Source organism: Oncorhynchus mykiss, chromosome 8 (genome assembly GCF_013265735.2).
Source record: "Oncorhynchus mykiss isolate Arlee chromosome 8, USDA_OmykA_1.1, whole genome shotgun sequence".
Classification (NCBI taxonomy): Eukaryota; Metazoa; Chordata; class Actinopteri; order Salmoniformes; family Salmonidae; genus Oncorhynchus; species Oncorhynchus mykiss.
In genome coordinates, this window is record NC_048572.1 from 18,220,837 (window position 1) to 18,362,079 (window position 141,243).

The 141,243-nt window shown below is 44.3% G+C and overlaps 2 protein-coding genes and 1 pseudogene across 4 annotated transcripts; all 3 read left to right on the forward strand.

Annotated features, from left to right (window-relative positions):
• The first annotated feature begins 53,530 nt into the window (after positions 1-53,530).
• On the forward strand, positions 53,531-90,228 carry LOC110529521 (laminin subunit alpha-4). 3 transcript variants are annotated; one of them, XR_002474400.2, is made up of 41 exons: positions 53,531-53,896; positions 61,220-61,321; positions 61,731-61,858; positions 61,978-62,058; positions 62,306-62,520; positions 65,782-65,882; positions 66,070-66,250; positions 66,746-66,829; positions 66,960-67,111; positions 69,722-69,832; positions 70,146-70,257; positions 70,554-70,718; positions 70,848-71,041; positions 72,880-72,996; positions 73,590-73,738; positions 74,087-74,228; positions 74,328-74,421; positions 74,522-74,638; positions 74,781-74,966; positions 75,181-75,320; positions 75,483-75,647; positions 76,431-76,576; positions 77,914-78,076; positions 78,302-78,435; positions 78,587-78,758; positions 78,932-79,063; positions 79,176-79,318; positions 79,488-79,617; positions 79,722-79,859; positions 79,971-80,104; positions 80,275-80,430; positions 81,088-81,241; positions 81,440-81,633; positions 81,795-81,984; positions 84,937-85,092; positions 85,585-85,744; positions 86,347-86,477; positions 86,576-86,669; positions 87,079-87,198; positions 87,482-87,735; positions 89,975-90,228. XR_002474400.2 is itself a non-coding variant. In XM_021611766.2 (40 exons), the coding sequence occupies exons 1-40, from the start codon at positions 53,729-53,731 to the stop codon at positions 87,625-87,627; spliced, it is 5,697 nt and encodes a 1,898-aa protein (XP_021467441.2). In that variant the 5' UTR covers positions 53,531-53,728; the 3' UTR covers positions 87,628-87,771. The 3 variants fall into 3 exon arrangements, 2 of the variants coding, with proteins under 2 accessions (XP_021467441.2, XP_036840810.1); XM_021611766.2 differs by lacking the exon at positions 89,975-90,228 and having other exon boundaries at positions 87,482-87,771; XM_036984915.1 differs by lacking the exons at positions 53,531-53,896; positions 61,220-61,321; positions 61,731-61,858; positions 61,978-62,058; positions 89,975-90,228 and having other exon boundaries at positions 62,387-62,520; positions 66,165-66,250; positions 87,482-87,771.
• Positions 90,071-96,764, forward strand: LOC118965599 (laminin subunit alpha-4-like). The gene is made up of 7 exons (XM_036986828.1): positions 90,071-90,144; positions 91,862-92,309; positions 94,578-94,737; positions 95,340-95,470; positions 95,569-95,662; positions 96,072-96,191; positions 96,475-96,764. Exons 1-7 carry the CDS (start codon positions 90,071-90,073, stop codon positions 96,618-96,620), a joined length of 1,173 nt encoding a protein of 390 aa, XP_036842723.1. The 3' UTR covers positions 96,621-96,764.
• Positions 96,765-110,710: 13,946 nt separating this feature from the next.
• LOC110529194 lies at positions 110,711-121,272 on the forward strand (annotated as a pseudogene).
• Positions 121,273-141,243: the final 19,971 nt, after the last annotated feature.

Below are 141,243 nucleotides of genomic sequence, written 5' to 3' on the forward strand. Positions count from 1 at the left end.
CAGCGACTCCTGTGGTGGGCCGGGCACAGTGCGTGCTAACCAAGGTTGCCAGGTGCATGGTGTTTCCTCCGACACATTGGTGCGGCTGGCTTCCGGGTTGGATGGCGTTGTGTTAAGAAGCAGTACGGCTTGGTTGGGTTGTGTATCGGAGGACGCATGACTTTCAACCTTCGTCTCTCCCGAGCCCGTACGGGAGTTGTAGCGATGAGACAAGATAGTCGCTACTAAAACAATTGGATACCACGAAATTGGGGAGAAAAGGGGGTAAAAATAAATAAATAAATAAAATTAAAATTACAATTGTTGAGGGGATATAAAGGAGATGTATAGCTCTTTGTCAACAAGCAGTGCATTCTCCGACACGAATAGTAGTCTCCTGTAGATTCAAATCACACACTGTGGTGCTATGTATGACAAAATGTATCATCATCGTACCAAGAATGTCAGGAATTCTCATAGATGCTATGGTATTAACACTCACAGCACAGGCATGTCTACACAGCTAAAAAGCATAATGGGCCAAAAATATCATACACTCATTACATTTTACATGTACATATCTACATGTACATGTACATACTACCTCAATCAGCCTGACTAACCGGTGTCTGTATTTAGCCTCTCTACTTTTATAGCCTCGCTACTGTTTTTCACTGTCTTTTTACTGTTGTTTTTATTTCTTTACTTACCTATTGTTCACCTAATAAATTTTTGGCACTATTGGTTAGAGCCTATAAGTAAGCATTTCACTGTAAGGTCTACTACACCTGTTGTGTTCGGCGCACGTGACAAATAAACTTTGATTTGATTTGACATTTTAGTCATTTAGCAGACACTCTTATCCAGATTGCATCCATTGGTGAGACAACTACATGTTACAGTCATAGTACAGTGCATTCGGAAACTATTCAGACCCCTTGACTTTTTACACATTTCTCAATTTCTTCTCTGCAGATCCGCACTGTAGGGTTGGATGGGGAGCGTCGTTGCATCAGCTAATTTCTGGTCTCTCCAGAGATGTTTGATCGGCTTCAAGTCCGGGCTTTGGCAGGGCCACTCAAGGACATTCAGAGACTTGTCCCGAAGCCACTCCTGCGTTACCTTGGCAGTGAGCTTAGGGTTGTTGTCCTGTTGGAAGGTGAACCTTCATCCCAATCTGAGGTCCTGAGCCCTCTGGAGCAGGTTTTCATCAAAGATCTCTCTGTACTTCTGTTCTGTACTGTTCATCTTTCCCTTGATCATGACTAGTCTCCCAGTCCCTGACACTGAAAAACATCCCCACAGCATGATGCTACCACCACCATGCTTCACCGTAGGGATGGTGCCAAGTTTCCTTCAGACGTGACTCTTGGCATTCAGGCCAAGGAGTTCAATCTTGGTTTCATCAGACCAGAGAATCTTGTTTCACATGGTCTGAGAGTTATATAGGTGCCTTTTGGCAAACTCCAAGTGGGCTGTCATGTGTCTTTAACTGAGGAGTGGCTTCCATCTGGCCACTCTATATGCCCGACGTGGTCCGATCCGCAGTCCTGGAGTGGGCCCACTCCTCCAGACTGGCCTGCCACCCGGGTTCGTGCCAGACCCTGGCAATTGTGCAACGACACTTTTGGTGGCCCACCATGGTCCCTGATGTCTCCGCATTCGGTGCCGCTTGCACAGTGTGTGCTCAGAACAAAACTCCTCAGCAAGCTCCGGCTGGACTTCTGCAACCTCTGCCTGTCCATCACCGTCCCTGGTCCCACATATCCCTGGATTTTGTCATGGGTCTGCCCCCATCTGAGGGCAACATTGCCATCCTGACTGTGGTCGACCGGTTTTCCAAGGCCACCCACTTCATTCCTCTCCTCAAACTACCCTCGGCCAAGGAGACGGCCCAGCTCATGGTGCAGCACGTCTTCCGGATCCATGGACTGCCCGTGGACATGGTCTCCGACCAGGGTCCTCAATTCTTGTCCCAGTTCTGGAAGATGTTCTGCACCCTCATTGAGTCGTCTGCCAGCCTGTCCACTGGGTGCCACCCCAGTCCAACCGGCTTAAACGGTGAGACGCCTCCTGAGTGTGCAACCGCGGGGCAGGGGTTTCCCGTACCTGGTTGACTGGCAGGATTATGGCCCGGAGGAGAGGTGTTGGGTCCTTGCTAGAAACATCCAGTCCTCATTGCCGACTTCCACCGCCAGCACCCCGGTCAACCAGGTATGCACCCAGGTTGTGCCCACAAAAATCTGGAGTATCTCCGCACTGCCAAACCCTTCAACTCCAGGCAAGCTAGATGGGCCCTGCTTTTCACACAGTTCAACTTCTCCCTCTCATATTGGCCGGGATCCTAGAATGTCAAGCCGGATGCACTGTCTCGCCGTTATAGCCTCACGGCTATTACCCCGGAGCCTAAGACCATTCTTCCATACATCGTGCCTGGCAACGGCACTCAGCTGGGAAATAGGGAAACAGGTCCGGGGACACAGCATTCCCAGCTGAATCCTGGGTGGGCTCGGGGTCAGGACAGGCAAGGGTCAAAACCAGGAGGACGAGAAAAGAGAGACTGGAGAAAAGAAGGAGCTGATACAAAAAAACACTGGTTGACTTGACAAACTGGCAACAGACAAACAGAGAACACCGGTATAAATACACTGTGGATAATGAGGAAGAGGGGTGACTCCTGGAAGGGGGTGGAGACAATCACAAAGACATGTGAAACAGATAAGGGTGTGACAGAAAACAGCTTTACTTAAGGTGGCATCGGCTGGCACATGCTCAATTCTGTTTGACACATTACAAAAAGTTTCAGATGGATAACTTGAAGTATGAGTGAACAACAAGGCTTTTAGTTTGAAGTCCCCCGGTACATTTGGGCAAATCGTGAAGGAGACATTCACATTCATATTCCATTTTTCTGCAAGAATATTGTCAAATCTGTATACTTTGTTTTAGCTTTCCAAGTATTATTAGCCATATTATAAGTCCAACATTTGCAAAACAATCAATTTTCATAACTTCATAACTCTGAATATCCTTAGAATTTTTGTCCAAAATGAAAAGACATGCTGTTGTACAAGGTTAGTAGCTACATTTTAAGACATATACATGATACTCCCCTAAAGCCCAGCTCATTGGCTATCTAGCTAGCTTTGTTTGACCCCGAATGGTGCTTATTTGACAAAGATACAGTTGTTCAAGTGATGGCCGCCCGCGTCATCGGCGTGCCATGAAGGCATTGCTCTCTGACCACATATGGTGTCCTAGAGGATATACTGCACCCCTAATGAAATAGTGAAGTCTTGTTTCCTTCTAGGATCTCTGAGGAATATATACAGTACGAACGTGATTTGACTTGTTGAAACAATGTTTAGGGTGAAATTTTCACAGATTCCTTTCTTTGCAAATTGAACGAGTGTAAATACAAAATCGATCATGCACGCTATATATGGACCTTTTTACGATATGAAAAATGATTTTATCTAACACAACGACACTTCATGTTATCTCTGGGACCCTTTGGATGATAAATCAGAGCAAGATTTCAGAATGTAAGTACACATTTCACCTTCAGAGGTTTTTTTCGTGGTAACAGGTACTGTAAATTGGACAGTGCAGTTATATTAACAAGAATTTAAGCTTTCAGCCGATATGAGACACTTATATGTACCGACATGTACCGACATTTGTTGTTTCTCTAAAATCTGCGATCTTGACATAGCGCGCTGTATGAATTTTCAACTGTCCCGTTGACGGAACACCGATCCTTAATTAAGAAGTTTTAATGAAAAACTGAATGTGTTTGATGTCATCTCAATTCTCCATGACATTTAATGCCATGAGTCTTGCCCTGGAGGCGTAACTGAGCAGTTTTCTCCAGATGGGTCAGCTGCAAAGTCAAAATTGGCTATATTGTAAACATTTATGAAAATACAAATGTGCCTTTTGGTCTTAATTTAAAGTTAGGGTTGGGCATTACGGTAAGCAGTATGGTTAAACAGGGTTATGGTTAGGGTTAGGTAAAAAATCTGATTTTATGACCTTTTAGCTGTGTCAGCTAGTGACCACTGCCTCCAGTACATGAGTCATCCCAATAAATGCCAACCTGCTAACACCGTCAGGCCACCTCCACACAGCCAGCTAGCCAGTCACTTACTCAGCCAGCCAGGCTGCACTCAGTCACATTTCGGTGTGCAGACCCATTAGCCCAGCCAGTCACATGACATGACCAGGGCTATGTCTCCTCTCCTGCAAGCCACCCAGGAGGGCGCGTATGGTGGACGACACACCAGTCCCCTGGATTGTTTTTCTGGACCTGTGTACGAACATGGATTTCCCCAGCCAGCTAGTTATCCTAAGCCATTAACAAAAACCACTTTAATATCACCAGTAATGAAGATCACACACCCACTGAAGGAGAGGCAGGCAGGCGGGCTGTCAGGGAAGAAGGAGAAGAAAGAAGGTGAAGTGTTGCCAAGGCAACCGGTTACTCGGCAACAAGCGCGGCATAGTAGTCTACTCACATTACATCAATGGCATTACTCTATCCCCCATCATCTCACTCACATTTCAGAGTGCAAGTGTGGTGTTGAAAAATTAATGAGTGATTAAGACAGGTGGTTCTAAATATATGAGTCAATATATTTTGATTTATTACATCCAGAAGCTAATTTAATGTATTTACTCCTGACAGATGCATCCTCACAGAGTAAAAGGAAGTGTTTTTTTCTCATCATGTTGCGTTTCAAGAATCTATAGACAATTTATATTTTGCTATTTCAAACAAACATTGGGAATCTACAGGAGCAATTCAGATTAACCAAATAATAGAAGGTCTCACTCACAGTCAGTTGTTTGGAAGGAACTGCATTTGTAGCATTCTTTGCATGAAAGCACAGCCACCTGCAAAGGCTGCCTGCCTGCCTCTCACTGAAGACGGGACTGAATGGTATCCAGGTTACCATGGTAACGCAGGGAGAAGCAAAATTGTGAAATAAAGGGACTCAAGAACTCAGCCCATCTCTGGGTGACAGAGAGAGAGAGTGATTATCTTTGTGGAAGGAGAGAAGGGATATGAAAGGAAATCTCATCCGCATTCTGGAGCCTATACCAACCCAAAGATATCCTATGTATAATTGCTGTCTCTCCAAGGTTACTTCGCAGGAAGAAGAATTCTCTCTTTCCACAAACCCCTCCGCCCCTCAGCTCAATTTAAACTTCAACACTGCATTCCAAATGAAGGTCTCCCTGGACAATTAGGAGAAACCGACTCATCCATAAGCCTGAGAACTGGTGTCGGTTGAAAAAGGACACCTCAAGATCCCTCACACTCTGCTTGTAGGATACAAGTCATTGAGTCTCATAATGAACTATCTAACTCTCTCCCCACAGTCATTAATTTTGCCAGCTACATGTGATTACATGGCTTTACTGAATGGTGACTGTGCAGCTAATTGCAACATTATCCTGAGCCATGAGTTTGTCATATGGACACAGACTGGCTGCCATTGTTATCTAGATTTGAGTCACATTTGCACACTCACCAGCCAGATACTAGGGCCCTATAGTATCGGAAGAATCTGATTGGACGATGAGCTGCATAGTTTAGATTCCTCTGTTGGCACACAAACAAAAACAGTGAAGTGTCAAAACGACGCCAAACACAACAACTTTAATTGAGATCAGTTGATTGTTTTATTGACTATGACAATATTACAGGCTTGCTGACTGGGACACATCTCATTAAATAATGAGATTTATAGTATAGTGTATTATTACATTTGATTCACTCCAAGAAAGCATATTTCCCTGAAGTTACATTGAAATAGTCAATATTTTGTTTTCCTCCATGGGTCAAAAAACTCCTGTTATTGTTGATATGTATTGTAAAACCAGTAATTCATCTGGACTATTCTCTAATATACTCCTTATGTAATCATGTTGGGGTTAAGAAACGGGGGGGAGTTAAAACAGCATAAATGGCATCAGGACATTAACATGTCTGCACAGCAAAGAATCTGTCAGGTTTGAGATTTCACTAGCAAGTCAAGGAACACATTTGGTGTAACCTGGGATCCTGCTCTAGTCTAGAATCTATTGAGCTGGGGGATGGAACTGAGAGTAACTGTGTATGTATTAGCTACCTTGGCCCTACATCATATTATTGAGCATGCTATACTTGCCCACTAAACAACAGGCTTAGATTAAGATAATTTCTTGTTGATAAACACCACCAGCCTCTCAGCAGATATTATGAAATCATTCATATTCACGCTCTGCTCCTGTCAATCAGCGTCTCGCTACCACAGCCAACACATGAAAGAAACCAATGTATCAAGCCAGAACAAACAGGCTATCAGTATGGCCTCTTGAAGCTGTGTTTTGTCCCGGCCTGTGAGAGGGTCAAACGATCCTGACATGCCCTTATGAGTCCCTGTAAATACGGCCTGAGTGAGAGGAGACGGCAGGGCGGAGGCAGAGAGGAACCAAGCACAAGGAGACATCAAACAGGAACTCAAATACATTCCAGTGATAATACGAGACAAATGCCTCGAATTCCAAATATTTTCAGTCTGACGGATTAAATGGCTCCATTGACGTCAGGCGCTAGTCATCTCCGTCTGTAGCGAGAGAGAGTTGGAAGTGTTCTATGGAGCTGCTGTTCTCAAACTTAAAGATCCTCCTCCCTCTCTTTTTCTTTCTCAAATCAAATCAAATGTTAATGGTCATATACACATATTTAGCAGATGTTCTTGTGGGTGTAGTGAAATGCTGAAATAAATCATTCTCTCTACTATTATTCTGACATTTCACAAGTGGTGAAAATAAAGTGGTGATCCTAACTGACCTACGACAGGGATTTTTTACTAGGATTAAATGTCAGGAATTGTGTAAAACTGAGTTTCAATGTATTTGGCTAAGGTGTATGTAAACTTCCGACTTAAACTGTAGCTCCAACAGTGCAGTAGTATCTAACAGTGCAGTAGTATCTAAAAACAATTCCAACAATACACACATATCTAAAAGTAAAATAATGGATTTCAGAAATATATCAATATTAGATTGAGCAATGTCGGAGTGTCATTGACTAAAATACAGTAGAATAGAATACAGTATATACATATGAGATGAGTAAAGCAGTACGTAAACATTATTTAAACATTATTTAAGTGACTAGTGTCCCATTATTAAAATGGCCAGTGATTCCATGTCTATGTATATTGGGCAGCAGACTCTAAGGTGAAGGGTTGCGTAACCCGGTGGGAGCCGGCTACTGATGGCTATTTAACAGTCCGATGGCCTATTTAACAGTCTCTCTCGCTTTCACTTTCCCTCTATCTCAGCCTGTAGCTGACCCAGGGGGTGAATGGTTGACCCCTCCACTTTCTTGTGACACAATGGCCTTTGATACCAGATTGTGGGAATGGGGGTGAGGGGCTCATTGAACATTCAGTTGAGTTTGAGCAGCCTGGCCAGACCTCTACCAGCTGTAAATGGCTGCTGCCATTGATGGTTAAATCAATTTGGGATGGTGACAGCGTGTCTAGGCCACAGACAGTAACAATTGCAGATTACAACAGTGCTATCTATGCCCCTCCCCCCACCTGCCTATGCCAGAGCATGGACATCCCCCCACCCCTCCTCTTTTTTGGGGAAAGGGGGAGGGACTTTAGAAGGTAGAGATTGGGGAGGGTTTGGTGACAACAACAGAAAGAAATCTCCCATGAAAGAGAAGAGGGCTACGAGAGAATAGACACATTCGGCACAGCTGACTGAACAATGCTGTTTTGCCTTTTACTGAAAGCCTGCGGAAAACATTACAGAGTGATGAGAGAGACCTGCTCTCTCTCTCTCCCACTCTCATTCTCTCACTCTCTCTCTCTTCTCCCCTCTGTCGTTCACACACATACATGCAGTGCAGTTTCCTGTGTTTCTGAAGAGATTTGATTGGTTGGGGGGGGTCATGAGGGTTTAAATCACGGCCAGGGACTTTGGTGATGGATGGGTGGTCTTGGGCTCAAAGAAGTGGTTGTGACACAGCAGGTTTACGTGGTTTTGTTGAGGAAGTGAGAACATATCGACACGGCTGTAAGAGAAAGGATCAAGTCTGCCCTCTTCAGGTGGTGCTCATGGCACCTACAAACCAATCACAAATTGTGCAAAGACAGAGTAGAGCACTCTGCTACAGTAAAATCTCCACCGTATCTATTTATGGTGCAGAATTAAAATGGAGGTTTGTGATCATAAAAGGAACAATATTCCCCAACAATGATTTTCATTGAAGACTCATGACAAGTGCACTTCACTTAAACATTATTTGTGATAAATCTATCTAAGGTCTGCATAATCAAATGAAGGTTTAACTACTACAGTATGTCACAAAGTGTATGCATGGTTGACGGAGCGCCATGCTCTACGCTCTCTGTAGTAAGAAGCGACATGGTGGAGAGTCATGGTGGCCGAGAACATGGGCGGAGGGAGTAGTGGGGCGGAAGGATGTTGGAGAGGGCTGACAGATGCACTGGGAGCCAGATGTGGTCCATGGTTGCCATGGCGACTGTGTGGGCTGAAGGAGATGTAAGCATGTTGAGCATGCAGAAAACTGGTCCCTTGAGATCTCTGAATGGATTTAAGATGGCTGACAGAGAGAGAGAGAGAGAGAAAGAGAGAGAGAGAGAGAGAGAGAGAGAGAGAGAGAGAGAGAGAGAGAGAGAACTGACTGAGCTTTCACTTGCCATGAATGTTCAAAAAGGCAGTATGAAGAGTTTAAACCACAGAAGCATTGCTAGCTGAGGACATTTTGTTTTCTGCTTTCATTTTGTCTAATGGATCTTGGATTGCAGAGCAAATTTTCATTCAAACACTGAAGATAAAGCCTAACTTTATTCCAAGGAAGCATAACATAATTTACTGATATTTCTGGCATGTATTAAATGTGTAATCTCCTCGCTAGATATTTAGCCATACAGCACTCCTCAAAACTTGTCCAGAGCCTTGTTTCCATGGCCACTGTGACAAAACAAAGGAAGAAGAAGTCATCTTTTTCTTACAGACAGGAAATTAAAAGCAAACATTTTAATGTGGAGATTATTGGAGATAAAAACTAAAAACAAGGACCTTAAGGATGAGCCAAAACTATTGACCTGTAATTTCATTTGAATTTCTTACCAAATCAATAAAATTATATTTTGGCCATCACAGACTTGACAAAAATAAGAGGCTGTTCACATAAAATTTGCTTAGATGCTTAGATTCACAAAAGCATGTTTTACTTGGAAAGCATTCCCAGTTCATATCTGTGTACAGTATCTAGAGGCCAATCTGAATATTTTAACAGTATTTAGAGATATCAACACTATTGAAAGTGAAAGCTCTTCTCTCTGTAAGCACAGACCCCCACTACTCTAATGTATGGCCACTCCCCCTCTATGAGGAGAAGCACAGCCTCTCATGCCCTCATTACCTATGTTTACATGATGGCCAGAGACTATTTGACAGGAGTAGAGAAGACGGGTATGCAGGCGTTACTCCGACAGCTTCAGCTATGCGCTGACAAGAGCCCTGCTGTCAAGGAAACCCAGAGCAGAGTAACTTATGTGTTAGAGAAGCCTGCACCTAAAACTCAAACCCTGCTCTGCCTTGGCACAGGCCAAAGAGAGACACACACACATCAGAAAGCCTGGGCTACCATTCATTCAGCTGGGTTAGTGTACCACTACAGCTATTTATCCATTCATCCTGATCTAATGTGTTCCTACAACTTCACATGTATATTGACACCAGATCAGAGGAGTCTGCTTTGAGAGGCGACCAGGAACAAATGTGCTTGTGTTTGGATTTGTACGGGCGGTCCAGTTGAACACTGGAATATATATATATATATATATATATATATACTGGAAAATAGAATACACTTTTCCACTTAAAAAATCTAGAGTGAGTGTTATTTGTGGAAATGAGACCTGCTAGGCCTCAGAATGTCCTAAATGAGGTCCCTTGAGGCAATGGATAAGTCTGAGAGCACAGCCTTTTGAACTTGAGACAGCACTGGTGTCTAGCTGAGCAGGGCGATGGCACTTCAGTGGAATGGATTCTACTACTGTAACTTTGACATAGTTCCATCTTTTGGTTTTTGATAATGTGAAACCATACAGTATAAGCAAATATGTTGTTTATATTTTTTGAAAAAGTAGTCTGCAACTTCTCCAGAGAGAATACTTGTGTTTTATAGTCTGTTGTTTTATAGACTGCCACTAAAAGCTGAACAATAGATTTTACCAGTAAATTAATATGATTTTAAATGTTATAAAAAATGAAAAGCACCTGTGTGAGGAGCATGCAGAAAACTCTCCATAATGTTGATGGAGAAGAATTCCTCAGTACCAACACAAAACAATTCAACAACACACACCACAACACGTTTGCTGGTACCTCCATTGTGTGCCAGCTGTGGCCAGCTGGAACCATGTCCCCAGAGTTTCAGCCTGTTGCATACAAGTGGCCATTTTTACTGCATATAAAACCATGAAAGTGTCATGCCCTGACCATAGAGAGCCCTTGTTTCTCTATGGTGTAGTAGGTCAGGGCGTGACTAGGGGGTATTCTAGTTTATAATTTCTATGTTGTGTTCTAGTTTATATTTTCTATGTTGGTGTTTTGTATGATTCCCAATTAGAGGCAGCTGGTAATCGTTGTCTCTAATTGGGGATCATATTTAAGTAACTATTTTTCCCACCTGTGTTTGTGGGATATTGTTTTGTGTTTGTGCATGTGCACCACGTAGTCACGTTTAGTTGTTCGTTTAGTGATATATCTTGTTTAAGTTTCTCTTTGAATTAAATATGTGGAACTCAACATCAGCTGTGCCTTGGTCCCGTTCTTACGATATCCCACCAAAAGAGGACCAAGCAGCGTATTCACGAGGTAAAGGAGTTTTGGACATGGGAAGATGTGATGGGTGGATGCGAGACCCTTCCTTGGCGGCAGACGGAAGGCAATAATGGAGGACAGCGGCGACGCCAGGGTTTGCATCCACAGAAAGCCCAAGGACAACCCCAATATTTTTGGGGGGGTCACAAGGGGTGGCCGGCTGAACCGCGGGAAGAGCCAGAGCACATGGAGCAGACGATAGAGAAGTGGTCAGTCGACCCAAGGAGAGTGCCAGAGCCCGCATGGGAGTCGATGGAACAGTGTGAGGAAGGATACCGGAGAATGGAGTTGGCTAGGAGTATGCGGCAGCACAAGCGTGCTGAAGAGTGGGTCATCAGTCCGGTGCCATATGTGACGGCTCCACGCACCATATCTCCAGTCGCTTCCACAGCCCGGTATGTCCTGTGCCGGTGCCTCGCACTCGCCATGAGGTGTGTGTCGTCAGTCCGCTGCCTAAGACACCCCAAGAGGGGGGCACATGGATCTGGCGGTCGAGCAGCGGAGAATGCCAGAGCCTGTGTGGAAGTTGGAGGAGGAAATTGATGAAAGAATGCTGCAGCACACTCGCCCTGAAGTGCGTGTCCCCAGTCCGGTACGTCCTGTACCAGCTCCCCGCACTCTCCCTGAAGAGCCAGAGACCGTCAGGGAGGCAATGGAGAAGTTGGGGGAGAGAGAGAGGAGAGAGATGTTGTGCAAGTGTGTTCTGCTTAACATTCGACCAGAGGATCCGGTTAGCAGTCTGGTGAAACCTGTACCGGCTCCTCCCCAGTCCGGTACGTCCTGTGCCTTCTCCCAGCACTCGCCCGGAAGTGCGTGTCACCAGTCCGGTGCCACCTGTACCGGCTCCACGCACTAGGCCTCCAGTGCGCATTCATAGTCCAGAGCTTCCGGCGACGGTTCCCAGTCCAGAGCTTCCGGGCAACGGTTCCCAGTCCAGAGCTTCCGGCGACGTTTCCCAGCCCGGAACCTTCGGCGACGGTTCCCAGCCCGGAACCTCCGGCGACGGTCCACAGTCCGGAACCTTCTGCGACGGTCCACGGTCCGGAACCTCCTGCGACGGTCCACGGTCCGGAACCTCCTGCGACGGTCCACGGTCCGGAACCTCCTGCGACGGTCCATGGTCCGGAACCTCCTGCGACTGTCCACGGTTCGGAACCTCCAGCAACGGTCTGGAACCTCCAGTGAGGGTCAACGGTCCGGAGCTTCCAGGAAAGGCGTCCAGTCCCGCTCCATGGCAGGAGCCTTCCTCTGCGCCTATGCCCAGTCCAGGCACGGTGTCCAGTCCAGCTCCAGGGCGGGAGCCTTCCTCTGCACCGGTGCCCAGTCCGGGTACGGTGGGATTAAATATGTGGAATTAAATATGTGGAACTCAACATCCGCTACGCCTTGGTCCCGTTCTTATGACAGCCGTGACAGAAAGAACCTTTTCACCTGGAGGGGTGAGCCTTGAACATGAAAAAGTTGCATTGTCACTTCTGTTTCATTGTTAAAACAGTTGTAAAGTTCATGTAGAAATTTTTTTCACAATCTCAAAGCCTTCTCATACAAAAAAACTCATTGGCCTATTAGAAGAGGAAATGTGGTAGAATGGAGGTTGCCAAGGTGAATCCCCTAGCCTTAAACCCTGGGATCCTGGGACGTCCCTACTCTGTTGAAGTGCACCTTTAAAATGGTTAAGGTAAGGGTTAAGGCTAGGGTTAAGTCAGGGTTATGGTTAAGGTAAGGGTAGGGTAGGGGGTTAAGATTATGGTTAGTGTTTAGGGATAAGGACGGATAGGAATCCGGATAGCACTGACCCTTTGACAAGTGCAAACTTTCAGCATTGAAAGTGAAGATTTAAGAAAAGCTTCACTTTTGCCTGAACTAACCACACTGACAAAAAATCCATACATGATCACCTCAATAAAGACTGTTAGAATGAGGTGATGAATGGGAGATAAGATGGCCAAGTTCTCAAACTAATTACCTGTCAATCACACGTCTGTCATGTGGAGGGACAGCACTATGAGAGGGATTACTCTGGCTGTTGTGGTTTTCCACCAATAATACTGAGCCCCTTGCTGTTTTCAATGTCCCTGTCTTCTCTTCCTCTCTGTAACCTATTTCATTTACTCTAGGTATTACCCCAAGGGCGAAGCTAACATCGCCTAAGCTCTTTGAGGTGTATAAGGTTTCTAAAGCATTATTCAAAGATCATGTATCCTGTTAAGTGCCATGGGGTAAAGTCTGATTTGCTTTTCTGTTGAGGGTATTGTTTTGCCACAGTCAATACTGTTGGGAAGGAAGATAGCCATCCTATGAGAACAGCTAGTTCCATTTTGGCACATTTGAGTGTGCAGCTGACTTTGTTGGAGTTTCGGTCACACTTTGTTTGGATAGTCTGGATTGTCCATCTGTAGATGCTTTACAGATGGTCATACTATCAGCAAACGATCTGTTGATAAGCAACTGCTTGCTAAGGTTAGGGTTAAGGTTTAGATAAGGGTTAAGGTTAGGGGTAGGGTTAGTAGATAGTTGAAATGAAACTGATCATCTGTAGAGCATCTACAAATGGACTGTCCAAATAAAGCGTTACCATAGTTTCAATATTGATGAAAGCATGTCCTCACTTAACTTCAGGTGTGAAAATACGTTAATGCTGCCTACCACTTCGGCACTCAACAAATCATGTAATCCAGGGTTCAGTCTTTCATTAAGCTCTTTCATGGAATCAAATCAAAGAAGAATGTATGGAAATAAATTCCCACTAACAGTTTCACAACGTCAGACATTGCAAAAATTACCCATGATTGAATTAACCAAAAGAACAACACCCCTCTGCAGTTTGGCAGCAGTTGATAGCCCATGGCTACAGTTCATTAGAGACAGCAATCTCCATGACATTGAAGAAGAATGTGCTTTCTTAGCCCCCTGGGGCCAGGTTCTCTTCCAGTGGCCAGTACTCCACTCACTGCTCTGCTCTGCTCTCAAAAAGTCTCCCAGTCAGTCAGGTCCTCTGTCCTCTGACTTCCCATTCAGCTTGCCTCCAGTCACATCTCACTAGACACAGCTTTGTGGCCATGCCAAATGTGACAGACATCTGCATAGGCAGATCCCCTGACACTTTAGTTCTGACAAACACTGAGAGTCTGAAGCTATTTGACAGGCGACGGGAGGAGTGACAGAGTGAGAGAGCAATAGATGAGGGAAATATGGATGGATGGACAGACATAGACAGAAAGAGGATCCCCACCTCCCCCACAGCAGTGGTGGCTAACTGGCTGTGGTCAGCTCTGCTGGCTCATGAGTCCAGGGGCCTCCCTGCTTCCTGGCCCTGGGAGCTGGGAGCCAGAGAACACCAGGCAGCCTGGGCAGAAAGAAAGAAAGCATTCATCCACTGTGAAATATCTCCAAGGTGTCAGTATGGCCCAGGCACAATGGCAGAGGCCCGCACACAATGCTGGGAAGTTCTGCACAGTAGTGCGAGATGACACATCCGGCCTTGGCCAAAAGAACACATCATCCCATTGTCTGCGGTCATTGTGTGGCCGGGGTGCTCTCGAGGGAAAGATGTGTCCCCTTTGTCTTTGTCTTCGACTGTCTTAATCCTTGCTCTTTTCACAGGAAGGCTGTGCATGGAGCACAGAAAAGGGCCTGACAGTGAGCGAAGCGGACAAGAAAATGGCCGGACCCCGGACTCTATTCACCCCCTGTACTAATGTGGCTCCTACTTTCACGGCTCTGACGTTTGAAAGGAAACTGAACCTGGCAATGCTTCAATGTCGGTTATTGGGCTTTAACTGTAAGCCAACTTGCATACTGTTTCATATTTTCTCTTTCTCTCTCCTGAAATATTGCATAGTGTAAGGATTTGTTCCCATCTCCGGAGAGAAGCAGCATATTATAATATTATTAATATTTTCCTGGCTGTCTGGGAGACGGTTTGGCCCCAGGTGGGCTGGAGATCCTGTTATAACAAGCTCTGACAATCAAAAGGGGAAATGGCTCCAATTCTCTAAGTATCACTAAACAGCAATCACTATATAGTTTGACTCATGTAACAACTAGAGAATTACAAGTAGAGAATTACATTACATCGGTCTTTTCACAGATGCTATTTTCCTTTGTTTTACTACTGTTGGGGGGAGGAGTACAACAAGAGAGCAGCAGCCCCTGAAATTGTCATTATCTGTCACTTCAGATGACAGCAGTCATTAGATTAATGGAAACCTGACCTATACAACTTGCCCTATATCGCTGGTTCAAATTCCCAAGGCGACTACGTGAAAAATCTGTTAATATGACCTTGAGCAAGGCACTTAACCCTAATTGCTCCTGAAAGTCGCTCTGGATAAGAGTATCTGCTAAATGACAAAAAAAAAATTGTGAAGAAATATACTTAAAAAAAAAATACTTGCAGGGCTTCGTCTCAAATTTCATTAGCATTTGTGAGTGTGCAAAACAGGGAATGGGACATACAAAGGAAGCAAATTATAAACCTCTCTTCCTGACACATGGTACCAGCCATCTAGAAACATGGCTAATAAACATCTAAGATGCTCAGACTGCTGAGCGGAGGCAGGCAGGGGTGTGGGGGGCCTTTAGTTTCTAGCAGGCAACATCCTAGGAAACACACAATTTACCATCCATGTTTCACAATCCTGCCCCCGCAGGTCTCAATGCCTAGCTTACAGAGGCTGTATCTGACTCCAGAGATTGATGTGCTCTAGTGATTTGGAAAAATGTGTGATTAGCAGGGGCTATTGAGTCGCCGCTTGGAATCAATCACTGTTGGAGTTGTGTTATTGCATTACATTCAATAAGTGCCATACTGTATGCACTCAGTAGTCGATCCACAACTGCTTAATGTATTAGTAAAACACAGAGTAGAGTTGATACTGTAACTGCCAGCCAGTCCTCACTGCTCTAGCCTAGTGACTGTATCCTGGCTCAATGCAGTCTGGTCAGGAGGTCAAACACCCAGGACTGCTCTAGGAGGGCGTCTGGTCAGTCTGGTCAGGAGGTCAAACACCCAGGACTGCTCTAGGAGGGCGTCTGGTCAGTCTGGACAGGAGGTCAAACACCCAGGACTGTTCTAGGAGGGCGTCTGGTCAGTCTGGACATCAGCACACACAGTGGGGTGTATGACACTAGTACAGACTATGGGGGCATGACACTACCGGTCAGCAGGCAGGACTAACGTGGAAGCAGCTGGAGGCAACAGGAAACTCATTTCTGTCATGTTAGGAAACCGTGGTAAAATGGGGGCACTTTTCCTTTTTCACTTCGGCGTATATTATTCAAGGGTAAGGGTAAAAAGTAAGATGACAAATATGTATGTTGTCCCCATTCATGTAGGTGTACTAGCAAAGAAATTCCATAGACATCAACACAATTTAATAATGATGATTATCATCATCATTATCAGCAGCAGCAGCATTATCATCACCATCCTTACATCATCCCTCAACATGCATACTCCGTTACTATACATCAAAGTTGGGATATAGGGAATTTATAGGGAATGCAATAACATCTGTTTGTCCTGAGTGTCCAGTTTGTTAACGTGTTTCTCACAGACAGGATTTTTCCTCTCTGGTCTTTGGCTGACATACTGCCTGCTGTCTCTGGCCAAGCTCCATGAGAGGCTCCACGAGCGTCTCCAGGCCACAGCAGCAATAAAAACAGGATGGGTATTGATCTCTCCCAGCCCATGTTTTCCTTCCACTATGAGGATCTTCAAACTCGCAGACACAGCTGTGACGAGACAGGAGAGAGAGGAGAGGGTTCAACTTGGGGGTAAATGTTCATTATGATTTAGATGTCATAACACTCCAATTGACTATGTCATGTATTGTAGGCCGTCATTGTAAACAAGAATGCGTTCTTAACTGACTTGCCTAGTTAAATAAAGGTTAAATAAGAACAGCATTCCAAATACAACTCATCCTTCCCTTGGACAGATGCATGTTTACGATATTAGAGGGACCAGAGTGCTGTTCGTTACCGGTTGTTTTGACTTGAATTCATAGATAAAACACTGAATGGTTAAGCAGGGGTTGGATAATTGACCGGGCACATTTTTCTGAGAGGAGAAAATTGTTCTCTCAGCGCAGGTTGTTCTCTTTCAGTTTGGATCAAAACTGCTCTCGTCCAGCCCCGGAAATAGAGCTTAATTGGTCCCTGGTGATCTAGTTGTTTCTGTTCAGATAGCTCAGCTCACTAAGGCCTCCCCCCTAGACAGAGGTTCCCATATAAAATACCCTGTACTGGGCTGGCTGGCACTCATACTCTGGGTGAATAAAACCACGACTGAGTCCTAAATGGACGAGAGGAGAGGTCTCTAGGCTTCGGTCAAATGTACACTATGAAGGGAATAGGGTGTCAAAGTCTCCCATATAAATCAAGTAAAATTTTATTTGTCACATGCGCCACATACAACAGGTGAAATGCTTACTTTACAAGCCCTTAACCAACAATGCAGTTAATTTTTTTAAAGAATAAGAAATAAAAGTAACAAATAATTAAAGAGCTGCAGTAAAATAACAATAGCATGGCTAAATACAGGGAGGTACCGTGTCAATGTGCGGGGGCACCGGTTAGTCAAGGTAATTGAAGTTATATGTACAGTTGAAGTCGGAAGTTTACATAGACTTAGGTTGGATTCATTTAAACTCGTTTTTCAACCACTCCACAAAGTTCTTCTTAACAAACTATAGTTTTGGCAAGTCGGTTAGGACATCTACTTCGTGCATGACAGAAGTAATTTTTCCAACAATTGTTTACAGACAGATTATTTCACTTATAATTCACTGTATCACTATTCCAGTGGGTCAGAAGATGACATACACTAAGTTGACTGTGCCTTTGAACAGCTTGGAAAATTCCAGAAAATGATGTCATGGCTTTAGAAGCTTCTGATAGGCTAATTGACACCAAAATTGTAGACCTCCACAAGTCTGGTTCATCCTTGGGAGCAATTTCCAAATGCCTGAAAGTACCACGTTCATCTGTACAAACAATAGTACGCAAGTGTAAACACCATGGGACCAAGCAGCCGTCATACCGCTGTCACGATTGTTGTGGTAATCATACTCGGACCAAGGCGCAGCGTGCGTAGAGTTCCACATGTTAATTAAATGAAACTCACAAAAAAACAATAAAGAGTAAAAAAAAATGAAGCAAATGCAGTGCTCACAGGCACTACACAAAAACAAGATTCCACAACAAACAGGTGGGCAAAGGCTGCATAAATATGATCCCCAATCAGAGACAACGATAGACATCTGCCTCTGATTGGGAACCATACCAAGCCAACCTAGAAATAAAGAAACTAGAATTCCCACCCTAGTCACACCCCAACCTAACCAAAATAGACAATAAAGGATCTCTAAGGTCAGGGCGTGACAACCGCTCAGGAAGGGGACGCGTTCTGTCTCCTAGAGATGAATGTACTTTGGTGCGAAAAGTGCAAATCAATCCCAGAACAACAGCAAAGGACCTTGTGAAGATGCTGGAGCTAACAGGTACAAAAGTAGCTGTATCCACAGGTAAACGAGTCCTATATTGACATAACCTGAAAGGCTGCTCAGCAAGGAAGAAGCCACTGCTTCAAAACCACCATAAAAATGCCAGACGATTGTTTGCAACTGCACATGCGGACAAAGATCATACTTTTTGGACAAATGTCCTCTAGTCTGAGGAAACAAAAATAGAACTGTTTGGCCATAATGACCATTGTTATGTTTGGAGGAAAAAGGAGGAGGCTTACAATCTGAAGAACACCATCCCAACTGTGAAGCACGGGGGTGGCAGAATCATGTTCTGGGGATGCTTTGTTGCAGGAGGGACTGATGCACTTCACAAAACAAATGTCCTCATGAGGGAGGACATTTTTGAGGATATATTGAAGCAACATCAGTCAGGAAGTTAAAGCTTGGTCGCAAATGGGTCTTCCAAATGGACAATGACCCCAAGCATACTTCCAAAGTTGTGGTAAAATGGCTTAAGGACAACAAAGCCAAGGTATTGGAATGGCCATCACAAAGCCATGACCTCAATCCTATAGAAGATTTGTTGGCAGAACTGAAAAAATACACCAGCTCTGTCAGGAGGACTGGGCCAAAATTCACCCAACTTATTGTGGGAAGCTTGTGGAAGGCTACCTGAAACATTTGACCCAAGTTAAACAATTTAAAGGCAATGCTACCAAATACTAATTGAGTGTATGTAAACTTCTGACCCACTGGGAATGGGATGAAAGAAATAAAAGCTGAAAAAAATAATTCTCTCTACTATTATTCTGATATTTCACATTCTTAAAATAAAGTGGTGCTCCTAACTGACCTACGACAGGGAATTTTTACTAGGATTAAATGTCTGGAATTGTAAAAAAACTGGATTATATGTATTCGGCTAAGGTGTATGTAAACGTCTGACTTCAACTGTACATGTAAGTAGAGTTATTAACGTGACTATACATACATAATAACAGAGAGTAGCAGCGGCGTAAAAGAGAGGGGCAATACAAAAAGTCTGGGTAGCCATTTTAAGCTGTTTAGAAGCCTCTTGGACCTAGAGATGGCGTTCCGGTACCGCTTGCCATGTGGTAGCAGAGAGAACAGTTCATGACTGGAGTCGTTGACAATTTTTAGGGCCTTCCTCTGACACTGCCTAGTATAGAGGTCCTGGGTGGCAGGAAGCTTAGCCCCAGTGATGTACTGGGCCGTACACACTACCCTCTGTAGTGCCTTGTGGTCGGAGGCCGAGCAGTTGCCATACCAGGCAGTGATGCAACCTGTCAGGATGCTCTCAAAGGTGCAGCTGTAGACCTTTTTAGGATCTGAGTACCCATGCTAAATCTTTTCAGTCTCCTGAGGGGGATAGGTTTTGTTGTGCCCTCTTCACGACTGTCTTGGTGTGCTTGGACCATGTTAGTTTGTTGGTGATGTGGACACCAAGGAACTTGTATCTCTCAACCTGCTCCACTACAGCCCCATCGATGAGAAGGGGGCGTGCTCGGTCCTCCTTTTCCTATAGTCCATAATCATCTTCTTTTGTCTTGATCACGTTGAGCGAGAAGTTGTTGTGGCACCACACGGCCAGGTCTCTGACCTCCTTATAGTCTGTCTCGTTGTTGTCGGTGATCACTGTTGTGTCATTGGCAAACTTAATAATGGTGTTGGAGTTGTGCATGGCCGTGCAGTCATGAGTGTACAGGAGGGGACTGAGCACGCACCCCTGAGGGGCCCCCATGTTGAGGATGGCGGATGTGTTGTTACCTATCCTTACCACCTGGGGGTGGCCCGTCAGGAAGTCCAGGATCCAGTTGCAGAGGGATGTGTTTAGTCCCAGGGTCCTTAGCTTAGTGATGAGCTTTTGAGGGCACTATAGTGTTGAACGCTGAACTCTAGTCAAGGAATAGCATTCTCACATAGGTGTTCCTTTTGTCCAGGGGGAAAGGGCAGTGAGGAGTGCAATAAAGATTGCATCATCTGTGTCGATCTGTTTTTGCGGTATGAAAATTGGAGTGGGGTTAGGGTTTCTGGGATAATGGTGTTGATGTGAGCCATGACCAGCCTTTCAATGCACTTCATGGCTTCAGACGTGAGTGCTACGGGCCGGTAGTCATTTAGGCAGGTCATTCCCCTTTGGACGATGGCTTCCAAAAATATTTCAATTTAGTTAGTGCTCCTGTTTACCAGGGTAGGGATTCCAAAGGAGATCCTTACTAACCAGGGGACCCCGTTTATGTTCCGCCTTATGGCAGATGTTTGTAAGTTGTGGCAGATGAAACAGTTGAGGACATCGGTTTACCATCTTCAGACAGACAGGCTGGTTGAGAGATTCAACCGCACCCTGAAATCAATTCTCAGGAAGGTAAATCGATAAGGATGGGAAAAACTGGAATTTCATGTTGCCGTATCTGATGTTTGCTATTAGAGAGGTTCCCCAAGCCTCGGTGGGGTTTTCACCCTTTGAGACGGTATATGGGAGGCACCACCGGGAAATCTTAGACATCGCCCGGGAAACCCGGGAGCACCAATCGACCCCTTATACTAGTGTCAGAGAGCATGTCACGGCAATGCAATACAGGATATCCACAGTCACACCCAGAGAGCACATGAGTCAAGCACAAGAGCACCAGCGAAACACATAACCAGCAGGATAGCCTGAGGGAATTTCAACCGGGAGATAAGGTGTTAGCGCTGGACCCCACGGTAGAGTGTAAACTATTAGCCACATGAAAAGGACCATATGAAGTGCTGGAGAGAATAGGAGAAGTTAATTATCGGATCCCGACAGACAGGTCGTCGTCCTCCGGAACAGATCTATCACATAAACCTGTTAAAAGCATGGACAGAGAGAGAAACACTAATTGCCACGTACCCCACACCCACTCAGGAGGCAGCTGAAGTGCATCTTTCACCCACTCTGTACCCAGCACAAGTACAGGAAGTAAAGACCCTGATCCAGAAAACAGAGATGGAGAAAATGTTGGCAGATGGAGTGTTCGAAAAGTCACATAGTGAGTGGTCTAGCCTAATTGTGATGGTCTCCAAGCCCGATGGGTCTGCGGTTTTGTAATGATTTTCAGGAGGGTAAATTAAATCTCCTAGTTTGATGCCTACCCCATGCCCTGAGTAGATTAACTGTTGGAGAAAATTGGTAAAGCTCAGTACATTACGACCCTGGACCTAGCCAAAGGTTACTGGAAAATTCTTCTGACCCCCAGAGCCAAAGAAGAGACAGCCTTTGCAACCCCTGACAGTTTGTTTCAATACACCGTCATGCCATTCGGCTTACGTGGGGCCCCAGCCACCCTTTAACGGCTAATGGACCAGGTCCCAACACCGTACTGAGCTTATAAAGCAGCCTGTTTAGATGACGTGGGAATCTACAGCCCAGATTGGGAATCCCAATTACCTCGGGTACAGGCAGTGTTAGACGCCTTTAGAAAAGCAGGGCTCACGGCGAACCCTGCCAAGTCTTAAAGGAAATCGAGTATCTGGGATACACCGTGGGAAGAGGGTTAATCAAACCCCAACTTAATAAGGTCGAGGCAATTAGAGGATGGCCGAAAACCAGTAAATAAGAAGCAGGTTCGAGCCTTCCTAGGGTTGACTGGTTACCACCGGAAGTTCATCCCAAGTTATGCCACAGTGGCCGCCCCACTCACCGACATGACTAGAGCCAGAGGGCCAAACATGGTAAAATGGGATGAAAAGCATCCCAAAGCATTTAGAACATTACAGGAGGCTCTCTGCTGTAATCCAGTGCTGGTGGTACCAGACTTTGAGCGCCAGTTCGTTGTTCAGACGGATGCCTCAGAGATCGGCTTGGGAGCGGTGCTCTCCCAAGAGGTAGAAGGGGGGAACACCCCATCCTGTTTTTAAGCAGGAAACTGGAACACACGGAAGAACAACTACCCAGTCATTGTGAAAGAGGCGCTGGCAGTAGTGGGCTGTAGAAGGCCTGAAATACTACCTGCTAGGGCGCCACTTCACCCTCATCAGTGACCATGCCCCACTCACCTGGATGCATAGGGCTAAAGTGAAGAATGATCGGGTGATGCTGTGTTTTTTGGGGTCTTGAAACAGAACAAGGAAGGAAATGAGAAATGTGGATGGGTTATCCTGCATGCATGCCTATTTTGCTGCAGTAGTCCGACCTAGGAGGTTGAAGCTAGGGTGCAGATATGTGGCAAAGACGGGGGCCAAGTCATAAATGGCAGAAATGTGATGGCAGAACTAATAAACGGGCTCTGCCCTCTTACTAAAATGGCCACCCTGACCAGAACTACAGATCACAAAATGTACAACCGCCAAAAACTACAATCCCCAGAAGCAACGGGAACACTAGGAAGGTGGGGCCGACCCACAGATAAGGGGTCAAGACAAACCAGGACGAGAGAGAGGAAGGGGCTGGGGGATATGTGAACCATAGAGAACGTGACAATATATATCAGCTGGATTTACAGTGTATGACCTGTTGGCATTTGGACCTGGACCTACCGAGAACCCCATTTGGGTACCGAACCCTACAATCCTTGACTGTGCCTGCGGCCTGGGCAAATCAGGACGGAGAAACCAACATACAGGTCCTGTTCAAAAGAGCTCTCATACTGGAGTGATTTTGGTGACGGTCTCCCACTTAATTTGTGACAAACTCTCCTAACCTTGAAGATGTTTGTCACATTACAAACAAAACATTTTAAATGAAAAAAATAACAGTTGGTTAGGAGCATGAAAAACGTCAGCCATCCTCTCCGGCGTCATTCTACGTTCTAAAGCACCCTGTACTGGGCTGACTGGCTGTCACTCTTAGTCTTTCTGATAACCTCTCTTGGGTAGGGGGAAGTATTTTGACTTCCGGATGAAAAGCGTGCCCAAAGTAAACTGCCTGTTACTCAGGCCCACAAGCTAGGATATGCATATAACTGGTAGATTTGGATAGAAAACACTAAAGTTTCTACAACTGTGTCTGTGAGTATAACAGTACTGATATGGCAGGCGAAACCCCGAGGACAAACCATCCCACTTGCCCATAAGAAGATAAAGACCACTTAGCTTCTCCCATCTGACATGATTCTAAAGAAAACATAAAGTCATCCAATTACTGCACACAATTACATCCAACTGCTTTGCAGAAGGTGCATTGATATGGCATGGTTTTACTTCCGATGCAATAGTCCTACAGAATCATTTAGTTCCAAATCCATATTAGGTCATTCATGCATCTTCCTAAATGTATGGTTTTTATTATTGTATGGTAATCATCTATTTAGTTGTCTGCTGTAAAATCCTCCATCATCATCATCATCATCATCATTGGTAGACAGACCAGAGGTTGCTGCGGTAGAGTGGATTCATCATTAGACATCCAAAATGGCACCATGTTTCCTTCGTAGTGTGCTACTTTTGACGAGGGCCCATAAGGCTCTGGTGAAAAGTAGTGCGCTATATAGTGAAAAGGGTGCCATTTGGGATGGACCAATGTACACTACTTTCACAAGGCTGATGTATGAAGGATGGATGGGCCAAATCAGCTGGACTACACACCAGAGCAGTGACACAGTGAAACCTGCTAAAGATTGAAGAAACTCTGAATGGACATACAGCGTTCTGGCCCAAACCTGTGAAGACGCTGCGGGAACAGTAACAGACCATCTTGTGTATCTGTTTTTTCTTCTTCTTCTTTGCCAACTCCAGTGTGAAACACATATTTTCCCTCCCTTCCCTCCCAGCTGTGAAAATATTTTCTTTGTCAAACATCTGTTGGAGGAATGTGGGGACAGAGAAGACTGACTTCCTGAGAGTGGAGCCACAGCAATGTGGTGTGGTGTGGTGTGGTCCACTTCCAGCTGCTGGACAGTGTGCTGACTGAACCCTCCATAAACCACCTTTCTACAGTACCACCCACCATACTTAGTTCCTTAGACCTACCACCCAGTTCCCTCACATTCACCCAACCTCCACCCACCCATCTCACATCATAAATCTATCACTTCATCCACACACCATTTTCCCTTCATCCACCCCCTCCACAAACTGCCTACCTTCCCCTCAGGGGTGTGATCCCACCGCCCCTCTACCCCTCAGGCCTGGGCCCAGGGAAAACGTTCCCCTCTAGTGGTGCCCCTGCTTCCTGTCATCCACCCCCCAGACACCCTTCCCACGTCCCAGATCCCAGGCCATTCCTCTGTGCACCATGGGTTAAACTTAGCATGCAAGGGAATGATCATGCACTTCTCATCACAGCCACCACACCTGTGTGAGGCATGTTTCTGCTCTGTGCCTAGACTCTGTGATTGATCTATGTGTTTGGTAATCATTCCCCCTAAGCTAGGGCCTCTCCTCTCCTCCTGTTTCCCAGCGCGCCGCTTTTTGTGTTTTATCGTTTGTCACCTTCGCTCAGTTTTTACTTGACTTATTGGTTGACGTTCCATTGATTTGAGATCCAAACAGGAGGGAGTTATTGGTGTGTTGTACATATATGCATGCTGATCTGAAAAAAACCCGATGTAACACAATAACCTTTATACAAGTCCATGTTTCAGATGTTCCCTCTGAATGCAGGTTGCGTGTTAGCCAGGGGTCAGTCCTGCACTCAGACTACAGTCTTCATCCTAGGACTCTCAAATCCTTCAAGAGAGGTCACTGCCAAGGTCACACAGGCCAGGAAGCAGATGGGCAGGGGCCTGAGATATCGCCACATGCCATGCTCAGCTGTGATTGGCTGTGTGCCTATACTGGCCTATGACCGGCCAGTGACAAGGCAGAGCGTGTTATCTGTGTGGAGTGTAAACTGTAAGAGGCCCGCTGTTTGCCTTTGACTGTGCAGAGGCCAACCAGGAGCAGCTGGGCCAGCATACAGGGTTCTCTTTATTCACATGTGGTCTGGCATCACCAACCATCACTCCTACTACACTGCTTGCAGTCCAGGAGGGTCGGCACCAACTGCCACCTACAGTATACTGTATGCTACAATGCAAACTGCTACAGTACACACTACTGAAGGAAGGGGGAGGGGGAGAAGCCATAGAATTAGACCTGTTTAATTCTATAGGAGAAGCATTTTTCTTCCAAAAGCCCTGAAAGAGAACCATTGTCATGGTGATACTGTATCATGCAAATGAGGAATAGTGCTGAATTATTACTGTAAAGGGCAGAGGGGTGTCATTGTATACAGCTTGTTACCAAGCAAACCACTGTGTTATATAATTAAATAAAGTTTAAATTAATAAATTCCAAAAAAATAAATACTGTAGGTTGCTATTTAGCTGAAGCATTCTTTTTGGTCCTTAGTTAGTTGTAAATGTTTCTGTTTACATTAGTTGAGACTCAAGCTTATGACAATAATGGTGTGAATAAGACTGCAGAACTTCTGTCCAGTCCTATGAAGGCTCTCCTTGCAGCTGTTCTGCCATTCTACTGTCCATTTCATAGGAGACTGGACTGATTACCGTAGTTACTCCTCTCTTCCCTCTCTGTAGGGCAACGCTGCTTTTTTGGGCTCATCATTTTGATTAGAATCCTGTCTCTTCCTTCCTTCCTCTCTCCTCTCCTCCTCCTCCTGGACTGATTAGAGCTGAGATGTGGACACCAGGGCCCCTAAACTAGCCTAATCACATCCCATCTTTAATTCTCTCCTCTTCTTCCTCTCTCCCTCACCTCTCCTCCACTCAGTACCTCCTCCAGTGATTGTAACCTAGGTCCTCCTACCAGGAGGGATATGGGAATCCAGTTTATCTGGCTGAGGTAGTAGTTTAATCCCATTAGAAAGCCAGTGAGCCAAGGAACTGGTGGAGCAGGAGTCCTTCACACTGACTAATCACAAGTGGATCTTGTTGGAAAGTCACCAGGGCTTTCTGTATCTGACTGCTTCTATAATGTCATTTCCCTCTTGTTGGGCAGATTTAGATTCAGGTAGCACCGCCATGTTCCTGGGGTTAGTTGTCAGTAACAGCAAAGGAGACAGGGTGTCGACAATGTGAGGTTGATGTGAGTGAAGAGAGAAGAAACGGGTGGGGTGCCAAGAATATGAATAAGCATAAATCATTCGCAGTTCTCTTTTTTATATGTTGCCGAAATAATAAGTTGGGGTGAATATTTGTTTCGTTAAGAGTGCACCCATAAAATGTGTTTTAACAATAATGTTTGTCTAAAGACTGATGTGTTTAATAACCAACCGCTGTGTATGAGTTGATCATGCTCTGGTGGATAGAGTCCTGCTGGCTGAGCCTCCCTGACACAGCTCACAGCACCATGTAGCCTCTGGTCTGGTTCATGCTGCACAACATCAGCTTAATACCATGGCCCAGTCACAAAAGACACCCTATTCCCTATTGGCCCTGGTCAAAAGTATTGCACTACATAGGGAATAGGGTGCAGTTTGGGCCTATTCCTAGGCCACTCACTCCAAACACACTTTATTTACTGTCACTAACATTGGACAGGAGCACTCACATGGAGGCTTCTCTTCTTTTTTTTTAAAGCAAGCCTCGCATGGTGAAACTAGAACATACAGAGACATTGGAATGTGGAGCGTAATGTAGAGCATGGAGATAGATGTCTTATGACTAACATCTGGGCATTTAAATGTCAGTTCCCATTATAACGTATTACACGTATAACGTATTAGTCAATTGCATGAATTCTACACATAACAGATGAGGTAAAGATGTATGGATTTTCTGTTTTGATGGAGAAACAGATGGAAAAAATGTGTCCTATCTCTCTACACAAGCCAAGGAGTGTAATGGAGGCATAATTCATCAATATCTCTGGAAGATAGAAGTGGAGAGTTCTGTGAAGTGAGAAGTTAAAGGCTGACTGGCCAAAGCAGCAAGGATTAGGGGAGTTGGGCCACTTTTCAAAACGTACTTAATTGAATGATGCTTTCATAAATCGCTACGCCACTTTTTGTAATGTCAATGCTGTGTTTACTGTATTTTAGGACGTGTCTCCTTTTGAGATCATGTGCAACGCTCTGGGGCACAAACAAAATGGTGTAATGGCACAATGTAATAGAATGTGCTGGGGAATAATAAATCAATGGTTAAGGTCTACCCCAACTGCCTCTCCTGCACCCAGAGAGCAATGGGTACATTCGTGCTCTCAGTCAGAGAAGAATCATAAGGAGCTGTGGTCACTTGGGGGAATTTAAAATCAAAATGTGTATTTTAAAAACTACACTCTGTGAAATTCATAGATAATGACTCATGTGAGAGCTGTGTTTTTGTGTAGACTATGGGGGCCAAGGGGGACTCGGAACTACTGCATGTGTTTATTCTCACATTAAACACTCCCCCTTTGAAGTAGTGCAAAGCACACGTTCCACCAAATGACACCTCAGCCAAAGACTGTTTTAGCAGACAAGGCACCTCCAGTGGTCACCAAACCTGTAAGTGCAGGAGGGTAACATCTCTGCCTCCAAGTGACCCATTTTCTTTCCTGTGCAGTGTTTGTTCTGTGTCCTGTACATTTAGATTTTATTTAACCTTGATTTAACTATAGGCAAGTCATTTAAGAATAAATTCTAATTTACAATGATGGCCTATTGGGGAACAGTGGGTTAACTGCCTTGGGGGGCAGAATGGCATATTATTTTTTTTACTTTGTCAGCTCGGGGATTTGATCCAGCAACCTTGCGCTCTAACCACTAGGCTACCTGCTGTAGTGACAACCCTGAAGCTAGTCTGTGACTACCGCTGCACGCTTCTCCCTCTCTGTTCTGTACATTAGCAGTGACAACCCTGAAGCTATTCTGTGACTACCGTCGCACGCTTCTCCCTCTCTGTCCTGTACATTAGCTTCAGGGTCGTCACTGCTATTCTGTGACTACCGCTGCACACTTCTCCCTCTCTGTCCTGGACATTAGCAGTGACGACCCTGAAGCTATTCTGTGACTACCGCTGCACGCTTCTCCCTCTCTGTCCTGTACATTAGCAGTGACGACCCTGAAGCTATTCTGTGACTACTGCTGCACACTTCTCCCTCTCAATGTCCTGTTGGAGCCCCTGAACACTCTTTTGTAGAAAGCAAGCTTCTAGGAAAAGAACTCTGTCTCACTCCTCAAAAATAAGCTTGGAAGAGAGATTAACGTGGAAATGTTACAGGTGGTTCAAATAAAAAACTAAGTGGCTTTGCACTCGTCTACTTATTTGAGGAACTCTGACCATTATTAGAGGGGGTTTCTGAGGATAACAAAGTGCCACCCTGGCAATTATTAGAGCAAATATTGACAAGTATGGCAGGCAGCAGATGTCTGGCCATCCATTCGCTCTCTATTCTACAGCCCTCCCTCCAACTCCTAACTCTGAGGTTGACTGCTACACACACTGCTGACTGCTACACACACTTTGTGGTCATACTCTTCAGATTTCAATGTTTGTTTGTTTTTACAGATAAGAACGTGGTTACTCTGACTGTTATCAAGCAAGCAGGTTGGAGGTTCTTGCATGTACTGTATCTCATACATACTGTACATACCGAGCCGACAACGTCAAGTGTATGTGGATGTGCCCTTGAGCAAGGCACTTAACCCTAATTTGATCCAGCGGCATCGTACTACTATGGCTGACCCTGTAAAACAAAACATTTCACTGCACCTGTCCGGTGTATGTGACAATTAAAACATAACATCTTAAACTATTATGTTTGTGTGAGTGTATAGGCATAGAGCATGTCTATAATCATCATATCAGTGCATATAACCAGTATGGTCACAGAAATCACCTGGAAAATCACCAATCCAGGGAAAGGACTCATCTGATTTAATCCGCTCCTGCATGTTTAATGCCGGAAATAGAAGCGTATACAACAATGCTATGGGTGTGAGGGCCCGGACGTTTCATTTACAATTCCCCACATTTTGTTTGTTATTTTTTGCACCCTCGAAAGATCTTTTATATTCAAACAGGACATATCTGACCAAACATGATTGATGATTCAGAATGAGAAATTCTGATCATTATTTCAAAGACGTCTCTGTGCCTGGTTGCTTTCACCTCAACCTTGACCTTTCTCCTCGTCTCCCCTGAGATATTCGAATAAGGATTAGACAGGAGTGACTTTGAAATATGTTTTTGTCATTATGTGTCAGAAATGGGTCTGGGAGCTGCTGGATGTGTTTGATTTACAGCTAAGCGCCTGTGGAGACTGACAGGACTGACGTTCTGTGTGGGTTAGAGAGGAAATGTCACCCCAATCACAGGAGGATAACACAGCTCTCCCACAACCACCCCTCCTGCCTGCGTCCCCACTGACATTGACTACACCCCCACAATGCTTTGGAGACCAGAGAGAAGAATGTTGTCTGTATTTACATTTCCTTTGGTAACCTTTGATAGCTGTCTGACGTCCTGCTTGACGTCTTTGACAAAAGCATTCCAGTTGTAAAGAGACATCTCATGTTATGGTCTTTCCTTCATCTTGGAATATTTTGTTCTTTCAAAAGATACATTTTCACATCACAATATGAATGCTCTTGGTGGATTTATTGAAAGCAGTGCTTTATGGTTTTCTATAGCTTGGCTCTCTTCTGAATTACATCAGTATTTTTTTTTATAAACCAGACAAATTGGCTGCAACTCTGTGCAATTCTGTCAAATTATAGTGGCTATGTTATCAACTGAAGTAGAAAAAACATCCCTCAAAATCCACTCCCCAAGACCATAACATTAAATGGCCCATGCCAAGTCTGAATGTTTATGGCCTGTATTTTCTGCTCCATAGAGTTTTCACTTATTCTTCTCGGGTGTGTAATATTTAGGAGGAGGCTGGCAGGGGTCCCATCCTGCAGCAACTGGGAAACAATGGAGGACGTTTTTCTCTTTTCTCTGGGAGACCTTGGGGAGATGTTGCGGTAGTTCCAGGCCTGAATCTGTGAGCAGTATTGCCCTCTAGAGTGTCTGGCAGGGTACTGCAGGCCCGGGGAAAATGTGGTCCAGACATCCAGTCATCTAACCAACCTGACTCTTAGAGATGGGAAAGGAAAAGGAAAGTGGGATACCTAGTTAGTTGTACAACTGAATGCATTCAACTGAAATGTGTCTTTGGCATTTAACCCAACGCCTCTGAATCAGGGCTAACAGTGCTGTACTGTGTTGTGTTTGCTGATGGTGACGAATCTGATTGTTTATCCTAGGGACTGATTTAGTGTGTTGTTTATCCATGCAGATTTTGATATAGTAGTGCCTGTTTCTATGTGTGGGGATTTGATGCAAGGCTTAATTGATATTGAATATGAATAGTGTGCTTTAGTATGGACACCAGCCATCTCTTTTCATACAATTCTAAGCAAATGTTTCACATATTGATCATTTGTGCATTTCAGATTGGAACAGGGTTCTATTATTAGCATATGAAGAAGTATCATTCTACAGAAATCAATGTTGAATCAGAGGTAACCTCTGAGGAAAATGTTGCTATGGTACTATGGTACTTATTTTCTAATATACTGAGTGAGAAAACACAGTTTACTTTGTGCTCATTTAAAGAACAAGAGGACAGCTCAATACCATAAGCCTGTAATAGCCAGTCAGAGAGTTGAAACTCCTCGGAGAGAACAAAGGTTTTCATTTAATGAATTAAAGAAACATAATGAAGTTATTAAAAAGACAATGACTCCCCTCCGGGTATTTTTCATTAGTCTGACAGCATCACAACACGCTTATTGTCTGCCTGGCCTCATGAAGAAAAAGTAATTTACTTTCTCCCTCCTCCAGAATGCAGGCTGAGCTGAGCTGCCTACGGAAGGATGGGCACTGACAGTTCCGAAGAGTGGGCTGCTTTGATCAAGCCAGCTCACCAATTAGACACAATTAGACACACACACCGCTGCACTGGTCCACCCAAAAACACAATAATCACTTTGAAGAGAGGCGCAATCAACCTCAGCGCGGCGGTAGCTCTGTTCCAAAAGTAAATCAATGTCATTTGTCGTCTTTCTGTGGTGTGTGTAGGTGAAGCTCGTGGGGGTGATGGATAGGGTTTGTCTGTGGGAACGAGCTCTGTCAGGTATAGTGGGATTACACCTCCTCCACAGACCTGCTCAGCAGCACCAGTACCTCACTAGAGGAAGGGAAGGGATCAATATCAACTGGACACTTTGACCGTCCCTCTGAAGATCGCTCCATCATTTTTCATGATAATTGGGGCCGACAGATGCAGCAGGATTTTCAGTAGATTTTGAAACGACCACGTGTGGGAGTGTTTCATTTTTCTGCTTTGGAAAATATGGTTGGGAGTATATTCAATATTTATACATTCGATTTTAGAAACCCTCAACCATGGATCACACAGTATTCAGTATTTGAAGCATTTTATATCCAGTGTGAAGATCCTCGATGCCTTTTGTCAAAAACATGCTTCTCTCTGAGCAAGAATGAGGGTGGTGATTCCCAAGAGGGGACTGCTGCTTCTACTGGGGAGAAATTAACTGTAGTTTAGTTTGTCAACACTGGGGGGCACTCATGTAGCTAAAATACTAGTCCAGCTCAGTTGAGTACAGTACAAAAAGGTGATGTCTATTTTAAAATTAACTTCATGACATTTAACATTACGAGAGAAACACTTTTGAATACACTCAAGCATGTGTCATTAAAAGATGATCAAGCTTGACACAAGATACAGTAGAAATTAGACGGCCTTCTACCCAGACGTTGTACTGAATTTACATCATGCAACAGCTTACTCCTGCTAAGGATTTTGGGATGGACTAACAGAACTCCGTGGATCTTGGTGTGGGAGTGTGAGTGCATGGTAAGGTGACAGGATGGGATATGAAACATGTCCTTGTCAGCCATTGTCTCTGATAACAGGACGATACAGCAGTGTGAACACAGAGTAGGACAGGAGGGAGTCCTAAGTCCTGTGTCACTGCTAGTATCCAGACTGGTTGCTATCTGCCATGTCCCTCTTCACACTGGGATAGTGGAGGAATGCACATCCAGACTAACACTTCCTGTTGATGTGCTTCTCCTGCTTATTGTTGGGGAAGCATTGTACCCTGATCCGGGCCATGACAGTAGTAACAATAATTAGTGTGCTTGTCAACCATTAGGAATATGATACATAGCATATACAGTGGGGCAAAAAAGTATTTAGTCAGCCACCAATTGTGCAAGTTCTCCCACTTAAAAAGATGAGAGAGGCCTGTAATTTTCATCATACAGTGCCTTGCGAAAGTATTCGGCCCCCTTGAACTTTGCGACCTTTTGCCACATTTCAGGTTTCAAACATAAAGATATTAAACTGTATTTTTTTGTGAAGAATCAACAACAAGTGGGACACAATCATGAAGTGGAACGACATTTATTGGATATTTCAAACTTTTTTAACAAATCAAAAACTGAAAAATTGGGCGTGCAAAATTATTCAGCCCCCTTAAGTTAATACTTTGTAGCGCCACCTTTTGCTGCGATTACAGCTGTAAGTCGCTTGGGGTATGTCTCTATCAGTTTTGCACATCGAGAGACTGACATTTTTTCCCATTCCTCCTTGCAAAACAGCTCGAGCTCAGTGAGGTTGGATGGAGAGCATTTGTGAACAGCAGTTTTCAGTTCTTTCCACAGATTCTCGATTGGATTCAGGTCTGGACTTTGACTTGGCCATTCTAACACCTGGATATGTTTATTTTTGAACCATTCCATTGTAGATTTTGCTTTATGTTTTGGATCATTGTCTTGTTGGAAGACAAATCTCCGTCCCAGTCTCAGGTCTTTTGCAGACTCCATCAGGTTTTCTTCCAGAATGGTCCTGTATTTGGCTCCATCCATCTTCCCATCAATGTTAACCATCTTCCCTGTCCCTGCTGAAGAAAAGCAGGCCCAACCATGATGCTGCCACCACCATGTTTGACAGTGGGGATGGTGTGTTCAGCTGTGTTGCTTTTACGCCAAACATAACGTTTTGCATTGTTGCCAAAAAGTTCAATTTTGGTTTCATCTGACCAGAGCACCTTCTTCCACATGTTTGGTGTGTCTCCCAGGTGGCTTGTGGCAAACTTTAAACTACACTTTTTATGGATATCTTTAAGAAATGGCTTTCTTCTTGCCACTCTTCCATAAACGCCAGATTTGTGCAATATACGACTGATTGTTGTCCTATGGACAGAGTCTCCCACCTCAGCTGTAGATCTCTGCAGTTCATCCAGAGTGATCATGGGCCTCTTGGCTGCATCTCTGATCAGTCTTCTCCTTGTATGAGCTGAAAGTTTAGAGTGACGGCCAGGTCTTGGTAGATTTGCAGTGGTCTGATACTCCTTCCATTTCAATATTATCTCTTGCACAGTGCTCCTTGGGATCTTTAAAGCTTGGGAAATATTTTTGTATCCAAATCCGGCTTTAAACTTCTTCACAACAGTATCTCGGACCTGCCTGGTGTGTTCCTTGTTCTTCATGATGCTCTCTGCGCTTTTAACGGACCTCTGAGACTATCACAGTGCAGGTGCATTTATACGGAGACTTGATTACACACAGGTGGATTGTATTTATCATCATTAGTCATTTAGGTCAACATTGGATCATTCAGAGATCCTCACTGAACTTCTGGAGAGAGTTTGCTGCACTGAAAGTAAAGGGGCTGAATAATTTTGCACGCCCAATTTTTCAGTTTTTGATTTGTTAAAAAAGTTTGAAATATCCAGTAAATGTCGTTCCACTTCATGATTGTGTCCCACTTGTTGTTGATTCTTCACAAAAAAATACAGTTTTATATCTTTATGTTTGAAGCCTGAAATGCGGCAAAAGGTCGCAAAGTTCAAGGGGGCCGAATACTTTCGCAAGGCACTGTAGGTACACTTAAACTATGACAGACAAAATGAGAAAAAAAATCCAGAAAATCACATTGTAGGATTTTTAATAAATTTATTTGCAAATTATGGTGGAAAATAAGTATTTGGTCACCTACAAACAAGCAAGATTTCTGGCTCTCACAGACCTGTAACTTCTTCTTTAAGAGGCTCCTCTGTCCTCCACTCGTTACCTGTATTAATGGCACCTGTTTGAACTTGTTATCAGTATAAAAGACACCTGTCCACAACCTCAAACAGTCACACTCCAAACTCCACTATGGCCAAGACCAAAGAGCTGTCAAAGGACACCAGAAACCAAATTGTAGACCTGCACCAGGCTGGGAAGACTGAATCTGCAAAAGGTAAGCAGCTTTGTTTGAAGAAATCAACTGTGGGAGAAATTATTAGGAAATGGAAGACATACAAGACCACTGATAATCTCCCTCGATCTGGGGCTCCACGCAAGATCTCACCCTGTGGGGTTAAAATGATCACAAGAACGGTGAGCAAAAATCCCAGAACCACATGGGGGAGCTAGTGAATGACCTGCAGAGAGCTGGGACCAAAGTAACAAAGCCTACCATCAGTAACACACTACGCCGCCAGGGACTCAAATCCTGCAGTGCCAGACGTGTCCCCCTGCTTAAGCCAGTACATGTCCAGGCCCATCTGAAGTTTGCTAGAGAGCATTTGGATGATCCAGAAGAAGATTGGGAGAATGTCAGATGGTCAGATGAAACCAAAATATAACTTTTTGGTAAAAACTCAACTCGTCGTGTTTGGAGGACAAAGAATGCTGAGTTGCATCCAAAGAACACCATACCTACTGTGAAGCATGGGGGTGGAAACAGCATGCTTTGGGGCTGTTTTTCTGCAAAGGGACCAGGACGACTGATCCATGTAAATGAAAGAATGAATGGGGCCATGTATCGTGAGATTTTGAGTGAAAACCTCCTTCCATCAGCAAGGGAATTGAAGATGAAACATGGCTGGATCTTTCAGCATGACAATGATCCCAAACACACCGCCCTGGCAACGAAGGAGTGGCTTCGTAAGAAGCATTTCAAGGTCCTGGAGTGGCCTAGCCAGTCTCCAGATCTCAACCCCATAGAAAATCTTTAGAAAATGCCCAGCAACAGCCCCAAAACATCACTGCTCTAGAGGATATCTGCATGGAGGAATGGGCCAAAATACCAGCAACAGTGTGTGAAAACCTTGTGAAGACTTACAGAAAACATTTGACCTCTGTCATTGCCAACAAAGGGTATTTAACAAAGTATTGAGATAAACTTTTGTTATTGACCAAATACTTATTTTCCACCATAATTTGCAAATAAATTCATAAAAAAATCCTACAATGTGATTTTCTGGATTTTTTTTCCTCATTTTGTCTGTCATAGTTGAAGTGTACCTATGATGAAAATTACAGGCCTCTCTCATCTTTTTAAGTGGGAGAACTTGCACAATTGGTGGCTGACTAAATACTTTTTTGCCCCACTGTATACTGTAACTTGTAACTAAGTGACATTTTGCCTACCTAGTAACTGACTAACATTGGAGTGGAGTAATGTTTCTGAGGTCTGTAGGCCCAACAGCTGTACCCACGGCAAGCAAGCAGGCAGGCACTATGAAAGGATACATTCACCACTGCTCCACCAGCTGAGGCATACAGTACATAGCTCTCAGTGGAGGCTGCTGAGGGGAGGAGGGCTCATAATAATGGCTGGAACAGAGTAAATGGAATGATATTAACACATGGCAACTATGTGTTTTGATACCATTCCACATATTCCGCACCAGCCATTAACATGAGCCTTTCCTCCCCAATTAAAGGTGCTACCAACCTCCTGTGAAAGCTCTACACTTTTATTTTGGTTGGTTTAAAAAAAGTGATGTCCAGTTAAAGACAGGGCCTAGGATATGGGGTTTCATCTGACCACATACAAGATGCCATCTGTTTTCCCTTGGCATGAGTGGAATTGTGACAGCTGCAGTTCATAATTTTGTGCATTTCATAATTAAATATAAGTTCCACATTCCAAAGTCACAGGCTGGATAAGAGACATGCCAGAATGAATGCACTGCAGAACATGTTCACTCACTTTGTCGGATTGTATCTCTTCGCCGTAGACAGGAGCAATTTACCTGTATGTGAAACCAGTCTTTAATGTGTGACTAATTTCCCCACCAACTCAGACCTCTCCTCTCTATCCCTCCTGTCACACACCCCCATCTGCTTCTAATCGATGCTGACCACCAGGGATGCATAAGACTATAAACTGAAGATGCACACTTTAAAGCAAGGTGCACTAGTGGGAATAAAACACTGAGAAAAGTGGTGAGTGGTAGGTTATATTAATGTGTGTGGTGTTTGAAGTATCAAAATATCTGCCATTATTTCTAATCTAATTCAGGTATGGAGGTTCTTGTATCAATCTCACCCAATTCTGATGTGTGTTTTATATAATTAGGTGCGAGATGAGGAAACAAATGTTCAGTAAAAGTATTTTAAACAGACAGCTCAGTAAATTCAGCTTGTCAACACCTCTTACAAAAACAAGTAATGATGAAGTCAATCTCTCTTCCAACCATTCAGTAGGAATGTAGTCAAGCAATACAATAGGGAGAATTTACTGTGAAGTATCCCAGGATTTTACAACATTAGTCACAGCCATTTCCTGCTAATCAAGTCCCTAGTCCAAGAAAGGTCAGCGCTCATATATGAATGTGTCGCCTCATTGCTTTGAACTCTCCTGAAGCTGTGTTCTCAACTTCAAACAATGTGTGTGTGTGTGAGTGTGTGAGTGAGATTGTTCCAAACTAATCTGCTTGGACTGGCTGACAATATGAGTCAAGACATACCAGTCAAAAGTGTGTACACACCTACTAATTCAATGTTTTTTCTTAATTTGTTTCTACATTGTAGAATAATAGTGAAGACATCAACTATGAACTAACACATATGGAATCATGTAGTAACCAAAAGTGTTAAAATATATTTAGATTTGTTTGTTTGAGATTCTTCAAAATAGCCAACCTTTGCCTCGACAGCTTTGCACACTCTTGGCATTCTCTCAACTAGCTTCATGGAGGTAGTCACCTGGAATGCATTTCAATTAACAGGTGTGCCTTAAGTTAATTTGTGGAATTGATATCCTAATTATTGCATTTGATCCAATTAGTTGTGTTGTGACAAGGTAGGGTTGGTATACAGAAGAAAGCCATATTTGGTAAAAGACCAAGTACATATTATGGCAAGAACAGCTCAAATAAGCAAAGAGAAACGACAGTTCATCATTACTTTAAGACATGAAGGTCAGTCAATCCGGAACATTAAGAACTTTGAAAGTTTCTTCAAGTGCAGTTGCAAAAACCATCAAGTGCTATGATGAAACTGGCTCTCACGAGGACCGCCACAGGAAAGGAAGACGTAGAGTTACTTCTGCTGCAGAGGATAAGTTCATTAGAGTTTCCAGCCTCAGAAATTGAAGCACAAATAAATGCTTCAGAGTTCAAGTAACAGACACATCTCAACATCAACTGTTCAGAGGAGACTCTGTGAATCAGGCCTTCGTGGTTGGATTTCTGCAAAGAAACCACTACTAAAGGACACCAATAAGAAGAAGATACTTGCTTGGGCCAAGAAACACAAGAATTAGACCGGTGGAAATCTGTCATTGGGTCAGATGACTCCAAATTTCAGATTTTTGGTTCCAACCACCATGTCTTTGTGAGACGCGGTGTGGGTGAACAGATGATCTCTGCATGTGTATTTCCCACCGTAAGGAATGGAGTAGGAGGTGTGATGGTGCTTTGCTGGTGACACGGTCTGTGATTTATGTAGAATTCAAGGCACACTTAACCAGCATGGCTACCACTGCATTCTGCAGCGATACGCCTTCCCATCTGGTTTGCGCATAGTCTCACTATCATTTGTTTTTCAACAGGGCAATGACCTATCACACCTCCAGGCTGTGTAAGGGCTATTTGACCAAGTAGGAGTGATGGAGTGCTGCATCAGATGACCTGGTTTCCACAATCCCCCGACCTCAACCAAATTGAGATGGTTTGGGATGAGTCAGACCACAAAGTGAAAGAAAAGCAGCCAACAAGTGCTCAGCATGTGGCAACTCCTTCAAGACTGTTGGAAAATAATTCCAGGTGGAACTGGTTGAGAGAATGCCAAGAGTGTGCAAAGCTGTCATCAAGGCAAAGGGTGGCAATTTGAATTTTTTTATTTATTTATTTATTTATTTTTGGTTACTTCCATATGTGTTTTTCATAGTTTTGATGTCTTCACAATTATTCTACAATGTAGAAAATAGGAAAAAATAAAGAAAAACCCTTGAACGAGTAGGTGTTCTAAACCTTTTGACCGACAGTGTACATACCTACTTTAATCTTAACTTTTAGGCCAACGGGGAAGGGGTGGTATGGAGAGGTTGTTGTTTTTTTTATCGCCTGAAGAGGAACGGTGGGGGTAACTGATGAGCAACCCTAGTTGCAAGGTGAAACATGGTTTCCAGGAGTGGGGGGTGGATGGAGACATGTTGCCTTGGTGGGGTTGAGGGAATGGGAGGTTGAGGGAGGAGGCCCAATTTGTGTTTTTTCTTTTCCTATTTATCACTTACCATTTTCTTTGTTTTTAGTAACAGCCTATGAGTACATATTCAATAAACATATTATTTGAAACGGATAATGTACCTGTAACCACACCAACAAGAAACAAAATAAACATTGTCAAAAATCTTTTTTTTTAAAATCAGAGCAGTTTCTTAATAAAATGTGGTGAATTAATCAAACACTGTCCATTGTGCTGATCTCTTATTGCTCATGTTTGAGTCGCATAGCATCGGATACTGACAGTCACCGAAAAGAGTGTTATTATCATGAAGTAAAATCAGACTTTCTAAATTCCTTTGATAGCCAGCTGCAAGGGGAGAGGAACGTTCAGTGCATTCAGAAAGTATTCAGATCCCTTTTTCCACATTTTGTCACATTACAGCCTGATCTACATGCAATAACCCAAAATGACAAAGCAAAAATAGGACCCAAACCCACTCCTGTGTTGTCTTGTCTGTGTGCTTCAGGTCATTGTCCCTGTTGGAAGGTGAAACTTTGCCCCAGTCTGAGGTCCTGAGAGCTTCTCTCTGTACTTTGCACTTTTCATCTTTCCCTCCAGCCTGACTTGTCTCCCAGTCCCTGCCACTGAAAAAAATACCCACAGCATGTTGCCACCACCATGCTTCACTGTAGGGATGGTGCCAGGTTTCCTCCAGACGTGACCCTTGACATTCAGGCCAAAGAGTTCAATCTTGATTTCATCAAACCAGAGAATCTTGTTTCTCATAGTCTTAGAATCCTTTAGGTGCATTTTGACAAACTCCAAGCAGACTGTCACGTGTCTTTTACTGAGGAGCAGCTTCCGTCTGGCCACTCGTCTGGCCTGATTGGTAGAGTGCTGCAGAGATGGTTGTCCCTCTGGAAGGTTCGCCAACCTCCACAGAGGAACTCTGGAGCTCTGTCAGTGACTATCATGTTCTTGGTCACCTCCCTGATGAAGGCCCTTCTCCCCCGATTGCTCAATTTGGCCAGGCAGCCAGCTCTAGGAAGAGTCTTGGTGGTTCCAAACTTCTTCCATTTAACCAAACTTCTTCCATTTAAGAATGGAGGCCACTGTGTTCTTGGAGATCTTCTATGCTGCAGAAATGTTTTGGTGTCCTTCCCCAGATCTGTGCTGCGACACAATCCTGCCTCTTAGCTCTACGGACAATTCTTTCGACCTCATGGCTTGGTTGTTGCTCTGACATGCACTGTCAACTGTGGGACCTTAAATTGACAGGTGTGTACCTTTCCAAATCATGTCCAATCAATTGACTTTATCACAGGTGGACTCCAATCAAGTTGTAGAAACAGCTCAAGGATTGTCATTTGAAACAAGATGCACCAATTTCAATTTTGAGTCATAGCAAAGGGTCTGAATACTTATGTAAATATCAGTTTGTTTACATTTTTTATACATTTGCCAAAATGTAACCTGTTTTTGCTTTGTCATTATGGAGTATTGCGTGTATATAAAAATAATAATAATTCTCAATCATGAAAAAATGTGGAAAAAGTGGTCTGAACTTTCCCGAATGCACTGTATACTTGGTCTAAGGATATGTTTAGTGTAGACAATTAAAATCATATACTAAATTAAATAGTAAACAAATTGGTTTATTGGGGTTCAAATACAGCAGTTATGTTATTTGGACCGCCATGCTGTTGTCATGCAAGTTTGATGTTGGACAACAGAATGTTCATGTCACTGCGACAACTGTCTACAAACCAACTATAAACCAGACTGTATGCTAAAATGTCATTTTCACTAGTTTGTAATAACCTCAATATTTTACCAGTTGGCCAACAGTGCTTCATTGGCCTGGGCTACAATAAAACTAGGCTACTGCAACTTAAGTGTGGTGACTTCACATTAGTGTTTCAATAGAATCAATGCAGAGTAACTGCATGGAAGCAGTCATTTAAAAACTAGTGAATTAGTGACAGAACTGCCAATATCAGACCCTCCAGTAGATGGCAGTATACAGTGCAAAACTAATTGGGGATAAGAAACATTTGTAGAATAAAATTGGACTACTGATTGCAGCTGAAACCGGGGCCTTCCCAGATTATGAGTGCTGGTCTACACAAAGCAGGTCATGTGTAAAACTAGAGGCGAAAATACCTGTATTCGCATAAAATAATCTGTAGACCTGCTATTTCTTCTTCGCAGCAGCAGCACGGGGCTTGCATGGCTGGCCAGTGACAGCCGCAGGGGCTATAGGATTGTGTGGACAACCAGCGGTAGTTGGTGAGGTGGCTTTGTACCGTTCTCCTGGTAGGATCGGTGGAGGAATATTAGAGGCTCTCCGCTGATGCTGAGGGAAATAAGAGAGCACCTGATTCTAATAATTAGCTGGTTGATAAAATAAATCAGATTAATTAAACTGGGGTTGGAGAGAACCTACAGGAGGGTAGCTCTCCAGGAACAGGGTTGGAGAGAACCTACAGAAGGGTACCTCTCCAGGAACAGGGTTGGAGAGAACCTACAGGAGGGTAGCTCACCAGGAACAGGGTTGGAGAGAACCTACAGGAGGGTAGCTCTCCAGGAACAGGGTTGGAGAGAACCTACAGGAGGGTAGCTCACCAGGAACAGGGTTGGAGAGAACCTACAGGAGGGTAGCTCTCCAGGAACAGGGTTGGAGAGAACCTACAGGAGGGTAGATCTCCAGGAACAGGGTTGGAGAGAACCTACAGGAGGGTAGCTCTCCAGGAACAGGGTTGGAGAGAACCTACAGGAGAGTAGCTCTCCAGGAACAGGGTTGGAGAGAACCTACAGGAGGGTAGCTCTCCAGGAACAGGGTTGGAGAGAACCTACAGGAGGGTAGCTCACCAGGAACAGGGTTGGAGAGAACCTACAGGAGGGTAGCTCTCCAGGAACAGGGTTGGAGAGAACCTACAGGAGGGTAGCTCTCCAGGAACAGGGTTAGAGAGAACCTACAGGAGGGTAGCTCTCCAGGAACAGGGTTGGAGAGAACCTACAGGAGAGTAGCTCTCCAGGAACAGGGTTGGAGAGAACCTACAAGAGGGTTGAGTCTGCTCACCTGTCTTGGAACACTGGGGTTTCGCACCAACGGTAAGTATAGGTGCGATGGTATTTAATACTCCGAGAATGGCAATGTCTCTCAACCTCTGTGTTAAGGATGCCTTATTACGCCTGTATTTGTAGATACGGTCTGGGTACAACTTTTTTTGTGCACAATCCTTCATTGGAGTCTTCCTTTCGCCCCTCTCCACATTTGCAATCAAATTGACAGATTTTGTCCATCTCCTTGTCATAACTCGGTTCCATCGCGTTGCGCGCTCCAATCATAATCATCTCAACTTCATCTATGATAACTGGGTGATCCATGTCATAATCGTCGTCACCATCTTCAGATTCAAAGAGGACATATGTGTGATCTCCAGCCACCGAATAATCTTTCACAAGTTCTGTCCACTGATTTACATCGGCGATGCCAAGCAGATTCATTGAATTGATGTCACTGAGATCTGCAGCCATAGCCTCAGCCTGTGACTTGCTCCGTTTGCGGTCCATCCTCGGTATAATACAAAGTAGGTCGAGTCAAACATCTACTAAACCTAAAACAGGACGAGTAGTGCTGTTCGTGCTCCTTCAGTGTGCATTCATCTGTCCCGCGAGTTCCGAGTGGGCAGAGTTTGTGAAAGTAAAACCTTTCCATTGGTCCTTATGAGCAAATCTGTCCTATCACGTGACTCGGGCGCGCTAGAGAAACGCACCTAATTGGTCTGCTTAGAGACGGGGTGGTGTTGACCAGGAAAATAGCCCTGACTAGGGGGGGTTCGGGTTAAGGGAAAACTTTTTGGGGAAAAAATATCTTGTATCACCGGAAATTATATATATAATTATATATCGATGTAGAAATAAAAAAGTGGATAAAACAAGATCCTGTGTTGCAATATAACTTATTATATTAAAAGTAAGTTACAGCTATAGGCATATATTCAGTGCTTGACTTGGACTGAAATAAGTACAGGTACTCATTTTGAGTGCTGGTACTGTTAATATTTAGGTGCAGGACCTCCGACACCTTTGAGTTAATATTCTTTAACAGGTGCAGGAACTCAAGCAGTAGACAAATGTTGGCGCTGGTACTTAGCTCCGGTGAGCTCCGGTGAGCTCTTGCCCAAGTCAAGGACTGTAAATACTAGGCTTCTATCTCTTTTGTCCTTTTCATTTAACCACACTCTCTTAGGAGGGATGGACACAAACACACACACACACACACACACACACACACACACACACACACACACACACACACACACACACACACACACACACACACACACACACACCCCTTACAAAAGGTAGCCAATATTAGCATATCATTCCACTCTAGCTGTAGCAGCTTGACAAGGGACCTGTTGAAATGTAAATGAACACCACTAGCTATCACACCTACAGGTTTTCAGAACTGATGGCTGTGAAAACGTATAATTAGTCCCAACAATGACATTTTAAAGGTGCTAAGAGTGTTAAAGCAACTGATCCAGAGACTGGGAGAGGTGGTGTTGTAACAATGGCTAAACAATGGAAGATAATCAGAACTAATGGACCAAACTCCTGCCCTCAGGCAGTGTTATGATAATCCACCAACTGTCCTTATTATTGTAATGGTTTTACACAATTAATATTTTATTAATGTTTTTTAACCCTTATTTTAATGGGGAAGATGACTGAGAACACATTCTCATTTACAGCAAGAACCTGGGGAATAGTTACAGGGGAGAGGGGATGAATGAGCTAATTGGAACCTAGGGATGATTAGGTGGCCATAATGGCATGAGAGTCAGATTGGGAATTTAGGCAGGACGACAGGGTTAACACCCCTACTCTTACTATAAGTGCCATGGGATCTTAAGTGGCCGCAGAGTGTCAGAACGCTTGTTTAACTTCCCATCCGAAAGACAGCACCCTACACAGGGAAATGTCCCCTGGGGCAATGGCCTTCTAGGCAGAGATGCAAATTAAAAGCCATATCTTAGACTGGCCAATAAAAGGAAAAGATTAAGATGGGCAAAAGAACACAGACACCGCACAGAGGAACTCTGCCTAGAAGGCCAGCATCCCGGAGTCACATCTTCACTGTTGACATTGAGAATGGTGTTTTTCAGGTACAATTTAATGAAGCTGCCACTTGAGGACTTGTGAGGAGTCTGTTTCTCAAACTAGACACTCTAATGTACTTGTCCTCTTGCTCAGTTTTGCCCCGGGGCCTCCCACTCCTCTTTCTATTCTGGTTAGGGCCAGTTTGTGTTGATCTGTGAAGAGAGTAGTATACAGCGCTGTACGAGATCTTCAAGTTTCTTGGCAATTTATAGTATAGAATAACCTTCATTTCTCAGAACAAGAATAGACTGACGAGTTTCACATGAAAGTTCTTTGTTTCTGGCCATTATGTAATCGAACCCATAAATTCTGATGTTCCAGACTCAACCAGTCTGGAACCAAGAAGGCCAGTTGTATTGCTTCTTTAATCCGGACAACAGTTTTCAGCTGTGATAACATAATTGCAAAAGGCTAATGATCAGTTAGCCTTTTAAAATGACATAGTTGGATTAGCTAACACAACGTGCCATTGGAACACAGGAGTGATGGTTGCTGATAATGGGCCTCTGTACGCATATGTAGATATTCCATTTAAAACATCCAGCAACACTAGTCATTTAGAACATTAACAGTGTCTACACTGTATTTCTGATCAATTTGATGTCATTTTAATGGACAAAACATGTGCTTTTCTTTAAAAAATAAGGACATTTCTAAGTGACTCCAAACATTTGAATGCTAGAGTACATGTAGGTAGAGTTAAAGTGACTAAGTGACTCCAAACTTTTGAACGCTAGTGTACATGTAGGTAGAGTTAAAGTGACTAAGTGACTCCAAACTTTTGAACGCTAGTGTACATGTAGGTAGAGTTAAAGTGACTATGCATAGATTAGAAACAGAGAGTATCAGCAGCGTAAAAGAGGGGTCTGGGTAGCCCTTTGATTAGCTGTTCAGAAGTTTTATGTCTTAGGAGTAGAAGCTGTTTAGAAGCCTTTTGAACTTGGCGCTCCGGTACCACTTGCAATGCAGTGGCAGAGAGAACAGTCTATGACTAGGGTGGCCTTTTTAGGGCCTTTCTCTGACACCGCCTGAAATAGAGGTTCTGGATGGCAGGAAGCTTGGCCCCCAGTGATGCACTGGGCCGTACGCACTACCTTCTGTAGTGCCTTGAGGTCAGAGGCCGAGCAGTTATCATACCAGGCAGTGATGCTCTCGATGGTGCAGCTGCAGAACCTTTTGAGGATCTGAGGACCCATGCCAAATCTTTTCAGTCTCCTAAGGGGGAATAGGCTTTGTCGTGCCCGCTTCATGACTGTCTTAGTGTGTTTGGACCATGATAGTTTGTTGGGGACGAGGACACCAAGGACCTTGAAGCTCTCAACCTGTTCCACTACAGCCAGGTCGATGAGAATTGGGGCGTGCTCGGTCCTCCTTTTCTTGTAGTCCACAATCATCTCCTTTGTCTTGATCACGTTGAGGGAGAGTTTGTTTGTCCTGGTACCACACGACCAGGTCTCTGACCTCCTCCCTATAGGCTGCCCTACTTTGTCGGTGATCAGGCCTACCACTGTTTTGTCATCGGCAAACTTGATGATGGTGTTAGAGTCATGCCTGGCCATGCAGTCATGCGTGAACAAGGAGTACAGGAGGGGACTGAGCACGCACCCCTGAGGGGCCCCCGTGTTGAGAATCAGTGGGGCGGATGTGTTGTTCCCTGCACTTATCACCTAGGGGCAGCCCTTAAGGAAGTCCAGGATCCAGTTGCAGAGGGAGGTGTTTAGCCCCATGGTTCTTAGCTAATGGATGAGCTTTGAGGGCACTATGGTGTTGAACGCTGAGCTGTAGTCAAGGAACAACATTCTCACATAGGTGTTCCTTTTGTCCAGGTGGGAAAGGGCAGTGTTGAGTGCAATAGAGATTGCTTCATCTGTGTATCTGTTGGGGCGGTATGCAAATTGGAGTGGGTCTAAGGTTTCTGCGATAATTGTGTTGATGTGAGCCATGACCAGCCTTTCAAAACACTTAATGGCTACAGACGTGAGTGCTATGGGTCGATAGTCCTTAAAGGCAGGTTACCTTAGTGTTCTTGGGCACAGGGATTGTGGTGGTCTGCTTGAAACATGTTTGTATTACAGACTCAGTCAGGGAGAGGTTGAAAATGTCAGTGAAGACACTTGCCAGTTAGTCAGCGCCTGCTCAGAGTACATGTCCTGGTAATCCATCTGGCCCTGCGGCCTTGTGAATGTGGACCTGTTTAAAGGTCTTACTCACATCGGCTACGGAGAGCGTGATCACACAGTCGTCCGGAACAGCTGGTGCTCTTATACATGTTTCAGTGTTATTTGCCTTGAAGTGAGCATAGAAGTAATTTAGATCGTCTTGTAGGTTCGGGTCACTGGACAGCTCTCGGCTGTGCTTCCCGTTGTAGTCTGTAATAGTTTGCAAGCCCTGCCACATCCGACGAGCGTCAGAGCCGGTGACATGCGATTCAATCTTAGTCCTGTTTTGGACGCTTTGCTTGTTTGATGGTTCATCAGAGGGCAGAGCGGGATTGAAAGCAGCAGCTCTACCCTTTAGCTCAGTGTGGATGTTGCCTGTAATCCATGTCTTCTGTTTGAGGTATGGTTGGGGTATGTATGGTCACTGTGGGGATGAAGTCATCGACGCACATATTGATGAAGCCAGTGACTGATTTGTTGTACTCCTCAATGCCATCGGAAGAATCTCGGAACATATTCCAGTCTGTGCTAGCAAAACAGTCCTGTAGCTTACTGTAGCATCAGCTTCATCTAACCTCTTTCTTATTGACCGAGTCACTGGTGCTTTCTAAATGGCATAACTCGAGTTCAAGTTTGAGGACCAAATAACTAAATACATTCTGGAACAAGAATTGTCACTAAAATTCATAACATTGAGAAAGGACAAACGTTTGGGGAAAGGGTGAATTGTCTTTTCTTTTTGAGATAACTAGTAACTAACTTTTGCTACTCTCCTCTAAAATGAGCAAGCCAGCTAGCATAAGGGATTCCATTCCAAGCCCAGAAGATGTATTCTATTTGATAGAGCAACATTATTAGATTCCCTACAAGGCTTTCATTCTAATAGTAATTTATCGTATTTTTGACCTTCAACAGATGCACAGCCTTTTGCAGGATAAAATGTAGTTTGGGGAATAAAAGTCTCCCATTCAATGGTGTTCCTTTTCAAGTTATGGGCACAAATATGTATGAACTCCTCTAGGTGAATGACGAAGCCCAAAACAAACATGTTTACAAAAACACAGTGATGTAACCCAAACAAAAGTGCACAACAATACACAGGACCAGACCCGTAATAACGAGTATACAATACACACAGCACAAAAGCCGAAACAACAAAGTACAGGTACTCACAAATCCAACAGACATGGAAACAATAACCGACAAAACAAAGGTGGACAGAGGGCACATATATATGTACAATTATTAATCAGGGGAAATTGGAACCAGGTGTACGCAATGAAACACTTCAGTGATGTCTAGAGGCCGGTGATGTAGCTATTGCAGTGAAAGAATACCATGCTATTGTTTGAGGAGAGTGCACCGTTTTGAACATGAAAAGTTATTAATGAACAAATTAGGCACATTTGGGCAGTCTTGAGACAACATTTTGAACAGAAATACAACGGTTCATTGGATCAGTCTAAAACTTTGCACACACACTGCTGCCATCTAGTGGCTAAAATCTAAATTGCACCTGGGCTGGAATAATACATTATGGCCTTTCTCTTGCATTTCAAAGATGATGGTACAAAAAAAGAATGGTTGTTTTTTTCTTAATATTATCTTCTACCAGATCTAACGTTTTATATTCTCCTATATTCCTTTCACATTTCCACAAACTTCAAAGTCTTTCCTTTCAAATGGTACCAAGAATATGCATATCCTTGCTTCAGGTCCTGAGCTACAGACAGTTAGATTTGGGTATGTCATTTTAGGCTAAAATTGAAAAAAAGGGGCCGAACCTTAAGAGGTTTAAAGAAGTGCGGTTTGGCATGTCCTGTTTTGGAGGACGCATGACTCGACCTTCACCTCTCCCGAGTCCAGTGGGGAGTTACATTGATGAGACCATAATTGGATATCATGAAATTGGGGAGAATAAGGAGCAAAAAAATAAATATAAAAGTACCATGTACGTAAAGTGTATAAATAATTTACAGTGCCTTCAGAAAGTATTCACACCCCATGACCTATTACATTTTTTGTTGTGTTACAGCCTGAATTCAAAATTGATTACATTTATTTCTGAAAAACACAATAACTCATAATGATGAAGTGAAAAGTGTTTGCTGTAACGGGATCGGAGGACCAATGCGCAGCGTGGTAGGTGTCCATAATGTTTATTTTATTTTATTTCAAACCCGAACATATAGGGGAGGGTCTGGGTGGGCGTCTGTCCGCGGTGGCGGCTCTGGCTCGGGATATGGACCCCACTTCACCACAGTTTTTCTCCTCCTCATTCGCCGCCGACCTCGGACTGGGGACCCTAGGAATGGGTCCCGAATGGACGGGAGACTCCGGCAGCGCCGGACAAGCGGGAGACTCTGGCAGCTCCGGAGTGAAGGGCAATTCAGGCGGCTCCTGGCTGACTTGAGGCTCTGGCGGCTCCTGGCTGGCTGGCGGCTCTGGCAGCTCCTGGCTGGCTGGCGGCTCTGGCGGCTCCTGGCTGGCGGCTCAGGCGGCTCCTGGCTGACTGGCGGCTCTGGCGGCTCAGAACAGACTGGCGGCTCCGGACAGACTGGCGGCTCTGGCGGCTCCTGGCTGGCTGGCGGCTCTGGCGGCTCTTGGCTGGCTGCCGGCTCTGGCGGCTCCTGGCTGGCTGGCGGCTCTGGCGGCTCCTGGCTGGCGGCTCTGGCGGCCCCTGGCTGGCTGGCGGCTATGGCGGCTCCGGACAGACTGGCGGCTCTGGCGGCTCCTGGCTGACTGGCGGCTCTGGCGGATAAGGACAGACTGGTGGCTCTGACGGCTCAGGACAGGCTGGCGGGTCTGGCGGCTCAGGACAGACTGACGGCTCTGGCGGTTCAGGACAGACGGGAGACTCTGGCAGCTCAGGACAGACAGGAGACTCTGGCGGCTCAGGACACACGGGAGACTCTGGCGGCTCAGGACAGACGGGAGACTCTGGCGGCTCAGGACAGACGGGAGACTCTGGCGGCTCAGGACAGACGGGAGACTCTGGCGGCTCAGGACAGACGGGATACTCTGGCGGCTCAGGACAGACGGGAGACTCTAGCGGCTCAGGACAGACGGGAGACTCTGGCGGCTCAGGACAGACGGGAGACTCTGGCAGCGCTGGAGAGGAAGAAGGCTCTAGCAGCGCTGGACAGGCAGGAACACCTGTAGGCAGAAGACGGAGAGACAGCCTGGTGTGGGGGGCTGCCACCGGAGGGCTGGTCCGTGGAGGTGGCACTGGGTAGACCAGACTGTGCAGGCGCACTGGAGCTCTTGAGCACCGAGCCTGCCCAACCTTACCTGGTTGAATGCTCCCCGTAGCCAGGCCAGTGCGGCGAGGTGGAATAGCCCGCACTGGGCTGTGCTGGCGAACCGGGGACACCATGCGTAAGGCTGGTGCCATGTACGCCGGCCCGAGGAGACGCACTGGAGACCAGATGTGTAGAGCCGGCTTCATCGCACCTGGCTCGATGCCCACTCTAGCCCGGCCGATGCGAGGAGCTGGAATGTACCGCACCGGGCTATGCACATGCACTGGGGAAACTGTTGTGCTCCACCGCATAACACGGTGCCTGTCCGGTCCCTCTCTCTCTCCGGTAAGCACGGGAAGTTGACGCAGGTCTCCTACCTGGCTTCGCCACAATCCCTGTGTGCCCTCCCAATATATTTTTGGGGCTGCCTCTTGGGCTCCCAGCCGCGCTGCCGTGCTGTCTCCTCATACCAGCGCCTCTCTGCCTTCGCTGCCTCCAGCTCTGCCTTTGGGCGGCGATATTCCCCTGGCTGTGCCCAGGGTCCTTTGCCGTCCAGAATCTCCTCCCATGTCCAGGAGTCCTGTGTTCCTTGCCGCTGCTGCTGCTGCATGTTACCACGCTGCTTGGTCCTTTGTTGGTGGGTGTTTCTGTAACGGCATTCTTCCTCCTCTTCTGAAAAGGAGTAGCGAGAAGGATCGGAGGACCAATGTGCAGCGTGGTAAGTGTCCATAACGTTTATTTTAAGACATAAACTGAACACTATGAAATACAAAACAATAAACGTGAACATGAACGAAACCAAAACAGTACCGTGTGGCAACAAACACACACACGGAAAACAAACATCCACAACTCAAAAGTGAAACCCAGGCTACCTAAGTATGATTCTCAATCAGAGACAACTAACGACACCTGCCTCTGATTGAGAACCATACTAGGCTGAACTCAAAACCCCAACATAGAAAAACACACATAGACTGCCCACCCCAACTCACGCCCTGACCATACTAATAAAGACAAAACAAAGGAAATAAAGGTCAGAACGTGACATTTGCAAATGTATTGAAAATGAGATACAGAAATATTTAATTTACACAAGTATTCACACCCCTGAGTCAATACCTTATAGAGCACATTTGGAAGCTATCACAGTTCAGTCTTTCTGGGTAAGTCTCTGTAAGTTTTCCACAGCTTTCCACACATTTGCCCATTATTATGAAAAAAATTATTCAAGCCCTGTCAAATTGGTTGTTGTAATTTCTAGACATCTATTGACTTAAATAAAGGTAAAAAATAAAATAAAAAAACAGCAGGCTGATCCCGACCTACATATGGTGATTGGCTGGGTGGAGGAAGGACGTCGCCCCCTGGGATGAGGTGGTGGAGCAGTCACCCACTGTGAGTGGACTGTGGTCACAGTGGCCTGGGGTAGAAATAAGAGATGGAGCACTGAAAATAAGCTGGTTGGAATCAGCCTCAGGAGAGGCTCATTGGCAGTTTGTCGTCCCTTACGTCCTGAGAGAAGAAGTGCTGGAGCTACACCATGGACGCCCTAGTGTAGGACATTTCGGCATTACCAAGACTATGACGAAAATCTGCCTCCTGATGTAAAATGTTGCCCCCTCACATACACATTGTACGATGTGCATGTGAGGGGCAACATTTTACATCAGGAGACCTGGTGTGGGTGTACGGCCCCAAGAGAGTGAAAAGCAGGAGCCCCAAACTGGACAGCAACTGGGTGGGTCCCTGCTACGTAGTTGGCCAGGTTGGAGTGGTGATATACCGGGAGAGGCTAGCCCCCCATGGCCGCACAGTTGTCACAGTCCAGTGGGAGGTATGGCTAGCTAGTTCAGGCTAGGTTTGTTGGTTTTGTGCAGCTTCCCGTTACCCCGTGCAGTGTAACAGTAAAACACCTGTGGGCATTAACCGTATTTCCCTTTCCGTCCGTTTGTTATTTAACCTAGTAAAGTTATAAGATTGGGAAACTGTAAACACCACAGGATGTTTCTTATGGTTCTGAGGCCAGGCTTTACATAAGGCAATGTGTGTGCTGTGTGTTCGTGTGTGAGAGAGATAATTCCTATCATATTATAAAGGCTGACGTTTGATCTCCTCTGATGCGTGGTAACGGACATGTTGTGTCTTGTTTTGCTCTTGCATGGAAGAAAGGCAGGATTAAAAGAAACATCCCTAACATGCATCAGTGGAATGTGACGGCCTGTTTATTGATCATTCGAGACATACACTATATATACAAAAGTATGTGGATACCCAGTCAAATTAGTGGATTTAGCTATTTCAGCCACACCGGTTGCTGACAGGTGTATAAAATTGAGCACACAGCCATGTGTACTCCATAGACCAACATTGGCAGTAGAATGGCCTTACTGAAGAGCTCAGTGACTTGTCACCTTTCCAGCAAGTCAGTTCATCACATTTCTGCCCTGCTAGAGCTGGCCCAGTCAACTGTAAATGCTGTTGTTGTGAAGTGGAAACGTCTAGAAGCAACCATGGCTGAGCCGTGAAGTGGTAGGCCACACAAGCACGCAGAACGTGACTGCCGAGTGCTAAAGCGCGTAGCGTGTAAAAATCGTCTGTCCTCAATTGCAACAATCACTACCGAGTTCCAAACGGCCTCTGGAAGCAACGTCAGCACAATAACTGTTTGTCGGGAGCTTCATGAAATGGGTTTCCATGGCCGAGCAGCCGCACACAAGCCTAAGATCACTGTACGCAATGCCAAGCGTCGGCTGGAGTGGTGTAAAGCTCTGGAGCAGAGGAAACGCGTTCTCTGGAGTGATCAATCACACTTCACCATCTGGCAGTCCGACGGACGAATCTGGGTTGGCGGATGCCAGGAAAATGCTACCTGCCCCAATGCATAGTGCCAACTGTAAAGTTTGGTGGAGTAGGAAATATGGTCTGGGGCTGTTTTTCATGGTTCAGGCTAGGCCCCTTAGTTCCAGTGAAGGGAAATCTTAATTCTACAGTAATACAATGACATTCTAGATTATTCTGTGCTTCCAACTTTGTGGCAACCGTTTGGGGAAGGCCCTTTCCTCTTTCAGCATGACAATGCCCCTGTGCACAAAGCAAAATATTTTTGGGAGATCGGTGTGGAAGAATTTGACTGGCCTGCACAGAGCTATGACCTCAACCCCATTGAACACCTTATGGGATGAATTGGAACACCGACTGTGATCCAGGCCTAATCGCCCAACATCAGTGCCCTTCCTCGTTAATGCTCTTGTGGCTGAATGCAAGCACGTCCCCACAGCCATGTTTTTTAACATCTAGTGGAAAGCTTTCCCAGAAGAGTAGAGGCTGATTTTGGAATGAGATGTTCGACGAGCAGTGTAGAACTTCCACATGGTCCAGTCAGGACCAATGGCACATAACTCAGACGCCACATTTGAAACGACTTACAACACACTCTTTATAGGCAGAGAGATGGAGAGAGAACAACATCACCCTGTCACAATCTAATGGCTGGCATGAGACGTCTCTTTATTGTCATGTGTTTCTGCATTGAACATTTCCAACACGAATAAAGCACATGCACCGACACGGACACCATACTTTGATCCTAGAGTGCACAGCGTTGAACTTTGACAATACTTCCCTTGACTGACTGAGTGCTACTTTCAGCCATAGTCACTGGCCTCCTTCCTGGTGGGGAAGCATCCTGACTAACATAGTTTTCATAAATGTATCACCTTCTTTGACAGTCTGACCTGTGTTTAGAAAAACAGAGGGGCAGCGCCAGCCAGGGAGGGGGATGGGGGAGAAGTGTGAAGAGGTGGGGTGGGGGGGCAGCTTTTTTATCTTTTCAGAACTCAGGCTTATCCCGGCCCCTCTCTCTACCTGTACGACCAGAGGGGGGAGGGAGGGCTCTGAGAAGGGTTGGAGGTTGTGTCTGCTGCTCAGTCCCCCCCAAGGGTACCCCAAGGGTACCATGGAGGGACCCTGCAGACAGAGACAGCTGCTGACCAACAACACTCAATGTGACTCTGCCAGTCAGAGGGAGATATGCCACCTGGATGACTGCACTGTCTGCCTGTCTGAAATACACACTAGTCTAGTGCACCCCGTTGCTCTCTCATTTTCTCTCCCTTTTTATTGCTCCCCCCTCTCTCTCCTCTTCTCTCTCCCTCTCCAGACTTCTCATCTGAATGTGATTTATGATCAGGCTCTGGGGAGGCAGGTCCACTAGGGGAGGCATAGGCGGGAGTTGAAAGGAAAGGAGAGGAGGAAGTACACACTATTTGTTTTATAGGACTTGCGGCTGGACTGAGCTGGCGCTTGCACCGCAAGGTCGGACCAGTGGAAAAGTTAACCAACGGGTGCTGCAGAAAGAGGGAGAGAGAGAGCTGCCTGTGTCGCAGAAAGACTTCACTACAGGCAGGACAATGAGACAGAGAGCGAGAGGGAGCAGCGCTCCACTGGACTTACACACAGACATGTCTGCTACTAAAGCTCTGCCCTGCCTCTGCCTTCTACTCTCCATCGTCCTCTCAGGGATCGTCTGCCCAGCGACTTCCATTGGTTTACATTGGGAACAGCAGTCTGTGATGAAAGTAAGACCAGACATTTCTTTTTTTCTCTGCTTGGCTGGTACAGGATGCACAGCAGGCGTCCAGTTCGTTATCACAGCTAAATACAGAGGACCTGTTGTTATTGCAAACTTTTCGACATCACTTTTTCCACATGACTGAATCAGACTGTCACATTGGATATTATGCCCATGAACTGTGCTGAATGCTTCTATAGCTAAACTCTAATGGGGTTTGATAGTCACTGCAAGAGAGGCAGGTTTGTAAGTCAGTCAGTATGCTTCTTAGATCTTTTTTGTGAAATGCTGGGGTGGTTTGGGTGTGAGAGGATCTTGCTGTGTGGATCTCTGTGGCAGCACTCTGGCCGGTCAGTGCTGCGTCTCAACCCTCTCTGTGTTCTGCCTGGCGTCGGGATGTTTGTGGAGGAGCTCCAGCCGAGACCCTGATGAGGGACATATCACTCTCCATTGGCCCGCGCTAGCCACCGGTGGAGCCCTAATGGAAACCAGCTGCCAAGTGTTGAGCAACACACATAGAGGGAACATAGCAAGCAGAAATGGCATGGGAAACAATACAGGACGTGCTGCTCACACATTTATAGTGGGTAGACTGAGCGCAGGCAGATATTTCCTGTTTGGGGGCCAACGGGGGCCCAAAGAATGGGCATCTATCTTAGAGAGAGACCTTATATCTCAGGGACACACAGGCAAAACAATGTGCCCAGAGCAAGACTAATGTAAATGTTAGTAATGTAACTAATGTAAATGTTACACAAACCTACTTTGCATTGTGTAAGAGGTCACAGAGAGTCACAGAACAATGAATTTAATAACTATATTTATTTTTTGTTGGCTAAATTTAAGGCAGTAGAGAGAATTTTGATGGGGTGGGGGGAAGGGGAGAGGGCAGGGAGCAGATCCCCCAGTGTCTAAATTTAAAATTGACGATCTTCCGCCTCTTGTGAAATTGTTTACGTCTTCTGTGTACATGAGCATTCTAATAGCAGAGACCCATATATAGAGGCCTCTCCACTGCAGACATATCGTCTCTGCTCTGTTATTGGATTATGACGAGATTCACATTACCAAGCCATACCCCTTTCCCATCCTCAGTATCTTCCGAGGAGTTTACCACTAAGTCAGAGAGTGAAGCCTTCACTAGGCCCAAAGTCAATAAACTATCTGCCTCTTATTGTGAGGAGTGGGTGAAGGCAGGGAGGGAGAGGGGGGCACCGGGTTTGTTGTTCCTATTTCAGAGAGAGAGAGAGTCTGCCACAGTCTCAGACCTGAGAAGATGTTGACTTCGGACTGAACTCTTGTTTGGAGCCAATTCTTGTTTTTCTGCCTGAGCTGAGACCCACCGTATTTATTTATCCCTGTCCCAGAGGCAGAGATAGAGCCAGACTCATGCTTAGTCTCATGTAGGCTAAATAACTTATAGCACTTCCGAACACAGCTAATGATAAATGCATACTGGCAATTCCCCGATAACAGAGTGATGTTGAGATTCAGATTTTTCACTTTAAATTGTATGCCAACAAAAAATAACAATGATTGCAAAGTTAAACAAACCATTAAACTCTGTGCACAAGGAGTGTGAAAAATCTGAGTCTCTGCATCACTCTGTTAACGTGGAATTGCCCTTAACATTTATTTGAGGTTCCACCTTTTAGAAGTGGAGAACAGTGACAGTCTTTGGGACATGCTGCTGCACATGAAACAGAGAAAGGCTACACTACATGGTGAATGTCATCTTTGTTCTCTACGGCAGTGGGAGCACAGAGAAATAGTTCAGAAATAGCTCACTTTACAGAGGACACTCAGAGTGGCCCAGAAGGCTACAGATGTGAATTGTTTCAATGTTCATGCCATTTGGGAGCGGATTAGAGCATTTACCATGCTGTAAAATATTCTTGTGGATGTTTGTTTTCTGTATCACAGGATTACTCCCTATACCCAGGGGAAACAGTACCAAAGAAGTTGGGGTTTGGTGTTTTAATTAAATGGTATTCTGAACTAAAGGATATTTGAATGAGACTCATTCTGGTCCAAACGAACAGGAACTAATGCAGTTAGATATTACATGGTGAAACGTCTGCTGTGTTATATACTTTACACTTCTAAAGTCTACATCCCAAATGGCACCCTATTCCCTGTTATACAGTACATAGTGCACTACTTTTGACCAGAGCCCTACTGTATTGACCCTGGTGGTCAAAAGTAGTTCACCATAGGGTAATTAAATCAAATCAGATTTTATTGGTCAAGTACACATATTTTGCAGATGTTATCACAGATGCAGCAAAATGCTAATGTTTTTCCTAGCTCAAACAGTGCAATAATTCAAAACAATACACACAAATCCAACAAATAAAATAAAATAATTAAGAAATATCAGAACGAGCAATATACATATGTATATGATGTTGTGTATAGACATTACGGACGGTATATGAATAGAAAAGGTGTGTACAGCAGTAGTTTAATAGGATGAGGCTTGGCTAGAATACAGTATATACATATGAAGAGGGTAAAACAGTATGTAAACATTATTAAAGTGAGCAGTGTTCAATGACTATGTACAGGGTAGAGTACCGGGTGGTAGCCAGCCAGTAACAGTGACTAAGTTGACTAAGAAGTCTCCGCCTTCTAGGTGGTAGCGGGGTGAACAGGCCATGGCTCGGATGGCTGAGGTCATTGATTATCTTCTTGGGCTGTCTGTGACAACAGGTGCTGTAGATATCCTGGAGCGCAGGCAGTGTGGCCCCGATGATGCTTGGGCTGACCGCACCACCCTCTGGAGAGCCCTGCGGTTGCGGATAGTGCAAATGCCATACCAAGCAGTGATACAGCCTGACAGGATGCTCTCAATGGTGCATCTGTAGAGGTTTGTGAGGGTCAGAGGGGCCAAGCCGAATTTCTTCAGCCTCTTGAGGTTAATGAGACGCTGTTCCGCCTTCTTCACCACACCGTTTGCATGGACCATTTCAGGTTGTCAGTGATGTGCACACCGAGGCTTTTCACCCTCTCCACTGCGGCCCTGTCGATGTGGATGGGGGCGTGCTCGCTTTCCTGTCTCCTAGAGTCCATGATCAGTTCCTTCGTTTTGTTGACGTTGAGGTTATTTTCCTGGCACCACTCCGCCAGGGCCCTCACCTCCTCCCTGTAGGTGGTCTTGTCGTTGTTGGTAATCAGGCCTACAACTGTTGTGTTGTCTGCAAACTTGATGATTTAGTTGGAGGCATACATGGGCACGAGGTCATAGGTGAACAGGAAGTACAGGAGGGGGCTGAGGACACATTCTTGTGGGGCCCCCATGTTAAGGATCAGCATAGCGGAGGTGTTGTTGCTTACCTTCACCACCTGGGGTCGGCCCGTCAGGAAATCCAGGACCCAGTTGAATAGGGTGGGGTTCAGATCATTCTAAATCTAGTCATTAGCAATGAAGTGTAATTATTCAGCACTGTCAGCAACCAATAAGACTCTCTGAGAGGACTAGCATTCTGTAGTGTAATAGCCTCAATTGTGATATGGATCTCTAGACTGCTTACTGTTCAGGACCCATTCAGATAATTTTACCTATACACTGGCATAGATAACACCTACTCTATAGTATGTAATCAGTTGTAATGCAAACATATGTGTGGGAGCAGAAGGTGAGTAGAATCGATTGAAATGACCTGTAGTCAATAACCAGGACATCATATAACATCATCACCATATGATGTATAGGCCTGGCCTCATTTATGGTGTGTACTACAGGTCAGAAAAGCCACAGGAAGGACGGAAAAATCTGCTCCGTGACAAGCCCCTAACCAACAATGCAGTTAAAAAAAATATGATTAAGAATGAGAGATAAAAGTAACAAGTAGTTAAAGAGCAGCAATAACATAATAATAATAGCGAGTCTATATACAGAGAGTAACCAGTACAGAGTCAATCTGCGGGGGCACCGGTTAGTCGAGGTAATTGAGGTACATGTAGGTAGAGTTATTGAAGTGACTATGCATAGATAATAATAATAATAATAAGAGTAGCAGCGGCGTAAAGGGGGGAGGGGTTGTAGCCATTTGATTAGATGTTCAGTAGTCTTATGGCTTGGGGGTAGAAGCTGTTCAGAGCCTCTTGGACTCAGACTTGGCACTCCAGTACCGCTTGCCGCGCGGTAGCAGAGAGAACAGTCTATGCCTAGAGTGGCTGGAGTCTTTGACAATTTGTAGGGCCTTCCTCTGACACCACCTGGTATAGAGGTCCTGGATGTCAGGAAGCTTGGCCCCAGTGATGTACTGGGCCGTACACACCACCCTCTGTAGTGCATTGCGGTCGGAGGCAGAGCAGTTGCCATACCAGGCAGTGATGCAACTGCACTCTTGATGGTGCAGTTGTAGAACCTTTTTAGGATCTGAGTCAAATATTTTCAGTCTCCTGAGGGCAAATAGGATTTGTTGTGCCTTCTCAACGACTGTCTTGGTGTGCTTGGACCATGTTAGTTTGTTGGTGATGTGGACACCAAGACTCTTGAAGCTCTCAACCTGCTCCACTACAGCCCAGTCGATGAGAATGGGGTCGTGCTCGGTCCTCCTTTTCCTGTAGTCCACAATAATCTCCTGTGTCTTGTGTCTTGATCACTTTGAGGGAGAGGTTGTTATCCAGGCACCACATGGCCAGGTCTCTGACCTCCTACCTATAGGCTGTCTCGTTGTTGTCGGTGATCAGGCCTAACACTGTTGTGTCATCGGCAAACTTAATGAAGGTGTTGGAGTCGTGCCTGGCCGTGCAGTCATGAGTGAACTGCGAGTACAGGAGGGGACTGAGCACACACCACTGAGGGGCCACCGTGTTGCGGATCAACGTGGCGGATGTGTTGTTCCCTGCCCTTACCAACTGGGGGTCGGCCCATCAGGAAGTCCAGGATCCAGTTGCAGAGGGAACTGTTTAGTCCCATGGTCCCTAGCTTATGGATGTGCTTTGAGGGCACTATGGTGTAGAACATTGAGCTGTAGTCAATGAATAGCATTCTCGCCAGTTGGTCAACGCATGCTCACAGTACACGTCCTGGTAATCCATCTGGCCCTGCGGCCTTGTGAATGTTGACCTGTTTAAACGTCTTACTCGTGTAAGAGAGCGTGATCACACAGTCGTCCGGAACAGTTGGTGCTCTCATACATGTTTCACTGTTATTTGCCTCGAATCGAGCAAAGATGTAGTTTAGCTCGTCTGGTAGGCTTGTGTTACTGGGCAGCTCTTGGCTGTGCTTCCCTTTGTAGTCTGTAATGGTTTGCAAGCTGATGAGTGTCAGAGACGGTGTAGTACGATTCAGTCTTAGTCCTGTATTGGCACTTTGCCTGTTGGATGGTTCTTCGGAGGGCATAGCGGGATTTCTTATAATTTCTTATAATCTTCCGTGTTTGAAAGTCCTGCTCCTTGAAAGCCTGTAATCCATGGCTTCTGGTTGGGGTATGTACGTATGGTCACTGTGGGGACAACGTCGTCGATGCACTTATTGACAAAGCCAATGACTGATGTGGTGTACTCCTCAATGCCATAGGAAGAATCCCAGAATATATTCCAGTCTGTGTTAGCAAAACTGTCCTGTAGTTTAGCATCTGCTTCATCTTACCACTTTTTTTTATTGATCTAGTCACTGGTGCTTCCTGCTTTAACTTTAGCTTGTAAGCAGCAATCAGGAGGATATAATTATGCTCAAATTTGCCAAATGGAGGGCGAGGGATTTGTACGAGTATCTGTGTGTGGTGTAAAGGTGGTCTAGAGTATTTTCCACTCTGGTTGCACATTTACATGCTGATAGAAATTTGGTAAAACAGATTTAAGTTTCCCTCCATTAAAGTCCCCGTCGACTAGGAGCACCGCCTCTGGATGAGTGTTTTCCTATTTGCTTATGGCGGAATACTGCTCATTGAGTGCGGTAGATAATGTGGTCTACAGCTTATCATGAGATACTTGAGACTTCCTTAAATATCGTGCACCAGCTGTTGTTTTTATGTATGCATAGTCCCCGACCCCTTGTCTTACCAGACGCCGCTGTTCTATCCTGCCGATGCAGCGTATAACCAGCCAGCTGTACAGTGTGTTGATAATTTAATACTAACATGTTACAGTTTTTAATGTCCTTGTAAAGGCTGTCGTCGGAAGGATGAGACCAAGGTGCAGCGTTCCTTGAGTTCCACATAATATTTATTGTTGAAGTGAAACTTTTAGACAAAACAAAACAATAAAGGAAACAACAACCGACCACCTTCGTAGTGCAAACTACCTGGTCACAAACGAAGAACAAGATCCCACACAGAAGGAGGGAAAAAGATACCTAAGTATGATTCCCAATCAGAGACAATGATAGACAGCTGTCCCTGATTGAGAACCATGCCTGGCCAAACATAAAGAAATAGAAAACATAGAAACATGAACATAGAATGCCCACCCAAATCACACCCTGACCAAACCAAAAATAGAAATATAAAAAGCTCTCTACGGTCAGGGCGTGACAGTCCTGTTGGTAGTTTAATCTTCCTCGTAGGTCGTTTATTTTATTTTCCAATGATTGCCAGAAGAACGGAAGCTACTCATTTTCAGAAGCCTGCTAGCCGGACCTAATGGCCTGCTACCGAATAAATCAAGGGGAATTATGCATCACAACTGGGAGTTGTGTGAGATGTTTGAGATGTATTGGTGCCTGCCACTCTGGACACAACATACGTGTTCCATTGACTGGATGAAACAAGGGGGGAAAACATGGCACTCTTACAACAGGCCAATATGAACAGTAGTGTTGTAGGATCATAACCATCTTTGAATGGGGTGACTGAAGATCAAAGGGATCTGTGGAGGGGGAGTGAGGAGAGGTGTTGCTGAACTCTGATTTCACACTACATTAGGAAACTGCCTTACAGAACAAGTGGCAGAGTGAATTGACCATGAGAGTTTTGTAAGTAACATTCTGTGAATGAGAGAACCATTATTAGCAGTATGCAAGTAATCCAATAATGTCAGAATTTTGTCTTAGTCACGTACTATGCTTTATTGTCACATATTAGAGTAGCTAAATAAGAGAGCACCTTTTTTTCATGACGGAACGTGTTTGATAAGAGATATTGTGAAAAGTAGGGGAACGTTGTATCCCATTGATGACGCACAACTTAATCCAGCCTTGCCAAAACGATTCCAGGTGCTCTACGTACTTTCTGAAATTGCTGTTTCAAGTTTTAATGTCACGTGCACAAGTACAGAGAAATGCCTTTCTTGCAAGCTCTAAACCTAACAGTGCAGTGTTGTGTGTGAAACTGAGGTTGTACTCTGTTTTAAAGAGCTCGTTCATGTTCCCTCTCCCTAGGTGTGTGCAAAACTATATTTTCTCAGTAACCAGAAAAAATGCCTACCATGTAACTGCAAAGGCCATTCAGAAACATGTGAAGATATCACAGGTGTTTGTACAGTAAGTATGACATCCATCCCCTCTATTAATACTTATTATAAACTGGGTGGTTCGAGCCCTGAATGCTGATTGGCTGAAAGTTGTGGTAAATCAGTCCATTTACCCAAGGTATGACAAAACATTTCTTGTTACTGCTCTAATTACATTGGTGACCAGTTTATAATAGCAATAAGGTACCTCAGGGGTTTGTGGCATATGGCTAATATACCACGGCTAAGGGCTGTATCCAGGCACTCCTCATTGCGTCATGCATAAGAACAGCCCTAAGCCGTGGTATATTGGCTATATACCACACCCCCTTGTGCCTTATTGTTAAATTACACCATGGGGAATACTTCTAGTCTCTAGATTACTATCTACTATCATATCAGTAATAGATTTCAACTATATTCCACTCTTTACCATGCAGTCATGTCAGGACCACACCACTGGGAATTTCTGTGAAATATGTGAGGATGGATACATGCCTGACGTCGCCAACCACGGACGTCACTCCTGCCAGCCGTGCGCCTGTCCCCTGTCCAGCCCCTCCAACAAGTAAGCTATAGCGTCCGTCCATCCAGACCCTACTGTTGTGCAGGCCGTGCAGAGAGAGGCCTGTGTGTTGGCGGGCAGAGCTCACTGACTGACATTCTTTCCGCTGTGTGTCTGGCCAGCTTTGCAGAGCACTGTGACAGAAGCAGTAACATCCTACGATGCAACTGCCAAGAGGGCTATGCTGGACATTACTGTGAGAGGTCAGTGCTGACAGAACCTTGGCCAACACCATGAGTTAACACCACCGTGGGAGCAATTACACTTATTATCCTAAATCGGCTCATATAGACACATGTAAAGCTCTTACAATTTCACTATTTATTTTTTCAGGGCCTGAACAATAAATATTTGGAAATGCTTTCATATAACAATGATGTTTCACTGTAAGTGATAAGTCATTCTAAATCAAACAATTATTGGCAACCACCTTGCATCTTCCTCACCCAGATGTGCTCCAGGTTTCTATGGCAACCCCATGGTGATCGGTGACTCCTGTAAGAGTTGTGACTGTAATGGTAACTCGGACCCCAACCACATCTTCAATGAGTGCCACAACGTGACCGGCTTCTGTCAGAATTGCTGGGGGGACACGGCCGGAGCCAACTGTGAACGGTGTGCCCCAGGTTTCTACGGCGACGCCATCAGTGCCAAGAACTGCAGAGGTGCTTGCCAAGAGTACTGTTAGACATGACTTACCCTACTGAGGCCCTTTGCTCCAATAGGAGCTAAAGGGAATAAGTCAGGTTATAGGGGCACAAGGTGAGACCCAGATGCAGAAACAGGAGGCAGATGGTTTGAGTCTTTGATATTTATTATAATCCAAAACGGTAGGCAAGAGAATGGTCATGGACAGGCAAAAGGTCAAAACCAGTTCAGAGTCCAGGAGGTACAGAGTGGCAGGCAGGCTCAAGGTCAGGGCAGGCAGAATGGTCAGAGAGGCAGGTACAGAGTCCAGAAACAGGCAAGGGTCAAAACCGGGAGGACTAGCAAAAGAGACTATAAAAAGTAGGAGCACGGGAAAAACACGCTGGTTGACGAACTGGCATAGAGAGACCGGAAACACAGGGATAAATACACTGGGGAAAATAAGCAACACTTGGAGGGGGTGGAGACAATCACAAGGACAGGTGAAACAGATCAGGTGGTGACACAGGTCAACTTTACTGTCAATGTAGACTACCCATGGAAAAATATCCAAGGGAAAAATAGATATCAATTTGATGTCTGACAATAGTGAAGCTATATACAGTCATTTGCACAATTCTGGATTTGAAAGCTGCTTTGACGTTGCTCTTGGGGTTAAAGACTTACTATGGATTTGTCTTCAATAGAGCTTTAACAATTTCCCATTATTTTGCTCATATAGTCATAAGTCAATCACAAGGCTCAATCTGAAACGAAATACGGGGAGGTCTATTTTGTGTGTTTACACAGTTGGGCAGGCTGGGTAGTGAGAATTCCTGCCATGCTCTAATGACACAATGCCTCAGAGACAGTACAGTACAATTCAGACAACCCTGGCCTGTGTATTATCTAATGCCATGTGCACATCCGTGTAAGAATAATATCATGGAAAAGTGCTTCATGTTCACCAAATATTAACTTGTAGATCAAATCAAATCTAATCAAATGTATTTATATAGCCCTTCTTACATCATCTGATATATCAAAGTGCTGTACAGAAACCCAGCCTAAAACCCCAAACAGCAAGCAATGCAGGTGTAGAAGCACGGTGGCTAGGAAAAACTCCCTAGAAAGGCCAAAACCTTGGAAGAAACCTAGAGAGGAACCAGGCTATGAGGGGTGGCCAGTCCTCTTCTGGCTGTGCCGAATGGAGATTATAACAGAACATTGCCAAGATGTTCAAATGTTCATAAATTACCAGCATGGTCAAATAATAATAATCACAGTAGTTGTCGAGGTTGCACCTCAGGAGTAAATGTCAGTTGGCTTTTCATTGCCGATCATAAAGAGTATCTCTACCGCTCCTGCTGTCTCTAGAGAGTTGAAAACAGCAGATCTGGGACAGGTAACACGTCCGGTGAACAGGTCAGGGTTCCATAGCCGCAGGCAGAACAGTTGAAACTGGAGCAGCAGCACGGCCAGGTGGACTGGGGACAGCAAGGAGTCATCATGCCAGGTAGTCCTGAGGCATTGGCCTAGGCCTCAGGTCCTCTGAGAGAGAGAAAGAAAGAGAGAAAGGGAGAATTAGAGAGAGCATACTTAAATTCACACAGGACACCGGATAAGACAGGAGAAGTACTCCAGATATAACAGACTGACCCTAGCCCCCCGACATATAAACTACTGCAGCATTAATACTGGAGGCTGAGACAGGAGGGGTCAGGATACACTGTGGCCCCATCCGATGATGCCCCAGACAGGGCCAAACAGGCAGGATATAACCCCACCCACTTTGCCAAAGCACAGCCCCCACACCACTAGAGGGATATCTTCAACCACCAACTTACCATCCTGAGACAAGGCCGAGTGTAGCCCACAAAGATCTCCGCCATGGCACAACCCAAGGGGGGCGCCAACCCAGACAGGAAGATCACGTCAGTGACTCAACCCACTCAAGTGACACACCCCTCCTAGGGACGGCATGTAAGAGCACCAGTAAGCCAGTGACTCAGCCCCTGTAATAGGGATAGAGGCAGAGAATCCCAGTGGATTCAGTCAATCATATGACCTACTGAAGAGATGAGTCTTCAGTAAAGACTTAAAGGTTGAGACCGAGTCTGCGTCTCTCACATGGGTAGGCAGACCATTCCATAAAAATGGAGCTCTATAGGAGAAAGCCCTGCCTCCAGCTGTTTGCTTAGAAATTCTAGGGACAATTAGGAGACCTGGGTCTTGTGACCGTAGCGTACGTGTAGGTATGTACAGCAGGACCAAATCGGAAAGATAGTTAGGAGCAAGCCCATGTAATGCTTTGTAGGTTAGCAGTAAAACCTTGAAAGCAGCCCTTGCCAGTGTAGGGAGGCTAGCACTCGAGTAATAATATCAAATTTGTTGGTTCTAGTAAGGATTCTAGCAGCTGTATTTATCACTAACTGAAGTTTATTTAGTGCTTTATCCAGGTAGCAGGAGTCTAACAGGTAGCAGGAGTCTTGTAGAGCATTGCAGTAGTCTAACCTAGAAGTAACAAAAGCATGGATTCATTTTTCTGCATAATTTTTGGACAGAAAGTTTCTGATTTTTGCAATGTTACGTGGATGGAAAAAAGCTGTCCTTGAAACAGTATTGATATGTTCGTCAAAAGAGAGATCAGGGTCCAGAGTAACGCAGAGGTCCTTCACAGTTTTATTTGAGACGACTGTACAACCATTAAGATTAATTGTCAGATTCAACAGAAGATCTCTTTGTTTCTTGGGACCTAGAACAAGCATCTCGGTTTTGTCCGAGTTTAAAAGTAGAAAGTTTGCAGCCATCCACTTCCTTATGTCTGAAACACAGGCTTCTAGCGTGTGCAATTTTGGGGCTTCACCATGTTTCATTGAAATGTACAGCTGTGTGTCATCCGCATAGCAGTGAAAGTTAACATTATGTTTTCGAATGACATCCCCAAGAGGTAAAATATATAGTGAAAACAATAGTGGTCCTAAACGGAACCTTGAGGAACACCAACATTTACAGTTGATTTGTCAGAGGACAAACCATTCACAGAGACAAACTGATATCATTCAGATAAATAAGATCTAAACCAGGCCAGAACTTGTCCGTGTAGACCAATTTGGGTCTACACGGACTGTTGCTGTTTGGATGAGATAAGTCCAGCTCTAACTCACTTGTAGAAAACTATGAAGAATCTATTGCAGGATTTTCATTTGTATTTTAGGGCAGAAATAACCATTTTCATTGTGGCCATGTCATGCTTTTTTGACCCACTGTATTAACTATGAGTGTGTCCTGTGTTACAGTGTGTGAGTGTAGTAAGTGTGGGACAGCTTCGTGTGATGACAGGACAGGGACATGTCACTGTAAGCCTGGTGTCACCGGCCAACTCTGTGACCAATGTGAGGTGAGACGCTCAAGGGCCTTGTCAAGGAGACAGCCTTACAACCATGTGGTCACACAATAACACTGTTGGACAGATTTTCCTGACAACAGATATGCTCAGTAAAGCAGACAAAATAATTAAGGCTACTGTGAATAACAAAAATAACAACCAGATGTCTAACATACTGTATATCCATTGTGTACTTTAGAAGGGCCACACAGGTTTCAATAACTGCCAGGGCTGCCATAGTTGTGACTGCGGACCTGCCGGTCTCCGGCCCACCTGTCATCCTCTGACCCACAGCTGCCAGTGCAAACCAGGGGCCGGAGGCCGATACTGCGAGCGTTGCCTCCCAGACTACTGGAACTACGGCCCCTCAGGGTGTCAGAGTAAGTACTGTGTCTGTCTAATCTTGCGAACCACCCAGACCAGTTGGTCAAACATTAAGAACAGATAACATTATCTGTAGCTAGCAAGCCAGTCCACCATTCTCACACCCACTCATACATGATGTCAGGGAGGCATCTGCTGCGATCTGAAACACCGGGATCATCCGTACGCATCTGCACATGACCACAGACACTAACTGCAGCTGGCAGCCGACGTTCCTCTGACATCACCGCCCGCCCAGTCCTAATTTATCTGCCCAGCTGCCGGAACCATCATCCATTCCACAGCTTCACTATAGAGAACCAGAACCACACTACAGATGTGCAGCAGCACTCCTTCCCAGCCAAAAGACCCACCATGGGTTCCATTATATATTTGGTATTTGTACTCCGGCTGACTCTCCTATGTCCGGATGATAAAGCCTTCAACTCAATAAATGGAACTCGACATGTAATCAACTATATGAAATGTGTATGTCTGTTTCTTCCATCCAGAATGTGACTGTGCTAGCAGCCACTGTGATATGCACACTGGGGAGTGCCTCCCTGAATCCACCACGGTCAACCTCTGCAACATCAGTAAGAGTGTCTAGTTAAACTGAAACATTCATTTTTATTATTATCTTAAACAACCCTTTGTGTTGGATTTTAGCATGATGTGATGTTGGGGAAATTACACACAAATAATTTGTCTCCTCCCTACCACCAGGTTGTGATGAGTGTATCTGGCACCTGATTGGTGACCTGAGGGCGTCCAATAAGACCCTGGACCAGGTGAAGGTCAGTGTGTTGAACATCTCCACTGGGGCTGCAGCCAACGACAGGCTCAAGTACTACAACTACACCGCCCAACGTCTGAAGGTATAGTCCATTTTCAAATCAAATCAAATTTTATTTGTCTCATACACATGGTTAGCAGATGTTAATGCGAGTGTAGCGAAATGCTTGTGCTTCTAGTTCTGACCATGCAGTAATATCTAACAAGTAATCTAACCTAACAATTTCACAACCACTACCTTATACACAAAAGTGTAAAGGAATGAATAAGAATACGCACATAAAAATATATGAATGAGCGATGGCCGGACGGCATAGGCAAGATGCAGTAGGTGGTATACGCTGTCTGTGTGGGTGGACCATTTCAGTTTGTCCGTGATGCGTATGCCGAGGAACTTAAAACTTTCCACCTTCTCCACTACTGTCCTATCGATGTGGACAGGGGGCTGCTCCCTTTGCTGTTTTCTGAAGTCCCCAATCATCTCCTTTGTCTTGTTGACATTGAGTGTGAGGTTATTTTCCTGACACCACACTCCGAGGGCCCTCACCTCCTCCCTGTAGGCCGTCTCGTCGTTGTTGTTAATCAAGCCTACCACTATAGTGTCGTCTGGGAACTTGATGATTGAGTTGGAGGCATGCATGGCCATGCAGTCATGGGTGAACAGGGAGTACAAGGTGAGGGCTGAGAACGCACCCTTGTGAGGCCCCAGTGTTGAGGATCAGCGGGGTGGAGATGTTGTTTCCTACCCTCACCACCTGGGGGCGGCCCGTCAGGAAGTCCAGGACCCAGTTGCACAGAGCGGGGTTGAGACCTTGTTTTAGTGTTGGTCAGGACGTGAGCTGGGTGGGCATTCTATGTTGTGTGTCTGGTTTGTCTATTTCTATGTTTGGTCTGAGATGGTTCTCAATCAGAGGCAGGTGTTAGTCATTGTCTCTGATTGGGAACCATATTTAGGTAGCCTGTTTTGTGTTTGGTTTTGTGGGTGGTTGTTTCCTGTCTTTGTGTTTTCTGCACCAGAGAGGGCTGTTTCGGTTTTCACGTTTCTTGTATTGTATTCCTGTTCATGTTTGAGTTACCTTATTAAATTACCATGAACTATAACCACGCTGCATTTTGGTCCGCCTCTCCTTCCCAGGAAGAATGTCTTTACAGAGTGCTACGGGGCGGTAGTCGTTTAGCTCAGTTACCTTTGCTTTCTTGGGAACAGGAACAATGGTGGCCCTCTTGAAGCATGTGGGACCAGCAGACTGGGTTAAAGATTGATTGAATATGTCTGTAAACACACCAGCCAGCTGGTCTGCACATGCTCTGAGGACGCAGCTGGGGATGCCTTCTGGGCCGGCAGCCTTGCGAGGGTTAACACGTTTAAATGTTTTACTCATGTTGGCTGCAGTGAAGGAGAGCCTGCAGATTTTGGTAGCGGGCTGTGTCAGTGGCACTGTGTTGTCCTCAAAGCGAGCAAAGAAGTTGTTTAGTTTGCCTGGGAGCAAGACAACGTGGTCCGCGATGGGCTGGTTTTCCTTTTGTAGTCCATGATTGACTGTAGACCCTGCCACATACCTCTCGTGTCTGAGCCGTTGAATTGCAACTACTTTGTCTCTATACTGACACTTAGCTTGTTTGATTGCCTTGCGGAGGGAATAGCTACACTGTTTGTATTCGGTCATGTTTCCGGTCACCTTGCCCTGATTAAAAGCAGTGGTTCGCGCTTTCATTTTTGCGCGGATGCTGCCATCAATTCACGGTTTCTGGTTGGGGAATGTTTTAATAGACGCTGTGGGTACAACATCACCGATGCACTTGCTAATTAACTCGCTCACCAAATCAGCGTATTCATCAATGTTATTGTCCGACGCTATGCAGAACATATCCCAGTTCACGTGACCGAAGCAATCTTGAAGAGTGGAATCCGATTGTTCGGACCAGTGATGAACAGACCTGAGCACAGGCGCTTCCTGTTTTAGTTTCTGTCTGTAGGCTGGGAGCAACAAAAAAGGAGTTGTGGTCAGATTTCCCAAAAGGAGGGCGGGGAAGGGCTTTATATGCGTTGCTGAAGTTAGAATAACAACGATCCAGGGTTTTGCCAGCCCGGGTCACGCATTAGATATGCTGATAAAATGTAGGGAGCCTTGTTTTCAGATTAGCCTTGTTTAAATGCCCAGCTACAATAAATGCAGCCTCAGGATATGTGGTTTCCAGTTTACATAGAGTCAAAACAAGTTCTTTCAGGGCCGTCGACGTGTCTGATTGGGGCGGGATATACACGACTGTGATTGTGATTGAAGAGAATTCTCTTGGTAGATAATGCGGTCGGCATTTGATTGTAAGGAATTCTAGGTCAGGTGAACAAAAGAACTTGAGTTCCTGTATGTTGTTATGATCACACCACGTACAGCCTTTCTCTCTGCTCAGGCTGATATAGTTGGGACTCAAGATGTTTATACACACCTATATTGTCAGTTCATTTTGATTTAAACAAGACAAATAAGCAGCTCAACTAGCAGAGTTTTTCTAAAAATAAAGTTTGGCAAATATCATACACCAACCAACCAATCAACCAACTAACCAGCCTTTCTAACAACCATTGTACTGTGTGAATCACATCATTTTCTTCTCACAATCCTAACATAAATTTACTGTATTGTAATAGTATTGTGTAAGTGTATCCCATTACCCCTATGTTTTGTTTCCAGACACAGTTTGTGAACTGGAGGAATAAGTCAGCTCTGATGAGGACCCAGACTGGGCAGCTGGAGGAGGCCAGCGCTGTTCTACTCTTAGACATGAACCATCTTGCAGAGACGGTAAGAGGACACCTTCATCACTCATCTAACTCACTCACACTCCTCCTTCTTCCTCCTTTCATAGTTGACATTGCTCTGGAGGTGAAATAATGTCCAAATACAAAAACCAACATAGAGTTAATTCATACTAACTCAAATGTTGTCTGTCACGAGAGACTACGGTTATACAGTTCAGTTATCTCTGAGCCATCAATTCTGTTTTAGTTGAGCTTGTAGTGGTGGTGTCCAGAATGTGTCATTGATTTTTGTGTTCTGTGGTGTTTTTCATGTCTTGACTATGTAATTGATCTGTGTGGTGTTTGCTGTGGGCCAGGAGAGTGTAGTGAAGTCCTTGAGGGACAGAGTGGATGACGACACACTACAGAGCTTCACTCTGGCTGATGAGCTGACAACTAACCTTACCGCCCTCAAAGTGCTAATTAAAGGTATTGTTAAGCCTGCTAAAGATACACTGCTATGCCTCTCTGAGCACGGTACACCTCCCCATTATTCATAATGCTTCTAGGTAAGTTATAAATGTTGATATGACATACAATTACTTTTTAAGCCCGCCTTGCCTTAAGATTTAAATCCAAATCACCTTTGCTGTATTTCCTACTGCCATCCATTGATCAGCACTTGTTTATGAGGGTGCTTTTGGTAATGGAGCCTCTGCCATGTCCCATAGCCATATTCCAGCCTTCCTTCCCCCTGTGCTCTGTGTCGTGTCTGTGTCTCACAGAGATGATCAGTGACTGGAAGCTGTACAGTGTCCATCAGGATCTGGACCCAGAGATCATCATTCAAAAGACAGCTGTTGCCGAGGGCATGGTGGCCTGGATGAAGAAACTGGACCTTTCCCCACAAGAGCTTATCGCCACCGATGAGTCAACCGAGGCCCACGACCGTGAGAAAAAACACACACACTCACACATAGACACATCTACACAAAGAAACACACATGCGTGTTATAATAGGAGGGAGGTAGAGACAAGCTTTGTGGTCTTGTGTATTTACAAATGTTTGTGTTGTCCAGTCCTTAGACGCATGCGTCAGCTGGAGAAGAAGCTGATCAGTACAGACAGCCGCGTGGCCCCGGTACGGGAGGTGCTCTCCCGCTTCACCAACAAGCTCTCTGAGGCCCAGGAGATCCTCCAGAAGGCTGCCAACACTGTCCAGGAGACGGAAGACATGAACAAAGCCAACACCGTCAAATTCCAGAAGAGTGAGGTAACTTCCCACGACCCCGGGGTCAGCTTGGACCAGAGCGTGCCGTCTGGAGCCTCTCTCCTCCTGCCTCCCCAAATGCCTCTAGCCGACTGACTGGCTGCCTGACTGACTTTATGCCTTCCCTACTGGCTGCCCGACTCCTTGGCTCTCTGCTTGCCTGACTCCCTGTATCTCTGCTTGCCTGACTCCCTGGCTCCCTGTGTTTGTCAGCATGGTTTCGTTACCACAGCTCACTCTGATCGCTAGTCACTTAAACAATGCCACTTTAAATAATGCCATTTTAATAATGCTTACATGTCTTACATTACTCATATCACATGTATATGCTGTATTTTATACCATCTATTGCACCTTGCCGATGCCGCTCGGCCATCGCTCATCCATATATTTATATGTACATATTCTCATTCACCCCTTTTTGATTTGTGTGCATTAGGTAGTTGTTGGGGAATTGAAAGGTTACTTGTTAGATATTACTGCACTGTCGGAACCAGAAGCACAAGCATTTCGATTCACTCGCATTAACATCTGCTAACCATGTGTATGTGACCAACAACAATTGATTTGATTTAATAGCGCCCAGCTAAAGAGATCAGTGCAGCTCCAGCCTGCTCTGAGGTGCATAAGTGCCGTTTGCCTTTATCTTCCCTCTGACTGTTGCAAGAATTCAGCTTGACTTTATCACTGGAAAGCAACAGTTCATCTCCTTCCAAGGAATAGACCAGATATTTCCTCTCTGCCATACAGTATGGGGATTGTAGTTGTTCCCAACATCTGCCAGATAACTCAGTTACCCATGGTATTTAGTAGTAGAGAACAATAAGACAGAAACAGCTGTTAGGGATTGTTAGGAGGCACAAAGTGGGGGGTAGATACATTATTGTACAACACAAGCGTAACCCCATAGCCCATATAAAGAGGATATGCCCCTTAGAGTTGAATGCCCACAGCTACTTGAATGTGTACAGTAATTTTGTACAGCTCCTTAACGTTTCCTCCGTCTGAGGCATGAGGCTAGTTAGACAACTGAAATATTTTAAATAATAGATCCAAAATACAATACAACAGGCCTGTTGTTCCTATTCATTATGGTGTGAAATCCTGAGGGATTGTGATTCTAATTTATACCAGAGACTGGCCCTGTTGTCATGTACAAATTGACATTATGGGCCTATTGTGGTTGTGCTGTAGTGAAGGCTGGAGCTGGGAGCAACCAGCTGTTGCAGTGAAGGCTGGAGCTAGGAGCAACCAGCTGCTGCAGTGAAAGCTGGAGTGAGGAGCAACCAGCTGCTGCAGTGAAGGCTGATGCGAGGAGCAACCAGCTGCTGCAGTGAAGGCTGGAGATAGGACAACCAGCTGGTGCAGGGCTGTATGTGTGTGTTATCTCCTTGATCTGGGCCTCGGCTTCAAATCTATTCCGTGAATGGTGTACTGTCCAAACAGGAGGCAGACCATAATCTGGGGCTCGTCCTTCCCATAAACAGATTAGTCAACACAAGTCGTGGCAGGAGAAACACAGCCAGGGTTACTATGGGGGAAAGCGAATGTTACTGTACCATACTCATAACTGCTGTCAACACATAAATCTCTCTTGCCTCTTTAGGGCAAAATACAAGTTGTTAAAGGGAGTTCTATGAATGAAATGTTGATGTTCTGCATCGATTAGGCTTGCAGCTTTCATTTGACATTTGAAATTATTCTACCTATGATTTATGTACTTTTATGATACAAGTGTTCATATGGGAGAGATACATAACCTGTACTCTCTACACATTGTATATTCTCGGATCTCTACAGTAGTCAGAGTATTCACTAAACCTGTCCACTCTCTCTCCCAGGCCAAGCAGCAGCAACTGATGGAGAACTACGAAGCTGTGAATGACACCTTGCAGATGGCTAAAGACCTTATCATGGACACTGAAAATACTGTGGCCGAGATGCATCTCCTGGTGCAGGTAAGGCCTGTTCTCGGCCTGTATACTCTTAGGAAAAAGGCTTCCAAAAGGGTTCTTCGGCTGTCCCCATAGGATAACCTTTTTTGGTTCTAGGTAGAACCCTTTTGGGTTCCTTTTAGAATCCTCTGTGGAAATGGTTCTACATGGAACACAAAAGTATTCTACCTGTAACCAAAAAGGGTTATTCAAAGGGTTCTCTATGAGGACAGCCGAAGAACACTTTTAGGTTCTAGATAGAAAAAAAAAGGCTAAGAGTGTACACACCATAGTCACTATTAACCTACTATGCCTGAAAGCTTTGTGTTTTGGACCCCCTCAATGAGGTCGTCATGTAATGTTTCAGTTCATGTGTTGAATATGGACTGACAGGGAGAGTCCCATGTACTGGTCTATGCAATCCACAACAAATTTAACAGGCAGACAAAATGAGAGACTCATTTTTGGAATTGATTGGGATCGAAAAAGCCACTGCTTCTTTGAACAATTCCCCTTTAAGTCAATTGCCTCTCTATTGGGTTACTCAGTATGGAAATATAATCATTCAGAGGTAATATTGTTAGTTAAGTCCTGGAATGGGGTCTTTGTCTGTGTAGAACGTGACTGAATACCACGCTGCGATCGACGGCGCCAGCAAGGGGCTGCAGGAGAAGACTGAGGTGCTGCCCCTGACAGACAGAGACCTGGTCCTGAGAGCCCGGGACCACGCAGAGGACCTCCAGGGTCAAGCGGAGGAGCTGGAGTAGTGAGCAGTAGCGATGTTACATAGTAGTGATCTAATCATTGCATCACTCTAAACACTCCTCCCTAGTCCATTATAAATGCACATCACATTGTAGAACCAACTACTAAGTACGACTACACTTGAATATCCTCTACTCCATGATAATGGACACCACATTCAAGATACAAAATCCCCACTGAACATGTTTATCCAACACGGGATAAAAGCACCATTGAAAGGCCACCCTTTAATGTACAGTAGTAGCACCAGTTAAAAGTAGGCCAGCACTTCAGCTATGTTCCCTATCCTCAATGCTTTACAAACATTCTAACCAGACATTGATTTTGTGGGTTGTTTCTTTTCACCTAGTAATCTGAAACGCAGTGATGCCAACGGCTTCGTGCAGAAGGTTCTGGTTACAGCCAATGTGTATAACAACATAGTCCAGTACATCGAAGAGGCCAACATCACTGGACTGACAACAATGGATTTAGCAACAAGAGCTGAGGATGTAGGTTGTCTGAAATCCGCAATTAGCTACATATCATATATTTAGGCTACTGTACAGTGATTTTCGCTTGGTAACCTAAAACTGTGCTGTCTATGGCAGGCCAGCGATGGGATCAACACCCAGCTGGGGTTTCTGAAGACCCAGAGTGAGAATGTCTTCAAGGAATCTGTTTCATTGCGCTCTGAGCATTTCGGTATAACACATTTTCTGGTTCAGCACTGTTTGATTATTGTTAGAGACTAGCTTGTACAGGTTATCCTCAGTGATGATGCATGTGTGAATTATCTCCACAGAGGTTGAAGCTGAGGTTCTGGACAAGATGAAATACATTGAGGAGACCAAGGAGACCATGGGGGATTACACCAAAAAACTAGCGGTAGTACTGAAAGATATCAAGGGAATTGAGCCAGGTAAAACACATTATTTTTCTGGCCCGTAGCCTATCTATGGTCTCTGACATACACATCATTGTATTCACTTCCCTTCCAAGGTTGCTCTCATCTCTTTAGTGAATTTTTTTTGTTTGTTCTGAATTCCACTCTGACCTTCCAGGCAGAACCACCAAGCGTCTGGAGCTCACCGAGGAGGTGGCTGAAGGCACCCTGAACCGGTCAGTGGAGGTCCTGCAGACCATCACCCCCATCCACGAGAAGGTGGAGGAGTGGGCCACCAACATGAAGAACCAAGATTACTCTGCTGCAGCCTTTGACCACGCTGTAGTCTCTGCTGGGGAAGCAGGTACAGTACACCCATACAGACAACAGCATTTCAATCCTCAACAGAGAAGACTTCATGACTAAGCATTACACTGAAACTAGTAAGTGTAAAACTGAGATTGAACTGAGATTCTTAGAAAAAAATGCTCTGTGGTTGTGGTGGCTCAATAGAAAAAAGTAGTTTAATTATTGTTGTAAATTGTCATCTTCCTCTCCATCTATGGTGGTGTTTTTAGTGGAGAACCTGTCTGAGCTGGTCCCTGAACTGCTGGATAAGCTGCGTGTGGTGGAGGAGAAGAACCAAGTGAACAATGTGACCACTAACATCATGAGGATCAGAGAGCTCATTGCCCAGGCCAGGAGTGTGGCCAAGAAGGTCAATATTATCATCTTAACAATCACTATATCACAACCGAAATGTACTTTCATCCACCTATGATGAGTAAAATTATATTTAGTCTCACGTTACTATAATGCCAAGTCTTGTTCATAATCAAGGTCATATGACATGGATATATCATGTTTTGTCACACCATAGGTCCAAGTGTCCATGAAGTTCAACGGTCAGTCATCAGTTCAGGTGCAGCCCCACACCAACCTTGAGGACCTGAAGACAGTGACCACCATCAGCCTGTTCATCAGGGTGGACCCAGATAAGGACCCTATCGAGGACCGCTTCATCTTCTATCTGGGAGACAGAAACGTGAGGATGCTTGGGGGAGAGGAGGGACAGGGAGCAGGGCTGGTGCTGGGTTCAGCAGCTTGGCTCTTCTATAAAGCAGATATGTTTGTCCTGTATAGCCAACTCATGCTGTTGTGATGTCACTACCATGGGAGTTTGCCATACAGCATAAACACATCTGGGATCAGGATAGCAGCATAGAACACAATGGCTCCTGTGATCTGACTGAGGCATTGTTCTGTTGTGTGCAAGAAGTGGGTGGGTGGGAGGAGAGGGGTGCAGAATGACCCAGATCTGCTATTGAAACTTCCCAAACTTGGACCCTGAGGACGGCCTGAGATGAAAGGGAGAGCAGCTTGTGTGCAGATGAATGGTTTGTTGTCATTATGTGAGCAGGAGAGGCCTTTGAAAGCAGACGGTTGCCGTTTTTGAAAGGTGTCCAGGAAACCCCTGTTAACAATAGTGTGTGCCACTGCCTTCAAAGTCGGGGATCCTTTACATAAATGGCGTTAACCCCCACCCATAGGGGCTTATTGACAGCAGGGCAGATCTCTCCTCTCTGGGCCTCTCTGTTCTCATTAACGATGCTGCTTACCCTGGTGAATCTGCCACTGCTGTAAATTAGGCAGTGGTGTTTCCTTAGAAATGGCACTCTCAGTGACCTTTCGTTGGTTTTATGAAACCAAAGATTTGGATGCTTTGCTTTTCCTGAAAAGAGCACAGGCAGGGATTCCATATTACAGTACATGCATTATATGTTGTATAAAACCTGTAACCTTGTTTTTTGTCCTATATATCATGTAGGGTAGGAAGGACTACATGGGTCTGGCAATCAAGAATGACAACCTGGTGTACGTCTACAACCTGGGAGAGGAAGATGTCGAGATCCCACTTGGTTCAAAGCCTGTCAGCCAATGGCCTCCAGTCTTCAACCTCATCAAAGTGGAGAGGTACAGTAGAGTATTTCCTAAGAAACAGATCCACACAGATTGACTCTCATATTCTGGAAGCAGATCAGTTAATGCTTGATAGACAAGACTTCTGTCGTGTCTGCTGTCATGCCATACATGTTTGGTATCATGACTGACAACCAATGACAAAGGACTTGGCTAAAGCACATACAGTAGACAGAGCTGGTAAAAGTACTGAATTGTCATACTTGAATAAAAATAAAGATACCTTAATATAAAATGACTCAAGTAAAAGTGAAAGTCACCCAGTAAAATATTACTTGAGTAAAAGTCTAAAAGTATCTGGTATTAAATGTACTTAAGTACCGTGGTGGAAAAATAACTCAACTATCATACTTGAGTAAAAGTAAATGCTATACATCAGATTCCTTATATTAAGCAAACCAAACGACACGATTTCCTTATTATTATTATTATTATTATTATTATTATATTTTTTTGACAGCCAGGGGCACACTCCACCACTCAGACATAATACAAATTCTTAGTTTGTAAATTAAGTGAGTCTGCCAGATCAGAGGCAGTAGGGATGACCAGGGACGTTCTCTTGATAAGTCTGTGAATTGGACCATTTTCCTGTACTGCTAATGTAACGTTTGTCGTCCTCATCTGAGGAGTATGAAGGATCGGAGGCCCAATGCACAGCATGGTACGTGTTCATGATGAACTTATTAAACACAGAACACTAAAACAAAAATAACAAAGAGAATGACACGAAATTAAACAGTCCTGTCTGATGACATACACAAAGACATAAAACAATCACCCACGAAACACAGGTGGGAAAAGGCTGCCTAAGTATGATTCTCAATCAGAGACAACTAATGACACCTGCCTCTGATTGAGAACCATACCAGGCCAAACGCAAAACACAACATAGAAAAACAAACATAGACAACCCACCCCAACTCACGCCCTGACCAACCTAAAACAAAGACATAACAAAATAACTAAGGTCAGAACGTGACAGCTAAGCGTTCAAATTGTAATGAGTACTTTTGGGTGTATGTATGGAGTTAGAAAGTAGATTATTTTCTTTAGGAATGTAGTGAAGTAAAAGTAAAGTTGTCAAAAATTGTAAATAGTAAAGTACAGATACCCCCAAAAACTACTTAAGTAGTATTTTTACTTACGTACTTTACACCACTGAGTACAGATCTGCGACCAGGCTAAAGGTCGTCCATCCATTCACACAGTCAATACATCTGTCTAGTCTAACCACTCACAGGGAGCTAGGAGGCTGATCTGCCCATGCAGGAGGTAATCGTGTTGATGTGACTGATTATTCACGCTGCTTTGTGTCTCTATTTTGACAGGTTGGGCAGACATGGCAAAGTGTTCTTGACCGTACCCAGTCAGACATCCACAGACGAGCAGAAATTCATCCAGAAGGGAGAGGCCTTTGGCACCGACTCCCTGTTCGACCTGGATCCTGAAGACACTGTCTTCTTTGTGGGTGGCGTTCCCGCTGATGTCAGGGTACAGTATTACTTTCTAACAGGATATGACACCAGCCTCTGATCAGAGTTTTGTGGCATTGGCGAATGCATAGCAGACCGTTTTCATCAAACAGTGTTGATGTAACCTGTACTTCACACAAGACCCATTGACACAGCAGGATCGAATCAGTATTGCAATGATTCTGTATTTACGCTTCCCTTCCAAGAAAAGATTCTGAATGTTGTTTATTTGTTTTTCTTGTAGCTTCCACCTGCACTCAGCCTAGCTCCTTTTGTGGGCTGCATCGAGTTGGCCTCTTTGAATAACGATGTCATCAGTATGTACAATTTCAAACAGACCCACAAGATGGATGTAGTTGCTTCAACACCTTGTCCCAGGTATGATATACTGCATCTTGTCCAAACATTTTTGTTGGGAACTTTCGATATTACCTCTGCCTTTAAAGAGTCCACGTCTACATCTGAGGCTTGTTCAGACAAGCCACTTAATGTTGACTTAAATCGAACATTGTTTTCTTTGCCCTATCAGGTATAAGCTGGCATTCTCACAAAGTCGTATCGCCAGCTACCTGTTTGACGGAACTGGATATGCCCTCATCAACAACATGGAGAGGAGGGGTAAATTTGGCATCGTCACCCGGTTTGACATTGCTGTTCGGACAGTGGCAAACAACGGCATCCTGTTACTCATGGTCAATGGGGTAAATATATCAACAAAAATGTCACCTTTATATTTGACCAAGCAACACAGTCAGTCCGTGATGCAATGTTATGCCTTGTAATACTTCAGAGAGCATAGAGATTTACCAGTAATTTTTCTTCATCATGTAACTGTGAACATTTTTTTGTTGTAATTCTTCTATCTTCTTTCCAGGACAACTTCTTCATGTTGGAGTTGAAGAATGGCTTCCTACGTCTCATGTATGACTTTGGCTTCAGTGGAGGCCCGATCGTCATGGAGAGTAACTCACCCAAACTACAAATCAACGACGCAAGATACCATGAGGTAAATCTAAATCAGCCCACTCCCTTTGTGTCTGCAGGGGTGTGCATTCTACAACTGTGAGAATAAAATAAATGTCCTCAACAGTAATCTGACCTACGCTGTTTTTTTATAGGTGTCAGTGATCTACCATTACTCCAAGAAGTTCATTCTATTGGTGGACAAGAGTCACGTGAAGTCCATGGAGAACGAGAAAAAAACTCTGCCCTTCTCTGATATCTACATAGGAGGAGCCCCCTCGCACATTCTCCTCTCCAGGTGAGTTGTCCAACCAACACCACAATCATGCACTTTCTCACACCAATCCAAGGACTTTGACAGAGGTATAACCTTAAAAGCAATTGACAATTGTAACACAATATCAACAGATTATAACATTGGCATTAGACAGCTATGTCCTATGAACAGCTATGTCCCTCTCCCCCAGGCCTGATCTGTCCTCCCTGGTTGGGCTGAAGGGCTGTGTGAAGGGCTTCCAGTTCCAGAAGAAAGACTTCAACCTCCTGGAAGAACCTGGCACTATTGGCATCAGCAGCGGTTGTCCTGAGGAGTACTTTGTATGTACTGTAGTCCACATTAAACTCTACTAGACAAAGCATATACAGAATCAACTGAACTACAATAGTTGACAATATCCCTGTTGTGTCATGGATTGTCACAGATGTCCCGTAAAGCCTATTTCACTGGAGAGGGCTACCTAGGGTCTGGGGCAAAGATATCTCCTTTCGACTCCTTCGAGGGAGGCCTTAACTTCAGGACACTGCAGCCTACTGGTCTCCTGTTCTACCACAGCGAAGGGGTATACTGGTTTATTCTTAAATCAAGAATGCTCTCTTTTTGATATGAGTTCCAAAAGGAACTACAAAGGAAATACAACTGTTAGAAACTCTCCTCTGTCTTTCTCCTCCAGTCTGATGAGTTTACCATCACCCTTGAGAATGGAGCAGTGGTATTGAACTCCAGAGGCACCAGAGTCAAATCACAGAAGAAGCAGTACAATGATGGAATTACCCATTTCCTGGTAGCTTCAGTGAATAATAACAAGTAAGAATCCAATGTATGGCTCCCATGTACAATGTGCTTTTACGGATTGCCCTGCTGTTAATTAAGGCACTTTGAGATTTCTTCATTTTTGAAAGTTTTCTTTGAATATAGAATAGGTTATCATTATTCATTGCACTAATTGGCTTATGAACCATCTAATGCTATCCTAGGTATGAGTTGGTAGTGGATGACAAAGACAAGCATGAGAAGAAACGTCCGACTGCTGCCCCGTCAGCATCCACAGTGAGGAACTTCTACTTCGGGGGCTCTCCCAGCAGCAGCATCAAGAACTTCACTGGCTGCATCAGCTATGCCTACATCAGCAGGTCACACTCTCTCCCTGCCACAGCACTCAGATCACATTAGAAAGACATAGACAGGATTGCAACTCAAGTGGCCCCGTAGCCTAATGCATTTGATGAAATGGATTGTCATGGATTGCATCTATATAGAGAAGTCACTTAACTGATTGGGAGTCCCATGGGGCGGTGCACAATTGGCCCACCGTCGTCCGGGTTTGGCTGGTGTAGACCGCCATTGTAAATAAGAATTTGTTCTTAACTGACTTGCCGAGTTAAATAAAGGTTACATTTAAACAATTTAAAATAAAGCAATTTTATGGGTGAGCTGACCTCGTCCACCACCAGTCAATGCTGAATGTGTTTCTGTAAAGAGCATTTTATTAGCGAGTGAACAAGTCCAAGTTTGCACACTGTTATTGAGCCTGTTTCCTTTCTCCAGGGACTGCTTTTATGAGAGCATGCTAATTGATCATTTGGCTTAGGTTGGTTGGTGAAAACCTAGCTGCCTAGCTTTATCTATGAGAGGAGGAAAGCCAGGCTCACAAATAGAGCTGCTGTTGAGAGCCGAGTGGGAGGACAAGGAGTGTGTTTCCATGGAGACAGTTGTGTGTGTGAGTATCTCTATGGCTCTTATGTCTTTGGCACTTAGATGTTATTCCCCCTCTCTCTCTTTCTCTTCAGACAAGACAGAGACATTGAGCCAGAGGACTTTCAGAAGTACACTGAGAATGTCCAGACCTCTCTGCAGGACTGCCCTGTGAAGCGACCACCCGCTGCCCTGTTCTTGAAGCAAAGTAAAAACTCTGCCAAACCCAAGCAGGGCCATACAAGGAAGGTATAAAGACATTCATTAATTTCCATACATGTCAGTGAACACAGTTTGCTACGAAATGTCAATTTTCATTTTTATTCATGCCCATCTTGGTATAATCAATGCGGAAGGAGTACAGAATTAATCAGTGAATATTGAACTAGAGGCATGCATGCGTTGAATCACTACTAACAGTCAAGTGACTTCCTTTGTCTCTCAAAGGTGGGCAGAGATAAGTCAAACCTCCCAAAAGGCCTGTTGGGACTGAATAGTGATGAACAGAAGCCAGGAGAGACAGAGGACACGCCCTGCTACCTGTCCCCGAGGCCCCGTGCCACCCGCCATGCCCATCACTATGGGGGCACTGCCAACAGCAGGCAGGAGTTCACAGACATCCCAGGGTCCCTCTCTAAGAGGTAATGCTGGGACTAGGAAAACATTGTGGGTACATAGGTTGACCAGAAGTCAACCAGAGGTCAATCCTGAACACATGAACTCCACTTTGGTTTCTTGGTCTAAGTACTAGTCACGTGCTCTCTGGTCTAAGTACTAGTTCTTATGCACCATACTCCCCCAGGTCTCACTTCTCCCTGTCCCTGAAGACCCAGTCCTCCTTTGGCCTAATCTTTTATACATCAGATGAGGCGGAGGACAACTTCATGGCTCTCTTCCTGGCCCATGGCAAGCTGGTGTACACATTCAACCTGGGTCAGCAGAGGGTCAAGATCAAGAGCCTGGAGAAGTACAATGATGGAGCATGGCACAATGTAAGTGGATGTACTTATTCCCCACTATCCATACAAAAATACTTTACTTTGACCTCTGACAGTCACACACAGTATACCAGACCTGGGATAACTATAGTTTTAACTATGCTTTATAAAAATATAAAAAACAGGGGAACAAATAGTTGACTACAACTATTTGAATACAGATCCTAAAAACGGACTACTTTTTAAAACTAATTGAATACAGATTTCAGAAGGTAACTACTTTTGTAAACTATTAAATACAGATCTGTGCCCCTGTACTTTTTTAAACTGAAAATTATCTTAATCCATTTGATAATTTGTCAATTTTCACTTACTTTTTTTTTAGCTAGTCTTTATAAAAACAAATATATACTGTATATGACCATTTCATAAATTGTATAATTGCGTAATATTAAAGAATTTTGCATACCCACTCCCCCCATCGGTCCACTGCTTTGATTGGTGTAACGTTAGTTAAAAACCACGAGTGTCTATCCAGATAATGAAAAGGGACGGCGTGCATGATCATGAGCAAAATCATTGTAGCCGATCATTTCACTTCCCTTGTGAGAACCATGAGCTCGGGCTGACTTGGCTTTGCTGTACCCCAGCCGAAGCCTGCCAGGAGCCTACCAAAGGTTGCACCGTGTCCATTACAATGTAGAAAAACATATATCAGCTATCTTTAAATACTTATCCATATTACCGGAGCTTCATCATATTCTTTCTTACTATTTCTATGGCGTATTCGCAGACACAATTTATGGAAGATGCCAAAACTTTGAAGATAACAATAGATGGCAAAGTCAAAGATAGGCCAGTGGTTTCCTTCTGTGGTGAAGTTTTCCCTAAATCAATGCTATGACAAATCCAGTGCGAGAACAAGCCACAGAGCCAGCTGGCTAATCTTTTGAATATGGTGGAGTAAAAACAAATAAAAAAACGGCAACAACAGATACAATATTAGCTATGTAGATAAAGTTAGAAAGATAGCTAGCTAGATAAGGTTAGAAAGATAGCTAGTTAGATAAGGTTAGCAAGATAGCTAGCTAGATAACGTTAGCAAGATAGCTAATGTAGATAAGATTAGCAAGATAGCTAGCTAGATAAGGTTAGCAAGATAGCTATGTAGATAAGATCAGCAAGATAGCTAGCCAGATAAGGTTAGCATGCTAGCTAGCTATGCCCTATTTATTGATGTGTATCAACTCCATGTGGAAATTCCCGACACCCAGTTTGTGAATATGTATCAATTGCCTTCATCATTCTTTGGAGGTGGAACCTAAACATCCATTTATTTTTTATTGAACCTTTATTTAACAAGGCAAGTCAGTTAAGAACAAATTCTTATTTACAATGACCGCCTACACCGGCCAAACCCGGGCAATGATGGGCCAATTGTGAGTCCCATAGGGCAGCGCACAATCACGGCCGGTTGTGATACAACCTGGAATGGAACCAGGGTGTCTTTAGTGACGCCTCTAGCACTGAGATGCAGTGTCTTAGACTGCTGTGATACAGCCTGGAATGGAACCAGGGTGTCTGTAGTGACGCCTCTAGCACTGAGATGCAGTGTCTTAGACTGCTGTGATACAGCCTGGAATGAAACCAGGATGTCTGTAGTGACTCCTCTAGTACTGAGATGCAGTGTCTTAGACTGCTGTGATACAGCCTGGAATGAAACCAGGGTGTCTGTAGTGACGCCTCTAGCACTGAGATGCAGTGTCTTAGACCGCTGTGATACAGTCTGGAATGGAACCAGGGTGTCTGTAGTGACTCCTCTAGCACTGAGATGCAGTGTCTTAGACCGCTGTGATCCAGGGTGTCTGTAGTGACACCTCTAGTACTGAGATGCAGTGTCTTAGACCGCTGTGATCCAGGGTGTCTGTAGTGACTCCTCTAGTACTGAGATGCAGTGTCTTAGACCGCTGTGATACAGCCTGGAATGGAACCAGGGTGTCTGTAGTGACTCCTCTAGCACTGAGATGCAGTGTCTTAGACCGCTGTGATCCAGGGTGTCTGTAGTGACTCCTCTTGTACTGAGATGCAGTGTCTTAGACCGCTGTGATACAGCCTGGAATGGAACCAGGGTGTCTGTAGTGACTCCTCTAGCACTGAGATGCAGTGTCTTAGACTGCTATGATACAGCCTGGAATGGAACCGGGGTGTCTGTAGTGACTCCTCTAGCACTGAGATGCAGTGTCTTAGACTGCTGTGATCCAGGGTGTCTGTAGTGACTCCTCTAGCACTGCGATGCAGTGCCTTAGACCGCTGCGCCACTCGGGAGCCCTCCAAAGGCACGTTTCATCTCTAGGACAGGAAATTACATGGAAATAGTTACAGGTAACTTCCCCTAGGGGGGTCTTTTAACACCTAACAAGACTTTGAACTTTTTAAAACACTTTTAACATAGGCCAGGCCCTGTTGTTACCTCATGTCCCAGCAATAATGCCTTGCATTATGCCTGTGAAGACAACACATTGGCTCAACCATCTGCTCAACTTACCCCATGGCAAAACATTTGACTGTACTAACCCACACAGCTACAAGGATGCACTTTCATGCTAGGTTTAAGACCTCATATTGAAGCTTATACAGACCTCAATTGAACAATCTTAAAAGTATGTACTTTTGTTTAGATACGAGCATCATGACACCTCTAACACAATTAATTTATTTGACTTGGTGAAAAATCTGTTTCTTGGACCTAACCACTTTTTCTGTGTGGTTTCTTTCTTCATATACTCCATAAAATAATGACTTCCAAAATATTTTGTCAAATTATTCATTTGTGTATAGAAACAAGGGTGGCTCAATTTACCGCTTTGGCTCAACTTACTCCACTCTCCCCTACAGAAATATATATATATATATATATATAATTCTATATTAAGATAAACCACTAGTTTTTAGCAGTAAAATACTCCAACACTTCAGTGTGGCAGCTCTGTTCTGTCTCTCCTGCAGGTTATTTTTATCCGTGATGGGAATCTAGGCCGATTAGTCATTGATGGGCTGACAGTGCTGGAGGACAGAGCTCAGGGCTCCAACGTTTCCTGGCACGTCAGCAGCCAACTCTACTTGGGGGGGGTGCCCCCAGGGAGGGCCCAGAGGAACATACAGGTAAGATACACCTCTTAGCACCCAGGGCTAGTACCAGTCAAAGTAGTGCACTTACTATATAGGGAATAGGGTGCCATTTGTAGCCTAGTAGCCTACTGAAGGCAAATGGAGCAGAATGTTCCAACGTTTTTACAGTGGAATTCTGGAAACACACAGCCTGGCCAATAAGGTTGAAGTAGGATAAAATAGTTAAGATCCTGACCTCTCCAAACAGAGCATTGCAAGAGATGTTTGGGTGATTTATGGTCCTCTAGTCTTTTCTGGCATTATATGTTCACACTGGGTGCCATCCAAGTATTTTCACTTCAGACTGCTGTCTTCAGATGATACGGTTCCCACAGAGAACAGGAAACCACCAACGTCCCTCTCTGCAAGACCGTATTTGTTAGTGGAACATATTTTCCAGACATTACCACTCTACTCTACTACCATGATAGGACCAGTCTAGTACTACTCATTTCCGCTTCCATGTGCTGTATTTGTCTCCTATAGAGAAACTCTGCATACAGCTTCACTGGCTGTGTGAAGAACCTCCAGCTGAATGGCCAATGGATGTCCTCCATGTTCCAGACCTTTGGGGTGACGCCGTGTTTCGAGGGACTCTCCGAGCCGGGGACATACTTCTCCGAAGAGGGTGGATATGTTGTTTTGGGTAATACACAAACACATATTATTCCTCTCAAAGCCCTTCTGGCTTCATACTGTGGTTGAACCATTCCAGATTAATTTGAAGCATGAAACCAAAGGAAAAGCTTGTGAAACATTGATTTGCTGCAATCTTCAGGACATCGTATCGTTGTACACTAATAGTTTTGGCAGGGTCTGGAACTGTTTGGAAACAATGAGTCAATTATATCACACGCCATTTTATATTTCCTCTGGAAAGCAGACAAAACCTTTGGGCCGCTCACCAATCCCCACACAGACAGTGAAGCAGAGAAACTGTAGTCAGGATAGAGGAATACAATATCCCCAGTGCAGCTGTGGTGAAAATTGGGCCTGGTGGAAAATTCGAGGGCACGGAGGACAGTTGCAGACCCAAAACTCTTGGGAGCCGAGCTGCAGCTGTTTGAATGAGGACAGAGCAATTTCACACCCTACTGTGGCCGGCTAAGTTTCACTCGTGGACATACCTCATTGGGCCAAAGGGCAGTGAAATATTCCAGGTTACAGACGTTAAAGGGGAGGTTCAGAATACGAGGGGGTTGTAAAGCAGACTTTGCTTGAACTTCTCTTTCCATCTGTCTCATTCAGATGACACGTTCAACCTGGGGCTGAAGTTTGAGCTGGTGGTAGAGGTGCGCCCCCGTGTGGCATCAGGGGTGCTACTGCATGTGTACACAGCAGCCGGGGAGTACCTCACCATGTACATCCATCAAGGAGCAGTAAGCCACTAATACAAAGTCATCTGTATTCATTTGCTGATTTTCTATTTTTAGATCTTGGACTTGTCATCAATGCAAGTGTTGTTCTATGCTCACAGGTGATTGTGCTGGTGAACAACGGAGTTCGTGAGTTCTTCACTCAGGTCACTCCTAGACTAGGCCTGTGTGATGGGAGCTGGCACAGGATCACATGTAAGAGGCTTCCCTTCACTGACTGCCCTGATTTAAACAGGATGGGACCATGATTTATTTACACTGATTGGTCCATGTTATGTAGGTCCATGACGATACCAGTATTGCGATGTTTTTTCCATGTCAAAAAAGAAAAGATGAAGCAGACTTTACTATTTGGTTCCTTAAAAAATCTGCTGTAAATAAAATATTGTGTGATATAGCTTGGGAAAAAAACGAATGTGACTGATGACAACATAATGATTTGTTTCCAACATTAGGGCTGTTTTCCTAAAGAAGTTAAATCCGCTTCACGTTTTGTTTTCTTGCCATGATACTAATGAGTATCGCGATACTGGTATCATCCGGCCCTAATGTTATGTGCGGTGACTGATATGTGCAGTTCCTTCCTGCCTCCTCTGGTTCACAGTGATTCGAGATGCCAATGTTGTCCAGCTGGATGTGGACTCAGAGGTCAATCACGTGGTGGGACCACTCAACCCCAGCACCAAGAGTGCCAGGACCCCTGTGTTCATTGGTGGAGCTCCAGGTCAGTAGCAAGGACATGCATCTCTAGACTACTCAACTCTCATACTAGTGGTTAAACACTACTTATAACACCTAATTCCTGAGAACCCATCCACAAATCACATCCAAACTGTAACAACTTTGTATAGGTTGCTGGGGGGTGAAATTAAGAAAAAAAGAATGCTATACAAAAAAATCATCAATCATCATATTTCATCCAATTACTTTTTATGCTGTGTCTTTAAGTAGTAGCTGTAAGTAGTAATGAATGTGTTTATAATGTTATTTATTATCTATCGTCCTAGAATCTCTTCTTCCAGAGGGCATTGCGACTAGGAGGGACTACACAGGCTGTATGAGAAAGCTGACTGTGAATGAGAGCCAAGTGAGCTTCAGTAAAGCTGCCCTGGTCAGCGGGGCCGTCAGTGTGGGCTCCTGTCCAGCTGCCTAAAGGGCCTGTCATAACCAATACAGGCCAGCTCTCCAACAACAAGACTGACCAAATTCTGCTTCATAACTATCTATCCTTGTTCACCAACGCAACATTTGTTGTTCTTTGGTAAGAGAATGACCCAGAAATGTAAACCACCCTCCCTATGAATTAGTCTAGTTTCACATGAGAAAAAACTGTTTATCAAAGAGTCTCAGTGTTTCTTCGAAGGACTGCAACATGTTGTGATTAAGGACCAGTGCATTTCCAGTGCTCATATTATAGCCAACTGAAGAAGGCTTGCAAATGCATCTTCATTCTCTTAATCTACATTGACAGTACTCATAAATCACACTCCCACTCCAAAGGGACGGGTTTGTTTAGTCTACGAGAGCTGTGATGTACTGTAGAAGTGCAACCAACTCCAGTTCCAGACAATGCTTCCACTGCCCTATTTTGTAATCTCAATGTAGCCACATCTTTGTCTTTTCTATGTTTTTATTCATTTAATGTATAATTTTATTTCAAATAATATATATACACCACCATTCAAAAGTTTGGGGTCACTTAGAAATGTCCTAGGTTTTCGAAAGAAAAACACATTGTTTGTCCATTAAAATAACATAAAATTGATCAGAAATACAGTGTAGACATTGTTAATGTTGTAAATGACTATTGTAGCTGGAAACGGCTGATTTTTTAATGAAATATCTACATAGGTGTACAGAGGCCCATTATCAGCAACCATCACCATTCTGAAACTCGTCAGTCTATTCTTGTTCTGAGAAATTAAGGCTTTTGCCCATTTTGAATCTTTTCTTTTTATTGGCCAGTCTGAGATATGGCTTTATCTTTTGCAGCTCTGCCTAGAAGGCCAGCATCCTGGAGTCGCCTCTTCATTGTTGACGTTGAGAATGGCCAATGAATAGAATAGCTGTCAGGGGTGTGTACGGGAGGAGAAAGTCAGGTGCAGGAGAGCAGAGTGTAATAAACAGGCGCACTTTAATTCCTGTCCAAAAATTATAGCACATAAGAACAATAACGTGCCAAAAACACAGAACATAGCAAAAGTATAGCGCCTGACAAAATCCACATAACAATAAACCATTACACACAAAGACATGGTGGGAAACAGAGGACTAAATACATGCAGTAATTATGGAATGAAAACCAGGTGTGTAATGGAGAGGAGCCGACTTCGGTGGAAGTCGTGACAGTATCCTTCATTTCTCAGAACAAGAATTGACCGACGAGTTTCAGAAGAAAGTTCTTTGTTTCTGGCCATTATGAGCCTGTAACCGAACCCACAAATGCTGATGCTCCAGATACTCAACTAGTCTAAAGAAGGCCAGTTTTATTGCTTCTTTAATCAGGACAACAGTTTTCAGCTGTGATAACATAATTGCAAAAGGGTTTTCTAATGATCAATTAGCCTTCTAAAATAATAAACCTAGATTAGCTAACACAACTTGCCATTGGAACACAGGAGTGATGGTTGCTAATAATGGGCCTCTATACGCCTATGTAGATATTCCATTAACAAAATCTGTTGTTTCCAGCTACAATAGTCATTTACAACATTAACAATGTCTACACTGTATTTCTGATCAATTTGATGTTATTTTAATTGTTTCCTTTCAAAAACAAGAATATTTCTAAGTGACACCAAACATTTGAACGGTAGTGTATATATTTTTCAAATTTGGGAGAACAAAACAAAACAGGCAGACAATACATAACATGATACAACACAGACAGTAGACTAAAAACGAAGAAAAATAAATAAATAGGTGGTAAGGAAATGGCAGTCACTAGAAGGGGCTATATCAGCATGTAACAAAATAGTCTTCATTGCTTTGTCACCTTGTTGTTTTTCTACATTTGTTCTGCTGAATAAAATGGATTTTCTAAAATCCTTGCTGTTATTAATTTATTCCCCTCCCACATGAAAGACACTCGTCTGATTTACAGATGTGGTCATAAAATATACATGCAGCTAATACAATAATATTATAGCCTTTTCATTCAACATTTTCCATAAACTGACACAGCAAGAGAAAGAGAGAGAGAGGTAACATCTTACTGTCACGCCCTGACCATAGAGAGCCTTTATATTCTCTATGTTGGTTAGGTCAGGGTGTGACTAGGGTGGGTAATCTAGGTTGTTTTTTTCTATGTTGGCCTGGTATGGTTCCCAATCAGAGGCAGCTGTTTATCGTTGTCTCTGATTGGGGATCATATTTAGGCATCCATTTCCCCACTGTGTTTTGTGGGATCTTGTTTCTGTGTAGTTGCCTGTGAGCACTGCATGAGCTTCACGTGTCGTGTATTCTTTATTGTTTTATTGTTCGGTTCTCTTCTAATAAAGAGATGTCGAACTGAGGGTCAGCGGTCCGGAACTTCCCGGCAAGGCGTCCATTCCTGCTACATGGCCGGAGCCTTCTTCTTCACCGGGGCCTAGTCCATGCACGGCGTCCAGTCCAGCTCCAAGGCCAGAGTCTTCCTCTGCGCCAATGTCCAGTCCAGGCACGGCGTCCAGTACTTAAAAATCATACAGTGTGATTTTCTGGATTTTTGTTTTAGATTCCGTCTCTCACAGTTGAAGTGTACCTATGATAAAAAAAAATACAGACCTCTACATGCTTTATAAGTGGGAAAACCTGCAAAATCGGCAGTGTATCAAATACTTGTTCTCCCCACTGTAGATAAAATGAATCACTAACCTTTGATGATCTTCATCAGATGACACTCATAGGACATCATGTTACACAATACATGTATGTTTTGTTCGATAATGTACATATTTATATCCAAAAATCTCAGTTTTTGCGTGTTACGTGCAGTAATGTTTTGATTCCAAAACATCCAATGATTTTGCAGAAATACTCATAATAAACATTGACAAAAGATACAAGTGTTATTCACAGAATTAAAGATAGACTTATCCTCTATGCAACCGCTGTGTCAGATTTTTTTTTTAAAAAGCATAATCTGAGTACGGCGCTCAGTACCCAATTCAGCCAAAGAAATAGCCCCCATTTTGGTGTCAACATTAGTTAGAAAAAACACTATAAATATTCACTTACTTTTGATGATCTTCATCAGAAGGCACTCCCAGGAATCCCAGATCGACAATGAATGACTAATTTGTTCCATAAAGTTCCATAAAGCCCATCATTTAGCCACTTGTTGTTAGCGTGTTCAGCCCAGTAATCCATCTTCATGAGGAGCGAGCACTTCCTACAGACAACCTCAAAAGGTTCCGTTACAGGTCGTAGAAAAAAGTCAAACGATGTATAGAATCAATCTTTAGGATGTTTTTAACTTAAATCTTCAATAGTGTTCCAACCGGAGAATTCCTTTGTCTGAAGAAAAGCATTGGAACAGAGCATACTCTCTCATGACCGCGCGTCATGAGACGGAGGCTCTCTGCCAGACCACTCACTAAAAGAGCTCCTATAAGCCCCTCCTTTATAGTAGAATCCTAAAACTAGGATCTAAAGACGGTGACATCTAGTGGAAGCCCTCGGAAGTACAAGCATATCCATAACTATCAGGGATTTGAATAAGCACTGTTTTGAAAATCGATTTCTCACTTCCTGTTTGTCTGCCATATGAGGTCTGTTATACTCACAGACATCATTCAGTTTTAGAAACTTGAGAGTGTTTTCTATCCAATACTAATAATAATATGCATATATTAGCATCTGGGACAGAGTAGGAGGCAGATCAGTTTGGGCACGCTATTCATCCAAAAGTGAAAATGCTGCCACCTATCCCAAAAAAGATAAGGCCCATCAGAGTACTCGCCCCTTCTTGATGAGCCTGGTTTTTTGATGGGCAGGTAGCTATGAAATGTCCCGTCCCTCCATAATATAGAAAGCTCTGGGTGTGGAGTCGGCTTAAGCGGTCAGTCGGTCTCAATCTAGCCCTGCCCAGGTGCCTGGAATCTGAAAGAGTCGAGTCGACAGCCCTCTGTGATTCCTCAAAGAACCCGGGTGTCGTTGGGTTCACTCGAACATGTAGACTTTGGGGGTTGCTCACGATTTTTTGGAGGCGAGGTAGGAATCGAGGACGAACGAGGGTGACAGGGCACAGATTGTCTCTACTATGTTCTCGAATCCGCTCATCAATCCGGATGGTCAAGGCTATGAGGGAGTCAAGATCCATCGACAGCTCCCGGGCTGCATGCTCATCTTTGACCACCTCCGATAATCTGTGAAGGAAAATGTCGAACACTGCTTCCGGATTCCAGGCACTCTCAGCCGCCAACGTACGAAAATCCATTGCGTAGTCTGCCACACTACGGGAGTCTTGACGTAGCTGAAGCAGTGGGAGCCTCTCTCCCGGACAATGGAGAATCCGCCACAAACTCCTCTAGACTGAGGCAGGCGGCGGACTATTGCTCCCACACCGCCGTAGCCCAGGCAAGTGCCCTCTCGGACATCAGCGTTATGATGTACGCTATCCTCGTTGGGTCCAAGGGGAATGAAGAAGGCTGCAGCTTGAAAATGAGGAAGCACTGGGAGATAAATGCCTGGCAGGTTCCAGAATCTCCAGCATTGCGCTCCGGAGGAGGTAAGCGGACTTCTCAGGACACTGGGATAGGCTGGGAGATTATAGGTGTGACCCGCTGCCCAGTGGGGAATCCACGGAATTGCTCCAGAAAAGTCTCGGACGCCTGGTCATGGCATTCTGACAGGGTATGGTGCCTCCATAAGAAATTGCAGTAACTCCTTGTGTCGTCCAATGGTGGCTCCTTGCAGGGAGATGGCATTGTGGAGCTGGTCTGTGTTTGCTGGGTCGGTCATGGCCAATTCGTACTATCACGGTTTAGGGAAGACCCAGATGCAGACAGTGTCGAAGTAACAAAAGTTATTACTAGAACAGGGGCAGGCAAAACGAGAGGTCAATGGCAGACAGGTCAGTAATCCAGATCAGAGTCTAAAGGTACAGAACAGCAGGCAGTCTCAGGGTCAGGGCAGGCAGAGGTAAATAATCCAGGGCGGTATGACAAGGTACAGAACGGCAAGCTGGCTCAGGGTCAGGGCAGGCAGAATGGTCAAAACCGGGAAAACTAGAAAACAGGAATTATAGAAAAGGACAGGAGCCAGGGGAAAACCACTGGTAGGCTTGATGGATAAAACGAACTGGCAACAGACAAACAGAGAACGCAGGTATAAATACACAGGGGATAATGAGGGAGATGGGAGACACCTGGTGGGGGGTGGAGACAAGCACAAAGACAGGTGAAACAGATCAGGGTGTGACGACGATGTCTTTGAAAACATCCATACGGTTAACATCTCAACCATCGACAGGGTGCTGCATAGAAACCAGATGAGTATGAAACAGCTGTACCGTGTACCATTCCAAAGGAATGAGGACAGAGTTAAGGAGCTACGGTACCAGTATGTACAGGTAAAACATATATCTATGTAACTACTTTACAGCAACATTTTATAGTGATACATAGTAAAGTAAGCATAAACTGCACACATTTCCATTGCTGTGGAAGGAACATGCAATATATGTACATTTTATGTCACTCTTCCTTACCAAAACAAATTCAACCGTGTGTTCTGGGATATAGCGTATAATGGAGTTGGAATCAAGTGAACCCTCTCACAACTTTGTATACGTGGATGAGGCTGGCTTCAACCTGACCAAATGCAGAAGGTGGGGTCGGAATATCATCGGTCACAGAGCTACTGTGGATTTGCCAGGCCAACGGGGAGGAAATATCACCATGTGTGCTGCTATTTCGGAGCATGGTGTCCTAACCCATATCCCCCTTATAGGGCCATACAACACCCAGCATCTACTCAACTTTTTAGAGACTCTCTACAGGGCTCTCATCCCTGATGATGAGAGGGGTCTGTTTAGAGAGGATTTGCCAAAGTATGTGGTCATTTGTGATAATGTGAGTTTCCATCGATCAAACATCATAAGGCAATGGTTTGTGACCCACCCGAGGATGCTCATAGAATTCCTCCCACCTTATTCACCATTCCTTAACCCAATTGAGGAGTTATTTTCAGCATGGAGGTGGAAGGTGTACGATCGTCAGCCACACACACAGATGACCCTGCTGGCTGCAATGGATGCAGCATGTGAGGACATCACAGTAGACGCCTGCAGATGATGGATAAGGCATTCCAAAAGATTCTTTCCACGTTGCATTGGAAGGGAAAATATCCGGTGTGATGTGGATGAGAATATGTGGGCCGACAGACAGGAACGTCTGGATGTGTAGAGACAGCACAACAGTGCTGCGGGCAAAGTTGTGCCTTAGGGGTGGGTTCCTGTGTTTCTTTCTAATTTTGTTTTTTTCCCTTTGTGCCCCTTGGGTTGTCCAGTCTCTTTCAATCAATAACCCACATACTTAATACGCATATGTAAATAGTACTGTTGAAATTGATATATGCCATAGCCTTGTGCATTTTCAATACAGTAACTGTCATCCAAACTGTAGCCTAAGTTTACATCAGGTAATACTGTCAAAGTACAGTTACATTGACAACATGCCTAAACATTTTGACGACCTTGTTCATGAACAATGACTCAATGACTTATCATTCTGATGACACTGACATGATCATTGGCATGAATATTTACTTTTGAGAGATGTACTAAGGATTTTTAGTGACTGACTAGCTTTAGAAACATATCTATTGTATATTGCAGTTTGTACAAATTGTTCTGAGAAATGCACTTATTATTTTGCACATGTTAGGGATGATGTGAAAAAATGCACCAAAGCGACTGAGAAAAACTTTTCACTTCAGACTGCTGTCTTCAGATGATACGGTTCCCACAGAGAACAGGAAACCACCAACGTCCCTCTCTGCAAGACCGTATTTGTTAGTGGAACATATTTTCCAGACATTACCACTCTACTCTACTACCATGATAGGACCAGTCTAGTACTACTCATTTCCGCTTCCATGTGCTGTATTTGTCTCCTATAGAGAAACTCTGCATACAGCTTCACTGGCTGTGTGAAGAACCTCCAGCTGAATGGCCAATGGATGTCCTCCATGTTCCAGACCTTTGGGGTGACGCCGTGTTTCGAGGGACTCTCCGAGCCGGGGACATACTTCTCCGAAGAGGGTGGATATGTTGTTTTGGGTAATACACAAACACATATTATTCCTCTCAAAGCCCTTCTGGCTTCATACTGTGGTTGAACCATTCCAGATTAATTTGAAGCATGAAACCAAAGGAAAAGCTTGTGAAACATTGATTTGCTGCAATCTTCAGGACATCGTATCGTTGTACACTAATAGTTTTGGCAGGGTCTGGAACTGTTTGGAAACAATGAGTCAATTATATCACACGCCATTTTATATTTCCTCTGGAAAGCAGACAAAACCTTTGGGCCGCTCACCAATCCCCACACAGACAGTGAAGCAGAGAAACTGTAGTCAGGATAGAGGAATACAATATCCCCAGTGCAGCTGTGGTGAAAATTGGGCCTGGTGGAAAATTCGAGGGCACGGAGGACAGTTGCAGACCCAAAACTCTTGGGAGCCGAGCTGCAGCTGTTTGAATGAGGACAGAGCAATTTCACACCCTACTGTGGCCGGCTAAGTTTCACTCGTGGACATACCTCATTGGGCCAAAGGGCAGTGAAATATTCCAGGTTACAGACGTTAAAGGGGAGGTTCAGAATACGAGGGGGTTGTAAAGCAGACTTTGCTTGAACTTCTCTTTCCATCTGTCTCATTCAGATGACACGTTCAACCTGGGGCTGAAGTTTGAGCTGGTGGTAGAGGTGCGCCCCCGTGTGGCATCAGGGGTGCTACTGCATGTGTACACAGCAGCCGGGGAGTACCTCACCATGTACATCCATCAAGGAGCAGTAAGCCACTAATACAAAGTCATCTGTATTCATTTGCTGATTTTCTATTTTTAGATCTTGGACTTGTCATCAATGCAAGTGTTGTTCTATGCTCACAGGTGATTGTGCTGGTGAACAACGGAGTTCGTGAGTTCTTCACTCAGGTCACTCCTAGACTAGGCCTGTGTGATGGGAGCTGGCACAGGATCACATGTAAGAGGCTTCCCTTCACTGACTGCCCTGATTTAAACAGGATGGGACCATGATTTATTTACACTGATTGGTCCATGTTATGTAGGTCCATGACGATACCAGTATTGCGATGTTTTTTCCATGTCAAAAAAGAAAAGATGAAGCAGACTTTACTATTTGGTTCCTTAAAAAATCTGCTGTAAATAAAATATTGTGTGATATAGCTTGGGAAAAAAACGAATGTGACTGATGACAACATAATGATTTGTTTCCAACATTAGGGCTGTTTTCCTAAAGAAGTTAAATCCGCTTCACGTTTTGTTTTCTTGCCATGATACTAATGAGTATCGCGATACTGGTATCATCCGGCCCTAATGTTATGTGCGGTGACTGATATGTGCAGTTCCTTCCTGCCTCCTCTGGTTCACAGTGATTCGAGATGCCAATGTTGTCCAGCTGGATGTGGACTCAGAGGTCAATCACGTGGTGGGACCACTCAACCCCAGCACCAAGAGTGCCAGGACCCCTGTGTTCATTGGTGGAGCTCCAGGTCAGTAGCAAGGACATGCATCTCTAGACTACTCAACTCTCATACTAGTGGTTAAACACTACTTATAACACCTAATTCCTGAGAACCCATCCACAAATCACATCCAAACTGTAACAACTTTGTATAGGTTGCTGGGGGGTGAAATTAAGAAAAAAAGAATGCTATACAAAAAAATCATCAATCATCATATTTCATCCAATTACTTTTTATGCTGTGTCTTTAAGTAGTAGCTGTAAGTAGTAATGAATGTGTTTATAATGTTATTTATTATCTATCGTCCTAGAATCTCTTCTTCCAGAGGGCATTGCGACTAGGAGGGACTACACAGGCTGTATGAGAAAGCTGACTGTGAATGAGAGCCAAGTGAGCTTCAGTAAAGCTGCCCTGGTCAGCGGGGCCGTCAGTGTGGGCTCCTGTCCAGCTGCCTAAAGGGCCTGTCATAACCAATACAGGCCAGCTCTCCAACAACAAGACTGACCAAATTCTGCTTCATAACTATCTATCCTTGTTCACCAACGCAACATTTGTTGTTCTTTGGTAAGAGAATGACCCAGAAATGTAAACCACCCTCCCTATGAATTAGTCTAGTTTCACATGAGAAAAAACTGTTTATCAAAGAGTCTCAGTGTTTCTTCGAAGGACTGCAACATGTTGTGATTAAGGACCAGTGCATTTCCAGTGCTCATATTATAGCCAACTGAAGAAGGCTTGCAAATGCATCTTCATTCTCTTAATCTACATTGACAGTACTCATAAATCACACTCCCACTCCAAAGGGACGGGTTTGTTTAGTCTACGAGAGCTGTGATGTACTGTAGAAGTGCAACCAACTCCAGTTCCAGACAATGCTTCCACTGCCCTATTTTGTAATCTCAATGTAGCCACATCTTTGTCTTTTCTATGTTTTTATTCATTTAATGTATAATTTTATTTCAAATAATATATATACACCACCATTCAAAAGTTTGGGGTCACTTAGAAATGTCCTAGGTTTTCGAAAGAAAAACACATTGTTTGTCCATTAAAATAACATAAAATTGATCAGAAATACAGTGTAGACATTGTTAATGTTGTAAATGACTATTGTAGCTGGAAACGGCAGATTTTTTAATGAAATATCTACATAGGTGTACAGAGGCCCATTATCAGCAACCATCACCATTCTGAAACTCGTCAGTCTATTCTTGTTCTGAGAAATTAAGGCTTTTGCCCATTTTGAATCTTTTCTTTTTATTGGCCAGTCTGAGATATGGCTTTATCTTTTGCAGCTCTGCCTAGAAGGCCAGCATCCTGGAGTCGCCTCTTCATTGTTGACGTTGAGAATGGCCAATGAATAGAATAGCTGTCAGGGGTGTGTACGGGAGGAGAAAGTCAGGTGCAGGAGAGCAGAGTGTAATAAACAGGCGCACTTTAATTCCTGTCCAAAAATTATAGCACATAAGAACAATAACGTGCCAAAAACACAGAACATAGCAAAAGTATAGCGCCTGACAAAATCCACATAACAATAAACCATTACACACAAAGACATGGTGGGAAACAGAGGACTAAATACATGCAGTAATTATGGAATGAAAACCAGGTGTGTAATGGAGAGGAGCCGACTTCGGTGGAAGTCGTGACAGTATCCTTCATTTCTCAGAACAAGAATTGACCGACGAGTTTCAGAAGAAAGTTCTTTGTTTCTGGCCATTATGAGCCTGTAACCGAACCCACAAATGCTGATGCTCCAGATACTCAACTAGTCTAAAGAAGGCCAGTTTTATTGCTTCTTTAATCAGGACAACAGTTTTCAGCTGTGATAACATAATTGCAAAAGGGTTTTCTAATGATCAATTAGCCTTCTAAAATAATAAACCTAGATTAGCTAACACAACTTGCCATTGGAACACAGGAGTGATGGTTGCTAATAATGGGCCTCTATACGCCTATGTAGATATTCCATTAACAAAATCTGTTGTTTCCAGCTACAATAGTCATTTACAACATTAACAATGTCTACACTGTATTTCTGATCAATTTGATGTTATTTTAATTGTTTCCTTTCAAAAACAAGAATATTTCTAAGTGACACCAAACATTTGAACGGTAGTGTATATATTTTTCAAATTTGGGAGAACAAAACAAAACAGGCAGACAATACATAACATGATACAACACAGACAGTAGACTAAAAACGAAGAAAAATAAATAAATAGGTGGTAAGGAAATGGCAGTCACTAGAAGGGGCTATATCAGCATGTAACAAAATAGTCTTCATTGCTTTGTCACCTTGTTGTTTTTCTACATTTGTTCTGCTGAATAAAATGGATTTTCTAAAATCCTTGCTGTTATTAATTTATTCCCCTCCCACATGAAAGACACTCGTCTGATTTACAGATGTGGTCATAAAATATACATGCAGCTAATACAATAATATTATAGCCTTTTCATTCAACATTTTCCATAAACTGACACAGCAAGAGAAAGAGAGAGAGAGGTAACATCTTACTGTCACGCCCTGACCATAGAGAGCCTTTATATTCTCTATGTTGGTTAGGTCAGGGTGTGACTAGGGTGGGTAATCTAGGTTGTTTTTTTCTATGTTGGCCTGGTATGGTTCCCAATCAGAGGCAGCTGTTTATCGTTGTCTCTGATTGGGGATCATATTTAGGCATCCATTTCCCCACTGTGTTTTGTGGGATCTTGTTTCTGTGTAGTTGCCTGTGAGCACTGCATGAGCTTCACGTGTCGTGTATTCTTTATTGTTTTATTGTTCGGTTCTCTTCTAATAAAGAGATGTCGAACTGAGGGTCAGCGGTCCGGAACTTCCCGGCAAGGCGTCCATTCCTGCTACATGGCCGGAGCCTTCTTCTTCACCGGGGCCTAGTCCATGCACGGCGTCCAGTCCAGCTCCAAGGCCAGAGTCTTCCTCTGCGCCAATGTCCAGTCCAGGCACGGCGTCCAGTACTTAAAAATCATACAGTGTGATTTTCTGGATTTTTGTTTTAGATTCCGTCTCTCACAGTTGAAGTGTACCTATGATAAAAAAAAAATACAGACCTCTACATGCTTTATAAGTGGGAAAACCTGCAAAATCGGCAGTGTATCAAATACTTGTTCTCCCCACTGTAGATAAAATGAATCACTAACCTTTGATGATCTTCATCAGATGACACTCATAGGACATCATGTTACACAATACATGTATGTTTTGTTCGATAATGTACATATTTATATCCAAAAATCTCAGTTTTTGCGTGTTACGTGCAGTAATGTTTTGATTCCAAAACATCCAATGATTTTGCAGAAATACTCATAATAAACATTGACAAAAGATACAAGTGTTATTCACAGAATTAAAGATAGACTTATCCTCTATGCAACCGCTGTGTCAGATTTTTTTTTTAAAAAGCATAATCTGAGTACGGCGCTCAGTACCCAATTCAGCCAAAGAAATAGCCCCCATTTTGGTGTCAACATTAGTTAGAAAAAACACTATAAATATTCACTTACTTTTGATGATCTTCATCAGAAGGCACTCCCAGGAATCCCAGATCGACAATGAATGACTAATTTGTTCCATAAAGTTCCATAAAGCCCATCATTTAGCCACTTGTTGTTAGCGTGTTCAGCCCAGTAATCCATCTTCATGAGGAGCGAGCACTTCCTACAGACAACCTCAAAAGGTTCCGTTACAGGTCGTAGAAAAAAGTCAAACGATGTATAGAATCAATCTTTAGGATGTTTTTAACTTAAATCTTCAATAGTGTTCCAACCGGAGAATTCCTTTGTCTGAAGAAAAGCATTGGAACAGAGCATACTCTCTCATGACCGCGCGTCATGAGACGGAGGCTCTCTGCCAGACCACTCACTAAAAGAGCTCCTATAAGCCCCTCCTTTATAGTAGAATCCTAAAACTAGGATCTAAAGACGGTGACATCTAGTGGAAGCCCTCGGAAGTACAAGCATATCCATAACTATCAGGGATTTGAATAAGCACTGTTTTGAAAATCGATTTCTCACTTCCTGTTTGTCTGCCATATGAGGTCTGTTATACTCACAGACATCATTCAGTTTTAGAAACTTGAGAGTGTTTTCTATCCAATACTAATAATAATATGCATATATTAGCATCTGGGACAGAGTAGGAGGCAGATCAGTTTGGGCACGCTATTCATCCAAAAGTGAAAATGCTGCCACCTATCCCAAAAAAGATAAGGCCCATCAGAGTACTCGCCCCTTCTTGATGAGCCTGGTTTTTTGATGGGCAGGTAGCTATGAAATGTCCCGTCCCTCCATAATATAGAAAGCTCTGGGTGTGGAGTCGGCTTAAGCGGTCAGTCGGTCTCAATCTAGCCCTGCCCAGGTGCCTGGAATCTGAAAGAGTCGAGTCGACAGCCCTCTGTGATTCCTCAAAGAACCCGGGTGTCGTTGGGTTCACTCGAACATGTAGACTTTGGGGGTTGCTCACGATTTTTTGGAGGCGAGGTAGGAATCGAGGACGAACGAGGGTGACAGGGCACAGATTGTCTCTACTATGTTCTCGAATCCGCTCATCAATCCGGATGGTCAAGGCTATGAGGGAGTCAAGATCCATCGACAGCTCCCGGGCTGCATGCTCATCTTTGACCACCTCCGATAATCTGTGAAGGAAAATGTCGAACACTGCTTCCGGATTCCAGGCACTCTCAGCCGCCAACGTACGAAAATCCATTGCGTAGTCTGCCACACTACGGGAGTCTTGACGTAGCTGAAGCAGTGGGAGCCTCTCTCCCGGACAATGGAGAATCCGCCACAAACTCCTCTAGACTGAGGCAGGCGGCGGACTATTGCTCCCACACCGCCGTAGCCCAGGCAAGTGCCCTCTCGGACATCAGCGTTATGATGTACGCTATCCTCGTTGGGTCCAAGGGGAATGAAGAAGGCTGCAGCTTGAAAATGAGGAAGCACTGGGAGATAAATGCCTGGCAGGTTCCAGAATCTCCAGCATTGCGCTCCGGAGGAGGTAAGCGGACTTCTCAGGACACTGGGATAGGCTGGGAGATTATAGGTGTGACCCGCTGCCCAGTGGGGAATCCACGGAATTGCTCCAGAAAAGTCTCGGACGCCTGGTCATGGCATTCTGACAGGGTATGGTGCCTCCATAAGAAATTGCAGTAACTCCTTGTGTCGTCCAATGGTGGCTCCTTGCAGGGAGATGGCATTGTGGAGCTGGTCTGTGTTTGCTGGGTCGGTCATGGCCAATTCGTACTATCACGGTTTAGGGAAGACCCAGATGCAGACAGTGTCGAAGTAACAAAAGTTATTACTAGAACAGGGGCAGGCAAAACGAGAGGTCAAAGGCAGACAGGTCAGTAATCCAGATCAGAGTCTAAAGGTACAGAACAGCAGGCAGTCTCAGGGTCAGGGCAGGCAGAGGTAAATAATCCAGGGCGGTATGACAAGGTACAGAACGGCAAGCTGGCTCAGGGTCAGGGCAGGCAGAATGGTCAAAACCGGGAAAACTAGAAAACAGGAATTATAGAAAAGGACAGGAGCCAGGGGAAAACCACTGGTAGGCTTGATGGATAAAACGAACTGGCAACAGACAAACAGAGAACGCAGGTATAAATACACAGGGGATAATGAGGGAGATGGGAGACACCTGGTGGGGGGTGGAGACAAGCACAAAGACAGGTGAAACAGATCAGGGTGTGACGACGATGTCTTTGAAAACATCCATACGGTTAACATCTCAACCATCGACAGGGTGCTGCATAGAAACCAGATGAGTATGAAACAGCTGTACCGTGTACCATTCCAAAGGAATGAGGACAGAGTTAAGGAGCTACGGTACCAGTATGTACAGGTAAAACATATATCTATGTAACTACTTTACAGCAACATTTTATAGTGATACATAGTAAAGTAAGCATAAACTGCACATATTTCCATTGCTGTGGAAGGAACATGCAATATATGTACATTTTATGTCACTCTTCCTTACCAAAACAAATTCAACCGTGTGTTCTGGGATATAGCGTATAATGGAGTTGGAATCAAGTGAACCCTCTCACAACTTTGTATACGTGGATGAGGCTGGCTTCAACCTGACCAAATGCAGAAGGTGGGGTCGGAATATCATCGGTCACAGAGCTACTGTGGATTTGCCAGGCCAACGGGGAGGAAATATCACCATGTGTGCTGCTATTTCGGAGCATGGTGTCCTAACCCATATCCCCCTTATAGGGCCATACAACACCCAGCATCTACTCAACTTTTTAGAGACTCTCTACAGGGCTCTCATCCCTGATGATGAGAGGGGTCTGTTTAGAGAGGATTTGCCAAAGTATGTGGTCATTTGTGATAATGTGAGTTTCCATCGATCAAACATCATAAGGCAATGGTTTGTGACCCACCCGAGGATGCTCATAGAATTCCTCCCACCTTATTCACCATTCCTTAACCCAATTGAGGAGTTATTTTCAGCATGGAGGTGGAAGGTGTACGATCGTCAGCCACACACACAGATGACCCTGCTGGCTGCAATGGATGCAGCATGTGAGGACATCACAGTAGACGCCTGCAGATGATGGATAAGGCATTCCAAAAGATTCTTTCCACGTTGCATTGGAAGGGAAAATATCCGGTGTGATGTGGATGAGAATATGTGGGCCGACAGACAGGAACGTCTGGATGTGTAGAGACAGCACAACAGTGCTGCGGGCAAAGTTGTGCCTTAGGGGTGGGTTCCTGTGTTTCTTTCTAATTTTGTTTTTTTCCCTTTGTGCCCCTTGGGTTGTCCAGTCTCTTTCAATCAATAACCCACATACGTAATACGCATATGTAAATAGTACTGTTGAAATTGATATATGCCATAGCCTTGTGCATTTTCAATACAGTAACTGTCATCCAAACTGTAGCCTAAGTTTACATCAGGTAATACTGTCAAAGTACAGTTACATTGACAACATGCCTAAACATTTTGACGACCTTGTTCATGAACAATGACTCAATGACTTATCATTCTGATGACACTGACATGATCATTGGCATGAATATTTACTTTTGAGAGATGTACTAAGGATTTTTAGTGACTGACTAGCTTTAGAAACATATCTATTGTATATTGCAGTTTGTACAAATTGTTCTGAGAAATGCACTTATTATTTTGCACATGTTAGGGATGATGTGAAAAAATGCACCAAAGCGACTGAGAAAAACTGTAACTGGGTTGCATTGTCTTAGTGCCCAGCAGATGTCACTCTCTGTCCATAATAAGTCTGGCACCTGAGACAACAGTGAAACAGACGCAGTCTCCATTTTGCCTACTTACAAATTGCTTTATAATGTCATCATTTGAGATATCAACAACAACTCCATCGGGAGTACAATAAATTGTAGCCTTTTAAGTTTAGTTAAAACTTCTTATTAATTAAGGATCCACCCCTTTTCTTCAATTTTCGCCTAAAATGACAAACCCAAATCTAACTGCCTGTAGCTCAGGCATTGAAGCAAAGATATCCATATTCTTCATAACATTTGAAAGAAACCACTTTGAAGTTTGTGTTAACATGAAATTAATGTAAGAGAATATAACACATTAGATCTGGTAAAAGAAAATATAAAGGAAAAAACACAGTTTTTTTGTATTTTTTTGTGCCATCATCTTTGAAATACAAGAGAAAGGCCGTAATGTACTATTCCAGTCCAGGCGCAACTTAGATTTTGGCCACTAGATGGTAGCAGTGTATGTGTAATGTTTTAGACTGATCCAATGAATCATTTTGCATTTCTGTTCAACATTTTGTTTCAAGACTGCCCAAATGTGCCTAATTGGTATATTAATAACTTTTCTAGTTCAAGTTCCTCAAACAATTGCATGGTATTCTTTCACTGTAATAGCTACTGTAAATTGGACAGTGCAGTTAGATTAAGAATAATTTAAGCTTTCTGTCAATATCAGATATGTCTATGTCCTGGGAAATGTTCTTGTTACTTACAAACTCATGCTAATCACACTAGCCCACGTTAGCTCAACCGTCCCGTGGGGGGAGACCCAACGATCCTGAAGAAATGTTCAACATTCATTGGTTCTTTTGAACAGGGTTTGGGCTTATTTCACAATCCATTACCAAGGTGCAGGAAATCTTCTAAGCTTTTATAGTTCTATTGGTTAGGGGTAAGTCAAGTCCCGTACAATGCTTTAACTCAATACTTTACATGTTGCATTAAATTTTCATTCAGAATAAGTTGTGCCTTCAGATTTTGAGAAAATGAACAACTGAAGAATAATTTTTCACTTCTCTTATTGATTTCTCAAACCACAGACCCCTGCCCTGTCTACTTGGTCTGCATCGCTGACCAAGTAGACAATGTTGCGCCTTTGGGTTTAGAAACTCTGTGCTCAAATTCTCAAACTCCCTTGTACATTGGTCTGAAAGTTTGATATATGAAGTTCTGTAAATTATAATGTTCCAAGAAGTTATTGTCTGATACTCTATGAAGAAATGACAATCCGTTGGTGTACAATGTGAGCTTGATACTTTCTTATATCTGTTTGCTCTACCTGCTCTAACTGTTTTAATGTCTATGGCTGCAACACCTTGCAAAGGGGGTGCTGTGTTGAAGCCATCGTGCCTCCATCTTGTCACTCCCCCAACAGTGTAAAAAATATTTTGGAAGCTATAGAAATGTTATTTGTTATGGCTTGAATCCCGCTAATGGGATCGATATGACAACAGCCAGTGAAAGAGCAGGGCACCAAATTCAAAACAACAGAAATCTCATAATTAAAATTCCTCAAACATAGAAGTATTTAACGCCATTTTAAAGATAATCTTGTTTTTAATCCCACCACAGTGTCCGTTTTCAAAGAGGCTTTACAGCGAGCCTAGTCACAAAAACACACACAGCCATTTTCCAGCCAAAGAGAGGAGTCATAAAAATCAGATAGAAATAAAATTAATCACTAACCTTTGATGATCTTCATCAGATGACACTCATAGGACTTTATGTTACACAATACATGTATGTTTTGTTCGATAAAGTTCATATTTATATACAAAAACCTGAGTTTACATTGGCGCGTTATGTTTAGTAGTTCTAAAACATCCGGTGATTTTGCAGAGAGCCACATCAATTTCCAGAAATACTCATAATAAACATTGATAAAAGATACAACTATCATGCATGGAATTATACAGTGCCTTGCGAAAGTATTCGGCCCCCTTGAACTTTGCGACCTTTTGCCACATTTCAGGCTTCAAACATAAAGATATAAAACTGTATTTTTTTGTGAAGAATCAACAACAAGTGGGACACAATCATGAAGTGGAACAACATTTATTGGATATTTCTAACTTTTTTAACAAATCAAAAACTGACAAATTGGGCGTGCAAAATTATTCAGCCCCCTTACGTTAATACTTTGTAGCGCCACCTTTTGCTGCGATTACAGCTGTAAGTCGCTTGGGGTATGTCTCTATCAGTTTTGCACATCGAGAGACTGACATTTTTTCCCATTCCTCCTTGCAAAACAGCTCGAGCTCAGTGAGGTTGGATGGAGAACATTTGTGAACAGCAGTTTTCAGTTCTTTCCACAGATTCTCTATTGGATTCAGGTCTGGACTTTGACTTGGCCATTCTAACACCTGGATATGTTTATTTTTGAACCATTCCATTGTAGATGTTGCTTTATGTTTTGGATCATTGTCTTGTTGGAAGACAAATCTCCGTCCCAGTCTCAGATCTTTTGCAGACTCCATCAGGTTTTCTTGCAGAATGGTCCTGTATTTGGCTCCATCCATCTTCCCATCAATTTTAACCATCTTCCCTGTCCCTGCTGAAGAAAAGCAGGCCCAAACCATGATGCTGCAACCACCATGTTTGACAGTGGGGATGGTGTGTTCAGCTGTGTTGCTTTTACGCCAAACATAACGTTTTGCATTGTCGCCAAAAAGTTCAATTTTGGTTTCATCTGACCAGAGCACCTTCATCCACATGTTCGGTGTGTCTCCCAGGTGGCTTGTGGCAAACTTTAAACAACACTTTTTATGGATATCTTTAAGAAATGTCTTTCTTCTTGCCACTCTTCCATAAAGGCCAGATTTGTGCAATATACGACTGATTGTTGTCCTATGGACAGAGTCTCCCACCTCAGCTGTAGATCTCTGCAGTTCATCCAGAGTGATCATGGGCCTCTTGGCTGCATCTCTGATCAGTCTTCTCCTTGTATGAGCTGAAAGTTTAGAGGGACGGCCAGGTCTTGGTAGATTTGCAGTGGTCTGATACTCCTTCCATTTCAATATTATCGCTTGCACAGTGCTCCTTGGGATGTTTAAAGCTTGGGAAATCTTTTTGTATCCAAATCCGGCTTTAAACTTCTTCACAACAGTATCTCGGACCTGCCTGGTGTGTTCCTTGTTCTTCATGATGCTCTCTGCGCTTTTAACGGACCTCTGAGACTATCACAGTGCAGGTGCATTTATACGGAGACTTGATTACACACAGGTGGATTGTATTTATCATCATTAGTCATTTAGGTCAACATTGGATCATTCAGAGATCCTCACTGAACTTCTGGAGAGAGTTTGCTGCACTGAAAGTAAAGGGGCTGAATAATTTTGCACGCCCAATTTTTCAGTTTTTGATTTGTTAAAAAAGTTTGAAATATCCAATAAATGTCGTTCCACTTCATGATTGTGTCCCACTTGTTGTTGATTCTTCACAAAAAAATACAGTTTTATATCTTTATGTTTGAAGCCTGAAATGTGGCAAAAGGTCGCAAAGTTCAAGGGGGCCGAATACTTTCGCAAGGCACTGTAGATACACTTCTCCTTAATGCAACCTCAGTGTCAGATTTTAAAAAAACGTTATGGAAAAAGCAAACCATGCAATAATCTGAGTACGGCGCTCAGACAACAAATCAAGCCATACAGATATCCGCCATGTTGGAGTCAACAGAAGTCAGAAATAGCATAATAAATATTAACTTACCTTTGATGATCTTCATCAGAATGCACTCCCAGGAATCCCAGTTCCACAATAAATGTTTGATTTGTTCGATAAATGATGTACTTTATGTCCAAATACCTCCTTTTTGTTCGGGCGTTTAGCCCAGTAATCCAAATGCTCAATGCGCGATCGCTTAGTTCAGACGAAAAGTCAAAAAAGTTATATTACAGTTCGTAGAAACATGTCAAACGATGTATAGAATCAATCTTTAGGATGTTTTTATCATAAATCTTCATTTATTTCCTACTTCCTGGTTTGATTTTTTTCCACAGGTTTTTGCCTGCCATATGAGTTCTGTTATACTCACAGACATCATTCAAACAGTTTTAGAAACTTCAGAGTTTTCTATCCAAATATATTAGCAACTGGGCCTGAGTAGCAGGCAGTTTACTCTGGGCACCTTATTCATCCAAGCAACTCAATACTGCCCCCAGCCATAACAAGTTAATGTCTCCATTCGTTTTTGGCAAGTTTATTCTATTACAAACACCTTACTGCATACTTGTAAATTTTATTAGGTGCTCTAAACAAAAACAAAATGAATTCCTTAAAGTATCATTGTTTGAGATTACTAATGTTACTGTTCTCACTACAACAACAAAAATACTTAAATACATGTCATTTTGTCCTTCAAACATTTAATTGAAGTACTGTACAATTCCATTCATTCATATGGAGGACTGCTCCTACTAGGGAATGACAATATGGCCAACAGGTGGTTTCCAAGCTTCTCAAGGGCCAATACATAGCAACAATCCAGTGTTTATATACACTGAGTGTACAAAACATTAGGAACACCGTCCTCTCATAACAGTCTCAATTCATCGGGACATGGACTCTAGGAGGTGTCAAAAGTGTTCCACAGGGGTGCTGTGGGGTGCCATGTTGACCCAGAAGCTTTTCAGTTCTTGACACACTTAAACGGCACCGACCACCATACTCTGTTCAAAGGCACTTAAATATTTTGTCTTCTAAATGGCACACATACACAATCTTTGTCTGAAGGCTTAAAAAAATGTAATTAACCTGTCTCCTCTTCATCTACAATAGGGTTTAATACATTTTGCACACTCTTGGCAAAACATGCCATTCCATGAGCGCTGCAATTATTTTTCAACTCAATGACAACTCCATGACAGCTCCATGACAACAAAATCATAAACAACAGAGTAGAGGTGGCTAATAAGTCCATAGTCGTGCTCAGGTAAAACAATTTGGCTAATCTATACTTCCATATTTCCAAGTCCTATTCTTGAAGATCAAGGGTTCTAACATTTATTGGAATGATATAATCATATATGTAGTAGAAAGTGATGGGATAGAAGCATACATAACCAAGCCATAAGGTAAAATTTAACATCTGTATATGTCCAGCTATGTAAACTTTAACATTGATTTATCCTGCAATAGATGTTGTTCAATTGGTAACATACATTTGTCTGTCACGCTGGAATGAATGATTCGGGAGACAGACGCAGGAATGCGTAATAGGTGTTTTTATTACACCCAAATTACGGCGTGCCGTGTAAAGGCATGGGGACAAAGACCAAAAAAAACACTATACAAACAGGTTAGAAACCCAAACAAAAGAGTGAGGTGTAACTCGAATAAATAACACAAGAGCACAATGATTATCACACGGGATGAGACCCGTAATCATCTGCGCAATCCACAATGGCACGAAAGCCAAAACACACAGCACAGGTACTCACACGAACCAACGGACATTGTAACAATAATCGACAGGACACTGGTAAACCAAGGGCAGACTTATACAATTACTAATCACTGGGAATAGGGGCCAGGTGTGCGTAAAAAAAAGTTCCAGAGGGATCCATGACATTGCCTTCTTCTAATGCCTCTTAAGGGGAAAGTCATCTAAAAGTAACAGAATTAAATCAGATTACGTTACTGAGTTTGTGTAATCCAAAAGTTACGTTACTGATTACCATTTTGGACAGGTAACTTGTAACTGTAACAGATTACATTTAGAAAGTAACCTACCCAACCCTGCTGATGAGCCATATATTAAATACACTTTATGAGCCCTGCATTAAGGATTTTTAATTAGCCCAAATGATTGTTCTGTTATCCATTTCATATATGATATAGGCTACTGCACATTACACATGACAGAAAAACATAAAGCCCATAGAGGAAGCTAACTATATTCTATCTTGGGTAGATAAATGAAACTAGCTCCAGTAGCCTAATATTTTTTTAGTGTGAACTGTATTACTGTCCTGTATTGTAATATAGTGTATTACATGGAATGGAATTATGCACATCTTTCAACCCATGATAAAGCAGAAGAGAACATGCGATTCTAGTGCGGCACATGCGGCCCACAAAGTTTCAAGTATGCTGTAGGCTAGCGAATTTGATTTGAACTTTTAAATATAATTGGGCAAATACTGCTTTCCGTACTGAGCTGGGCTGTCTGTCCCCACCCTGAGTGCTGATTTATCATGCAGAGGCCGTAGAGAAGATTTAGACATAGCATATCATTTTATTTTCCATTTCACGCTATGCTGTTCATATAAATAATTTATTATGAACCCTAATCGACACTGATTGAAGTGGATTTAACAGGTGACATCAATAAGGGATCACCAGGTCAGTCTATGTTAAGGAAAGAGCAGATGTTCCTAATGTTTTGTACACTCAGGCATGCTGACGTCTGATGTTGAGTAAGGTAGCAATATAGCGTTGCTTTAAAATGGAACAGCTAGCTAATATTTATGTAACATGGGTTAGCTGTGTTCTGCAGTTGGACAGTGTGGTGACCAGGTGGGCTGCAGGTTATGGGATCTTGCTTTGCGGGAGTATTCATATCATATTCATATCCTTAAAAATAATTGTAGTTATTAAAAGGTACATCTATTTGATTTGATTTGATGGGAAAAGGTCAAGGCTACCAGTAGTGGAGAAAATATTTCATAATGTTTAACAATGTATTCTAGATGAATGCCAGTCACCTGTGGTTTTTATCCCCTGTTGTGTAAAATGGGACAGGAAGTAAGGCTAGTGGTATGTTCTCATTTGACATATTCATAACTGGGCTACAGTATCTCTCACATTTCTTTCCTATTTTCTTTGTCATTTAGAAAGTCATCTACAATGAGGCTCTGAGCAGCTTTTTCCAGAATGTTGTCCCAAGGTAATTCCATCCCGCCCATCTTTTGCTGTGACCCATTGCCTGTGAAATGTGCATGCTCAGTCAGTCAGTCAACCTTTACTCACCTTCTCAAATGACCATTGTTGTTCCCTGCTATGTATGTATTTCCAGCAGAAGCAATGGAGGAGCTTGTGACATCACTGGTGGGAGGATACGATCCCAGGGTAAATTCCAGTGATGATTTATTGTCTCTGCTTGATTTGTGTGTGTGTGTGTGTGTGTGTGTGTGTGTGTGTGTGTGTGTGTGTGTGTGTGTGTGTGTGTGTGTGTGTGTGTGTGTGTGTGTGTGTGTGTGTGTGTGTGTATGTGTGTGTATATGTGTGTGTGTGTGTGTGTCAGCTTCACACACCCTCTGACAAGAGGAATGCCCTCTCTACAGGCGGTGTTGGTAGACATGGAGGAGTGGAAGAGGGCATGGTAAATGAGATCCTACAGGGCCCGCATGCGAGAGATGACAGCACTCAGCTCATCATTGACGTGTCCTGCTCATTGACGTGTCCTGGTGAGGGACTGAGTGACTAACTGAGTGACTGACTGTCTCTCTGTCTGCATTTCTGCCTCTGCCTGCCTCAGGCATGCCATCTCACATGCCCATATGCAGATTATGAAACTCATTTTTTTGTAAAAGTTCTGTATAGGCTAGGCACCTCAAACTCAACTCTAGACCTCAACGTTAGTTTCAATGTGCTTTTCCATTGTTCTCACCTAATCAGGGACTAACTTAGACCTACAGTAGGACTCGAGGTGGGTGCAATTAATTATCAGGTATAACAGAAAAACAGCACGCTTATTACCTTGTAGGGGTAAAGAGTTTAGTACCCCTGAGCTTTACATGGTAATCGCTTCATTATATGGCACATAAATATACTATTTCAGTGGAGATAGAATTGTCAGTAGTTTGGTGGTAGTGATTAGTGCTTTTTTATGTCTGTTCGGTTTCGGTTCGATTATAAAAAATTATCATGGTTTTTTAGACATTAAATGCACTATGAATTATGTGGGTTTAATGCTGTAGCAACACAGAATAAAACAATTCACAAAAGTCCCTTGATGGTGGGCACTGCCCATTATTGCTTATCACACATTAACCATAATTTATTCACTTTACTTTAATAAAATATTTGTTTTAGTTGATGACTGTATTGTTTCATTCCAAGTCATCATCTCTATAGAGCTGCTGCCTATGATGTCTGACAAAAATCACTATTTAGTAGTTCTTCAAAGTAAATAAGGCTTACTTTTATGACTGCTGAATACCAACTAACAGTCACATAGATCATGCATCTTCGGCTCACTAAGCACCTGCTTTCTAACCCTCTCGGTCATGTGTTCCGCACAGACCGGACAAGTTTAAGCTGACTCGCAATGTATTATGGTTATTGTAGTTAATTACAATGTTCTCTGCACTAAACTATGTAGAATATTGTCCTGCTGGAAACTACAACTACCTACTACATCGCACAGTTCAGGCTTGACCTAATTTATCTCTAAAGAAACTGCACATCTAGCTCACGGAAAGAAAAAAAAACTAAATGGCATTCAGATATTTAAACCGACATCGTTGGTTAATCGCTCAGCACTAATTGTCAAGCACCACTGACACTGACGATAGGTTTCTGGCTAAAACCTGAACATTAGGACTAGTCAATAAACTTCTAATTATCGAGGTAATTCTGTGGTCAAACAATGCCAAACTTCTTCTGTACAGCAAGTGTGCAACCTCATTAATTTATCTGCAGTGCAGTGGGCCGCTGGACGTTTGGCTCAGCCTACAGGGAACAGATTGTGGACCAGTTGAAGAGGGCAGCAGAGCATTGTGACTGGCTGTAAATGCTTTCTCATTCACTCAATGGTTGGAGGTGAGGACTCGGTGTGTACAAATGCATTCATAGTCTCATAACTACTGAACCACATTAATAAACACATTATAACTGCATGAACAGCATTGGTGCTTTCAATTTTTTTTCCAGTGTAAAGTTTTGGATGAGCATAATGTGTTGTGTCCTATGCTGTGATGGCCAGGGACTGGGCAACTGTGTGTTAAAACTTGACTTCATCACCTCCTCCTACAACAGTGTCTTGACCATGCAGTAGCTCACCGGGCATGCCGACTTGTGTCCTCCTCGTGGAGAATCAGGTGTGTTACTGCCTGTGTGTCAGGGTTAAAGTGTAATCTTAGACTTTGATTCAGTGCTCAGGTCTTTCCTCATTATGCATGTCCTCCATTCTGTTTCTGACAGTTAAAGTTAAACCGCAGTGATTTACTTCCTTTGTCCATTTTTGTTATTCTTCTTCCAGTCATTGGTAGGCATAGTGAACAAGATAAAGCACATGCCCCACAGTGGAAAGGTAGGTTCTGTGATCAAGAAGGACACTGCCATCGTCTCAGGCCAGGGAGGGGTCAGTGGAGCGGAGAATGCCATGAACAATGTCGTAGCCAACCTGCTGCTCAATATCACCAGGTAGACTGTTGGAGGTAGACAGGCTGCTGTCTGTGGCACTAGGCCTCTTCATTGAACCTCCCAGGTGTTTGCAGTCTGGTCTCCTCCAGTGCATTTTACTGCCATTGTAAAAACCAACATCTGTTTTTGGATTAAAAAAAACATAAAAAAGCTATTTTTAAGAAAAGTGAGAGGAAATTCAGAGTTATAAAAGTGCTATAATAGAATTACAAAAGAACCACCCCACTACCAACAACGTAATTGCACAGTGCAGTCATTGCACTGTTAATTGGGGGTTATTTGTGTCAATAAAGAATCATGTTTGTTTGTCTGAGGTATTAGCATCTGTCTGCTTGATTCTTACATGTCTGATGTGCTACCAATTCACTGTTTATGTTTCTCTGCTGCTGTGGTTCAGCTCGTTTTGAAGGATCGCTCAACATGGACCTGAATGACATGGACCTAGTTCCCTTCCCTCGACTGTACTACCTGGTGCCCAGTGTTACCCCTCTCTACACCCTGGCTGATGGTAACTTCCCCACTAGGAGATCTGCTCTCCTGTCCCAACAGCTATTTTGTACCCATAGACTTCTCTGGAACTCAGGATATTACATTGCCCACTGCCCTCTGTACAAGTGCCCTTTGTTGACACTCAGTGAAGAGCAAAGCTCCGTCTCACTGATGCTGTCTACTCTGTTCTATGCTATATAAAATTGTAGTTGCTTGAATAGACCAACATATAATTGGAGGACACTGGATGTAATCTTTACTTGTCATTTATTAGGAACTGATTTACAACACCATCTATCACGGAGACCAATACTCAACTAACTATCTCTATTGCTCACAGAACAGTTACCAACCTAGGACTGGTGATAGCGCCGCCTATTGGTTAGATGAGCCAGCATCATTTATCACTTTATAACAAAAACAGTGAGTGATAGTGACGTGATAGCGATAGCATGATATCAAGCACTCATTATATATTCTGGTGTCTCAAAGTGGAATCTCACAGTAAACCAGGAATACTAGAGAAACCTATGAATAGCCCATTATGCCAGTGGTGTGTCCTGGCATGTATAGTGTAGTGTGAAAGTGCTATACAGTAGCGTATTATCTTTGTTAGTTGAATGCATTTTTTTTCACGTTTATTTAACCAGGTAAATAAAGTTGAGAACAAGTTCTCATTTACAATTGCGACCTGGCCAAGATAAAGCAAAGCAGTTCGACACATAAAACAACACAGAGTTACATATTGAGTAAAACAAACATACAGTCAATAATACAGTAGAAAAATAAGTCTATATACAATGTGAGCAAGTGAGGTGAGATACGGGAGGTAAAGGCAAAAAAAAGGCAGTGGTGGCGAAGTAAATACAATATAGCAAGTAAAACACTGGAATGGTAGATTTGCAGTGGAAGAAAGTGCAAAGTAGAGATATAAATAATGGGGTGCAAAGGAGCAAAAAAAAAAAAATACAGTAGGGAAAGAGGTAGTTGTTTGGGCTAAATTATAGATGGGCTAAGTACAGGTGCAGTAATCTGGGAGCTGCTCTGACAGCTGGTGCTTAAAGCTAGTGAGGGAAATAAGTGTTTCCAGTTTCAGAGATTGTTGTAGTTCGTTCCAGTCATTGGCAGCAGAGAACTGGAAGGAGAGGCGGCCAAAGGAAGAATTGGTTTTGGGGGTGACCAGAGAGATATACCTGCTGGAGCGTGTACGGTGGGTGCTGCTATGGTGACCAGTGAGCTGAGATAAGGGGAGACTTTACCTTGCAGGGTCTTGTAGATGACCTGGAGCCAGTGGGTTTGGCGATGAGTATGAAGCGAGGGCCAGTCAACGAGAGTGTACAGGTCGCAGTGGTGGGTAGTATATGGGGCTTTGGTGACAAAACGGATGGCACTGTGATAGACTGCATCCAATTTATTGAGTAGGGTATTGAAAGCTATTTTGTAAATGACATCGTCGAAGTCGAGGATTGGGTAGGATGGTCAGTTTTACAATGGTATGTTTGGCAGCATGAGTGAAGGATGCTTTGTTGAGAAATAGGAAGCCAATTCTAGAATTAACTTTGGATTGGAGATGTTTGATGTGAGTCTGGAAGGAGAGTTTACAGTCTAACCAGACACCTACGTATTTGTAGTTGTCCACATATTCTAAGTCAGAGCCGTCCAGAGTTGTGATGTTGGACAGGTGGGCAGGTGCAGGCAGTGATCGGTTGAAGAACATGCATTTAGTTTCACTTGTATTTAATAGCAATTGGAGGCCATGGAAGGAGAGTTGTATGGCATTGAAGCTCGCCTGGAGGGTTGTTAACACAGTGTCCAAAGAAAGGCCAGAAGTATACAGAATGGTGTCGTCTGCATAGAGGTGGATGAGAGACTCACCAGCAGCAAGAGCGACATCATTGATGTATACAGAGAAGAGAGTCGGTCCAAGAATTGAACCCTGTGGCAACCCCATAGAGACTGCCAGAGGCCCGGACAACAGACCCTCAGATTGACACACTGAACTCTATCAGAGAAGTAGTTGGTGAACCAGACGAGGCAATCATTTGAGAAACCAAGGCTGTCGAGTCTGTCGATGAGGATGTGGTGATTGACAGAGTCGAAAGCCTTTGCCAGGTCAATGAATACGGCTGCACAGTATTGTTTCTTATCGATGGCGGTTAAGATATCGTTTAGGACCTTGAGCGTGGCTGAGGTACAGCCATGACCAGCTCTGAAATCAGATTGCATAGCGGAGAAGCCCCGCTGATTTGTAGGGGTCCAGATTTTGCAGCTCTTTCAGAACATCAGCTGACTTGTCACGTTCTGACCTTAGTTCTCCTCAGAAGAGGAGGAGGAAAGACGTTACAGAATCACCCACCACCAAAGGACCAAGCAGCGTGGTATCGGGCAGCAGCAGAAATCTCGGGACTCATGGACATGGGAGGAGATTCTGGACGGAGAAGGACCCTGGGCACAGGCTGGGGAATATCGCTGAGAGGTGGCGATATGAGGATGCAGCACGGCAGCGCGGCTGGATTGGGGGGGGGGTGGCTAGGAGACCTGAGCCAACTCCCCGTGCTTACCATGGAGAGAGGTGGACCGGGCAGGCACCGTGTTATGCCGTGAGGCGCACGGTGTCCCCGATGCGCAGGCATAGCCCGGTGCGTTTCATCGCAGCTCCTCGTATCGGCCGGGCTAGAGTGTGCATCGAGCCAGGTGCCATGAATCCGGCTCAGCGCATCTGGTCTCCAGTGCGTCTCCTCGGGCCGGGGTACATGGCACCAGCCCTACGCACGGTGTCCCCAGTTCGCCAGCACAGCCCAGTGCGGTCTGTTCCACCTCGCCGCACTGGCCTGGCTACGGGGAGTATCCAGCCAGGTAGGGTTGTGCAGGCTCGGTGTTCGAGACCTCCAGTGCGCCTCCACGGTCCGGTCAATCCGGTGCCTCCTCCATGCACCAGGCCTCCGGTGGCAGCCCCACGCACCAGGCTGTCTCTCTGTCTCCTTCCTCCAGGTGCTCCCGCCTGTCCAGCACTGCCAGAGTCTCCCGCCTGTCCAGCGCTGCCAGAGTCTCCCGTCTGTCCTGAGCAGCCAGAGCTGCCCTTCAGTCAGGAGCTGCCAGAGCCGTCTGTCAGCCAGGAGCTTCCAGAGTCGTCCGTCTGTCCTGAGCTGCCAGAGCCGCCCGTCTGTCCTGAACTGCGAGAGCCGCACTTCTGTCCTGAGCTGCCAGAGCCGTCCGTCAGTCAGGAGCTGCCAAAGCCGTCCGTCAGTCAGGAGCTGCCAGAGCCGCCCGTCAGTCAGGAGCTGCCAGAGCCGTCCGTCAGCCAGGAGCTGCCTGAATCGCCCATGACTCCAGTGCTGTCAGAGTCGCCCTTCACGTCGGAGCTGCCAGAGTTTCCCACCGGTCCGATGCTGCCAGAGTCGCTCTTCACTCCAACGCTGTGACTCCTGAGCTGCCAGAGCCGCCCGTCTGTCCTGAACTGCGAGAGCCGCACTTCTGTCCTGAGCTGCCAGAGCCGTCCGTCAGTCAGGAGCTGCCAAAGCCGTCCGTCAGTCAGGAGCTGCCAGAGCCGCCCGTCAGTCAGGAGCTGCCAGAGCCGTCCGTCAGCCAGGAGCTGCCTGAATCGCCCATGACTCCAGTGCTGTCAGAGTCGCCCTTCACGTCGGAGCTGCCAGAGTTTCCCACCGGTCCGATGCTGCCAGAGTCGCTCTTCACTCCAACGCTGTCGGAGTCTCCCGCCTGTCCGGTGCTGCCGGAATCTCCCATCCATTCGGGACCCGTTGCTAGGGTCCCCAGTCCGGGGTCGTTGGCGACCCTCCCCTATAGGTTCAGGTTTTGCGGCTGGAGTCCGCACCTTTGGGGGGGTACTGTCACGTTCTGACCTTAGTTCTTTTGTTATGTCTTTGTTTTAGTATGGTCAGGGCGTGAGTTGGGTGGGTTGTCTATGTTCGTTTTTCTATGTTGTGTTTTGTGTTTGGCCTGGTATGGTTCTCAATCAGAGGCAGGTGTCGTTAGTTGTCTCTGATTGAGAATCATACTTAGGTAGCCTTTTCCCACCTGTGTTTCGTGGGTGATTGTTTCCTGTTTTGTTGTTTGTGTCACCATTCAGGACTGTTTCGGTTTTCGTTTCCATTCACTTTGTTATTTTTGTATTGAGTTGTTTTCAGTTGTTATTAAAGTATCATGGACACTTACCACCCTCCGCATTGGTCCGATCCTTGCTACTCCTCAGAAGAAGAGGAGGAGGAAAGCAGTTACATGACTGGATTTGGGAGAAGGAGAAATGGGGAAGGCTTGGGCGAGTTGCTGTGGGGGGTGCAGTGCTGTTGACCGGGGTAGGGGTAGCCAGGTGGAAAGCATGGCCAGCCGTAGAAAAATGCTTATTGAAATTCTCAATTGTAGTGGATTTATCGGTATTGACAGTGTTTCCTATCTTCAGTGCAGTGGGCAGCTGGGAGGATGTGTTCTTATTCTCCATGAACTTTATAGTGTCCCAGAACTTTTTTGAGTTTGTGTTGCAGGAAGCAAATTTCTGCTTGAAAAAGCTAGCCTTGGCTTTTCTAACTTTCTAGCTCCCTGAAAAGTTCCATATCACGGGGGCTGTTCGATGCTAATGCAGAACGCCATAGGATGTTTTTGTGTTGGTTAAGGGCAGTCAGTCTGTTCCTGGTTCTACATTTCTTGAATGGGGCATGCTTATTTAAGATGGTGAGGAAGGCATTAAAAAAAACAGGCGTCCTCTACTGACGGGATGAGATCAATATCCTTCCAGGATACCCCGGCCAGGTCGATTAGAAAGGCCTGCTCGCTGAAGTGTTTCAGGGAGTGTTTGACAGTGATGAGTGGAGGTTGTTTGACCGCTGAGACATTACGGATGAGACAGTGATCGCTGAGATCTTGGTTGAAAACAGCAGAGGTGTATTTAGAGGGCAAGTTGGTTAGGATGATATCTATGAGGGTGCCCGTGTTTACGGCTTTGCGGTGGTACCTGGTAGGTTCATTGATAATTTGTGTGAGATTGAGGGCATCAAGCTTTGATTATAGGATAGCTGGGGTGTTGAGCATATTCCAGTTTAGGTCGCCTAGCAGCACGAGCTCTGAAGATAGATGGGGGGCAATCAGTTCACATATGGTGTCCAGAGCACATCTGGGGGCAGAGGGTGGTCTATAGCAGGCGGCAACAGTGAGAGACTTGTTTTTAGAGAGGTGGATTTTTTAAAGTAGAAGTTCAAATTGTTTGGGTACAGACCTTGATAGCCTGCAGAGTTCTGTCCTACTATCTTTGCAGTAGATTGCACCACAACGCCCCCTTTGGCCGTTCTATCTTGTCTGAAAATGTTGTAGTTAGGGATGAAAATTTCAGAATTCTTGGTGGTCGTCCTAAGCCAAGATTCAGACACGGCTAGAACATCCAGTCTTGTGTGGCTCAGTTGGTAGAGCATGGCGCTTGCAACACCAGGGTTGTGGGTTTGATTCCCAAAAGGGACCAGTATGAAAATGTATGCATTCAATACTGTCTGTGTCTATCCTACCTCAGGCTGAACCAGATGTTCACTGATGCCTGCAGTAAAGACCAATACCTGGCCTGTGCCCTCAGGTTCTGGGGCAACATGCAGGTGTCTGACTTCAGCTATCCTCCCCTCCCCATTCCTGTTTCCAATCTCTAATAAAAAGGACTGCAATTGTGTCACAGGTTACAAGGAGTGGTGGGTAGGAGTCAGGCGCAGAGGGTTCGGTGATTTGTTGTATTTATTCTCCAGCACAAAACGGTCACGCCAAATACAGGGTGCATAACACTGACCAGCCCAAAACACAGGACAAACGGTCCGGAGAAAATGAGAACACATCTACAACCGACAGAGAACAAAATTAATCCCGCACAAACCTAAGCAGGCCTAACAGGCTTAAATAGACCAAAAATCAAGAAACACAAAAAGGAACAGGTGCAACTATTAAGACTAAACTAACAGAAAAGGAAAAAGGGATCGGTGGCGGCTAGTCGCCCGGCAACGATGACCGCCGAGCGCTGCCAGGACAAGCAGGGGAGCCACCTTCGGTGGGAGTGTCGTGGAGAATCTTAACAAAATATAACACATACAAGAACTTGTGAATTCAATATAGGCTTTTAATACAAACATATCAGAAGCCTAGATGGTCCGCGGAACACACACTTGTCCAGAGCACTGGCTCTGATTTATACACATACAACATATGAGTCCATCCCACATGCAAATGAAGTTACTTCCCTCAGTCCATCTGCCACAATTATATCCCAATCTGTGCATCCTGCTTGTTCAGCTCGCTAACGCCCATATCTGCTTTCAGTCAAGTTATAATGGTGACAGGACCTCTTCATGTCCCAAAAATAATACATGCGCATCTTATGCTATGGGCCCCCTTACGTTCAGCCTGGTGTGTTCTTTGGTATGTCTGTCCTTATTAGGACTGGTAGACTATGTGTCTCTTCTCTTCATGTCCTAAAAATATATGGCCTATGTCTATAGTCCATCCGTTGGTCATTTGGCTGACCCCCTCCTTTGTATGTCCCTCTGACCTTAGTTGTCCAGCTGTCCTATGCTCTCATGGCCTTACTCTGGCCTATACAATAGACAATGCATTTTACCAGAATGGCAAATGCACTCTAAGTGTATCTTTCTCTTGTGTTACAGTATTATGTTCCTCCCTATATGTACATCTTTCTCCCACAGGAGTCGTGACAAACTGCCTGTTCACCCAGACTCATCCATACTCGTAAGGCCCAGAGATTACCTTCCCAGCTGCTCACTCTCAAATAGTGTTCCCATTCACCGCTGTGTGTTTGTGTTCCACTACAGATGCCTCTGAATCATGACTGATCAATTCAGCTCCCACCTTCTCCTCTCCATGCAGAGATCTTTTTCATGTGGCATGTTGTCAAGAGCAGAAACAGGAGGTTTTATGAGAGCACATACCTGTGGATGACCACAGGTAAATCTGGAGGAGAAATCTCCTGGAGCACAGACACCTTGTGGCACATTTAGGTGACTTTGGATAGCAACAGTATTATATACTTTGGTTGTTCAATTAGACCGTACATCTAGATGTGATTTAAAGTAAACCCTGGAAATGTGGGCTGATTCCGTGTCTGGTAACCTATGCGCTCATTTCCAGGCGCCTAAACGTCTCCATTGAGAATGAGAAATCGACCCTATGTTTTCATCGAAAAGCAGGTTGACCAATGGTAGCCCCATATTTATTCTCTCTTCTTCTTCATCTCAGACTGAGGCCCACACTGCCCTTTGTGTCGTGGAACCAGGAGGGATGGAAGACAGGGCTGTGTACTATGCCCCCTTTGGATCACTCCTTACTGGCCCTGACCAACAACACCTGCGTCAAGCCCACCTTCATAGAGCTCTGAGACCGCATCCCCAAGCTCTACAGGAAGAAGGTGCATCCTAACCTAATTTTCAATCACAACAACCTTAAACTCTGTTGCAAAAGAAGTGTTTAGGGTCCAGAAGATTGAGAGGTAAAGACAGCAACAAGACCATTTCCATTTCACAGAGGACAATAGCAGAGTTCTGTTAAAGAAGGAGAAGCGGTTCTCTAAGCAAGGCTGTAGGCATCAGGATTTTCCCTGTGATCAGTGTAGAGTACATCCCTATCTGACATAATGTATTGTTTTGTCAGGCTCACTTGCATCACTACCTGTTTGTGGACAGGATGCAGCAGGGCTGCTTCAATAAGGCCATATCCTCCCTGATGGACGGGATGGAGAATGGTTGCTTCACCGAAGCCATCTTCTCTCTGATGGACGGGATGGAGCAGGGCTGCTTCACCGAGGCCATCTCCTCCTTCGCCTACCTGATGGACAGAATGGAGCAGGGCTGCTTCACGGGGCCCATCTCCACCCTCTCCTCCGTGATAGAGGACTACAGTCAGCTGGATGCCACCAAGGACAGACTAATGCCTGACGCTGCCAGACTCAACATTGCCACTTGAAGGTCCTCTCTGTGTGAGTGTGTTAGCACTAGCAGACTGTACATACAGTGGACCGTGTATGGTAATGTGTTGGTGTATACGTGCAAAGCAATTTAGTATTTTACTAGAAGAAAATAGTACTGTCATTTTATAAATAACTGGTTTATTTCTTGTTTACAAGTTTCAAACGATTTCGCACACTTTGTGTATAAATTATATTCCTCATCCGTCAAAATAAATGACAATGGATTTCTGAGTAGTGAGTATGTATACCTTGACACAAAAGGTTATTATGTCAACAATACAAATAAACATTTATACCAAACTAACAATTCAAACTAACAATCTAAATCTGTAGTGAATCAAAGTGGATGTGAGATTGTAAGATATTTTGGAGCAAACTTGGTTGAGAATTAACTGTTTTTTTATCCAGCTGGTATAACACTGTTTGGTATTGATAAGGGGTTACGATCAGTTGTTCTCTAGATCATAAAAAAGGTTTAAGTAGATAGAGCAAACATGTTCTGGGTCAGTTATCTATCCCTGTTACCACTATTGGCCTCAGGGACAGCCCTACTGTTAATGAGGTACTGTAAAAACCATAGCATTTGAGGTTCAACTCCAAATTGTCATTACTTACATTACGTTTCCCTTCATGTTAATTGTTAAGTAATCAGCCAAACCCTAGTTGTCACACTTCATGAGTTGAGGTTCCACGTGTTCAGAGGCAGTAAGGCCAGGCCTGTGTTGGAATCTGTAGGCAGGGATATGGATGACTCGGGTCAGAGGCAGTAAGGCCTGTGTTGGAGTCTGTAGGCATCAATATGGATGAGGCTCAAAGGTTGATATAGATGCTAGAGAAGGTGCTAGAAGAAGCGTAGCTCTGCGAACATGTCCCCAGGGTCGTCGCACATACTCTGGCACACGCAGGACGTTATCCACTGCATCTTCCAGCGCACGTAAGAGCCGCCGTTGCACTTGAAGTTGACGGCCACCATTTTGGATTTGTTGGGGACGCAGCAGCGCTTGTCGGTGCAGATGCCGCAGTAAGTGGGTTTGACACTCTTGGTGATGCTACACCCAGACAAGGTCATCTTCTCAGCTTTCTTGGCCTGGAACTTGGACTTACACATCTTTCCTCTCTGCATCTAGAGGGGAAAAGGACATAGTTAGATTGAACCTGGCCGTGATCCCACACTCCAAGGGTGTCTCAAGGAGAGTTGGGATATGCAAAAAAACACATATCCAATTCACACATGCATATTAATACACACCTGAAATAAGACAAATGTAAGCTACCCACCAAATGATTACTTAAGATTCACATAGGAACCTGTGAATGTGAATGTATACAGTCGATCCAAGACCACTGTCATATTTAGGGTGTTGTGGGCATAGGGGGAATTATTTTTACATTTCACCCATCATCAACCCCTATAGAGTCTGGCTGGTGGTCGGTCAACTTGACGTTCTTCATGATGCTCTTCTCTCACACGGCCGCAGCAGGCTGAGGCAGCGGTCCTTCCTCATCTCACACTTGCCATTGTCGTTGTTGACCCGGACTGAGATACCCAGGCCAGGACCCAGGAGAACAGCAGGCCAGGGTATGAAGGCCAGGGTGCAGACGATAGTGCATGTGCACTTATACAGTGATCTGGGCTGAAAGGCCTCGCCGTTCTCATAGTGGACCCCGTTCAAGTCACAGCCCACTGCCATCAAGTCTAGAAGCAGGAGATAAGGGAAACAACACTCAACTCAGTTGACTGGCCTGTGCAGTGCTTGCCACATTCTTGTGGTGTCAGCGTGTCTCTAAGAGTGGTCAGCCTTGGGGTATTTGCCTGATTGAAATGTGTGTTTGACCTAATGGGGTCCTTTGATGATCAAAGAGACCATGGGTAAATGAGTAAACCAGTCCTGTGTAACTGCAGGTTTATGCAAATCTCCAATCCTGAGTGAATCGCATGGGATTGAAGTATTTTCATGTACTAACGTTTCTAGCCAGTTCTTTGAAGTAGCAGAGTCCTATTACACAGTACAGCTCCTTCCCCCTTTGAAAATAAGTAATTGACCTTGAGACATTCAATTGTACATTGACTTAACTCTGTTGATAGCCCATGGCTCACTGCAGATGTGGAAATGTGAGACTGGCGGATGCAGTGGATTCAGAAGCATCCAATGCAAGCAACCTGATATGTCTAGCTTAAACGGACATATTTTGATGGGGAATATTTGGGTATGTAACTTAGATTGACAGACCGGTGTGTCAATCGACTCTAGGAGAGTAAAAAAGGATGCAAAGGGAACCCTTTTTACTGCAACTTTACTACAACATTACCTCTCACTCAACAAGGCTCAATAGTAATTTCCTGCAACTGAAGAATTGGCTAAGGACAAGAAAATACTTTCACTCAAATAAAATAACCTAGAAAGTAACCATTGCAAGTTCAACATATTGTAAGGTATGAATAACATATACAACCAAGGCCTTACTCTAATACCAACCCTACCATCTTTCTCTGTGACTTGCTGTCATCACCCTTTTCCTGGTTCTCCCTAGAAAGAAGGTGTTGAGTATCACATCAAGCCCCGTCCTATCAGAGACACAACTCATCATTATTGTGGGGCAAGAGAAACGGAAAGTCGCAGCTCTCACCTGTTGAACTAGAATGACCAAGAGCGAAGAGCAGAGCAGAGATAGCATCTTTTAAGTACTCAGGTTGATGTGAGCTCTGGGAGCTTGTGAAAGAAAAAGTGGGAAGGAAGGATAACAAGTGAGAGAGAGGGAGGGGGAATGGGGAAGAGTGATCGAGGAAGCTGACCTGGCAGAGAGGGGCACAAAGCGCCCCTCTGTCTCCTCTCCAAACACACCTTTCTGTAGCTTACTTGATCCGAAGGAAAATATTTCTCTACATAACCGCTGGCTTGCTCTTAGACCTCCAAGCCCAGATCACTTGTTTATCCCCCAGTCTGTAGATCTATTGCCTAACACTAGCACATTCACATTAGATTCATCGGTGCTTTATTCTTAAACTTTGTACGGTTAAAACTGATTTGAACCCACTGACACATTTTAGATGAACATGTTTGTTTACACTACACACATGCTCTATATTGAGACAGTTTATGTGAAAACATTTCTTTACAGAAGTGATATTCTCTGCTCAAGCATGAGTGTACAGCAGGGGTATTCAGCTCTTACCCTGTGACATGGTTTCCCAAACTCGGTCCTGGGGACCCCAAGAGGTGCACATTTTGTTTCTTGCCCTAGCACTACATAGCTGATTCAAATAATCAACTTATCATCTAGCAAAAACTACAAAGTGCACCATTTGGGATCCCCTGGACAGAGTTTTGGAAACGCTGCCCTACGAGGTCTAGAGCCTGATGGTTTTCGGTTCTTACTAATGTATGAGAAAGTTACAAACGCACAAATATCATACCCACAAGACATGCTAACCTCTCACATTACAATAACGGTAGGATAGAGATATTGGGGTGCAAAGGAGCAAGAAAAATAAATAAATACAGTATGGGCATGAGGTAGATTGGATGGGCTATTTACAGATGAGCTATGTACAGGTGCAGTGATCTGTGAGCTGCTTTGAAAGCCAGTGCTTAAAAGCTAGTGAGGGACGTAAGAGTCTCCAGCTTCAGAGATTTTTGCAGTTCGTTCCAGTCATTGGCAGCAGAGAACTGGAAGGAGAGGCGGCCAAAGTAAGAATTGGCGTTGGGGATGACCAGTGATATATACCTGCTGGAGCGCATGCTATGGGTGGGTGCTGCTATGGTGATCAGTGATCTGAGATAAGGCGGGGCTTTACCTAGCAGGTTCTTGAAGATGACCTGGAGCCAGTGGGATTGGCGATGAGTATGATGCGAAGGCCAGCCAACGAGAGCATACAGATAGCAGTGGTGGGTAGCATATGGGGCTTTTAGACTGCATCCAATTTGTTGAGTAGAGTGTTAGAGGCTATTTTGTAAATGACATCGCCGAAGTCGAGGATTGGTAGGATGGTCAGTTTTACGAGGGTATGTTTGGCAGCATGAGTGAAGGATGCTTTGTTGTGAAATAGGGAGCCGATTCTAGATTTAATTTTGGATTGGAGATGTTTAATGTGAGTATGGAAGGAGAATTTACAGTCTAACCAAAACCTTAGGTATTTGTAGTTGTGCACATATTCTAAGTCAGAACCGTCCAGAGTAGTGATGCTGGACGGACGGGCAGGTGCGGGCAGCGATCGGCTGAAGAGCATGCATTTAGTTTTACTTGCATTTAAGAGCAGTTGGAGGCCACGGAAGGAGAGTTGTATGGCATTGAAGCTCATCTGGAGGTTGTTAACACAGTGTCCAAAGAAGGGCCATAGGTATACAGAATGGTGTTGTCTGTGTAGAGGTGGATCAAAGAATTACCAGCACAGAGAGCAACATCATTGATGTATACAGAGAAGAGAGTCGGCCCGAGAATTGAACCCTGTGGCACCCCCATAGAGACTGCAAGAGGTCCGGACAACAGGCCCTCCGAGTTGACAAACTGAACTCTATCAGAGAAGTAGTTGGTGAACCAGGTGAGGCAATCATTTGAGAAACCAAGGCTGTTGAGTCTGCCAATAAGAATGTTGTGATTGACAGAGTCGAAAGCCTAAGCTAGGTCGATGAATACGGCTGCACAGTAATGTCTCTTATCGATGGCGGTTATGATATCGTTTAGGACCTTGAGAGTGGCTGAGGTGCACCCATGACTAGCTCTGAAACCAGATTTCATAGCGGAGAAGGTGTGGTGGGATTCGATATGGTCGGTAATCTGTTTGTTGACTTGGCTTTCAAAGACCTTAGAAAGGCAGGGTAGAATATATGTAGGTCTGTAGCAGTTTGGGTCTAGACTGTCTCCCCATTTGAAGAGGTGGATGACCGCGGCAGCTTTCCAATCATTGGGAATCTCACACGATATGAAAGAGAGGTTGAACAGGCTAGTAATAGGGGTGGCAACATTTTTAGTAGATCGTTTTAGAAAGAGAGGGTCCAGAATGTCTAGTAGGGGTCCAGATTTTGCAGCTCTTTCAGAACATCCGCTATCATGATTTGGGTGAAGCCTTAGAAAAATGCTTATTCAAATTCTCAATTATTGTGGAAATATCGGTGGTAACAGTGTTTCCTAGCCTCAGTGCAGTGGGCAGCTGGGAGGAGGTGCTCTTATTCTCCATGGACTTTACAGTGTCCCAGAACCTTTTTGAGTTTGTGTTACAGGATGCAAATTTCTGCTTGAAAATGTAATCTTAGTATTCTTAACTGCTTGTGTATATTTGTTCCCTAACTTAACCTAACTTCCCTGAAAAGTTGCATATCACGGGGGCTGTTCGATGCTAATGCAGAACGCAACAGGATGTTTTTGTGCTGGTCAGGGGCAGTCAGGTTTGGAGAGAACCAAGGGCTCTATCTGTTCCTGGTTTCACATTCTTTGAATGGGGCATGCTTATTTAAGATGGTGAGGAAGGCACTTTTAAAGAATAACCAGGCATCCTCTACTGACGGGATGAGGTCAATATCCTTCCAGGATACACGGGCCAGGTTGATTAGAAAGGCCTGCTCGCTGAAGTGTTTCAGGGAGCGTTTGACAGTGATGAGGAGTGGTTGTTTGACCGCAGACCCATTACGGATGCAGGCAGTGATCGCAGTGAGGCAGGTGTATTTGGAGGGCAAGTTGGTTAGGATGATATCTATGAGGGTGCCCGTGTTTACGGATTTGGGGTTGTACCTGGTGGGTTCATTGATAATGTGTGTGAGATTGAGGGCATCAAGCTTAGATTGTAGGATGGAAGGGGTGTTAAGCATGTCACAGTTTAGGTCACCTAGTTGCACGAGCTCTGAAGATAGATGGGGGGCAATCAATTGGAGATAAAATCCCTGGAGATAAAATCTGTTTTTCAGTCTTTCGGTCCCAGCTTTAATGCACCTGTACTGTCTCCGCCTTCTTGATGGAAGCGAGGTGAACAGGCCGTGGCTCGGGTGGCTGAAGTATTCTTGTATTATTAGTAGTAGCAGTAGTAGTAGTACTATTAGTAGTAGTTGTTGTAGTAGTAGTAGTAGCAGTAGTGGTAGCAGTAGTAGCAGTAGTAGTATTAGTAATAGCAGTAGTACATAGCAAGAAGTGAAATCTAAGCAAGCCTAAATGTCAATTTGTGTTTTTACAAGCTAAATTATCACTCAATGGAATGGAATGTTGCTTATTTTAACTTAAAAATGCTTAATACAAGTCATTTTTCTTATTTCAAGATATGTTTCAAGATATTTCTCTGTAAAAATTATGGAAAAAAAACATTTCAGTGATTTAGCACCACTGTAGTAGTAGTAGAATGCCTATAGAAACAGGATTTTTTTTCAGGTATGTTCACCACACCACTGCTCTCTATCTCACTCTGCCTGTTGCTAAATAGCAAGGAGCTGAAGCTCATTGGAAAAAATGAAGGGAAAATGGCGCCGCACAGCTTCCAGAAAAGAGTGGCTTTCAAATTAGAGATTTTTGGCTAATTGAGGTAAAACAGTAATTCTGCTAATAGATTATGCATGTATGAACTACACATTGACACATCCAGCACAAAGCAAGATGTTTAAAAAAGACTTCTGTTCTGGAGCATGTCTTCAAAATGAGTCCAAGACGTCAGTTGCTGCAAGTAGTCTAGAGGCAGAAGTACAGTCATAGCCAAAAGTTTTGAGAATGACACAAATATACATTTTCACAGTCTACTGCCTCAGTTTGTATGATGCAAAGTCCATCTTTGCCATACAAATGAACTGAATCCCCAAAAAAACATTTCCACTGCATTTCAGCCCTGCCACAAAAGGACCAGCTGACATCATGTCAGTGATTCTCTCGTTAACACAGATGTGAGTGTTGACGAGGACAAGGCTGGAGATCACTCTGTCATGCTGATTGAGTTTGAATAACAGACTGGAAGCTTCAAAAGGAGGTAGGTGCTTGGAATCATTGTTCTTCCTCTGTCAAGCATGGTTACCTGCAATCATCTTGCTTTGCACAAAAAGGGCTTCACAGGCAAGGATATTGCTGCCAGTAAGATTGCACCTAAATCAACCATTTATCGGATCATCAATAACTTCAAGGAGAGTGATTAAATTGTTGTGAAGAAGGCTTCAGGGCGCCCAAGAAAGTCCAGCAAGCGCCAGGACCATCTCCTAAAGTTGATTCAGCTGCGGGATCGGGGCACCACCAGTACAGAGCTTGCTCAGGAACGGCAGCAGGCAGGTGTGAGTGCATCTGCACGCACAGTGAGGCGAAGACTTTTGGAGGATGGCCTGGTGTCAAGGAGGGCAGCAAAGAAGCCACTTCTCTCCAGGAAAAACATCAGGGACAGATTGATATTCTGCAAAAGGTACAGGGATTGGACTGCTGAGGACTGGGGTAAAGTCATTTTCTCTGATGAATCCCCTTTCCGATTTTTTTGGGGGCATCCGGAAAAAAGCTTGTCCTGAGAAGACAAGGTGAGCGCTATCATCAGTCCTGTGTCATGCCAACAGTAAAGCATCCTGAGACCATTCATGTGTGGGGTTGCTTCTCAGCCAAGGGAGTGGGCTCACTCACAATTTTGCATAAGAACACGGCAATGAATAAAGAATGGTACCAACACATCCTCTGATAGCAACTTCTCCCAACCATCCAGGAACAGTTTGGTGACGAACAATGCCTTTTCCAGCATGATGGAGCACCTTGCCATAAGGCAAAAGTGATAACTAAGTGGCTCGGGGGAACAAAACATTGATATTTTGGGTCCGTGGCCAGGAAACTCCCCAGACCTTAAAATCCCATTGAGAACTTGTGGTAAATCCTCAAGAGGTGGGTGGACAAACAAAAACCCACAAATTCTGACAAACTCCAAGCATTGATTATGCAAGAATGGGCTGCCATCAGTCAGGATGGTTGCCCAGAAGTTAATTGACAGCATGCCAGGGCGGATTGCAGAGGTCTTGAAAAAGAAGGGTCAACACTGCAAATATTGACTCTTTGCATCAACTTCATGTAATTGTCAATAAAAGCCTTTGACACTTATGAAATGCTTGTCATTATATTTCAGTAATTCATAGTAACATCTGACAAAAAATATCTAAAGACACTGAAGCAGCAAACTTTGTGGAAATTAATATTTGTGTCATTCTCAAAACTTTTGGCCAAGACTGTACAAGGCATTCTAAGCATTAGACCTCGTCAGACTTGATGCCCCTTAAAACCTGATAATACAATGCCGGGGGTGAGAATATTATTAAACTCAGTCCTACTGCATTGTTGCTGTTAGTGTATTGAGAAGTGATGTTGTGTTTCTTTAGTTAACCATAAGCCTCAACAAAATAAAAACACCAAAGATGATTTGGATGTTTACATTTTACTATTCACATATACCTGTATTTGTTTCTTAATGAAGTGGAAGGGCCTGTGGCCTGATGCCCTCCTGTACACACTAACACACACACAATCTCTCTCTCTCTCCCTCTTGCTTTCTCTCTATATTTCTCACACACTGATCTGGAACGCAGCCACATTGTACTACTTGTTCAGGCATGAATGATCACTCTCTCCAGGAGTATCATGTCATTTTTATAATGTCCATACATAATGGTTATTTTTACTCTATGAATCAAATATATTTATAGCGTATGGCTTGGAGTTATGAAATATTTTCTCTTATGGCCAGTGTATGGCAGGAAAACATTCTGAAGGTCTTTAGCAACCCTGCTGAGAGTTTTGTTACTGCCTGTTGCATAAAATATACTTATCCTACCACAAGGGGGCACGCAGAGCAATCTGAGGGAATCTTCTATTACAAACAACATTTGGGGATTTGTGATTGGTGCATAAAGAGTTCTTATGGAACCTAAGGCAACATGACCTCATATGCTTTTTACATAAAGACACAAAATGGACCAATAAAATTGTCCCACGTTCAAGCCAGAGCTTCTTTCATGATCTCCATTGTGCAGTAAATGTCTCTGAGGTTCTAACACAGTAGTTATTTTTTTACTGTCACTCTCGTGTTAATTAAATATATGACCCGGTGTCTTGAACTTGAGAGTTACAGAGCAATTACTCACACTTCTCTTTACGCCGTAGGTCATCACTCAAACAACTTCACAAAAATGTAAGCAAAACCTTTCTGACTGCTTTCATGAATGTTGAAACAGAGCGCCACCTCCTCCTCTCATCCTCCTAGGAGCCAGCTCACTGACAGGTCCCCTAGACAGGAGGGCCTTAGGGGACATTCCTGTCCCAGGCTGTGGCGCTCCGCTCCGCTCTCAGCCACTCATAAATTACACACACCTTTCACATCATCTCCCACTAAAACACAGTAAAGAAAATGTCATCGGCAGTTGCTAGAAGTGGGTTTAGTTATTGAAACAATCTGTGGTTCGAAATACTGTATGCTGGACTGAAAAATGAGCAACATGATGCTTTGGCAGTAGTGTGACGCATCCTCAAATAACATGACTTCAGAAAGATTTATGGGTTATGAAAGGTGGTAAGATAGTGTGACGCATCCTCACATAATGCGACTTATGAAAGATTTATGGGTTATGAAAGGTGGTAAGATAGTGTGACGCATCCTCACATAATGCGACTTATGAAAGATTTATGGGTTATGAAAGGTGGTAAGATAGTGTGACGCATCCTCACATAATGCGACTTATGAAAGATTTATGGGTTACGAAAGGTTCGAAGATTTGTAAGGAATGTGTCGATCCTCAGGGCCCTCAGGCTAACCAAAGATTCCCCACATTTCCCCCCACAATTTGACTAGTAGATTAATTAAATTAAAATAACAAATGTATTGTTTTATGGACATAACATACATTAACATGATTATTTATATATAACAAATGCATTACTATTATTGAAACACATCATTCAAAGAATCTTAAAAGATAAAGATGAGAAGAAACGGTGGAAATTGTCATTAAAAGATTTAGGCAGAGGATTCCCACCACCATACGACTGGCCTAGGCTCATTTACACCCATCATCTTAACTCTAGCTTCATATCTACATCCCAGCTCAACCCTGACCTCAGCCTCAACCATAACCCTAACCCTAGCTTCATGTCCACACCCCAGCTCAACCCTGACCCCAGCCTCAACCATAACCCTAACCATAGCTTCATGTCCACATCCCAGCTCAACCTTGACCCCAGCCTCAACCCATAACCACAACCCTAACCCTAGCTTCAAGTCTACATCCCAGCTCAACCCTAAACTCAGCCTCAATCATAACCCTAACCCCAGCATCGTGTTCACATCCCAGCTCAACCCTGACATCAGCCTCAACCCTAATCCTAGCTTCAAGTCTACATCCCAGCTCAACCCTAAACTCAGCCTCAATCATAACCCTAACCCCAGCTTCGTGTTCACATCCCAGCTCAACCCTGACATCAGCCTCAACCCTAATCCTAGCTTCATGTCCACATCCCAGCTCAACCCTGACCTCAGCCTCAACCATAACGCTAACCCTAGCTTCATGTCCACATCCCAATTCAACGCTGACCCCAGCCTCAATCCTAACCCTAGCTTCATGTCCACATCCCAGCTCAATGCTGACCCCAGCCTCATCCATAACCCTAACCCTAGCTTCATGTCCACATCCCAGTTCAACCCTGACCCCAGCCTCAATCCTAACCCTAGCTTCATGTCCACATCCCAGTTCAACCCTGACCCCAGCATCAACCATAACCATAACCCTAACCCTAACGCTAGCTTCATGTCCACATTCCAGTTCAATCCTGACCCCAGCCTCAACCATAACCATAACCCTAACCCTAACGCTAGCTTCATGTCCACATTCCAGTTCAACCCTGACCCCAGCCTCAACCATAACCATAACCCTAACCCTAGCTTCATGTCCACATTCCAGTTCAACCCTGACCCCAGCCTCAACCATAACCATAACCCTAACGCTAGCTTCATGTCCACATCCCAGTTTAACCCTGACCTCAGCCTCAACCCTAAATGTAACCCTAGCTTCAAGTCCACATTCTAGTTGAATCATAACCCTCCACCACAAACCTAGCCCTAGCTTCATGTCCACATCCCAGTTCAACCCTAACCGTAGCCTCAACCACAATCACAACCCTAAAACTAACCCTAGCTTCATGTCCACATCCTGGTTCAACCCTAGCCACCAACCCTAGCCCTAACCTTAGAGTCATAGCCACTGCCCGGTTCAGTCCTAGCCTAATCCAGATCCTTCATGTCCACATCCCGGACGCCCTCACCTCCGGGCTCCATCCAGGGGTCTCCAATTAACGGAATTCAGGGAATAAATAATCTGCTCTTCTCCTTTCCTCATCTCTTCCCCTCCCTTCCTCCCCTACTCCCCTCTCCATCTAAAGCGGCTAAACAGGGGCAGGGAGCCATGCATACAATGGGTGGCAGTCCTGACCAGTAAACATTGGGAGAGAAAAGGGGTATGTATGAGGATAACCACTGTATTACCTCCCCTGTGGAATGACAGGAATGCCATGTCATTTTATTGAGTGTCCAGACCAGTGGAGACTGCTGAGGGGAGGACGGCTCATAATACTGGATGGAATGGAGCCAATGGAATGGCATCAAACACATGAAAACCAATGTGCACAGGTCCTGAGTTACCTGAGGGGTGTCTACAAGTCAACAAGGGACGTCTCATCTGCAAACGCAGACATTCCACTACCCCTCTTGGTCATCACAAAAATGAAGCTTGGTTAGTAGAACTGGCTTTGCTGATAAATACTTTGTTGAGGGAAAATGTACATGATACGATTGTGATATGTTGTTGTCTCACCTAATGCACAAATTGTAACTTTTTTGTATATATCAGGGCTGTTCAGTTTCAGTCCTGGAGGGCCAAAACACTTCTGATTGGTGATTCTACCTGGTAGATAATTGCACTTACCTGGGGTCCCAGGTCTGAATTAGTCCCTTAAGATGAAAACCAGAAGTGTTTCGGCCCTCCAGGAGCGACATTGAACAGCCCTGGTATACATGGATGTGTATGAGCCTGTCACTTACATTTTGAGGTCAAACATTCCCTTTCTACTCCCCATTCTCCACAAGTGACCACAGCTATCATCCATTGTGTGGCAGACGCTCTGTTGTGTCATCTGGTGAGATAAAAGGATTACAGAAGGATACAATGTAATTGCATTCCGTCTACAGTATGTTTACCTGTGGAAGGCAGTGGACAAGTATGGACAAGTATGTATGGACAATGTTGGAGAAGGTAACTCTTATCTATGAGTCAATGTAGTTTATGACCAATACACAGCTCCTTTCCCCTTCCAGCCCTCCATGGATGGGGCGGCTGCAGCTCACTAGACTGTAAACCATTCTAAATAGATGTTATTTTATTTTGGGGGGTTTAAATACCACGTTGGTGGAATTTCCCTCTTCATTCCCTCTTCTTACCACAAACCTCTTTATTTTCTGCAACAACTAAGAGTGTGGCTTTTTTCCACCATCTTTTTCCACTATTAAACCCTTAAATCACGGGTGTGCTGCAGCAAGTCCCTTTCTCTGGGAACCTAAAGGTTGACCCAGATTTGATATGTGGCCTATTTTATTGAGGGTGACTTCTGATAGGGTTTATTTCTGACACCTAAGACCTTTGTAGAGTTCTAGCTCACCTGGAGAACATAATATTCAGGTTCTCTGGCCTGCTTGGCTGAGACTTTGGTGCCGTGTCTGACATTCTAGGAGTATGTGGAGTGTTGTGTTCGGAAGCGGATGGCATTGGCTCCATCTGTATTGAACCTACTCCGGACCACTGCCCACTGCCCACTGCCGACCACCCAACCACTCCAGGTCTGTGACAGATCTGCCAACAGTTATTTACTGGAAAAAGCCATTTGCCATTCACTGGCCCAGCAGTTTGCCACTTTACTAAGGTTTTATTCCTGTCCTACTGATGTCATACCGTTGCCTGCAGTATCCAGCTCACTCAAAGATGAAGTTTCCGTTAAGAAATCCCCACTTTCCCCTTGAACAACTGTCAGAGTGTTCTCTGTACTACAGGTAACTATTTTTCCAGTGATCAGAGGTGTTGATGAATGGTGTTCACTTGCCCTCTGAGCACAAAGGTCCAAACAGATGCCAGCTAAATGTAATGACTCTACCTTGCTCTCTGTAACATGAACTAATAGTATTTATGTGAGCATTTCCACTCAAGCTGATGGTATTTTTGTTTTTGTAACTCTCATCATTGATTGAAAGCTTTCCATTTCACATCCATCGCGGTTTCTTCTAGACCATTTATACTGAACAAAAATATAAACACAACATGTAAACATGCAAAAATGTTGCATATGCACAAAAAGCTTATTGCTCTCATATTTTGTGCACAAATTTGTTTACATCCCTGTTAGTGAGCATTTCTCCTTTGCCAAGATCATTTATCCACCTGACAGGTGTGGAATATCAATAAGCTGATTAAACAGCATGATCATTACACAGGCCACTCTAAAATGTGCAGTTTGTGACACAACACAATACCACAGATTTCTCAAGTTTTGAGGGAGCGTGCAATTGTCATGCTTGACTGCAGGAATATACACCAGTTGCCAGAGAATGTAATGTTAATTTCGCTACCATAAGCTGCCTCAAACATCGTTTTAGAGAATTTGGCAATACGTCAAACCGGCCTCACAACCACAGACCACGTGTAACCAAGCCAGCCCAGGACCTCCACATCCGGCTTCGTCATCTGCAGAATCGTCTGAGACCAGCCACCCTGACAGCTGATGAAACTCTGGGTTTGCACAACCGAATAATTTCTGCACAAACTGTCAGAAACAGTCTCAGGAAAGCTCATCTGGTGCTTGTCGTCCTCCCCAGGGTCTGCAGTTCGGTGTCGTAACCGACTAGGGTGGGAAAATGCTCACATTCAATGGTCGCTGGCACGCTGGAGAAATGAGCTCGGGCAGATGCAGATGGCAGACAGCGTGTATGGAGTCGTGTGGGCGAGCGGTTTGCTGATGTCAACGTTGTGAACAGATTGCCACATGGTGGCGGTGGGGTTATGGTATGGGCACGCATAAGCTAAGAACAATGAACACAATTGCATTTTATCAAATCAAATCAAACATTATTAGTCACATGCGCCGAATACAAAAGGTGTAGAACTTACAGTGAAATTATTACTTTCAAGCCCTTAACCAACAATGCAGTATAAAAAATATGAATAAGAATAAGAAATAAAAATAACAAGAGCAGCAGTAAAATAACAATAGTGAGACTATATAGCGGTACAGAGTCAATGTGAGGGGGCACAGGTTAGTCAAGGTAATTGAGGTAATATGTACATGTAGATGCTTAGATAATAACAGGAGTAACAGCAGCGTAAAAGAGGGGGGGCAATGCAAAAAGTCTGGGTAGCCATTTGATTAGATGTTCAGGAGTCTTATAGCTTGGGGGTAGAAGCTGTTAAGAAGCCTCATGGACCTAGGTTTGGAGCTCCGGTAGCAGAGACACCAGTTTGACACTAGGGTGGCTGGAGTCTTTGACAATTTTTAGTGCCTTCCTCTGACACTGCCTGGTATAGAGGTCCTCGATGGCAGGAAGCTTGGCTCCGGTGATCAATCAATCAATCAAATGTATTTATAAAGCCCTTTTTACATCAGTCGATGTCACAAAGTGCTTTACAGAAACCCAGCCTAAAACCCAAACAGCAAGCAACGCAGATGTAGAAGCACGGTGGCTAGGAAAAACTCCGGAGAAAGGCCAAAACCTAGGAAGAAACCTAGAGAGGAACCAGTCTCTGAGGGGTGGCCAGTCCTCTTCTGGCTGTGCCGGGTGGAGATTATAACAGACCGTGGCCAAGATGTTCAAACGTTCATAGATGACCAGCAGGGTCAGATAATAATAATCACAGTGGTTGTAGAGGGTGCAACAGGTCAGCATCTCAGAAGTAAATGTCAGTTGGCTTTTCATAGCAGATCATTCAGAGTTAGAGACAGCAGGTGCGGTAGAGAGGGAGTCCAAAATAGCAGGTCCGGGACAAGGTAGCACGTCCAGTGAATAGGTCAGGGTTCCATAGCTGCAGGAAGAACAGTTGAAACTGGAGCAACAGCATGACCAGGTGGACTGGGGACAGCAAGGAGTCATCAGGCCAGGTAGTCCTGAGGCATGGTCCTCCGAAGAAAGAGAAAGAGAGAGAGAAGGAGCAAGAAAAAGAGAGAAAAGAGAGAGAGAAAATTAGAGGGAGCATACTCAAATTCACACAGGACACTGGATAAGACAGGATAAATACTCCAGATATAACAGACTGACCCTAACCCCCAACACAAAAACTATTGCAGCATAAATACTGGATGCTGAGACCGGAGGGGTCGAGAGACACTGTGGCCCTGTCCGACGATACCCCTGGACATGGCCAAACAGGCAGGATATAACCCCACCCACTTTGCCAAAGCACAGCCCCCACACCACTAGAGGGATATCTTCAACCACCAATACACTGCCCTGAGACAAGGCTGAGTATAGCCCACGAAGATCTCCCCACGGACAGGAAGATCACGTCAGTTGCTCAACCGACGTACCCTTCCTAGGGACGGCATGGAAAAACACCAGTAAGCCAGTGACTCAGCCCCCGCAATAGGGTTAGAGGCAGAGAATCCCAGTGGAGAGAGGGGAACCGGCCCGGCAGAGACGGTGATGTACTTGGCCAGTACGCACTATCCTCTGTAGTGCCTTGCAGTCGGAGGCCAAGCGGTTTCCATAGCAGGCAATGATGCAACCATGCTCTCAATGGTGCATCTGTAGAACATTTTGAGGATCTGAGGACCCATGCCAAATCTTTTCAGTCTCCTGAGTGGGAATGGGTTTTGTTGTGCCCTCTTCACAACTGTCTTAGTGTGCTTGGACCATGTTTGTTTGTTTTGGTGATGTGGACACCAAGGAACTTGAAGCTCTCAACCTGATCCACTACAGCTTCGTCAATGAGAATGTAGGCATGCTTGGTCCTCCTTTTCATGTAGTCCGCAATCATCTCCTTTATCTTGATCACATTGAGGGAGAGGTTGTTGTTGTGGCACCACACAGCCAGGTCGCTGACCTCCTGCCTACAGACTGTCTCGTCGTTGTCCAGGCCTACCACTGTTGTGTCATCGGCAAACTTATTTTACGAGGTAAGTAGACTGAGAACACGTTCTCATTTACAGCAACGACCTGGGGAATAGTTACAGGGGAAAGGAGGGGGATGAATAAGCCAATTGTAAACTGGGGATTATTAGGTGACCGTGATGGTTTGAGGGCCAGATTGGGAAATTAGCCAGGACACCGGAGTTAACAACCCTACTCTTACAATAAGTGCCTTGGGATCTTTAATGACCTCAGAGAGTCAGGACACCCGTTCAACGTCCCATCTGAAAGACATCACCCTACACAGTGTCCCCAATCACTGCACTGGGGTATTGAGACATTTTGTTTTAGACCAGAGGAAAGAGTCCCTCCTACTGGCCCTCCAAAACCACATCCAGCAGCATCTGGTCTCCCATCCAGGTACTGACCAGGACCAACCCTGCTTAGCTTCAGAAGCAAGCCAGTAGTAGTATGCAGGGTGGTATGCTGCTGGCTAATGATGGTGTTGGAGTTGTGCCTGGCCATGGGGTCATGAGTGTATAGGGAGTACAGGAGGGGACTGAGCACGGACCCCTGAGGGGCCCCTGTGTTGAAGATCAGTGTGTTGTTACCTACACTTACCTACCCTTGGAACTGGATCCCGGCCTGTTAGGAAGTCCAGGATCCAGTTCCACAGTGAGGTGTTTAGTCCCAGGGTCCTTAGCTTATTGATGAGCTTTGAGGACACGGTTGAACGCTGAGCTGTGGTCAATGAATAGCATTCTCACATAGGTGTTCCTTTTGTCCAGGTGGGAAAGGGCATTGTGGAGTGCAATAGAGATTGCATCATCTGTGGATCTGTTAGGCCGGTATGCACATTTGAGTGGGTCTAGGGTTTCTGGGATGATGGTGTTGATGTGAGCCATGACCAGCCTTTCAAATCACTTAATGGCTACAGACGTGAGTGCTATGGGTCAGTAGTCATTTAGGCAGGCGTCACGAGAATGTTTAATCCCAATGATGATAACTAACAATTACTTAAGCTTTGACCAATCCCCGAGGTTTGTAAGACCCTGGGTTTAATAATAATTAGGCAAAGACTCAGCTTATGCAAAAGGTCTGTAAAGTTTTATAACTCACTCCCTCCCTACCTACTACTTGCACATACATACACACAAACAGTAGGTGGGATGAATCTTTCCCCATAATTCTCACCACTCGTTTATCACTTCCAAGCTGGCAGTACCCTCTTCTCGAGATTAGAGGAACCTTGACAGGACTCCCTGTCCTGTCGTAAGTTTCTCAGAGTTCTAACCATGTCAGGTCATACATAGTTTAATTGTTCTCTGTATTTTCCTAGACACACACACACACACACACACACACTTTTCTCTCCCTTACTTGTCTCTACCAAACCTTATTGAACTTAAGTTTATCGCTGTAATTATTCATTATACATGTTACAAAATCGAATAATTACATTAAAATTACATTTCAGGGTGGAAGTCTTTAGTCATTACCTTAAACATATAAATTAACTTATCAGCAGGTTACCTTAGTGTTCCTGGGCACAGGGACTATGGTGGTCTGCTTAACACATGTTGTTTTTACAGACTCAGACAGGGAGAGGTTGAAAATGTCAGTGAAGACACTTGCCAGTTGGTCAGCGCATGCTCAGGGGAGTACACGTCCTGGTAATCCGTCTGGCCCTGCGGTCTTGTGAATGTTTACCTGTTTAAAGGACTAGGCAACTAGGCAACCCTCGGCTGTGCTTCCCTTTGTAGTCTGTAATGGTTTGCAAGCCCTGCCACATCCGACGAGCGTCGGAGCCGGTGTAGTACAATTCGATCTTAGTCCTGTATTGACGCTTGGCCTGTTTGATGGTTCGTCGGAGGGCATAGCGGGATTTCTTATGATCTTCCGGGTTACAGTCCCACTCCTCGTCTGGTTGCCAATGACAGATGTGGTGTACTCCTCAATGCCATCCCGGAACATATTCCAGTCTGTGCTATCAAAACAGTCCTTTAGCTTAGCATCTGCTTCATCTGACCACTTTTTTATTGATCGTGTCACTGGTGCTTCCTGCTTTAATTTTTGCTTGTAAGCAGGAATCAGGAGGGTAGATTTGCCAAATGGAGGGTGAGGGAGATGCGTCTCTGTGTGTGGAGTAAAGGTGGTCACGCCGCTAGTAGTTTTTATCCCTCTGGTTGCACATTTAACATGCTGATAGAAGTTTCGTAAAACAGATTTAAGTTTCCCTGCTTTAAAGTCCCCGGTCACTAGGAGCGCCGCCTCTGGATAAGCGTTTTCCTGGTTGCTTATGGTGGAATACAGCTCATTGAGTGCAGTCTTAATGCCAGCATCGGTCTGTGGTGGTATGTAGACAGCTATGAAAAATACAGATGCAAACTCTCTAGGTAGATAGTGTGGTCAACAGCTTATCATGAGATACTCTACCTCAGGCGAGCAAAACCTTGAGACTTCCTTAGATATCGTGCAACAGCTGTTGTTTACATATATGCATAGTCTGTCACCGCTTGTCTTACCACGATGCCAGTTCGCTGTCCAGAAGTTATATTCGGTCATAAGAGACGGTATCAGCAGCGTTATGTACAAAAGAAGTAAAACATTTAGTTACAAACAACATAAAAAAAACTAACATAAAAACACAATCTGTTAGGAGCAAGTAAAACATCCACCATTTCTCTGGCACCATCTGATGAATTCAATGGCAATTTGAAAGCACAGAGACACCACAACGAGATCCTGAGGCCCATTGTCGTGCCATTCATCCGACACCATCACCTCATGTTTCAGCATGATAATGAACGGTCCCATGTCGCAAGAATCTGTACACAGTTCCTGAAAGCTGAAAATGTCCCAGTTCTTCCATGGCATGCATACTCACCAGACATGCCACCCATTGAGCACTGGATTGACGTGTACAACAGCGTGTTCTTGTTCCCGCCAACATCCAGCAACTTCGCACAGCCATTGAAGAGGAGTCGGACAACATTCCACAGGCCACAATCAACAGCCTGATCAACTCTATGTGAAGGCGGTGTTGCGCTGCATGTGGCAAATGGTGGTCACACCAGATACTAACTAGTTTTCTGATCCACACCCCTACCTTTTTTAAAGATATCTGGGACCAACAGATGCATATCTGTATTCCCAGTCATGTGAAATCCATAGATTAGGGCCTAATGAATGTATTTAAATTGACTGATTTCCTTTTATGAACTGTAACTCAGTAAAATCTTAGAAATTGCTGCATGTTTGGGTAAATGCTTTTGTTCAGTATTTTGCTATCCTTGTCATTGATTGACTTCTTATTTGGTTGTGGTCATCTTTATGAAGAAGGCATTTGCCTTTTATGGCACTCCACATCTGTATCACGGAGAAACAATTGGATTCCCGTTCTCCTCTCCAGATAAAGAAGCAATGCACCTTATGTTGCCTATTCACTACAACACAGCCATTTACAGGAACTAATGCATACCCACTAGGCACACACTGGTTGAATCAATGTTGTTTCAACGTCATTTCAATGAAATTGAAAAGATCTGATGTGATTTATCAAAAGACCATTTAGTGGAAAAAATGTCATGATTAGTCTCTCTGTCTAAATGCAGCTTATGTCACTTTAGACACAGGAAAACTTCACATGCTGAGTTTCACATGTGAGTCTGAGTAATATGATAATGATAGTCAGTTGCAGCCATTCGAACATCCGACTTTAATGTCCTTTCCTAGGTGCAATGTTGTCATTCATTAATTTAATGTTGTCATTTAGGAGAGGTCATATACTGTAGATGTTTGTATTTGTGTTTTGTGTATTGTCCTGGCATAGTACGCAAACCTGGAACTGGAGTCCCACACCTCTCAAAAGAATGCGGAACGTCAGCCCCTCTCTGGTTACC

What these genes read in the sequence shown, in the direction of transcription:
- LOC118965599 (XM_036986828.1), top strand. Translation starts at nt 90,071, where the DNA reads ATGCACGGCGTCCAGTCCAGCTCCAAGGCCAGAGTCTTCCTCTGCGCC. An exon ending in GGGTGGATATGTTGTTTTGG is followed by an intron (nt 94,738 to 95,339) that starts GTAATACACAAA and finishes TGTCTCATTCAG; the next exon opens with ATGACACGTTCAACCTGGGG. An exon ending in TGTACATCCATCAAGGAGCA is followed by an intron (nt 95,471 to 95,568) that starts GTAAGCCACTAA and finishes CTATGCTCACAG; the next exon opens with GTGATTGTGCTGGTGAACAA.
- LOC110529521 (XM_021611766.2), top strand. Translation starts at nt 53,729, where the DNA reads ATGAGACAGAGAGCGAGAGGGAGCAGCGCTCCACTGGACTTACACACA. An exon ending in TATCAAGGGAATTGAGCCAG is followed by an intron (nt 74,639 to 74,780) that starts GTAAAACACATT and finishes CTGACCTTCCAG; the next exon opens with GCAGAACCACCAAGCGTCTG. An exon ending in AGCAGGGCCATACAAGGAAG is followed by an intron (nt 81,242 to 81,439) that starts GTATAAAGACAT and finishes TGTCTCTCAAAG; the next exon opens with GTGGGCAGAGATAAGTCAAA.